We start from the raw sequence: 144,179 nt of genomic DNA, 5'->3' as shown, positions 1-144,179 counted from the left end.
TGCTAATTCATAAAAGCTTAGTGGCTTTCATACAGGTTTTGATTATGACACATAGAAAGAAATGCATTCTATTTAATTTTCCCCTACCTGACATGTACAATGAAACAAGATTTTCACAACGTATACTCACCTTTAAATGTGTGCAGTGCTTTGATTCTTGCTATTTCATTAAATAAAAATGCTAGTCAGATCCCACTAATAGGTTTGTTCACAGTTCAAGAAACAGTACTTTAATTGATATTTAAAATGTAGTAGTTTTAAATGGAGTAAGTACATTTATTACTTTAATTCACTAGTATAAAAAAACTATTTGAAATTTTGTTATGATTTTAATTTCACACATTTTCTTTTTAAATGACCTTTAAAAAACTTCTTACTATTCATTTTAAATATAAAAATGGATTAAATTTAAGTCAAATTAATTCAGATTATTATGAGTAATATTTAATTTAGATCACAATGAATTCATTCATTTGCCCTTAAAAAAATATCTTCTTGTTTGATACTACACATGGGTTTAATTTTTTAGGCGTTAATCATTTTATTTAATAGAAATAATTTTATGTTCTGGCAGAAATATACTATTAGAAAACTTGCCTCTTCCCTGAACTTTTGATGTAAATAAAGAAATGATCTTCTAAGTTCAACTGCTTATCACCAATAGAGTTTGTTTTTATGTTAAAACAGTCCTTTATTTGAGTGGTAATTAAAGTTTATGTCTACAAACAACAAATATACTATTATTTCCATGAAACGAATATGGTACTGAATATTTTAAAATTAAATATAGACTATGCAAATCAGTTAAACAAGAGAAACTTCTATGTTTCCTGGAGCTTATCATAATTTCCTCTCCATTTTTATTTTAAGACAGATAAGCGCTTTCTTCAATTCTATCAGTGCTATTTCATTAAATAAAAATGCTTTTATTTAACCATCCTTATCTCCTGATTTTGTCAACCATGCACTTGGCTCCAGGATCTGGCAGATACCTCCAGGGCAAATGGCATCAATGCTCTGCATGCAGTCTCAGGATGCTTCACTGTGACTCTAGTCCCTCTGATGTAGCACTCCCAGGCTTTGTTTCCTGCCTGGTTCCACCACAGGCAGGATTGTACTCCCTCAGCTTCCTCTCAGATAAGGAGAGAAGCGATTCTGGTGGGAAAAAATCATCTTCAGAAATAATTGATACATCCCTTAATTATCCAAGAATATTTTCCTTTCAAAAAGAAAAGAGATATTTGCATAAATTAGTATGTTCTATGGGAAAAATCAGGTTGGGTGAACAAATAATAACAGGTGAAAGAGTCTGACACTCAGTGGATGATGTTTGCAGTGTTAGTCCCTGCATGGGTTCTGTCTGTGAGCCCCGTAGTCTGTCTCCCACCCCCCGGTTTTTCTCACTGCTTTTACATATTTGGAATTAATTTGGCTTTTTGTCTCTATCCTCTATTTCTTTCAGACTCTTTTATTCATATTTTTAAATCTTTGAATCTCTGATAATTTCAATATCTACAGTTTCTGAGACTTTAATTCTGCTCTTTTAGATTCTGCTGACTCGTATTCTTGCTAGTTTCTTTCCTTGGATTTTTAAAAAATTATTTTATTTATTTTTTATTTTTTACATTGTGAGCTTGTATTGTTGAGAACCTTATCTGAAGGAACTTTTGGAGCCTGTATTTAATTAGCTGCTTCAGAGAAGATATTTGTTAGTTTTTGCCAAATGTGTCTGGGGGTGCTACCAACTCCAATCCATTCAATTCTAGAATTTGGTCTTTGGGGCCGACATGTAGAGTGAATCCTGGCTCTAAGCTTGCCAGTATGGTACATAACTGTGGTGAAGAACTCTCGGAGACAAATGTTTTTCTGCTCTACCCAAAGTCAAGGTTGAGACATAGGAGGGTACACCTTGTCTCTTTGTGGAACACCTTTTGTTTTGTCTTGTATTCAAGGAGTCACCATTTATATTTGCCTGAATTGATAAGAATCTCTGTCCTGACCTTCACTGTTTCAGGAACCATCCTTTATCTCCTGACTTTGTCAACCATGCACTTGGCCCCAGGATCTGGCACATACCTCCAGGGCAAATGGCATCCATGCTCATGCACCTCTTTGCATTGGCACTGTGGTTGTGGCTGCTGAGCAATTCATTTATTTTTTCCACCTGCTTAATCATAAAATAGAAAAACATTTTTTTTCATTTGTATTTTATTTAGCATTTTCATGTGTACCAAAAGGATTTCTATGGACATCTAAAGTGTAACTTGGCAAAAGTGTAAATTCTAGGATGGTTTATTTTTGAAATGATACTGGCATAATTATCTATCCATCTGGAAGAACACAGGGTTGTACCACAGTGTCATACCATATACAAAAATAAATTGCAGCTTGATTAAATATCTAATTGTGACATATAAAACAATTTAAATGTCAGAGGAAAATTTAGAAAAAAAGATTTTTATGATTTTATAGTATGGAAGCTGTTCTTAAATAAGACAGGAAACTCACTGCTATAAAAGGAAAAGAGATAAAATTGACTACATGAAAACTAAAATAATAATGGATGATAAAAGAGAACATAAATAAAACCAAGAGATAAATTAAATATTGGATAGAAATATTTATAGCATATATAACTGGGGATAGGTAACTATTTTAAAAGATAGACTGACGAGAGAAGGATCAGAGGAGAGGAGGGAATGGGTGGGTGTTAAGTGAAAAAATGAGCAAAGGACACAAGTTTTGTAGAAAAGAAAATCCGAGGTGGTCAAGTTTTGAAATGATGTGCAACCTCAGGAATAGCTGGGAAGATAGAAATTAAAATGGTGACATACTATTAGATTGGCAAAGGTTAAAAAGAGTGATGTTAGGATGTTTTCAACTAAAAGCATCAAAAAATTAGATAGTATCATCTTCAATAATAAAAGAATTCACTGAATCACATGGTGAGAAATCTGGAAGCAATCTCAGTGTCACCATCCTACTTCCAGATTTCTTTTTGCCAGTTGTGGATACCCTCATTGTTTACAGCATGATAGTTTTTCTCTGATTCTTTTTTTTTTTCTTCTCTGATAGTTTTCCTCTGATTCTTTTTTCCTCATGTGGATCTGTTTTTATTATTGATGTAGGTTTGGGGTTTTGTTCTTTGGGGGCTCAAGTTTCAAGGCAAGCTCAATTTGATTTGCCCAAGTTAGCTAGTGTACTAGAAACTCTGTTTAGTTGAGATGTCAAAGGTCTTGTTTCTTATTGCAAATTTAGACCACAAATAAACTCTTCTGCTTCTACCACAAATATGGGCTTTGGGCTTATTACAAATAAATAAGTAAGTAGAATAATTTGTTCTTGAGAACCTGTGAATGAACCTATCATGCATACTTTAAGTTTTTTTTTTTTTTTTTTCTGCTACTTGGGTGGTACAGGACTTTCCAGATAAATACTTCCTTTAATTTAGAGTCACTAAAGGGACCATAATTGCCTGTCAGAAAAAGTACAAACTCTCTCTGGTGGAAGATACTTTAAGATTGGACCTCAAAGAGACACAGCAACCATACTTTGAAGGACATTATCTGTGGTGCAGACTCACCATGCACTCAGCAAGGCAGCTGAGTCAGAGCCAGCAGAGAAGACCACACACCAGAAGAAATGGTTTCATATATGATGGTTAACAGACAAAATTTACAGACTACCTATGTTTTTAAGTTTAAAGGAATAAAAGGCAAACTTGAAAATAGTTTTTGGAGAATAGGAAACCATGAAAAAGTGAACTAGCAGATGTGAACAGTAGCAGAAAAAAAAAACTCCTTCAAATTAAAAAAACAACAACAAAGGAATGGATTTGACAACAACTGGTATAATAACAAATAAAGAGAGAATCAGGGATCTGAAATACAAGTCAGATGAAATTATTTTATGTGCAGTATGTAGAGAAGACATAATGGAAAACATGAAGAAGATAACAAACAGGAAAATGTAAGGAGCTATATCATCTGCTCTTATGAAGTCAGAAAGAGGAGACAAAAATTGGGCAAAAATGTTTATGTGCAGAGATAACAATTCAGAATTTCCCAGAACTGATCAAGTATGCCAGTCCAGAAATCTCAGAAATTTAACAAAAATCAAGAGGACAAATACAAAGAAATCCAAAACTTGCCACATCATTGTAAAGCTACAGAACACCAAAGCAAAGAGAGATTCTAAAAGTTACAGATAACAAAGGTAAGTCAAATTCAAAAGAGCTACAGTAGGCTGACATCTTCTTAATAGCAAAAAATAAAAGGAGAAACAGTGGAATTGTATCTTCCATGTTTGAAAAGCAAATAACAAAATTCTGTATACAGCCAAATTATCTTTAAAGCATATATGTAAGGCAAAGACATTTTTAATTAATATAGGATTACATTATGCAGAAAATAAAGGAGTATAGTTATCCAAGAGTAGAGGAAATTCCATAGGATGCCCTTCAGGTATAAAAAATTAAGGAGACATTAAGGAGGAGTGAAGAGTAAAGAAAATGAAAAACATGTGGCTGATTCTAAAGAATCTCCATCAATAATAAAGTCTGTGGCTCTTTAAAAAATTATACTAAGTGATCATTGAATATAAAAATAACACACTATATATGTCAGGAGAGGCAAATGGAGTTAAAATGTTCATAGGGTCTACTTTAGGAGGAAAGTAAAGATATCATTAAGCATTATTTCAAATGTTCTTTGAAATGGCCTGAGGTCATTTCTCCACACCTATAAAATAATAGGAAGTGAGAATGTTCTCTGTAATCTGCAACAGAAAAAAGAATGGAATGATGGAATCAATCCAACAGAAGTCAAAAAGAGAAAAGGACACATATACCAGATATGACAAAAAGAAAGCAACCAACGTATGTCATTAATAATTAAGTGTAAATACATTAATGTAAATATACTATGCAAAGATTATCAAATTGGAAAAGAACTAATTCAATTACCTGTTGTTTAAAAGTATGTATATAAGATGAAATTTTAAAGAAATATTTTAATTATTGTGATAGAGAAGATATGCCTTATACTTAAAAAAAAACAAAAACAAAAAATAGTATTGGGTGACTCCTATTAAGAGCAGACAAAATAAACTTTAATGCAAAAAAAATTACTAGAGCTGAAAATGATCAGGGCTGGGGGTGTGTGGCTCAGTGGTGGAGTGTGTTTTTAGTGTGCATGAGTCCCTGTGTTCATTCCCCAGCACCAAAAAAGTTCATTTTATGTGCATGTAAGAACACAGCCTAAAAAATAAATAAAATGTTATGAAACAATAAGGAGAAATAGAAGTCCATAATCTCAGAGGGAGATTTAAAAGTAGCACTGACCTGGTACTTGATAGATATTTTCCTAGAAAATGATTCCCAGACCCCCCAAAATCTTAGGACATTAAAGAACTTAAATCAGTGATCTTAAAGTGGGCAGTAAAAACATATTCCCTTAAAGAAAATTTCAAAGCCCAAGAGGAGCTACTAGAAAATTACGCTAAATTTCCAGGAACAGATAATTTTTACATAAACTCTTCCAAAGCATGTGTAAGTATAAAATATTCCATAATTCATTTATGCATAATCTTAATATCAAAGCCCAACAAAGGAAGTAGAAAAAAAGGAAAATTATGTCCTGCTCACTCATGAACATATATGCAGGTATCTAAAATTTGAATAGGAACCATATAGGATGCTGAGATCCTATAGGGAGTATGGGAACCATAGTTGAAATTAACCAAAGTTAATAAGAAGATGATCAAATATAATAATAAAACTGTTGTTTAAAGACAAGGAAATAACTATTCCTCAAATCAGGATAATGGCTGCCTTGGGGAAGGGATAAGGTTGTGATCATGTGGAGGTATTTTAGAGAGGAGTGGGGAATGTGTAGGTTGTGAATTGCAGTTTATAATTACTTGTTTTATTCTACCTAGATGTTATATGCACTTTTCTGTATACTCACTATATTTCACAACAAAGGAATAAAACATCAAATTTCAAAGTTGTATTTATATATTCTATTAACCTTTGGAGTTGGGATGGGAGAGAATTGGCAGAGGACATTATTTAACTCTTTCCTTGCAAATTCCAATGCTGTTTGAATTATTATTTTTTTTCCTAATGAAAACCAAATTAAGTTAAGGTTAAAAATGACTATCAATAATTGTTTAAAAGACATCTGGCAGCCTTCAACAACTATTTAGTAGATCCTAGATTTTTAACTGGTCTGACAACTTAATAGAAATATTTCAGCTGCTCTTGCAACTAAGTATGGCCAAGAGACTTGAATTCTGGCTGACAAGGCGAGTGGTAGTGTTTTGGAGAACTTCTGAGAAAGTCCATTAAAACAGAACTGGCACGTTGATGTGCCATTCTCCTCCGTGTTGCCTGGATGTAATGGTTGGACTTCTGACTTGGACCACAAGGGTGATGCTGCACTATAGAGATGACAACAGGAGAGCTGAGAGGAGTCTGACTGACAACTTCATGGAGACACCTGGCTAACAGAACTACCCGTCTTCCAATTCTTTGTCAATGGGAGAAAATAGAAAATTCCTACTTGTCTTTTTCTGCTACTAGCAGTTAAATCCAATTCTAATTAACATACAAATGGCAAAACAACTCAACCAGAGTTCTGCCTGCCTGGGGGATGTGTGTGGCCTGAAGACAAGTTTTATTTGATCTATGCAGTTTCTGGAAAAGAAAAATGAATGCGTTTATAATGTTAAAAACATTTAGAAGCTGCTATAGTTGAACAGTTGTGCCTTTCCTTCATTCACGTATTGGAATCCTAATCCCTAAGGTGATGGTATTAGGATTTGGAGCCTTTGGAGAAGAGATTAGTCATGAGGGTGGAGTTTTCATGAATGGGATTAGTGTCTTTATAATAGAGGCCTAAGGGAGCTCCTTCTACCAGGTCACAGCAAGAAGGTCCCACCTATGTACTAGAAAGTGGGAGCTCATCAAACATGGAATTTATTTGTACCTTGTCCTTGAACTTCTTAGCTTTTACAAGTGTGAGAAACAAATTTATGTTGTTTATTTTTTAAAAAATAGCTTCCTAACCCTGATTCTTAACTCGCCTTGAAAAATCAAAATATTTGGCATCCCTGAAGTGTCCCTTGTGGTATCAGTTGCCCAAAAAGGAATAGTAACTGACTTTTCCTTTTTGGGCACAAGAGTTTCCTATTCTTTGTGTTCACTCAGTATGTATAGAGCTTATGTTCACTATTGTAGACTTCCCACTATCAAGAGTTTAGTTTATTCTCTATTTTAATATTGTTGGGTTTTTCTGTTTGATATAATTTTATACCATACCTTTTTTCTCCTTAACATTAAAAACAATTTTTTTTTCTATGTGAAGGAAACATTTTGTAGCTTATTCTTTCATGGCTGAGTTACACTTCAGTTTATAATGAAGGATTTCTTGTGATTCTAGGTGACATCAAAGATATGATTATAAGCTGGGTGCAGAGGTGTACACCTGTAATCCCAACAGCTCAGGAGACTGAGGCAGGAGGATCTCGAGAAATAGAAATAGCTGATGTCAAATTGCATCAAGAACACTCTATAATTGTTCATGGAAATTTTCCAGCATGAGGTTAGGAAGTTTGGGCAGAGAAGCTGGTTATTTATAGGGTTAATTTTGATAGGAATTGCTATTTAGTTCATGCTTACACTAATTGCAATCCTTCATAGGGAATTAGACTATTCAAAAAAACTTTCAAGTTACAGGAATCTTTGTTCCCATTTTTTCTCCTAAAAATTCAGTACTTGATAGTGTAAGTGTAGTGATAATTTCTGATTTTTTCCTTTAGATTTCAATTATTTTAATAATACTATTATATTGCCAGGTGGTGATTCATGTCTATAATCCTAATGACTTGGGAGGCGGAAGCAGGAGGATTATAATATCAAGGCCAGCCTCAGGAACTTAGCAAGACCTTGTCTCAAAATAAAAAATAAAAAGGGACTGGCAATGTAACTCAGTCAAAAAGCTCCCTTGGGTTCAGTCCCCAGTACCAAAAAAAGAAAAAATAATAAAGTAAGAGTATTATATTATAACTAATTTAAAAAATTAGTTTCAGTAAAAAGAATATAAGCACAATGTTTAAATGTGGGTGCTTTGTTAACTTAAGTATAATTCTCACCTTCCTGTTCTGTCTTTCATTGTGTAAAAAGAGAATTAATTATTTATTATTTTATGTTAGTGGATAGTGTATATTGATTAGGTGTATTTCTAAATTAGCCTTCAGTTTCAACCAAACCACAGTTTTGTTTCTGAAGAAGACAAACAGCCAAAACAAAATCAAATTTATCAAAAATTAGTAATTTTATAAAATGCAGACTCAGGAAGTGAGTGTTATTCTTTTGGGAGTTTAAGTCCTGTTATCTCCATTCCTTTAAAAAATATCAATTGTTGTTTTTAACATTCTTATGGCTTCTATTTGAGACACAAATTCTTTGCTGTAGTCAGGATAAGGTGACATGTGCACGCTGAGAAATGCTCATGGGACCCCTTGTGGAATTGTTCTGCCATCACATGAACAAATCCATTTATAGCTCACTCTCTGAGGATTCAGTGCACACCTGACAGGTGTGCCAGACAGGCTTTTCTTTCCCTGTAAAGTGAAAGGTGCTATGATTTTATATTTTGGAAAATTCTCTGAAGTATAAGCAAACAAAGAAGTCGGAACTTGTGCTTTAAAAGTTTAATACAGGAAGCATTTCTTGTCTTCAGAAACAAGTACACTGATTTAGGTTAGGAGATTTTGTTCATAACGATGTAATTGGAAATTGAAAGTGAAATTTATAACAAAATTTAATTGAGGATTATGCATTATGTAAGGCTGTACTCTCTCAGTCATGTAAGTGCCATTATATTTTAACTCAAATATGTTTTGGGTGATTATTATATGCAGGACATTGAGCTAGGTCAAAATGTGATTATCCCACATCAATCTTTTCCAAGCGAACAAGCTGCTTTGTGTGAATATATTAGCTGTTATACTAGTATAGACTTTAGGACAGGGAAGTGTGACTTTTCCTTTGTCATCAATATTTTAAGTACCTTCACTGAACAAGGCCCTCTGCCATGAGCTGGGAAGAGAAAGGTGTGAGATATGAGTGTGGCTTCCAAGGAACTTTCATTTTTCCCATATAAAGCATTGATTTAAGGAAAGAACCTAAAATATCCCTTGAATAATTACCTTCTGATTTCTTTACAAACATGTATCATTTGAGAATATGTGTTTCGATGGCAGAGATGAAAAGATGATCAATTTAACTGCCTTGCAAGTAAAGAAAACTAATAGTGGAACCTATTTAAATTCTCCTTCCTACATTTTATTAATCTAATTTCTCCTGAGTAAAAGTTTTTTGTTTTTTTTTTTTGTACTGGGGGATTGAACTCAGGGGTACTTGGCCACTGAGCCACATGCTCAGCCATATTTTGTTGTTGACTTAGAGACAGAGTCTGGCTGAGTTTCTTAGTGCCTCGATTTTTGCTGAGGCTGGCTTTGAACTTGTACTCTTCCTTTGTCAGCCTCCCAAGTCATTGAGATGACAGGCGTGTGCCACTGTACCCAGCTCTGAGTGAAAGTTCTTCATACTTTTAAGTCAATGATGATATTCTTCAATCCAATATTCTTATTTTCTTAAAATATTTTTAAAAAGCATTATTCTTAAGTTCAGATGCTGATGGGTAAAAGATTTGCAGCCTTTAGATGTTCTTCACATACTCCCGGAAAACATACCACAGGGTAAAAACTGTCCTGGAAATATTTTTACATGCGATGCCCCCTGTGTGCTATAACATTAGTAAATCTGACCAGATGAAGACGGTGTGCAAATAATCACTCACAGACTGAGCACTGAGCAATGGAATGGCCCATCAATAGTTCATCAGATTCATTTAAAATGTCAAAATAATTGTTATTTTATTTCTGTTCCTGTCATGGTTTAGTTGTATCTCTAGGTTAGAAAATCTTCTGCTCTTATTTAGTACATGAGGTAAGTGTTGATCACACCACTTTTGACCTGGTTATTCTCAATTTGTGTAGAATGAAGACCTTTTGCTGTTACCTACAGTGGAGAACCTTGAAGGGATCTACCCAAATCAACTTATAACTGGATTATACCTGAGGAATCTTACAATGGTCACTGTAAAAAAGTAGGCTAGACAAGTGGGAGGCAGGCCAGTGTAGGTGGGGTATCTGCCTGTAATCTGTGAGCACAAAATTGCATGGGACGGTGACAGGTAAAACCAGCATTTGTGACTTAGCTCCAGCCTTGTTCAGTGAAGTTCTTAAAATATTGATAACAGGGGAGAAGTCCAAAAAGTCTATGCTAGTATAGCCTCCCTCCCCTCACATCTAAATTATTCTGTGAACAATTTCTAACTTCTTTACAAACATGTAACATGTTAATGATTTCTCATTGCTTAGCATGTCACTCTGTCTTTGACAAAAGAAAGTATTCCTTTTGAGTTAATGAGGCACCTTTTACTATCTTAGGGGTAATAGATTCTTCAGTTGCAGTTGCACATATTATTTTTACTATTTTGCCTCAGAAGCCTGAGAAGTAAACAATGCTCCTATGTCACAGGCTTGTATCACAGAAGGTTTATAAGGAAAGTGGATGGACAGACATTATCATGTCATTCAATTGATCATGGTGGTGTTTTCCAGGTGACAGAACAGGAACAGAACCTTCAGAAAGCATCTCTAGCAATATTGTCTTTTGGTTGATGTATTACCTGAGAATACTCCAAAGCCATGAACTGGAAAAAAAAATAAATGTTCCATTTGTAGCTGTAGAATTGGGTGAGAAGGCAACTAGTTGAAGCTGTGAATGTTCATAGTTGAAGATGTGATATTTACACATTCATGAACTGAAACTAGCAAAATCAATATTTTCACTTAGGAAAAACCTTTAATAAAAGGAGGAGAAGGAGTGGTTTTAGAGCTAAATTAGTGTATAGTGGGTATTAGGAGAGTTTTGGGCCCCTGTGAGTTTCTGTAACTACTTGCTACAGAAACTTTTAGGAGGGATTTCAACACAGTGCTCTATTGTGATGCCTCAGTTTTTACTCAGTTGAAAGTCATTCAAATAATATGATAGGGGAACATGTCTGTAAATTGAATATTGTACTAAGAGATTTTCAAGCCAGTGAGAATCCAGTGTATTAATTATTTGAAGCAATTAATTAAGCAATACTTCCACTCAATTCTAAGCCTTCTCCTCATAATAACATATGCTAAGGAAATGTAAATTTATTAAGCTGAATGTCATTTAAGTCTCTTAGGCATCAGTACTTTTTCATATTTTTGATAAAAAAAGGATAAGAGGTCAGCAGGGAGGAAGTATGAGAATCCTGCCTACATCATCTCATCTTTCTCCTTTCATCTGGATGAGTTTGCCTCCCTGGAGCGTGAAATAAGAAGTGGCAAGGAGGAATGAGAATGAGCTCCTGGGAGCAGCCCATGTACTGAACTAATTCTGAACTTCACGTGGGCAGCAGCCACCACCAGGGGCTTTCCCCACCACCACCTCCACCCACGGCTCTAGGGAAAGTTGCAAAATCCACAACAATCAATTTATTTTTTCCTTCCTACCTCCTTCTTACTCTCCCTCCCTCCTTCCTTCCTTGTTTCTTTCTTCCTGTTTTCTACTTTGCTAATTGTCAGCCTTCTGTGTCCATGAGTTCCACACACACAGATTTAATCAACCACAGATTGAAGATATTCAGGGAAAAAAAATTGCATCCTTACTGTACATGTCCAGATTCTTTCTCATTGCTATTCTCTAAGCAGCACAACTATTACAGAGCGTTTGCACTGTATTAGGTACTATAAGTAATCTAGAGAGGAATTAAAGTATATGGGAGGTTGTGCATAGGTTTTATGCAAATACTATTTTTATGCAAATACTATCTATAGTATATAAAGGACTTGAGCATCCTTGGATTTTTAACCCCCTGCGGATACCAAGGGATGACTATATTTCCTTTATTTGTGATTTCTTGGTTCAACATATTCTGGGGGAGATATTTGAGAGCTAATTTCTCACATATCTAAGTTGATGCTTTTTCCCTCATTTCCCCATTTACTATGGAGTGAAGTAACTTGAATTAGCAATGCAGCACTCTCCATACTTCGCTTCAAGAATTCAAACTCTCTCATGGTGCTCTTATTCCATGGAAAACGCATCTCAGTGGGCACAGGAAATCTCCCAAATTAGAACTGATCTAATAGAAAGAGTTCCATGATCAAAATTGTAGAAACTGCTAGAAAAATTAATATATCCATGAAAGGTAACTATTATTAAAAGTATTTCTTGCTGCATGATTGTCTTCTTCTGCCATAATTCATTGGGTGTGGACTCTACTTTCTCTTCATTTCTCTTCTTTGGAGATTACAATCAACATTTGGTTTAAAGCATAGTTTTATAATGTTTGCTTTTAAAACTGCCAGGTGTTTGAGGGGTTCTTTCTGGATAGTGTTACTAGCCTTTTTATAGCAGATTAATCTTTATTTTTCTCCCTGACTAACTGATCAGTAAATTTGTTCACAAAAGTAGAAACAATGCCCATCTGTAATAAACATCCCTGAGAGCAGTGGGCATCACCAAAGCAGTGAACCTTCATGAAGATAATTCTATTCTGAGGGTTGCTGATCTTTACCTCTTTATTAGTTGCTATAGTGATGATCTTAGCTCTGCTTAATAGCACTTTACTAAATTGAAGACAATCGATAAGCTTTTCCAGGCTAATGTTTATATTGGTATTTTCTAATTACACATATCAACATAAAATTGACCTATTTAAATGTGTACAATAGTGAAATTTCATTCTTAAAAACATATCCCAATAGATGTTTTTAAAATAAAGCTAATGGCTGGGGTTGTAGCTCAGTGGCAGAGCACTTGCCTAGCATGTTTGAGGCACTGGGTTCGATCCTTAGCACCACATAAAAATAAACAGCAAACTTTAGAAGTTGCAAGAACCATGGTTAATGATTTGCAAAGCCGTGAGAGAACACTTTCAGCACCTACCAAAAAACTCTCAAGGCCAACTCTCCTCCTATGCATCTGTCCAACTTCTAATGCTTCCAGAGGAACACTGAAACCCCAGGAGGAGAGGTGGCAATCAAGTTCACTGAGTAGAAGAACCTGGATTATGTTTCTAAAGTTTACCTCACAGTTTTAAATCTTTGACTTACTGATAATATATACACTAACAATTTTTAGCATCATGATGAAAAGTCTATGAACATGTTTTTGAGGAATTTAAAACTTTTCCCCCTAGAATTATATATTTTCATATTTATAGGTTTTTTTTGGGGGGGGGGTGAGTGCTGGGGATTGAACTCAGGGGCACTTGGCTACTGATCCACATCCCCAGCCCTATTTTAAATTTTATTTAGAGATGGGGCCTCACTGAGTTGCTTAGTTTCTCAAGGTTGCTGAGGCTGGCTTTGAACTCATGATCCTCCTGCCTCAGCCTCCCAAGCCCCTGGGACTACAAGAATGTGCCACTGTGCCTGGCCATATTTATGTATTTTTTGGACACATTGTAAGTAAACTCCAAGTACTTAATGCAATAAGCTGTATAGCCTTGTCAATGAAAAAAAGGAAGTCTGAGAAACTGTGTAATCCTCAAGGCCCATGACCACAGTCATTTGTTTAGATTCTAAGGTACAGGGGTTATGCTGCTACTTTCCAGATATGGTCATGAGATTGACCCTCTCTGGCCTATAGAGAGTCAACTGAGGGTGGGGAGCAGTTCGGAGGGAGAAGGAGGCAGCCCACAATCTAGACATGCTTTTCTCTCCCAGAGACTGCATTCTCCTCCTGATGTTTGAGAACTTAAATATCCTCAATTTGATCCCATGTTCTATTGAATACATCTCATGGCTCATTAAAAACAAAAACCAATACCTCTCATGGTAGTATGTGGGGTTAGAAAAACTAATGCTGAGTCTGTCTTTAGTGAATAAAAAGGAAATGAAAGTGAGCCAGTTTAAAGTGTCAAAATAACTTTTGAAAAACACTGGAAATATCTGACATCATAGATTTTTTTCATGGATCTTTTTCTAAATTGAAAAAAGATTTCAGTACGAGATGAAGTTTAAGTAGAAAATTGGCTATATGTGTTTTAAAATTAGCGTTGTAAATTTAAGTATATCCTTATGTTATTTGGTTTCAATGATCACATTCATTTTTCAAAAATATTTTTAGTTGTAGATGGGCATAATAACTTTATGTATTTATTTTTATGTGGTTCTGAGGATCGAACTGGGTACTTCACACATGCTAAGCAAGTGTTCTACCACTGAGCTACAACCCCAGCCCTCACATTCATTTTTCTAAAACAAAGTTTCATCCCTTCCTTATAAGGAACCATTCTGTCCTTTAAGAAATATTTCTTGATCATCTACTATGTGTCAAGTCCTGTTGTAAACACTGGGCATGTGGTGGAACAATGCAGGCAAACTTCTTCCTTTCACAAAGCTTATATTGTTTACAGAAAATCAGATAATAAATAAACAAGTATACAAGTGGTGACCTGAGCCACAAAGTAAAGTAGGTCTAGAGAGTGAGTGGAGGAATAGGAAGAAGATGCTATTTCAGGAAGGATTCTCACCCAAGACACCAGTGCCTACCTTACTGGTTTTCTGTTGTTCATTCAAATAGTAACTACACAGGGTGAAAGTTGGATCATATCTATTATTGCTCAAAACCCTGCAATAGCTTCTGCTTAAAACAGAATTCACAGCCCTTCTTTTAGCATATAAGGCCCTACATGAAGTTTCCCTGTCTTACCTCCCTGATCCCTTTCTTTCTTTCTTTCTCTCATTTACTGTACTCTAGGCACATATTATTCCTGAACACAGCACAAAGGCTCTCCATCTCAGGCCCATTACTCTAGCTTCTGGGTCTCTGCAACCCCTTTGGTTGCTGCTACATTGTTTCGTTCACCTCCCCAGAGAAGCCTTCTATGACTACTCAGTCTAAAATGGCATCTTGACATCTTTGTCTCTTCCCTTCTTATTCATCTTCATTGCACTTATCCCTTCTTACCTTTGTGTTACATCTCTCTGTGCTTAGTTGTGTGTATGAGAAGAACATATGCACAGGAGAGCAGAGATTTGGCTCTTTACTCACCATTGTATCTGCAGCACCTGGAATAGTGGCAACACATTTGCAAGAGCTGGCTTATTATTTGTGGCATGCATGAATAAATGAATGTGCTCTAAGAATGGGCTGCTGAATAATAGGGAGGGAATGATAAACATAAAGGTGTCAAAGGCTTTGAAGTTTTAAACTTAAATGCTAATGGTTTTCCCTGGTCCCAATTCTGCCTCCCATCATTACTGACAACTATTCCCTGCAGCAGCCTAATCTTAACTCCCTTTCCAGGTCTTTGCTTGTATCAAAAAATCTTTGATAACAAACATAAGTGCATGCTGTGTAGCTGCATAGCCTATGTATGAAATTTTGGTGTTTGCCTTTTCAGCTTCTAAAATATTTTAAATGGGTTGCCTCATTGTGGTATTCTCTCTCTCTTTTATTATTATTATTTTTTTTAACTGCAGCATCACCAAATGCCCCAAGACTTGGACCCATGGAGCTGACCATTGTTATTACTATACCCATTTGCCTCCTGTCCATAGCTGCCATGCTGACAGTATGGGCATGCCAAGGGCGACCGTGCACGTACAGAAAGACAAAGAGACAGAACGTGGAGGAGCCACTCTCTGAGTGCAATCTGGTAAATGCTGGAAAAACCCTTAAAGATCTGATTTATGATGTGACTGCTTCTGGATCTGGCTCTGGTATGTGTCCATTGTCCATATTTTATAAGAAAACTCTTATTTAGAAATAAAAGATTTTTAAACAAAAAAAATGCCCAAATATGAATTCCATCATCTAAAATGCTTGATGAGGTACATGACGAGCTCTGGTATAAAAGAGCTTTTGGCATTAAATGAAGAAAAAAATCTGTCCTGGCCCCAAAGCCTTCCCAATTGCCTTTTGTGCTTTATGTGTTCAGATTCTCATTTTCATGTTCTTTCAGAATTCATTTCTAAAGCAAGAAATCAATCTCTCTTCTCTCTTTTCTACCCTCTTCCCATATGGTGAATAATAAATAATCACTACTGCTTTCCTGGTACTGTCTTATGGACTCAGGAGAGTTATGGTTATCATATTTAAGGCAAAGGAGTCCTGGGAAAAAGAAGTTAGTTATGCACAGTAGTGTTCTTTGAGACTTCTGCTTATGGATAGGAAGGTCTTCAGAATCTGTAGGCACCCCCTGGAACGTGTGTGTGAAGTTAACAGGGAGCTCACCTGGAGTTAAATCAGCAGTATGTTCTGAAAGCATAGTAATGGGAGATTAAAGGGAGCGACACAGGATTCCTGTGCTGGCTTTTGATGCTTCAGGTTATATGACAACTCTTTTCCTCTTAAATGGACTCCAGAACCCCTGGTGAAACAATTTAAAGTGCTAGATGGTCTTATCGTCTAAATGAGTCTTTCTCATTGCACAAAGCATTTGAGGGTGATGTAGCAGATTTTCCCCATAGTAACAAACTCCCTAAAATCATAGGGCTTTTCCACCTTTCACATTTAGTTTAAGAAATCCTGTCAGTATTCATCTTACAGAAATATGAGCAAGGGTGAACCCAGAAGAGCCAGATGACCGGAAGCCTCTACATCCCTTCTAACTTTGGGAGGATCATTAAGATTACTACCCCAGCAGATTTTAAGGAACTCACTGCCAATGGCCTTTTGGAGCATCTAGGCAGATATAATTAATGGAAGCAGGTGACAACATCCATGTGAGCATCCATATTTAGCACAGAGGTGCCTTAGATTTATCGGAAAAAAAAAAGCATGATTATGGCATCCAGAGAGCAAGGATATTTTTACTGATTCTGGGAATAAGATTACCTGCCCACACCTGACCAAGGTCTAAATGTTTACATTATCACTGTACAAATTAAGTAGCATGTTTTCAAGGGAGGAAATTTTGAAAGAAAATCTTGAAAATGGAAAGTTTATTAAGCTGGAATCCAAATGAAATTATTGGATAGAAAGGCTGACATTCTTTCTTTAAAAGGAACACTCGTTAGAATTCTATATTCTTTCCTTCTGTCAATATTACATTTATTTTGAGGCCCACTATGTTCAGTTTTATGAAACTGGCAATATTTTAAGCAGAGCAGTCTGATTTGTGCCCAATGTCTCAAAACTTTAGCAATTTCTTAGTAAAATACAAATGATTAGATAGTCATCTATTTAATCTGCACTCAAACATTTCAGTTTATCCGAAGATGTTGGGTAGAAATTTCGTTTTGGAGCTACTTTTTAACCATGACTGAAATATTTTCTTTCAAATAAAAATAATATATAATTAAAAACTGGAGATTGGATATCTAGTTTAAGAAAGTAGTCATGAGCCAGGGCATAAAATTTAAAAAAAAAATCATTTTTTTTGTGGTGTCTTTAAATCTAGATCTCTATTTATTGACTTCCGGACTTTCTCCTTTTAGATACTTTAAGATATCTTGTGCAAATAAAGGAAGTGAATATACCCAAGCACAGATGATTTCTTTAAAAGCCAATTGAAGAAGTTTTAGGCATTTTTTAAAAAATTTTTTTAACCAAAGCCAGTTGCATATGTTTGGCAGTGACCACTGGCTAAAAGTAGTTGATAGTGTCTCTGCCTTTGATAATCAGAGACTGGGTCTACCCACTGCAAAACTTCTGCCATTAGAGGCCCCTGCTTCATAGGGAGATTCGGCAGTTCTGCTTCATCTCTGCTTTTCTTAATTGATCAGTGATTTTAAATGCAAGGCAGCTTCGTCAGCTGTTAAGAAACAAAAATTGTGCATCTTGTCTCTGACCTGATAGACAAATTTTGAAGAGGTATATAATATCTTCAAGACAGAAAAATGTAGTGATGTTTTATTGAATCATCTTTGAGAGTAGATTATGTCTCAGGTGGATTCTAAGAAACTAGGTAGGTAGCTTCTTCTCTTTTGGTGTAACAATTCTGAAGGATGGTGACATAGGCAGGCATCAGCTTCTACAGTCTCTCCTAAGAAGATTAAAATAAATTTACAGTGAGAGCCTAGGTTCTTCAAGGGATATTTCTAGGTGCATAATACGAGAACTGCTAAGATACATTTTAGTAGCTGTTTTGAAAGATAGGGAGTCAACTATAGTTTTTACTATCTCAAACTCATTGCCCTGCTGAACACCTTATATTATGTTGTCTTTGTCTCTGGTCTGCACCACGAATCATGTGTTTTATCAATCACAATATGAAAGCACTGGCTTATCAAATTCCCCATCCATTTGTTATTGTGGTGTTAGTGGTGATTCTGTGTGTGACAGTGAGGGGAAGCAGATATTGAGGTTAGGATTTCTCTCATAATTGTTACTTTCACTTTTAGTGGGTGTTCAAATAGTAAAACTGACTGCAACCTACAAAACCAGCCCTTAGCATTTGCTGCTAGATGTCTTTCCAAGGAGAAGGACTGCAGCCAGCCGTGTCCACTGGATGATAAGACAGCAGCATGGGCGGAGACCAGTGTTTAGTTCCAGGTCTGCCCCCTCAGCAACTGAGTCCTGGGCAGCTGTGTGATTACGGTTGGGCCCTTGTTTTCTCATCTCCAAATAATAAGTTTGAACCAGATAATTTCAAAACAACTTTCTGACTTTGGGGCTTTGTGACTAATTGTTGAGACTCATGACAGTGAATTTCTTGTTTTGTGCCTAGTTATCCCCACAGTGGGTGGTTCTCATGAAGATGAGAACATCTGAATACAGAGAGGTTAATTTTTGGAGCAGGGGCTGAAGTCCCCCAGGAGCTGCAGGGTTCTTGTACCCCAGAGATCCAAGGAAAGTGATAATGACTAAACTGACTCTCCAGACGGCATTCATCTTCTAGCCTTTTAAACTATCTCTCCCATGATTATAAAAGTAATAAATATCCATTGTAGAAATTATTAAAATGTAAAAAATAAGAAAGAAGACTATCACAATTCAATCTGATTCCATCAAATATAAACAACAATCTTAGCATCTAGCATATTTCCTTTTCAGTTGCCCTTCCATGCATATTTTTTAAAAGCTAGATACATGCATTTATATGGACACAATTTAATATGTTGTTTTCATTTAACAGTGTAGCAAAAGTAGCTTCCCATATCATTAGGAATACCTCTTAATAAGCAGCATCAGTATTATGGGTTCTAAGAAATCCATGCTAAGATGAATATAATAATGGCTAGCCATTATTGAGCATGTAATATGCCAAATACTGTTCTAGGTCTTAACATTCTTAAAAATTCTTATATTAGCCCCATCAAATAGATAATATTGTTATGTGCCATTTTTTAGAGAAAGAAGCTGAAGTTCCCAGAGGCTCAATAACTTGCCCAGCCCATGGTAGCCAGGTATTGCAGTTAAAGTTTGAATCCAGGTCTTTCTGATCTGTGCTTATACTGCCTGCATTATATTTCACAATTTTTTTTTATTACCTGATATTTTTCCTTATTGTTTCCTAGAAATAATAAAATGTATTCAACATTTTAATGCATGTTGAATTAAACTCTAAGATAAAATTGTAGAGGTGGAGTTATTGGTTCAAAGAATATAACTATGATACACACAGTCAGAATATATTTTCTTGAAAATTTTGTATTCCATAGAAAATATATTTTTAGTGTAACATCATTATCTCACTTGACTATCTCAATTTATTTACTAATTTTAGTTTGGTTTGAAAAAATTCATAAAGAATTATTTTGTTTGCCCAGTTGTGCCAGGAATCATGTATTTTATTTTAGATGTAACAAAATATTTTTTTCCCTTTGGGTAATAAGTAACCTGACTGGCTTTGATGGACAATTCAGGGAGATTTGCAGCAATTCTTGGAAATCATATTATTTGCAGCATCAAGCTATGTTCAAAACTATATTTGTAAATGGAAGAGAGATTTATATGTATAATTTAGAGTACATTTTTGAGCTTGCCTTGACAAGTTTGATATAATGGTGCTTATTTCTTCAAAATTTGTAAAATTATTAAAGTGCTGAAATATTTGCTTTTTGTGTGAAAATGGTGGTCACCAGGCAGTTCTTTTTTGATATTTGTTTTTAATGATGGATTCCACCTTTTTTTTTTTTTTTTGGTTAGGTTTGCCTCTTTTGGTTCAAAGAACAATAGCAAGGACCATTGTACTTCAGGAAATAGTAGGAAAAGGACGATTTGGAGAGGTGTGGCATGGACGATGGTGTGGGGAAGATGTGGCTGTGAAAATATTCTCCTCCAGAGATGAAAGATCTTGGTTTCGTGAGGCGGAAATTTATCAGACAGTTATGCTACGGCACGAAAACATCCTTGGTTTTATTGCTGCGGACAACAAAGGTATTTTCAATCTAATTGGGTTTAGCAAGTAAAAATATTAAATCTACTATCAGGTGGGAATAAATAATCTTTCTGTTTAAATGAAATATAGGTGAAAGTCTGGTTTATTTATTGAGGAAAATAAATCTTTCTTCTTTTTTATAAATAAATGTATATAACCATACAATATAGTAGGACAAAGGAGTGATATGCAATCATGATGCTGTAATAGCCAGGTCAATGTTGCAAATATTTGTTGTCTGATGTTGGGGAGGAACTAACCATCCACAGCAGAAACCTCAACTGGAGCCCAGTCCTGGGGATCCCTGCCTTGCTAAGTTTCATTTCTTTTGTGTTTGCTAGCTTATGGAGGTATCTCAGAAGGTGTGAGCATTTAGGTATATAGAGCAAAGGAATATCTTTAGGAGTTATGAATAACAGTTATTTATCAACCAGGATGGAAATATTTCAATAACAGGTCTAGACATACCAGTGAATGCTAGCTGAATATTTACCTTTGCTAGGACTGTATTCTTCTGTATAAAAGACTTTGTCTTCAGGACTCAAGTTTTCAGTGAACAGTACCTGTAGGTTTGTGTTAGAATGGAGGCAAGCAAGACACGTTTAGTGAAATCTGGTAGTACTATATTGAACATGATTTATATCTTGAAGTTTAACATTTACAAATGACAGTTTTTATTTTTTGAATTCACCCGAACAAAATATAGCATCAGTTTTCTAATATTTAAAAATAGTACTTTAAAATATTGCATATATGTGTGATTAATCAGTGGCAGGGTATAAAGTTTATGGATTACCTAGCCTGTCTTTCTTCTTTCTGCAAAGCTCTGACTCATTTAACTATTCAACAAGGGAAAATGGGAAACAAAACTGAGCAAAACTTGATTCAGTTCATATTTAAGTTATAACTCTAATGAGTAGTACTCACGAAGGCTTTTGACTCACAGTTATAATCACATAAAAAAAGGGTTAAAACAAATTATCTCTGGATGTCAGGCATCCACCATTGCCTGTGAACATTAAAAACCTATGATTATTTTGACCTAATATAAACCTGATCATGAAAGTATTCTTTTAATTACATATCAAAAGAGAGGCTTAGCATTTATTGTGTATTTTGGCTAAAATTAGTTTGCAGATGATTTGTCTTCTGATTTGCTAGGGAGAGACAGAAAAGCCAAGATGAGATTAAAAAAAAAGTTCTTTTCAATTTCTTAACTACATATACTTTGAAATTATATCCAGGTTTTTGAAAATGAAACATTTCTTGTTCATCTATTAAGAACACTTTTCTCTCACTTGAGTTGAACTGTTGGTTAGATGAATTAGAGTGGTATCCGTTCAGTAGTGACTGTAGTTATATGGTTCATTTTGAATTTTAATCATGATGTTTACTGGATTATGAAATAATATGCACAAGAGAGATCATCCTTATTTTCTTATTTATCTGGTCTGTCATACCTTTCTTGTTAATCACTTTGTACCCAATACCAGATGGTCTCTAATATCACTTTAATCTTTATAAATTCCTTTAGCTTTGCTACATTTTACAGTTTCATTCACTTTTTAGTCAAGTGTCTGGCAAAGTCATTGAGGTAAGAAGGAGAGTGTGAGTAAGGGTGATTTTGTATGTGGCCAGTTCATTAGTGAGCTTTATCATGTAACATTGAATTTTTGTGTTCTTAGGAAATTTATTACTATCTGGGCTTGAAAATGAAATATTTTGGGAAAAAAAGCAGCTTCTGTATGTAAAGCACCAAGCAAGAGAGGTTCTTAGCAAGTGTTCATTATAGATTCCTGAGTGTCAGAACTGGTCAGGATTGCCTAAGTTATTACAGACACTATTTAAAAAGTAAAGCTAATTCAAGGAACTCTAATACTTAAGGAAACATTAGGTTAGTTTCTCATATGCTATAAGTCTTTTTAAAATAACCAGTACTAGCTTTTGCTTAAATGAGGTCAATTATTTTAAAATGCCTTGAAATTGCATTTACATAGGCTTTTGGGGAAAGCCATCAACTTCATATTTTGAAAGGTAAATAACATGGACAGTCTTAAAATGTTAGAGCTTTTATGATAGCAGTAATACTTTGTGTAAATTTGTTGTAATTCTGATCTTTATTGTTACAATATTTCTTAAAAGCTTTGAGTAACTTATAAACACAACACAGAGCCTAAATGTTCCTCTCAATGGTCTCTGCTGTGATGTGGTTATTGTTGCCTGCAGGTTTTGATCAGAGGGAATAATAAAGGAGTTGTTCAGTTGTTAGATTCACTGTGTCACAACTTCCTGTTTCTATGGTGGGTCTGATATCAGCATCTTCAGTAATTTATTGAGAAACTTTAGTAACTTGGACTACGAGCAGCCCTACTGAAAGGAATTAGCTTTGCTTTGTTAACAATTTTAAATACTGACATTTGGTAGAGGCTTTTGTCTTATTTCTTGATATATATTTACAGCAACAAATTATGTCTTCTTGTTAGATAATGGAACGTGGACTCAACTTTGGCTTGTATCTGAGTATCATGAACAGGGCTCCTTATATGACTATTTGAATAGAAACATAGTAACAGTGGCTGGAATGATCAAGCTGGCCCTTTCAATAGCTAGTGGTCTGGCCCACCTTCATATGGAGATTGTTGGTACACAAGGTATGTATTTCCTTTCAAATTTTTTTCTGTCCTTGAATATGAGGATAGACAGCTAAGTTGTATGTTGTATTTTAGTATTTAGTTTAGAAAGTCATTCATCTAAACAGGCAATGTTCTCAAATTTGGACTCATGATCTCTTCATGCTCTTAAAATTATTGAAAACCCCCAAATTTTTTGTATTTAAGTTATATGTATTAATATTATCATAATAAAAATTAAAAATGAGAAATTCAAACATTTATTTGCTCAAAGTAGCAGTTATTAATCAATTAAATGTTGACATAAATAACAGTTTTTAAATGTTACATCATTTTTTCTAATGCAAAAAACTAGTGAAAATAATGGTTTTACATATTTGCAAATCTCCTCAATGTCTAGATTTTTATAGCTGTTCTTTGTTAAAGTCTGTCCTCATGTGTTATTTTGTCAGAGTAAAGAGAAGGTAGCATCACACAAGATATGTAGTTAGAAAAGAGTCTCAAGTACCTCCAGGGATCTTTGGGTTACCTTTGGGAACAGTTGGTATAGGATAAAGCTTAAATTTGTTTTTTAAGAAAATATTTTCCATGTTCTTATGTTCACACAGTAATAGTAATTCTTCCCCAATTTTTTCAAAAAATATTAGTGCCTACAATGTCACTTAGTGTTCTAAGTAATGAAGCCTGGTGATGAACACGACAAAGCCACTGCCCTCATTCAGCTCACAGTTCAGGTGAGAACTGTCTGAGAGAGACAGACGCTAAGCATACACATAAACAGAAAGGATAATTCAGGTACTAAGATCTAGGAAGGAAGCAAAATGGGGTGCTCTGATGAAGAAGAACTTGGAGTGCAGAATGGGTGGCCAAGGAAGACCTATCTGAGGAGGCAATATTTGAGTTAAGTCTTCAAAATAATTCTTCTTGGAGGGACTCAGTTTTCAGTAAAGAAAAAAATGAATATGCTTTTCTTATGCTTCCTAGGTAAACCTGCTATTGCGCATCGAGATATAAAATCAAAGAATATCTTAGTGAAAAAAAGTGAGACTTGTGCCATAGCAGACTTAGGGTTGGCTGTGAAGCATGATTCAATACTGAACACTTTAGACATACCCCAGAATCCAAAAGTGGGAACCAAGAGGTAAGATGATTTCCAGAGCATACTAAGACTTATGATTGATCAAAACAAAACAAAACAAAACAAACAAACAAACAAACAAAAAACCAAACCTGAAAGCCTACAAAAAATCTGAAAACTTAAAATACATGTATAGAAGGCACAAAAACTGCTGGGGAAACATTAGGCCCAAGAAAGTAAGCTGAGTCATTGAGAAGTCAGAGAAAACACAAGTTGGCTTTTTTGGCTATATCGACAATAGCCATTTGGGTGCAGTCAGCCAGTGAAGAGAAATGGTGAAAGACATACAGATATATTATTTTTCATGTTTCACCTTCCAAGGATGCGTTTTCCTACAGATAAGAAAACAGTGCCCCTTAACAACGTGCAAGGTCCCTCCAAAGCTTTATCCTTCATAAATAAACCAAAATTCAAGGCTAGTTCTACCTGTTCAGGTTCTAAAAAGCAGATAGAAAATCAATATATTGAAACATAGGTAGGAACTCTATATAGTGCATAATTTTATGTGCTATTTTATTCCCTTAATATTTAAAGATACTATGTAACAATTTATGTATTGCCTATAGGGTACTTACCCTTAATTCTCCCAAAGTGATGTGTGTTAAGATAATAAGCTTGGAAAAAACTCCCCACTTTTAAGGGACAGAGTCCCTGAAATTAAGAACAAACATTTTGTAAATGTGTGAAATACCTCCTATGGATTAGGACAGGCTCAAGAGTAATGGGATTTCCGGTGGTTTTCTTGCTATGGCCAGCAGGTGGCTATGTGGCCAGACTACTTCCATTTCCTTTATGAGTTTCAGGCCTTATGCTACTTTGACATAATTTCAGGGTTCTTGAACTTGAAAACAGCAACAATCAAGATATATTCCTGGAGTTGTTCAAGGCCCTTCAGAGTTGAGGATTCCTAAACTGGTATAACTGGCCTCTTAGCCATATTTGAGATTTCAGGGTGGCACCTGTGAGTGCTTCCCTTGGTTTCCTGGGATGCTTTAATAAGGTTGCAGGAACACTTCAGTGCACTTTATTCAGAGCAGCCCTAAGGGACCTCTTTTCTTTTCCCCATAAAAAGAAAGCCTTAACTTTCTCATTAGACTGCCCTCACAATAGGGACCTAAGGGGAAGCTTGGATGGTGGATTCCTTCAGGGGAATCTAACTTTTTTTTTTTTCCAATTTCCTTTGCAATTTGGCTTATTAGTGGGAATTTCTTTCTTTTCTTTTCTCCTCCTCCTCTACTACTATTACTACTACTACTACTACTACTACTACTACTACTACTACTTCTTCTTCTCCTTCTCCTTCTCCTTCTTAATGCAAGTCTAGAGAATGTTAACAAACTTCACTGCACTTTTAAAAGAGCTAGGAGGTGTTGTATCCTGACTTCAATGTTCTGGGAAATCTCCAAAATGTCCGTAAGACAACCAGACTTAGGTCCCATGGACTAGTGATTGCTTCCATTCAGTCCTGTTTATAGAAGGCTACAGTTTTCTGGGCACAATATAGTGAAATTGTTCATTCAGAGAGGTGTCTGTGGCATGCTGCTTGGCTCTGTATGGAAGGCTTGGGCTCAGAGTGATGGTAAAACACTCTCCGCCCTCTAAGAGCTGCCTGAGGCAGCAAGCCATTGGTGGAGACTGAGCCCTATCTCTCTTGCTCACAGAATTTCCCTGAAACTTGTATTTTCCAGGTACTAGATACCTGGCACAGTTGCAATAAGACCAAATTAAATGACCTCCAGTTCTATTCAAAATGTTTTTTAATTGTTGGCTAAGCTAATAACTGTATTATTTACATTTATCCTATATAGTACCTCAGATCTACCTTTAACATTGATGTAAGCTATCTTAATTTATATTGTGTATCAGGGTTTATTAAAACTGTGTTTTATTGGACCGCTACAAAGTCATACACAAAATTTGAAATGTGTATGTTTTTTAAGGTATATGGCTCCAGAAATGCTTGATGACACAATGAATGTGAGTATCTTCGAGTCCTTCAAAAGAGCTGACATCTACTCGGTTGGTCTAGTTTACTGGGAAATAGCCCGAAGGTGTTCAGTTGGAGGTAAGATATCGATAATATTCTTTATGTTTGCCAATCCTCAATACTCTGAGTATAAGGTGTGACTTCCTAAGCACTATATTGAGTCATTTCTAAATAATTAAGAGAATAACATCTGGTGATTCCTTTCCAGTAAGAAAAATGAAGCACGTTGAATATAATACTTTACATTGTAAGTCCTTCTTACGATGCAAACAGTTCTGATAACTCTGATTTCTATAATGATTTCTATAATGATGCTTTGCAAGACAGTTGAAAGTTATATAGTTTTGTGTGTAGTGAGTTGCTATCTTTACTTTATGTCTCAAGGAGGTTAAATGACTTGACATTAGACTTTTCTTGTTCTCTGTTTCCTCTGATACAAAGAATGTAGCAAGGTGAAGATAAAGGTGGGAGGTAGAGAAAGACAAACTTCCTGCCTCTACTGTTCCCAAGAGTTTAGAAATTAATAATGAGAGGAAGAAATTGTGTGTATGAAGCCCTACAAGTGCAGTCTGATGGAATTATTTTATCAGTGGAGAAAAATTAAATGCTTATAGCAATGGTTTAGAGTTTTCACTTTCATGTGAGACAGACATAGCATAAGCCTTGGTTTAGCAACTCCCTGAATGTCAGACTAGCAAGTTTGTTAGTCTCACTTTCCTCATCTATAAAATGAGAAGAATGAAAGTGACCCTTGGGCTTTGAGGACTTAATGAACTGATTCATGTGCAAGCTTCTTGTATGTAACCTAGTTATAGTAAAACTTCAATAAAAACTGTCATTATTAAACTACATTCATTTTTTGCATGTTGTATTGATGTCATTTTGTATTATATCAATCTCATTTTTAAAATAAGATTTATGAAAATCTTCTAAGGTTAAAATTATATTTAAATGAGAAAACACACTTTTTTATTCATAGATGAGATAGTAAAATATTCAGGAGTATGAAACTATTTATAGAAAGAGTAGAATTACAGTGGTGCAGAACATTAAAACCTAATTTGAATTAAAAAATTCCACATCTGCTGCTTGCTATCCCTGTGTGTTCTTGAACAAACCCACAATACCTTGCCACAGTTTCTTCTTCTGTAGACTAGCAGTGATACAGTATGCTTTTTAGTTAGTAGTTTTGAGGGATACATTAAAATATATAAAGTGGTTAAGACAATGCTTGGTACATATCAAGATATCTTGGATATTCATTATTTTTATGAAATTTTCATAGTTTTGAGATTTGATTTTATGGTTTTGTCATTAAATATTTTAAATAATAGAGCTATAGTTAATTTAAGACTTTATGAGAGTAATATTCTGATAATTAAGGTCACCTTTGTCTTTGGATTTGAGACTTGTAAACATCATCCTTCATGTGGACATATCCATATTCAACTTCTTCTGGTTGCTTCTCCAGATCATTCTTAGGTATAGTAGTTTAAAATATAGATGTGAGGGGCTCACCTTTAAAAGATTGTCTAAAAATTTTTAAAGAAAAAAAACTTTCTTTGAAAAAAAATCATTTGATAGAAAAATATACTTTATTCACAGAGCAATAAGATGTGTTATAAAATTTCATGATTAGGATAAATAATGTATTATTTTTGAATTGCATAATGACATTTTATAGAAATAAAAAACAATATAATTATAACATAATATTTTATGTATGACATATAGCATTTAATTACATAAATTTTTATGTTTTCATAATATAAAATTCTGTAACTTCACATAGCTATTCAACTGAGTGCTTTAAACTTAATCCTTGGTTTAATCATGCTATATTATTCTACATTATTTTAATAAATCTGACTTTCCAGCTTCCGAGGGTGTTACTTATGCCTATAAGACCTAAATGATATTAATGTTAAATAAATACTTTTATTGATTATTTAAAGGGAAATTTATTATACAAATTTCTTGTAGGAATTGTTGAGGAGTACCAGTTGCCTTATTATGACATGGTGCCTTCAGATCCCTCGATAGAGGAAATGAAGAAGGTTGTTTGTGACCAGAAGTTCCGGCCAAGTATCCCAAACCAGTGGCAAAGCTGTGAAGTAAGGCTATGTTGCTGTTTTTTTTTTTTTTTTTTTTTTTTTTTTTTGTGTGTGTGTGTGTTAGTCCTGGAGATCAAACCCCAGCTATGTTCTCAAGAATCATCTTTCTAGTATTTTTCTTTTCTGGAAAGTATTAGAGAATTTTTAGAGACCATATCGTTTTTCTTTCTTAACACAGGCATCTAGTTCATTTCATATATGTAGGTACATATCTTTTTTCATGTGTCCATGACAAACAAATCCCGAAGTCCTGGGGCTTTATACTACAAGGCTTCATGTCTTGGTCCACACACATCTCTCTATAACACCTGTTGTCACTAAGGTGGCTGTGTAGTCCTGGTGATTGATCCTTGTATGCTGCCATCTCAGTGCATACTTTCCAGGTCTCTAGGTCAGTAGCAAAAAAGATGGATGAGCACACACTGGCTCTTTAATGCTTTGGCACCTATAATTTCCACCTGTTGATGATACAAGAACAAGTCCCATGGTCCCACCTAAGCAAGAAGGTTAGGAACTGAGGGGAACATGGGCAAATTCAATTGGTCCTCAGTGTCTTTAGCACATAGAAAACTACAGTTCTCATCATTCATCTTTATGATTGATAAATTATTTCTAATACCTATGCTGCTGAAGTTTGAATTTATAGTAATCTTCCTCATGGGAAAACATCCTTATGGATGAGGCCATTGTTATTTATCCTGTCACTCCAAGCATCCCAATATTGGAACCTTACAAAGCAGATACAATAAATGGTGATTGCAGTGCTTTCTCTGACTTAACAAAGGAAGATAAAGATGTTTCCAGCTTCTACAGGGAAAAAGAAGGGAAGGTGGAAAAACTATAAACCATCTAAATAGTTCCAAAGCTATTCTAAGGCTCTGATCTCCCCTATTCCATTTGCTGCTATTTATACCACATTTAAGTATAACGACCAAGGTCCTTTTTGGCTGACATATTTTAGCTTGTCTTTGTTATAGAGATTGCTTTACGCAGTTGCATTTTTGCCTCATGTTTTTTTTTTTTTCTTTTTCATGTACCTCCACTCTTTTTAACTAAGATAAGTCTTGGTATTTTTATGTTTTGTGTAGTTTTCTTACCTACATACTTAAATATTTTATTTACTCTTGTAGTTGGACATTTATTTATGTATTTTTGTGTGGTGCTGAGGATTGAACCCAGTGCCTTGCATGTGCTAGGTGAGCACTCTACCACTGAGCCACAACCCCAGATCCTCTACTTACTTATTTGATAAACATTTTTTGACTACTTTGTAATAATCTAATTGAAATTAAATAAAACATTGTCCAATATTAATAATCTCTTACATATTAAAGACTACAAATCTGTATTGTTGGAAATCTCATGATTAAATGAAAATTAGTGAATACCAAGTTTGAAGACTCAAACATTTCCAATACTTTGAAGATGTTTTTGCCCTGCTGAGGGGTTGCTATTGTAATTATTTCTTTTTTTTTTAAGAGAGAGAGAGAGAGAGGGAGAATTTTTTAATATTTATTTTTTAGTTTTCGGCAGACACAACATCTTTGTTTGTATGTGGTGCTGAGGATTGAACCCGGGCCGCATGCATGCCAGGCGAGCGCGCTACCACTTGAGCCACATCCACAGCCCTGTAATTATTTCTTTATCATTGGTTTTCTTTTCTTTACAATTTGTCACATATATATTTATGTATACACATATATCCTAAAAGTCATATTATTTGTTTTATATATTGATAAAATATGATTAAAACTTACAGTAAGTATTCTTTTCAAAAAATTTCAGTATTATGTGTGTATGTATATATATGTATATATATTATATATAATAAAATCTGATCATTTTCATTGCTGTGTAACATTCCATTGTATGAAATGAACAGAATTTTTTTATTCATGTACTATTGATTATTGCACATGTAATTCATATTTAGTTTTAAACAAATGATGCTGCAATACATAGTGAGGAAAAGTTTTTGGGGGAGTACAAAACTAGTTGTTCTTTTGAGGTGTCCATATAGACCGTCAAAGCTCCAAATAATGGGAATTCTGAGACCAGTTTTTCTGCTTTTTCTTTTTTATTGCAATTTTTGGGATCTCTAGTATACCATCACTTGAAAGTGAAGACAGTGGGTATTCTTGTTTGCTTCTTAAAACTTTTTGTTTTTCACCCTTGACTATGATACCTACGATATTGCTTTTTGTTAAAAATAAGGTTTAATAAAAGCTGACATTGGTTTCACTGTTCCCTGTCTGTGAGGTAATGATATGGCACTTCTGCTTTTGTCTTTTGTAATGGTGCTTTTTGTTGTGGATGTCATGGTTTTTGTTTGTTTCGTATTGTTTTGTTGCAGTACTAAGGATTGAACTCAAGGTCTTGTGCATGTTGGGCAAGTGCCAATCATGTATTATTGAAATGGATTCAACATAGTTATTTTATATGTGATCAAATTTGAATATCAGTTCTACATGCAAATTTTGTTAATTCTGTGTCTCAGATATTGATTTTTTAACCATGGTTTATTTATTACTATTTTTTTGCTTCAACATTTCCTTCTAGCCTCTCAGAACTTCCTTCTTAAGTAATTTTCTTATTTCCTGATATGCATCCTTTAAAAGTTTGTTTGTTTGTTTGTTCATTATAAGCCTACTTGTTTTAAGAATATTTAGTTTGGGTTGACCAAAATGTGTATTTTGTCCTTAGTCTTGAAATAGTTTATCTAATCATACAAATTGAGATTAATACTAATTTTCTCTAAGCACCTTCAAGTTATTATTCCACTGTCATTTGGCTTCCATTATTGTTGTTGAGAGGTCAGCAAATACCAAAATCATGTGTCATTTGACTTAATTTATCTTTTTTTTCTGATAATTTTTTAAAGAACTTCACTGCCTCTTCAGTGTTCTTTAAATTCTTTATGATGTAGCTTGGTTAATCTTGCTTGGAATTTTTGTCCTTTCTAATTTGAAAGATTTGTAACATTCCTCAGTCTGGAAGAATTTAATAGATCATTTTAAGGTATTATCTCTTCAAATAGTTGTTCTTTTTTTCTCATTGTCTCTATTACTCATTTTTTTTGAAAAAAATAATTGGAAGCATATTAAACTTTTTTCCTACTTTTTAAAAATGTTCTCTTATTTTTTATATATGTATTTTTATGCTGTATCTCTCAGACTGTCTTCCAGCTCATTAATTCTGTCTTCAGAATTCTGAAGTTCTTCTATTCTGCCATCTAATTCATTCATTGAGTTCTTTATTTTGATTGTTATATTTTTCATATTGAGACTTTTTTTGGTACTTGAAAAATGTTCATTTTACTCATGTTTTGAATTTTCTTTCTTTTCAAAGCATATTTTGTATACTTGATATCATTTAATTCTAACATCTGATATTTTTACGGATCCAATGCTGCTGGTATTGCTCCAGTTCACTCTTATTTATGGTACCTTGTTTTCTCCTATTTTTGTGGATTTTCGTTGTGAGCTCAGGTTTACTACAATGTTTAGAAGTATGGGCTTGATTTTTTTCTTCATCAAAGCCAAGATGTAAGCAATTTCATTTATAAGCTTCCTTTCTGGGACAAATGCATCATTAAATTTAGGGTTTGTAAGCATTTTGACACTTTCTGCATGCTTCAGGCTGGGTTTCTTGTCTTTCACATAAAGTTGTACAGCCTGAGATGGGCCGAAGCCACCAAAGCAGCCACCTGCTTCAGTGATCCCTCTTGCTCTGGTTTCATGCCTTCTCATTGTTTTACCCTCTGAGTGCTGTCTTCTTTCTTTGACAGGGATTTATACTGATTTTCAAATATTTTTAAATTTGTGTTAGAATTATTATTTTTAATATGGTATAATTTACATATGGTAAAAAGCACAAATTTTAGCATACAGCCTGATGAAATTTTTCATACATACTTAACTCTTGGATCAAGAAAAGGAATTTCCAGGGTTGGGGTTGTGGCTTAGTGGTGGAGTGCTCACATAGCATGTGTGAGGCACTGGATTTGATTCTCAGCACCACATTTAAAAAAAAATGTAAATAAAATAAATATATTGTGTCTAATATTTAAAAAGAAAGAAAGAAAGAAAAGGAAATTCCAATCCTTTTCATGTCCCTTACAGTCTTTTAGGTTCCTCTTAGAAGATTCTGCCACATTCCCATAAATCAATTAAGTTAATTTCTACCAGGTTAATATTTGTGTTTTGATAATATTTTGAAGAAGTTTGGCTCTGATCTCCTTCTTGTATTGTTGTAAGCTTAGCATTAATTCCTGGGTTTGTGATTTTGCTTCTTTTGCACTGTTTTGGTAAGTAGCTGAAGTCTTTGACATTTTTTTTTAAATCTCTTGCAGGCACTCCGAGTCATGGGAAGAATAATGCGGGAGTGTTGGTATGCCAATGGGGCAGCCCGCCTAACTGCCCTTCGAATTAAGAAGACTATTTCTCAACTTTGTGTCAAAGAAGACTGCAAAGCCTAAAGATGATAATTGTGTCAAAAGGAAATAGCTTTCTTTCTTTCCCAGTTTTCCTTTGTATGTGAATTTTTTTTTTTTTCATTTTTGGTTCTACCTCAAAGATGATGCAGTACAGTATTTAAATGCCCAAAGGCAGCAGGAAAGGATAACTCTAAAGTTAAGCATGAGCAAGAGTTGACTTTATCCACTCTCCATGTTGTCTTTAATTTTATTTTAAAAAGCAACACATCAACTTATCTTTTTATTTAATGAGAAAGATATTATAAAAGTGTAAAATAAGCTATATAACAGTAATAAATATCATTAAGATTTTGTTTTACTTGAACCAAGAGCATGTGAATGACTAGAAAAAAATGTAAAGTCACATTTTTTTTTCCTGCAATGAAAACTTATTAAAAATGTGAACTTGAGCATGTTATAGTGAAACAGAACTTTAGATCATGCAATCTATAGTTTTCCCTTTTTAAATTATTAGAATGCTTTCTAAAAATAAATAATGCTCTTATTTTTAATATATAAAACTTGCAAATACAGATCTTCTGGTGGAATATGTAAGTGAGGTCAGAGTCCCATTCACATGATCTCTCCTCCTTATTCCCCTCCTTCCTACTCTTCATAATTCACTACTATAGCAGCCCCTAAGCAAATAGGTTGACATATTGAAACACTGAGAAATGTTCCAAAGCCAGACACTGAGGCAGTAGGTCCAAATCTTGTGACAGTCAACACAGGAGAGGTAGGGTGCATCCTACATTTCCTTGAATTTCTGTAGTGCTTTTCTCCCTATGCAAAAACATTATTCATTGTGATATTTGAGTTCAGTCATAGAGAAAGTGTGTTGAGTTATTTTTCAGAATTATAATGGACCTGCAGGAAATCTCAGACCCATGTTTATTAACATTTTCCTAAGAAAAATTATAGTTACCCTGCTTGTTAATGATTACTAGTGTTTTCCAGACACTTCAAAGATAACTAAACAAGTATCCATTGTCTGAAGATGACTTAAGATACAATTCAATGGTTCTTATTATTTTTATACATACTTATTTTGGAAGAAAAGGACAGAAACAGAAGAGTAAATAAGGAAACATATTGAAAGAAATTTAGAAAAAAATTTCAAAAAGTATAACAATTAAACCCTACAGAAAGTATTAGCAGAAGTAAATGTATATTTACCTACCTTGTCAAAATGGACAGGTGAGTGCAGAAGAATGCTCATCAGAGCGTTGCCTTCGTTTTTCTTTCTGTGGAGACAGAATAATAAGTATTTAATAGGATGCTACATAGTTCCTTCAAATCTATACATCTTCTTTGATGAAGGAGATGTAATGTGGTATATTTTTTGTTCCAAAACATTGCTTCCTAAGCTCTGTTTCTTAGAACATTCTTCTGCTAAGATGATCCAAGAACAAAAGTGTTCTTTGATAGCTTCTTAGAGAGTGATACTGAACATTAGCATATCATGTACTTTGAAGAGTCTATCGGTAAAGACATGTTCCCTGAATTTTTCTTAGAAACTGGATTTGTCATTTTATTTGACCACAATGGAAACATTTTATTAAGAGCAGGGGAAACCTTTTACTATTTTGTAGATGTTGTACAGAGCACAACTTGGGTAACAGTGTTCCGAAGGACATGCAGCTATATTTTCCCATAGAACACAATTTAGTTCCCATAGAACACAATTTAGTTCACTATGGAAATATGTTCCTAAATCCATCTTCATTTGACTCAGTTGAGATAAGAAAGACAAAAAACTGACAGCTATGGGGCTTGCATATATTTTCATTCTCATTCATGCATTCATCCATTTATTTAATAATCATGGAGCACCCCATATCTCGCTTGCCACAATATTGGGTGCAAGAGGGAATTAAACAGATAGATAGGTCCTGCCCTCAGGGATTTTAAAGTCTAATTTGGGAATGGGAAAAGGGATGTGAGTGTGTGGGGGAAGAAAGTAAATTGACAGATAAAATATAAAGTGGGATGTCTTGAGTTCTGTATGACAGTGGGTTTCTAGAATAGGTCTGAAAATCGCTTTCAATTTGCTACACATTTAGAAAGTATCTTTATTTGGATATTACAGTCTAAATATATCATCAGTTTTTAAAAGTGCCTATGTGAAGGGATTTTAAAAAGAGCTTATATGAAGGGGTAATCTTGCTTGTGCTTGTTACCTTATTTCTCATAGAATGTTTTGGTATATAGGAGAATGAAATTATTTACTATGATTGTACTATAGTCTCAAATAAGGATAATATTTCCTATCTTAGTCACATGTCTTGGGTAAACATACTTATTGAATTTTTTAAGAGAGGATATCTTAACATCTGTATTTTCTTTGTCATTATGTTTTAATATTCATTTGAGGGTATCTAAATATAATCCCACATTTTATTGATTCATCTTTCACTCTGGATTAATCTGTATGTTGGCACATTTTGACATATTTTGTTTGTTCTTGTATTGGTCAGCTATAACTCCTAACAGAATCATAGTTCAATTACAAAATGCATTTTTTTAAAAGAAAGAGGCCAAGCAATAAAGTGATAAAGAAAACATTAAAAGTTGTAAAATTTTCCTTCGTTTTCAACATGATTTTATGTAGAAAATGCTCACTTATGAAAAATAGGATAAAATTTAGAGCAGAAGGCGGATTTACTGTATATATTTAATGCTGTTAAATTTTGTATATTTGTTTTTAATGGAGTCCCACTGTGTAATATTTGTTTCTTTTAAATTTTATTCTGAGCAAAAAAAAAATATTCTTCTTATGTTAGGCTCAGAGTATCACTGTTCTTTTGCTCCTTTCAGATATTTTGACTTTGGGATATAATACAAACCTTAGGGAAATGCTATTATGAATTTTCAGTACTGTACAAAGAGGTGATGTGACTTCTATGCAGCATCACTTCCCGAAAATAAGAGAAACATTATTTGTTGTCAATATTTAAGCATGGACTTGCTGCTTGTAAGTTATGCGTTTAAGTTTGTAATTGGTGCAGATTCTGTTGTATGCATTCTTCTGTGTCTAAAATATTTGGCATGTCATATCTAGAATTCTTAATTTATGTTCTGACTTGAGAGTTAAGTGAAACATGACTGTCGTGCACTATTTTAGGCATAGCACTTGCTTTTCATCTTTATACTTTCAATTAACTTTGCATTTTAAATTTCCATGATTGTATGAAAATAGTAACCTGGTTGCAGTGTCTGAAGAATTCAAAATCAGCTTTTATTTTAAAATGAAAATCTACAACAGATTCACTAGAAGTTCCACAACAATTTATTATTTGTAATACTTCTACTATTGTAGAATTATTAGACAAAGAAAACAAAGCTACTTTTACTATCCTGGCATTTTGCTGTCATGTGACTTACTGGGACAGAACAAGCTCAGGGCTATCTTGGAGTTGATGCAAAAATACCAGGGAACTTAAGAGCCAGTCAATGGAAAGCAGGGAGCTGATGTTAACCATCACACAAAGTTCAAGTGAACAACTTAGTTGTTTGTCAGAGAATAGCTTTTTGATTGATTATCTAAAGCAAATGTGAAAATAGATTTCATTATTCAATGTGTTTAAAATGCAGGCATTTTATTTTCCCATCAAGAAATTAAATAATGGTAGCAAACAAATAAAATTTGACCATTGGTGTCTTCAATAATTTTTTCTTTTAAATAAACTCACAAATAGAACCTCATAAGCTACTTAGGAATGTTTCATCTTAGTATCTTAAAATGGTGTCATTGTGTGTTTTGGAGATGTTCTAAGAATCTTTTGTGAAACAGGACACTTGCACGTTTGACAATACTTTGTTTTGGCTCCGTATGTTAATACCTTCTTGGATTTTATTCACTATTTCAGTGAACACAGTAATCCCTTTGATTGAGAGTTTCATTGAGAGGGCCTCTTCTGAACAGGAAAAAAATAATCCAGCTAGAATAAAAACTTTAGTCAAAATTTTAATAATAAGCAGAATGTCTATAATGGGCAATTTTCCAAAACAATTTAATGCAAATATTTGATTTTCTTTTTTCCAACTAGCTTTTAAAATGTTTTTCCTCACTTCATTTTAAATATTCCCTCACTGTATTCCAAAATTATCAATAGTTCCTATATTTAAAGCATAACTACTATTTAACAATAATTCTCGAATTTTAGCCTTTTCACAAAAAGGAATCCCTTTGTGGTCTAAATTGTTTCAGATATGTCACGGCCAAAAGTGAATTTGGAATTGAAAAAGAATCTAAGAGATTTCATAATTTGATCCCAATATTTTATAGTTGAGGGGACTAAGGATCAGAGATTAAATGACTACTAGTTATTGCAGAACTCCAGTGGTGACACCTACCACTGTGCCCTACCCAACTTCTACTAATTAAAAAATGAATGAACATATATCTAAACCTACCTTGAATGTGCACTATCATAATGTGCCATTTAATGAGGATTCTTAAAAATTCCATTTCCCTTTGTATTTCTATTAAAATAATTTGCTCAGGGTGAGATTAGTGACAAAAACCAAAATAGGCAAAGGAAGAGCTATAAAATTGTTGCCAGGCCAGGTAGGCAATTACTGGGCTGATAAAATTAATGAACACAATTTAAGAATGGCAACAGTATAGATGTTCTTAGTGCAAGTGGTGATCAGAGAGGTGTCCTGTCCCCTGCCTCACTTTATGTCAGGATTTCTCTCTCTCTTTATGCATTGCAATGAGGTGAAAGATGATTTGATAGATCAAATGATTTGCGTCTATGTGTATTGGCAAATTATCTGACTTCTCTTTTTTTCTTCTTGGTTTTTTATTAGTTTCATATTTGTCCTTTAAAAAAAGGACACAGTGCATTAAAAAAAAATCTGCTGGATTTCATCTACCCTAAATCACTTCATAATTCCAGTCCTTTTTTAGTTGTGTTCTAGCCCCGTCCACAGTTACATGCTGAACTTAACAAGATTTTAATTTTCGCACCCGTGTATGAGAGGTTTCACCTCATAACTTTACCAGTTATTATTCTCTTGGCACTATAAAGAGGATTTTGTTAATGACAGAGATGACTTTCCTTTACATTTTAAAAAAGATTGCCTAGTTATAGTCCAGCCTTTAAGCTAACACAAAGGACCCCTACATTTGCTTTAATGCTAAATTCCAGTGGAGGCAGTGACTTGAAAAGAGAACATGAAATATATGTCCCATAATGTGATTGCTGAATTTATTTCTGTTGTGTTTAATAGCATTGCTTTGTTTTTCTTTTGCCATCTTTTAAAACTAAGCCATTATGCTGTATAGTTTAGAAGATAATATTATATTTAAAATAGGTATTGGTACTTTTAAAAATGCACCTACTAAGAACTGCCAGAACATCCATTTCAGTTGTAGGCAAATACAACATTTGAGAGAATGTGATTTCTATCTCTTCCTAATTTAATATTGCCAAATATGACCATATTTTCTCATTATTTGTCCATATCAGACTACAAGGTTTCTCCACAGATCTGAAAGTTTTAACGGCAAGAGTTTTTCCCTGGGCTATATGCATTTGATTGTTAATAATTAGGCCACAAAGAATCTGAGTGAAGGATGAAGTTAGCCTCTGCCCTCTGTCTCCACATCCCATTGTGCATGTTGGGATCCTCACAAATACTTCCAGTTGAGAGGCAAGTGGGAACTAAAATTAGACTTTTCAACCCACAGAAAATGTAATTATTTTCAGAAAAGCATCTTAATGTACTAACATATCTTCAGAAAGTGGACCTGCTTATACATTTTTAGACATGAGGACTTAAAAATTCAAAATGTTTCTTGACATCTGTAAACTGAACAGAGAACTTACAAGATTAATTCATTGGCTCTTCATTGTATGTTTTTACTGTTTATTTAATTTTCTATACCCAAGTGCATAGATCCTGTTTTGATATCTCTATTGAGTTTTCCTTTCATACATGAACCTATTCAATGAATTTGCCTAAAAGACAGAACTGCGTGTCTAAATTCTGACTAAAAAAAATCAAGCATAGAATAACATTAACCAATATTTCCATTTTTTCCATAGTATAAGTAATGTATCTAAGCAATTTTAAAGATCCAGCGCCATTCTTTATATAAAATAAGGATCTCTGAGCTAAAATATTAAATTTTAGTTCACTTCCACAATGACTGATGTCAAACTCATGTACTCTTGTGATCCTAGACTGGATAGGATAATTCCAAATTGGTCTGTATTTCACGTTTTTAAAATGCCCTAAAAACAGAAAATGAGATTCAGATCTCAAAAAGGGAATTTTGGATTGACTTTCAAAGTACTAATACTAATTATACTTTTCTTTTGGTAGCGTGACTCTTCTTATACCTAAGAACATATTACAAATGTCAAAACCATTGCATTTTGACATTGCAAAACATGCCTTGAACTCTTGAACTACTGTGAAAAGAATCACTGTTGTAAAGACTTTTTGTAAGCTAGCTGATATTCTTAAGTATGTAAAAAAGATACTGCCTTTTGAAAAAGAGGCCCAAATGGATGTATATAAGGAGTATGAAAAATAAATTGGGTTTCAAAATGAGAACTGTACTACAAATTGTATCAAAAAAATGTACAGTTGGGAATTTTAGTACATAGTTGCAATTAAATTGTTGAAGGTAAAGAGAATTCCAAATTTCAAAGAGAAATGAATGGGATTCACATGTTTCATTAATTTCTAGTAATATTACTTATTTTATTTAGAAATCATAGTATTTTAGAGTTTAGTAAGAACTCAGTGATAGGCTTCATACCAAAATGTTTAACTTTACCAACAGCAAGTCATAAAAGTATTTATTTTAAAGCTTTTTAATATTATTGCATAACTTTCAGCTGCCTCTTGATGTAAATACTTATCTGCCTAAATGTTATATTTTTATGTAGCGTTTCTGAAAATGTATTGTTTTGTAAAGTGGCAAAAATAATAAATTAAGCACTCCTTGCACTTGTTTCTGTGAAGCACATAGAGCTCTATTTTAAATAAAAGAAAATGTGTCATATTTTGGTTTCCTTATAGTTCTATTATTTTAAAATTTCATTTTATACTTTTTGTGCAAAGTATGGAGAGATTGTTGGAAACTTAAATGCTGGCTCCAGCAGTACTGGAATTTGGTTTCCTTCCTTCCTACCTAGGGAGTTATAGAATTCTAGAATTTCAGAGCTGGAAGAGACACTTAAATTTAATAGCCATTTCTCTACATGACACTTAAGACAATAGGCTTAAAATTTTTTCTTGGCATTTTTGCACTTTTTCAACATATATTGGAAGATTAGTGGATTGACTCACTCTTAAGCTGAAAATAACTTCCATCACACTTAAAATTACACAGACTCACCCATTCCACAGGTCTTTTCAAGATACCCAACTACTTCTCAGCTTTCACTTCTGGTATCTACCACCTTTATCCCCAGCTCTTCTCCAGACTCTAGTTTCTTTATGTTTCTTGAACTTGGCTGAGCACTTGCCTTTCCCAGGGACTTTGTCTTGACCATTTTCTCTGCCTGGAATGTTATTCCTCCAGATATTTTTACAGTGTACACTGTAAAATATTCTGGCAGAATACCACCCTTTCTAAGGAGGCACCTTTATTCATTTAATATACTGTCTGTTTTAGTTTTCTTCATTGTACTTAATATTAGTTGACTTCATTTTATATTCTAGATCTGAGAGCATATAGTATCATAATGGCTAAATTTTCCTTTATGATTCCAGCATTGGAATTAGAGGTCATTTCATTTGAAAATAGTTTTAAAACATTGAGTAATATACTATTTTGCACAATGAGACATACTTTTATGGAAGTTACTATTCTGAAATGTCTGTAATAAACCTTAAGATGTCTATAAAAACCCAGTCAGTAATCTGTTAGACTAATTCATGGTAGGTGTTCCAAAATGACATTATAAGAACAGGAGGTATTTGACTTACATCTCTAGCCCTACAAAATTCATGTTTTCTGGGACTTACTATAAGAGAGGCAAACACTTGTGTTGTCTCAGCTGGCTTTGTTAATCAGCTACTTCTTAGGGTTGTAGAGAAAGGCATATTATTCATTTTATATCAGTATCAAGTGTGAAACAAGCATGCAATAAAACAAATACATTAGTTTAAGCAGTATTACCACTAGCTTTACTTTTTTCATTTGTCATTTGAAATTTCAGCCTCTTTGTTTTTTAAACACTAATGTGTACAAAATTTGGGGAGTCCTCACACTGATGAAATAGTTTACTTAAAGTGTGAACTTAAAATTGGATAGTTATTTTTTTCATTTAGAATAAATTATTGGAGACTTGGGGGAGTCACTAAATGTAAGCTTATTGTGGGACATTCTGGAAGTGAGATTTTCAAGAAATGATCCACCCACGACTCTTATATGAAATAAACATATGTTGTGGTTCAGGAGAGTTATTAAAAACTTTGACTTCAGTAGTTTCTTTAAAATCGATTTTAGAAACATTTCCCTTTACAGAGATTTTTTAAAATTCTATACCTAACCAAATTTTAATTATAATCACTTCTATAATAAAAATAGAATCATATTCTTTTCCCTTCAAATATTAGTCAACAATTTTTTTTATCAAACATTGCTGGTAAGTACATAGTAACATGATAGTCATTGCAAGAGATGTGAAAAAAAAAAAACTAGTAAGCTTCTGCATTTGAGAATAACAATCTATTTAGGAAGACAAGGCATGTACATGAACAGCTATCTAACCTTGGAAGGTAGTAACACAAGAGCTGTCATAGGTAGAAAATTATTAAGGTCTCATGTGGGTAAAAATAGGAAAGGTTTGGGCTGGGGTTGTAGCTTAGCAGCAGAGAGCTTGTCTAGCATGCATAAGACACTGGGTTTGATCCTCAGCACCACATAAAAATAAACAAAATAAAGTTATTCTGTCCATCTACAACTACAATTTGTTTTCATTGGAAAGGTTCATAAAAACATGGAAATCAAGTATCAATTCAGTTGAAAGAGTCAAGAAAATTGACAAGGTGAAGCTTATAAGGATGGGGAAGATTTGTCTAAGTACAAAACAAGTGAGAGTTCCTCAGTAGGAAAAATATCCAAAACAAAGGCAGGAGTGTTCAAGGCAATGAGGAACCTGAAGATTGGAATGAAGGGTTTGGGAAAGGATTAGATCACAGCATTTAAAATTCATCTGGTCATTGAGGAACATGCTGAAGCTTTTAAGTAGCAATAATTATGTGAAATTGATATTTAATAAAGGCAGTAAAAGAATTACCTTCTTAAGAGATTTATCAAGCTAACCTGAAGATTCCACAATACTTTTCTCCATTAACTAGTAAGTGTTTAGAGACACTAAGTAGGTGAAGAACTTCAAGATGAGCTCTACAATGATATGATGTGATTTATGTGATTTTTTCCCCTGAATCAATTTAATGTATTGTCAAAGCAAAGAAAAATACTATAATAAGAAAGAGAAAAAAGAAATGAAGATTTCATCTTTAATAATTTAGTGTTACTACAAATATGACCCATGGCATTTTTTAAAAGCTTCAAACACTCATACATACAGAAAAACAATCATTGAAAAAGGTCTACCTCATAATTCCATCTCTGCATGAAGAAATTTCCAGGTGCCACTGAACTGTGTGCATTAAATTTCAAATATAATCAAATCAGGTTTAGAAATACTAATGGCGATTTCATAGAAGAACACTTGCTTCAGCAACTTAGGAAATTACACTTGATTTTCTTTTGAGTGTTACTCAATTGTGCTTGAAATTGTTCATTCGAACCCTTCTAAACAAGAAGCAGGTGGTTAAATGTGGGTGCTGTTTAACATTTACACAAAACATTCCAAGCACAATGTACTTTCGCCCTTCGAAAGTCAACTGCCTCCCCACCACCACCCCCCACCCCGCCCCCGCCCCCTCTTATATCCTGTCCTTCCCTGGTCATTTGATTTGACCTTGCTACATCCCTGAAAGAATTGGCTCAAAAGTAGTTACCTGCTAAGGGGCATTAGACTATTTTTATAGTCTTTCAGCTAAAGCTTTTAATGTGGCAACTGCTGGTTACTGAAGCAGTTTAAGAAAAAAGAATTGCTGAGTTTGCCTTTTATTTTTAAATGGAGAAACACAAGGTGACACAATCATATAAGATATAAGTGAACTGGAACAGGGGGGAATATAGCTGAGGTTTCTGCATAGAGTAAAAGCAAAGCTTTGCAAAACACATTTTAATTCTGTACCACAATCTGGATCTTTGCTTTTGTAAAATACGTGAACTAGTTCATAAAATGTACTTTTCTCTATGTCTGCTTTCCTTTACCAGAAATACATGGGTGATATCATAAACATCCAACTGAGAATCCATCAGCATGAGGCATTTATTAAATAGTAAAAATTATAATCAGGTGGGAAGATGTCATTCAGAAATGCATCCCCTGTGTTCTTTCCTTTCTGAAGCAAGCTGTTGTGGGAGCTGGGTGCATTCTCTGTCCCCACCATCTCTGCCCATTCATTTCTCTACCCACTGCAGTATTAGAACTTCTATGCTCACTCATCCTCTAAATCTGTCTTCTCTATGCTCACTGATACAGCAGCCTAGGGCAAAGAATACTCATCCTTTTCTTCCGGTCTCTCCTTTATTACAAAATGTCACCTCCCAGAGTTATTTCTTTCTTCATTTAATTCTTATGATTCTTCTTTCTGCCTTTCCTTTCCTTTTTTTTTTTTTTTTTTTTTTTTGGTGTGTTCAGATATTTTCCTTTTTCTGTGTCCCTAAAATGCTAACATTTATCCAGGATTCTGACTTTGTTGCTCTTCATTGTAAACACTCCTTTCTGGAGATCTCATCTATTCTTATCTTTGACAATCTTGGTGACTTCCAAGCCTACATGTTTGTTCTAGACTTCTCTTCCAAGATCCAGGCCCTAAGGTCCAGCTGCTTCCTGATGCATCCACTCGGATGTGACACTGTCACTTGAGACACAAATGTCAAAGTGTGCTTCTTTGTGCCAGACTTCTTTGGCTTAGCATGCTGTTTTTGAGATTCAACCATGTTGTTAGATATGTCAGCAGCTTGTTCTTTTATATTGCTGGGTACAATTCTATTCCACGAACACACCACACTTTGTTTATTCATTCACTTGTTGAACGTCTGGATTGCTCCCAGTTTGGAGTTATTATGAATAAATCTGTTATGAACATTCATGTATAAGATTTTAAAGAATATAAATTTTCATTTCCCTTGGATAAATATCTAGGAATGTAATTGGGTAAATCCCTACTGGTGTAAATAGAAACTATGGCCAAAGTTTCTATACCATTTTACAGAGTCTTTTTCTACCAGCATGTGAGAATAATAGTTGCTCCAGATTTTTTTCATTTTAACCTTTCCAGTGATAATGTAGTGATATCTTATTGTTAGTACAAATTGAACTTTTATGACTCATTATTATTTCAAATTGTACTAACTATATGTATATTCTTTTCCTGCAAATATTGACATCATATATTGTGAAGTACATTAGAATATTTTGTCAAAAATGAACTCATTTTCTTTCATGACAAAACTGTCTGTGGTCCCTGTTCTTCCACCTAACAACAATGTTATTGTTCCTCTCTCCAAACTCTGTCACTCCTCTCTTTATGTCATTACTCTGTAGGCTACTACTATTGTTTTAGTTTATGACCTTCCAGTCGTTTCTTTGGCATATGCCATGGGTTTTTCTTATATATTTCTCCATTTCTGCTCCTATAATTAGTGGGTATACTAAATAGTGAGCAGAATGATCTAAATTATAAGTATCCTCACATACTCTTATTTTAAGAAATCTTATTTACCACCTTTCTGTTTACTTTAGGATGAAATTAGAATTTCATATAACTCAGTTGCCTTCTTTTGTCTTCTATAGGCTGATGTCTTATTTCTTTCTTCAATTGGTCTATCAACCACAACTACTGAGAGTGATATAAATACTACATGTTTACCTAGGATTCTGAAATTTCATGTGATTATTTTTCTGTCTTTCTGGAACTTCCTGTTTCTATCTAACTCACATGATTGACTTCTATTTTTCTGGTCAGACTTAGTTGAAGTATCATATGCTTCTGGATATTTCTCCCCAAATGCATTCTTAAGCTAGGTGCCCATCCTAATCTTATAAGAGAGCCAGAGGAAGGGTGCTTATTTGGGAGATGCAAAGCTTGTGCTGTCAAAATGAGGACGCACAGTGTGGCTATCACTTTTAAGTATAAATGAGAGTGAATAGAAAAAGTAAATAGATATGCACGTGTGTTTGAATCCTCACATTGTGTTCTGTAAATCACAGCAATTCTATGAAAAGCCTGCTACTATCATATTTCATTGTTAAGGACTGAATGATTTTCCTTTAAGACCAGGAATATGTTAACAATGTTCATTCTTGAAACTTCTCTTCAACACTGTATTGGCAAGCTAATTCATAAAATAAGGTAAGAGAAGGAAAGAAAATAAATTCAGATTAGAAAGAAAGAAACAAATGATCATTTGAAATGATTGTGTACATACAAAAATCCTAACAAATCTATTAAAATGCTACCAGAAGATTAATGGACAAAAATCAATTTAATATGAGTATAATTACTCAGGATGCACTCTTTTTGTCAAGTGTCTGCGTTGCAAATGTTTTCTTCCAGTTGGTGGTATGTTTTTAAGTTAATAATGTTTCTCAAAGAGCAGAAGATTTTTTTAACATTGATTTTTTTAAAAAATAAATAACAGCGGAATGCATTACAATTCTTATTACATGTGTATTGTGTAAGGTAAGGGTCAGAGCTGTAAGGATTTCTGATTGTTCTATATTTGTTTTGAAGAATATTTTTAACATTATAATATATTATAATCTCTGTCAAAGTTTGATTTGTCATGTATTTGTGGTTCTGTTTCTTTCATCAGTATGTCCACATGTACATCGATAGCATATTATCTGGATTATTCACACTTTATAGTAAATCTTTAAATGAAACTGTGTAAGTCTTCTAATTTTATTGTTCTGTTTTGAGGTTGTTGTATGCTATTCTGTCTAATTTCTAGGCACATTTTAGAACCAGGTTTTAATTTTCTACCAAAAAAATCCTCAATTTTGATTGAGATTGCATTGATGTCATAGATCAATTTGGAGAAAATGCCTTCCTTGAAAAATATCAGGCCTTCAATTCAGGAATATATTTCTTCATTTGTTTATGTTTTCTTTAATTTCTTTCAGCAACATTTTGAGGATTTTTTTCTCTATTTCTATTGCACTTATTTTGTTTAATTTATCCCAAAGTTTTACATGCTTTGGGGATGGTATTGGAAAAGTTGATGATATTGGAAAATCTTCCATTTCTTAGCTTTTCTACTGTGTTAATATCTGCAAATACAATTGCTCATTTTTACATCAGAATCTAAATTTAATCAGAAAAGAATTGAAAGTCTTAGTCCTTCAAAATTTATAATAGGGATCCCATATATTCCTTACAAGCTTTGAGAATCTTGAGGGCACTTTATGGACAAGTGATAGAACAGTGAAATTAACAAAAGCTTTTCATTTACAGGCTGAGAGAATTGGTGCCTAAACATTAAATAACTAGCAATCTTGGTAATCATGGTAGTTGTGAGCACAGAAACCTGACTAGTATGGAGAAAAGTGACATGTTATACTTTGAATTTCAAAATAAGATGTTTGCCCTCAATTGCTAAATAATGCAGGGATGAAATTTAAAACTGGACACACTATTCTACCTGGAAAACGTTGGTGGACAAAAATAGGATATGAGCGTGGATGTAAGTAAAAGCTCATTCTCCTCCTTTCTACTTAGAAAAAAAAAAAAAGATGAGTAATGCAGGGATGGATAAACAAAATGTGAAAAACTCCTAAAAAGGACTATTTTTGAATGTCTAGATTCTGTTTTATATATACTTTGACCAATAATTCACCAGAAAAAAGGACATCTTTTCAGAAGTTGGCAGTATTTTCCTTGGCCAGTAGCATGTTGTAGTAGGCCTGGCTACTGAAACCAGTTTTCTGAGCCAAATCCCGTTCTTTTGCTTACTGACAGTTTTATCTTGAGTCCTCCATACTCTGAATGGTTTCTATCCTCTCCAGGTTACTGAGATTTTTTTATGGCCAAGAATATGGTGTGTGTTCTGTGTGCCCTTAAAAAAATATATGTATTCTATAGTTTTGTGAATAATCTTCTATAAATATAATGTTTAGCTGATTGTGTTCAATCTTTTAACCTGATTCCCTGTTACTTATTCCATTATGTACTAAAAGACAGTTGTTGAAATCTCCAACTGTAATAGTGGAGTTGTTGATTTCTCCTTGCATTTTGTCAGTTTTTGTTTCTGGTATTTTGAAGCTCTATATTTAGTTATTATACATTTAGATTATTGTGTCTTCTTGAATAAATCCTTTTATTATGAGACATCCCTTTTTATGCCTGATTATATTCCTTGATCTGAATCTACTTTGTCTGCTATTAATATAGCCACTAAAACTTTTTTATAATGAGTATTTGAATGGCCTGTATTTTTCCAACTTTTTCTTTATATATCTAGGACTTTATATATCAAACTTGGAGACAGTATATATATTTAGATCTTACATTTTTATTTAGTCTGACAACCTCTCACTTTTAAAATTGAAATGTGTAGACCACTTATATTTAACATAATTTTCAATATGATTGATTTTAACTTTATTACTTTGTTATTTCTCATCTACTCTATTTTTACTTTCTTCCTTCATATTTTGAATTAGTTCAATATTTTTAGTTTTCCATTTATTTTATCTATAACTTATAAGTAATATCTATTTAAAATTTTAGATGTTATTCTAGGATTCACAAGTATCTTTAACTTATAAGAATCTATCTTGAAACACTGCTAAAGCAGTTTACATAAAAAGTAAGAACCTTATCAAATATATTTTATTTTCTCACTCTTATCCTTTTTATTATTATTGTCATAACTTTTGCTTCTATACATATTATACATTTCATAATATATTGATATAATTTTTGATTTACATGGTTATAGTTTAAATAATTAAATTTGAAAGTTTTAAAAATAAGGACTGTTTCTCCCTGATGCTTGTCATTTCTTTCTTTAGATCTGAGTTTTGATCTGATATTATTTTCTTCAATTTTTTTTAACATTATTTATGGAGCCTTGAATTCTTAGCTTCCTTAACCTGAAAATGTCTTCATTTTTGAAGGATATTTTCAATGGACATTGAATTCTAAGTTAGCAGTTTTGTTTATCTGTCAGCATTTAAAGACATTGTATTGTTTCATTGCCTCCAAAGTCTCACTATTTCTGACAAGGTCAGTGGTAATTATGTTTTCCTCTATTGTGACCCTTTCTTTTCATCTTAAAATTTTTCTCCATGAGTTTTCAGCAATGAGATTGTGATGGTTTTTAGATTGCTTTGTTTTTATTCAACTTTGGTTCATTGAACTTCCTGGACTGTGTGTTTACAATTTTCATCCAATTCTGAAAAATGTTTGGACCTCACAGTGTTTTCAGGTCCCCACCCCTCCCCCCGCCCCGTCCCATACTAATCTTTTCTCTTTCAGAGAAAAGTGCTTCAAATACATGCATATTTGACAACTTGATACTGTTCCTTAGGTAACTGAGATTCTATTTATTTTTCTATAGCTTCTTTTCTATGTACTTACACATGACTCACTTCTACCACTTATTTCGTCTAAGTTCATTCTTTCTTTTATTTGCATTCTCTGATTTCCTGAAATAAGTTTCCAGTGAGATTTTCAAACATTGTACTTTTCAGCTCTGAAAATTTCCTTTGTATTTTTTATACCTTTCACTTGTTTTCCCATTATTTGTATATTTATTTTAATGATCGAGCATAGTTATAATAGCTGTTGTAAATGTCTTTATCTTTCTCTGGTCTGTTTTAACCACTTTTTCTTTTGCTTATGGATGAGCATTTTCTAACTTTTTTTTTTTTGCATGTCTAATAATTTCTTGCTAGATGCTGGACATTGTAAAGGTTACGCTATTGAGTGTATAGATTTTATTGTCATTTTTTTTCTGAAGAGTCAAATTTTGACTTTGAAGACATTTAAGGGGGTTGAAGACTAGTTCTTTTTTTTTTTTTTTTGCATTTTACATTTAAGTTTTGTTACTGAAGGTCTAGAGTAACCTTAACTCCAGGGTTAGCTTAATCCTGTGATCCTCCAGGGTTTCAACTGAATGCCCCAAGCTCTCTATACTCTGCCTGGTCAGTACACATACACCTTCCAGCTTAGTGTGAACTCTAAGAATTGTTCCATTTATATCACCTCAGTAATTTTTCTTTGCTTTGTTTCTTGAAGATTAACTAAACATGTACCATGAAGCATTTCAAAAAAGACTCTGGGTACCATAATGCAGACTTTCAAAGCTCTTTGAAACGGTTTCTCTGTGAAGGACTCTCATGGTCTTGAAGTACCAGTTATCTTCATCCTTGTAGCATCTGTCTCCTCAACTCAGCAAGATGCTATGGGCAGTTTGATTCTGCCTTTTTTCTCACAATTCTCTAAAAAGTATCCTAGGAAAAGAAGGATCCTGAGTAATGATATGGCTTGTTTCTTGTGTTTTCCTTATTTTAGGAATTATAATCCTGTTCTTCCACCTTTTGTTGAATGCCTGAAGTAGTTTGATATTGTAAATATATATACAATATATGTGTGGATATATATGTGTGTGTGTATTTACTTTTATTTTTTACATACATGTTACATATGTGTTTAATTCATATTAAATATATATTTGGCTGTTTATAGCAGGAGGGCAATTATAGTGCCAAATAGTTAGTCTGCTACTGGTGGGAACAGAAATCCCTGTTTTTATTTTTAAAGTTCTTAACATGCTATATTTGTTTCTCCAATTATTTATTTGAATGCTTTTCTATTTATTCTGTGAATTACGTCTTTTGAGTAGTGCAAAAGAATGACATTCAAGTGCAACAGAATGACAAGTACCTAAAATTTTTTTGAACATGTCCAACTGATTAAAATATGTTTATAATACTGAGAGGTAGGGGATGAAAATTAGAAAAAGATCACAAAAGCTTCATAATCATCTGTTTATATTGATGAGTGGGAATAGATATTGGAAAGTGAAGAATGATATTTTTTTTGCTTTCAAAGTATTATTTATTTATCCAATAATCTGAGTAGATTGGATCCTATGTATTAAAATATATTAATGAGTACATTTAAAACCCCCCCCCCCCCGTTGTACACAAAGTATATTCACACCAATTCATGTCTTCATACATATACTTTGGATAATGATGATCATCACATTAAGGGATTGTCTACTTGTGAGCAGTGCAAACAGTTTCAAAATTATTCCTACATTGTTGCGTCTTACTGTAGGCATAAATGGAACATAATATTTTGTATTGTGCCTCTACTTTTGAATCTTAGCATAAGTTCTCTATAAATTTTGCCATTTTATGGAATTCTAGAACAAAAGCATTGATTATTATTCTAAATGAATGTAGAGAATTGCACATACTTTTCACACGTCTATCTTATTTCTGACAGTTACAATATTTCCTCTTCTGGAAGGTTGGGGGTTGGAGTGGCAGGTGCCTGACATGCCCCTTAATGTGATACTTTCACTCCCCTTTCTTACTCCCACTTTTTCTTTTTTTTCTTCCTGATTTTGTGTGTTCTTTCATTTTCCCAGTTCTTGCTACTCAAAAAGTATTATAATGGAAGAAGGATTTTAGTTGCTATGCCTGTTCTAGAAGGGGAAAAAGCTTTGATGTGTTGCTTACCCCTTCACATGGGCTGGCCACTTCTGAATCATGATCCATATAAAATCTAACAGAAACTATTTTGAGTCTGGCTTCATGAAACCAGACCTTGTTTAATAAAATTTGAGAAAGAACAACTCTAAGGGCAGGTTGACACAGTCTCCAGTGGCTTTTATCATAGTGTACCTTTTTTAGTGCTCTCTCTAATAGTAGTTTTGACTTACCGCAAGTTGATTTCAGTTTCAATTGAGATGTTACTTAAGGGCAGGATTGAGCACAGAGACAACGTGTGCTTGCTTGCATATATGCTGTGGTTATCTACTCGAATGTTAAAGATGATTTAAACTTTAAAATTTAACTTGTGAATATTGATCCCCTTTTCCTCCTATTTTTTTTCCTGAAGGAAGTAGCTGTAAATTTGACATTTAGCATTATAGAAATTAGTTCCATTTTCCAAAAATATATTTTAAAAATATTATTTACAATAGTGGAGACTATAATCATATCTATTACCCTGATCATTGATACTTTAAGAATTGATGAGTTCTGAAAGTTTCATTTGTATTTTTCATACTTTCCACTTGTTTTCCCATCATTTGTATATTTATTTTAGTACTTGAACATATTTATATTTTAATACTTGAACATATTTATAAGAGCTGTTTTCATGTCTTTTTCTTTTGGACCTACCTGTGTTTTCAATATTTTTTGAAATTATATACACATGTATATACCCATGGCTGTTTATGTTCAACCCAAGGGGTTTTAAAGACCATCCATACATTCTATGTAAAAGTAATATTTGGAAAAAATGTGGAAAAGAACTGCACATTTTGCTTGAGGAAGGGAATAGATATGTGTTGAACACCTATTTTTAAATGTAAATTATTTCATGTGACCCTCTTGATGGTAGTGGAGTATTTCCAAAAATGGTAACATTCGTAGTTTGGGTCTCGCATGTTCTTCCAAAACCTTGCCATTCCCCTATCTGTAACATCCACTTACCCTCTACTTGAATTTATTGTGCCTGTGTGACTGTCTAGATGAAAAGCAGCAAAATGACAAACATGATTACTGAGAATAAGGCATAAAAGGCAGTACATCTTCCTGGCTCATTATTTCCCTCAAATGCTCCCTCTTGGAACTCAGCCACCATGTTGTTAGGAGGCCCAGGATACAGGAAACTATTACATGTGGATGTTCTAGCCAACATCCTCAGTAAAGGTCTCATCCAACATCCAGTATCAGTTATCAGACATGAACCTGAATAAGACTTCAGATGATTCCGGGTCCTTGCCAACAAGTTTTATATAGGCTTAAGTTTACCAGTTGAGGACTCAAGCGCCCTGGAGCAGAGACAAAGTGTGAATTCAGTCCTCAGCTTTTGAGTTTTCCCTACTAAAGCTGAGTTGAGCAGAGATGAGCAATCTCCACAGCATCTTTCTCAAGTTGTATATTTTTAAGCAAAATAAATGTCGTTTTTTCAGAACATTAAGTTTCAGGTGGATTTATTGGCAGTAGTAGAACACATATTTTGGATTACAGCCAAAATCCAACCAAATACATGAGGCAGTAGGTTTGGGCTAAGGGGCAAGGCTGGGTGTGGTGGTGCTCCCCTGTAATTCTAGCAACTTGGGAGGCTGAGTCAGGAGGGTTGTAAGTGCAAGGCAACTAAGCAAGACCTTATTTCAAAATAAAAAGCACTGGGGATCTAGCTTAGTGGCAAATTGCCTCTGAGTTTAATCCCTAGTACAAAAAAAAAAAAAGAAAGAAAAGGAAAGAAAAGAAAGAAAGGAAAGACAGAAGAAAAAGAGAAAAAGGATCAGGGGCAAGTGGGGATGGGAAGTGAAACAGTGTTAGTGAAAGTTTAAAGGAGTTCAAGGAATTGGTTAGAGGAAACATAAGGGATCTTAAAAAGACTGCTGGTGAGGAATTAAAGGAAAAAGAGGAAAATATTATTGCAAGCTGGAGGAAAGGGAACTCTTGTTATGTACTGGTAGAAAGTTTAGCAACAATGTCTCCTGCAGTGAGGTGAAAAATAGGAAATATACCTATATTCTAGTTAAGGAGTTTTGCAGAAAGAGGGTTGAAAGTGCTTTGCCTTCTGTTTCTAGCTGCCTGTAGTAAAATGCAAGGAAGAGAGATGAGCTAAAGAAAGAACTGTTATATATAAGTCTCCAGGACTTGCTGGGTTGGAAAAGAAAACTGTTTCTCATTCCCAGCCTCTCCAGATGGCAAATGATGCTAAATTAAGATATGGCTTCTGAGCAGAGATCAAATCCAGGGTGCTGTCAGGAAAACATGATCTAAAGATAAAAACCTTTTGTTAATGCCTCATAAAGTTTTGAGATAGTGCCTTATAGACCATTTTGAGCAGACAAAAGGCCATATAAGGATCTTATTGTGTGCCTTTAAGATTCTTTCCATAAAACAATATAATTTCTGAGAATCTTAACAGTGGTACTCTTTAACAGAATCCAAGTTTAAAAGAAAAGAAGATTTCAGTGAGATCTGAGCATGTGGCTTTTGTCTAATGGAGTGGATTATAAATTGATTCATAAGAAACCCACAAAGTGTTTAAAGGAATTTTATAACCTTGTAATTGAAAATGATAGAGACTATATAATTAAAAGAAGTCTCTCAATCATGAAATATCTTTGAGAAGGAAGCAGAACAAGGAAATGATTCAACCCAAAAAAATGACCTACATTTTTATGGAATAGGAAAGATAGATTGTGTGTTGATAGTTCCCCAGTGTAGAGGTAAGAACCCTGGAGAACTCTGGGCTCATACTGGTAGTAGGTATGAGCCCTAATGAAAATACAGGTAACATGTGTCTGACTCTATTTTACAATTTAAGGCCAAGTGACTGCACTGATTTATCCTTTTTGAATGTGAGTATATTTAACGCTTTTTCTTTATCTATCCCATCTTTGTATGTCAGATATGTATGCAATACAGAAATCATCTATTTAGTTCACAGGTCTTAAAATCTGGAGAAATACCATCCATGGGCCAATTGTGGTGGGCCAGTGAGATAGGCTGTTGAGATACCAAGAAGACACCTGGAGACGGGAAATAAGATATAAAGTTTATTCAGAAATGCTTACAGGGAAGATCCAGTGGCAATGAGCTATGTAGATTCTTCATCAGAAAGTTCAATGGTGATGGACTGGACAGGTGCACCTTTGTTTCACACAGTGCCTCTGGTGATACTCAGGAAAAGAATATCTCCATTTCCCATGGCAGTTACCCAGTGGTGGCTGGTGGATGAGCACTTCCCTCTCCACAGTGCTCTGATTCACACCAGTTACCACTGGGAGAATGGTTTTATAAGCTGGGCTACAGAAGCAGTGATGTCACTGACTTAATTTGCTTTGTTCCATTGTATGACCGCCATGCCAAGGAAGTTGGCATGCATTCAAGAAAGCAACTTTCTACAGATAACAGCAACTTGCCCTAATTCCCAGCATACATGAGAAAGCCAGTGTCTTTGAAGATAACATTTGTCTGGATATTCTGGCCCAGACTTGCTCTTTTTGTTCCCTTAACTTAGCTATGTTTCTGGTAGGAGAGAGAGACACTTCAGGGACATATTGTTTCATTGTTTTCCTTGTCTTCAAGGATGACACAAAAGGACTGATACGCAATATGGTAAACCCAAGGAACCACGGTCAATGAACTTTATTTGATTAGGATGAAAAGAATTTGTTCCGCAAGCCTTAGCTTGATAAGCTTGGGAGAGTCATCCCAGGGCCAAGGGATGAGTGTATTTGGCATGTGGCAGAGATATGGAGTGTGTTGTAGCAGATTTTAGTTTCCAATAATGACCTGCATCATACTTTTGGTGACAAATGCTCTTCTAGAATCTTGCAATTCTCCCATTCATGAACTATATATCCCATCCCCTAAATCTTGGACTTGGAGTCTACCTCAAAGAGTAAAATCTTGCTAAAGTGATGCTGTGACTTCTGAGGCTAGATCACAGAAAGAAACAGAGCTTACACTGAAGTGCCACCTAACTGCTCTTTCTCTTGGAATGCTTCCATTTGTAATCCAGGTACCATATTGTTAAGAAAATCAAGCTATAGGGAGAGGCCAGGTGTAGATATTTTAGCTGATGGCACCAGGTAACGTCTCATACAAGAGCCAGAATCAATTACCTGTCTTGTAAGTAATGGAGCCTTCAGGTGATTCAGGCTTTAAGCTGACCCAGACACTGAGTGGACCAGAGACAAACTATCCTGAACAGGTATGTGATTATAGATATGAGCATTGTAATTATTACTTTTAAGCTACTAAATTATGAGTTGATTTTTTTATGCAGCAACATATAGCCCACCAAGAATATGATCAACTATAAGAGAATATGATCATCTATTTTACTAATGAGGAAATGTGCTGATGGTCACATAACATGTATATGGCAGAGTTGAGCTGAGAACTCCAATGTGTCTAAATCCAAAGTTTGAGTTTCTTCCATTTTTTGGGCCATACCTTTAAGAAGGCATAGGTTGACCAGCAAGACATTAAGTTGAGCTAGAAAGTCCATCAGGCTCTAGCCTGAGAAGATGAAGCCCAGTAGAACAAAGATGAGATTTGTAGCCTGCCAAATGTAGAGGCCTGCCTTGAAAAAAAGATATCTTTGTGGTTTAAAAAAATATATATATATATATGTATATACATATATATACATATATTCACACATAATATATATAATATATTATATATAGATATTATATAGATATATATTCAAATTCTTTCCTAGTATTTATGAATTATATTAAGTCCTCGAGTAAGCCATGCGAAATTCTCTGTGTGCAAATTTCCTCATTTGGGAGATAAGGACTTAAGTCTCTTGCAAGATTGTTATAAGGATTACAATTTTTGTATGGAAATAAAGGAAATTAGTATTAATTAATAATGGGTATCTGAACATCTTAATGTAGTCATCTGAAAGTTATTCTGGAAGATGAGTGATTTATACCCATTGATCTATGGTCCCTGAACAAAATGGCAACTCTACACTTGGCCATCCCGTTTCTCTTTTGAAATCCTGTTGCTACTGGCTTTTCCTGCTGACCTTCCCAAATTCTGTGTCCTCAGGGACTCAGGAATTGTCTGCCACTCTCACTACTCCTTTCAACTCTCACAACTCCTTTCCCTGCCACAAAGTTTCTGTCTTGAAATTTAACTCAATCTAATTATTTGTTTAATGACATTCGGGTGCAAATGAGGTGCAACCCTATGAGACCTTTGCACTTTAAAAGAACGGCTCATTAACTGCTTTGAATATCTAATTGGTAGTATTAGTGGGAGAGATAATTTTGTACTTTGCCCACTCTCTCACCTCCCACAATAAGCAAAAAATATTTCAGAAAGTTACTTTGTAACCTCTCTGTACCCCTTTTGCAAAATACTCTCTACCCCAGTAGAAACCAACAGAAATGAATTTGTTACCTGTGGAGAGAACTGAGGTTGACAGCAAATGACAAATTTACTTTGTTTTAAAATTGTGGCACTTTCTTTCGTACCTTTCCTTCTTCTCAAATAGTGGGTGGTGTTGTGGGGAGGACCTACTATTTATTGACCACCTTGACTTGATGTAACTCTCATTTTATCCTATCATCTGAGTATGTATTTATCTTCTGCATGATTCAATGTATCTTTTTAAAATGATATTTGCAAGTAAATGATTATTTGGCTTATATCTGATATGTGTGTGTGTGGGGGAGAGGATAATTGGGTTGTTCTTTTGACTACCTCCAATGATTTCAGTTTGTTTGAAACCAAAGCACAAAGCATTTAGGCTGTTCTGTGAGGGACTCTGCATAAAGTATATAACTGGAAGATCTTTGAAACAGCATTTGATTCACTCTTTAAGAAACATGCATGGGAAATTTTTAAAGCTCAGAATATTAAGGGTGATGACTAGAGTGTACCATAGTAGAAACAGTTTGTGTTGATACTGTCTCCAAAATGCATGGAACAAATTTTGAAATATATTGTAATTTAATAAAATTCTAAACATATTTGTACTACTTATTATTGAACGGCCTCTACCCAAATCTCTGGCTCCATTTTTTTTTTTTGTCAATATACACTTCTCCATTTCATCAGCTTTCTTTTGGACTTATTACATTGGAATTTTTGCTTTGTTCAAATTCCCTGTCTTATAACAAACTCACAATTTTATCATAGTAACCTTAGCTCACTATCTTTAGGTTCAATCTGGTTCCATTTGACTGATAATCTCTGTCCAGGGGGCACATTCTTATTAATGTCACTGTATGGTATCAGTACTTCTGTAATCTCAGTGTTCCCATATTTGGGTATGTATTGGAATATGTACTGGGGGGCTTTTAAAATAACAAATTTCTAAGGCCCATACAAAGCTACTGCACCATAATGTTTCTCCTGTCTGTCACTTCCTTTCCATCCTTATTACTCCTGCCCAAGTCTAGAATTTTATTTGCTGAATTGTTACACTTATATATTAATTGGTACATCCAACCAGTCTCATCTTCCCAACATGCCTTTTTCCAGATTAATTTTTCTGAAATAGTATGTCATACATTTTTTCCAGTGTTCAGTAGCTGTTAATGTATCTCCACTGCCCTCAGGAATACAATCAATTATCTTTAGTCTAGAGTCTAAAATTATACAATTTAGCTGCTACACAGTTTTTCAACATATTTTAGTTCTTATTTGATTTAACTTCATGCCAATACATAACATCTGATAAACCCTTCTGTCTTAGTCAGCTCTGGTTGCCATAACAAAATATCATAGACTGGGTGACTTAAACAACAAACATTTATTTTTCACAGTTCTGGAGCCTCGGAAGTCCAAGATTAAGATACCAGAATATTCAGTATTTGGTGAGGATCCTGTTCCTGAGTTATAGACAACTTCCTTCTTGCTATATCTTCACATTGCAGAGAGGAAGTTCTGGTTTCTCCTCTTCTTTTTGTGAAGGGACAAAACCTATCATGGGGGCTTCATCCTCATGATTTCATCTGAACTTAGTCACCTTCCAGGAACCCCATTTCCCAATGTTATGTTGGGGGCTAGGGCTTCAACCTATGAATTTTGGGGGAAAACATTCAGTCCATAACACCTTTTTTTTCAGAATAAGATGCTTTCTTACTGTGATTTATCTGATATCATATATTCTTTTAAAAATATGTTGAAATAATTTCAGACTTACAAAAAAGTTGTTAGTATAATTTCTGATTACCTTTTACTCAGATTTCTCATGTGTTAACATTTTACTACGCCTGCACTCTCTTTGTCTCCATTTCTTTCTTAATTTTTCTTTATTTCTACCTACTTCCATATGTATCTCCTAATTCTGTTAGATAATACAGTACAAATAGGAAACTACAAATCAAACAGGTAATTAACATTGATATCATATTGTCATCTAGTCTACAGAATATAGAAAGGCAAGACATCAAATGGGAGAAAATGCTAGCCAAATATACATATGCGAAGGCCTTGCATTAAGAACATAAAATAACTCTTATAATTCAATTATATGTAGATAAATGTCTCCTATCAATCGGGCCAAAGACTGTGACACCTCAAGAAAGACTGACAATTGGTTGATAAGTATCTGAAAAGGTAGTCAATGGAAATGCAAGTTAAAACCATAATGAGATTCTACTACGCATTCAGTAGGATAATAAATTCCAAAGCCAATATAACAACCCCAAATGTTGGCAAACATGTTGAAAAATTGGTTCTGTCATGCATTGTTTGTGGAATATGAAATTTTTCATTTTGAAAATTATTTACCAGTTTCTTACAATACTCTGTGTGTATTTCCCCCTATGGCACATCAATTCTACTCACCTTTAATTATCCAAGAAAAAATGAAAATATACTCCCTCAGAAAGGTTTTACAAGATCACTCAGAATATCTTTATGTTTATAAGTGATAACTAGAAACCATCCAATACCTATGGTCATGAGAACAAATAATACTACACTATATAATTGGATATTATAATGAAAGAAGACATACTGTGAATAGAACTATATCCTGTATTATGAATCTCACAGACATGATGTTGAAAGCAGAAGTAAGACATAAAAGAATAAAAACTATGTGATTTAATTTACAGGCACATAAAATGGGTAAAAAATAATTCATGATAATAGAATCAGAATAGTACTTGCCTTGGTAAAGAATATATTAAACAGAAAGGAGAATGAGAATACTTTGGGAAGTGATAGAAAAGTTGTGTCCGTGGGAATCAGTAGCTAAGGTAATATCGAATTCAAAATGATTAAAGGAGAGGAAATCAAGGAACTGAACAACAATGGTAATGGAATGACTGTCTGCAAATATACTGAAACCATCAAGAATTAAGGCAGAATACAGAGAATGAGAGGGTTAGATGCTAAAATCTTCCAAAGAATAAGGAGGACTAGAGGAGAGGACTCTGTAAAGAGAAGTGGGTGCTCCTTTAACTTGAGTCATTCTTGATTATCTTTATCTCTTTCAACCTCTAGAGTCAACCAATTATTGGGTCCTGTCGATATATTGCTTTTCTTCATAATAGCACCACTTCAATTTTAAAATATCATTTCTTCCTGTTTCAGCGCATTATCTTTCTAATGGGTCTCCCAGTAGCCACCCTGGGGAGCCTATTTTCCTTGCTACAGTCACCAAACTTTTCTCAATAAATTTGATCATACTTTACAAGCCCACTAACCATCCTTTAATCTAGCTTTTGCAAATATTGTTTTCACTGCTTTTAAGATCAGAACCCAAATACTTAAAGCTTAAGAGGGCCAGAGTGATATCGGGTCTCAGATCAACCTTTCTCGTCTTTTCGAGTGGCATTTTTCACTCTCATGTCTCTGCCTCGGGCACACCAGCCTTCTCCTTCAGGGCCTTTGCCTGTGCAGCTTGCTTTGCTTGGAATTGTGCTCCCATTTATGTCCCTGTGCTTCTCCAGGTTAATTTACAGTCTTCAGTTAAAGTTCATTTCAAATATCACTGGCCTAATACTTCCCAGCCTGGGCAGACTTTGTATACATGGAGTGCTTCTTCGAAGAGTCATTCAAAGGACTATCTCATGTGGGGTCTATTTAAAATTTGTGTTGACTTCTTTTCTAGAGTTATGTTCAACTGATCACTGGGACTGAAAGAACCAATGGGCATGAATAAAAGAATCTCCTTAAGTCACAAACAAAACCTGGTTTAAAGACATGATTCCAGTCCAAGGCTCTGGTGGACAAGTGTAAAACTTGTGCTGAAAACTCCTTAGATCTAGCATTTATAGCCCATGGATTATGATGTGACTTTGAAGAATGAGAACTGATTGAGCTGCAGGCTTTTGTTTAATGTACAACCGATTCCACTGGACTTAAACCAACAAGCATACTACAGTGTAAGAAAAGCCCAAGTATCTAAATGTGTCTTTAATAGTGACACCATGTAGTAGTAAAAACCACTGAAAGTTATGTATCAGTTTAGTGATCTTAAACTTTTGTCATTAAAATCATTTAGGGAATTTTGAAGATAACAATAATTATAATTAAAACAAATTATATTTCATGCTTTTATAATTATGTTAAGGTAAATTATATTGTCATGTGTATACATTTACATTAAAATTATTAAGTTGTACACTTAGGGTACATGAATTTATAGTATCTAAATTAAATCTCAGTAAAGAGGTCAAAATTTTTAAATGATAGCAGTGCTTGATCCCCACCCTTGGCCAATTACATTAAAACCTCTGGGAGTGGGATTTAAATGTTGATAGGTATTACAGTCCTCCCAGGAAAATTTAGCAATATTTAAAAATGGTACATGTGCATTTACCTTTTGCATTAGGATCTGTCAGAGGTACTGAATCAATTGAATATATATATATATATAATTGATTATATATATAAAATAATCTACCTACATACCTACCTACCTAGTTATGAGAGCATCTATTAGGTTAGCTTAAATGATCAGAGATTAAATGGTCCCACAATGAGCTATATGCAGGCTGGAGCTCAAGGGAAATAAGTAACTGCTCAGTTCAAGAAACAGGAAGTTTCAGGATAAGAGTGACTAATGATGGAGCTCCCGTCCAAAGTTGAAGGCCTGGAAACTGCTGGAGAGTTGTTGGTGCAGGTCTGCCCTTAGAGAAATTTGGAGTCTGATGTTCATGGTTAAGGGCAGCAGCAAAAAACTTCCATCTGCTTAAGAAGTCCAGCTGCAAGCACATGTAAGAGTCCCCTTTGTATTTTTTGTTCCATCTGCGTTCCCAGTGTATGGGACTGTGCCACCCATATTCGGGATGAGATTTCCCCACTCAGTTTGCTTACCCATACAATAGTCTTAGAGACACACCCAGAAGTGTGCTTTACCAATTTTCTAGTATTTCTCAGTCCAGTCAAGTTGATAAACAAGAATAACCAGCACATCTTTCAAAATAATCCTATTTCTAGGAAGTTATTCTAAAAGCAAACATATGGGCATGATGTGATTGATTGGAGCATTGTTTATAAATATAAAATATGAGAAACCACCTAAGTGGTCATACATGAAAGAATGGTTGAATAAGTGGTAAAGCATCTCTACAACTGATGGCATTATGCTACTATAGAAAGAATGAGAAATACCACTCTGGGCTGATATAGAGATATGTGGGATATACTTTAAGTCAAAAAAGCAAAGTGTGCAATACATCTATAGCATGATATCCTTGGCTTAGAAAGAAGGATATAAAAAATATACATATGTTTGCTCATTTGTGCAAAAAGAAATATAAGAAGGATAAACAACCAATATGATTGGTTATTTTCAGGGATGAGTGGCAGTGAATGCAAAGAGTAGAGAATATGTAGAAGGGATAAATGGGGATTTTTCTCTAAGAATACTTTTGTGTATATTTCTGACTTCTAGAATCAAGTAATGTCGTCTCACATATTAAAAAAAAATTAATAATAAAGCCAGCATAGCGATGCTGTAATCCCAGCAACTAGAGAAACAGAAACAGAAGGATTGCAAGTTAGAGACCAAAAACAAAAATAAAATAAAATAAAAATTATCTCAAAAAATAGTTGGGCATGTAGCTCAGTGTTAGAGTGACTTTGGATTGAATCTCCAATATCACAAAAATTAATATAACTGTGATTAGTGGAGAACTCAAATGACATGTGAACTGTAACCAAGAAATCTAACTGCACAGTAAATGAATGTTACAACTATAACAACTGGAATAAAAAAGAAAAAATAAACATAAATAATAGTGAATAATAGTATTTTTAGTGTATTTTACAAGACCAAAGAATAAAGAATTGCACAGCACACACATATTATAATGTCTTTTGTAAATTTGTTTTTTATGGGGCTATGTTAGTGAATGTGAAGATAATTTATATGTATTCTAAGTTGAGCAAATGAGTAAATAAATTGTGGATAATGAGAGCCAGTTTCTCACTGTCAGAGAAAGGAGTTACTAAGGAGGAGAGGTGGAAGACTGGAAGGAACCCCATGAATTAGAATACGAAGTATCAGTGTGAACTACTGGTTCTATATATACTGGTTCTGGGTGTATGTGTGTGAGTGTGAGTGTGTGTGTGTGTGTGTGTGTGTGAGAGAGAGAGAGAGAGAGAGAGAGAGAGAGAGAGAGAGAGAGAAACAGAAATAGATTCAGATGGATGTGCATTTGTGTGTGTGTGCATATATTTCCTAGCTGTCTTCACCTAGAATGATGTCCCAGCAACAATGAGCATGCCCAAAGCATGGTTTCTAAATACCATTTTTTTTTTTTTTTTTAGCAAAAAATGGTCACATACTAAAAGGACTGGAAACCAACCTGAAGTAGCCCCTGATGGCCAGAGCTGACCGGCAACAAAATAAATACTGATAATGTTGGCTTATAGTCCACAGAATAAACTAAATATGCATGAGTTCATATTTACAAAAACAGATAATTGAATAGGTAAATGAAGGAGAAAGGACATGTCATCCTTACAGTAGAATTCCAAAGAGTAAGTGGAGAAGGAATGGCAGAAATAGAAAGTCAAGGTCACCATTCGGGGAACACCACAGTGATAATTGCTTTAGGGATGACTCAATGTATGGAAAAACTAGTGAGCAAAAATGTAACTAGAAATAAGATATTTGCATATTTTTCAAATTATCTTATCTCACTAATTCTAATAGAGAAAGTAGTATCGATTGTGGAGAAACTTGACAAACACACATTTAACCAAGTGATCAAAGGTAATATCATCAAATATGTGACGTATTGACACCTTGTGCTTCCCGATAATGATGCACTGAGAAGGGTCTGGCATCATTTCTGTAGAATTCTTGCCCAAGCCCATAGCTTTCCTCTAATCATGACAAACCCAAACTGAATACTCTACAAAACAACTGACTGTACTGTTCAAAATTGCCAGTCATATCAATTATAATCTATAGATGATAATCTAATATTATCATTATTTATTTTGCTCTCCCAGATGGAAAGAGAGTGAGAAGTCATGCTCACTGAATGCAATGCCAAGTCCTGGATTAGATCCTGCACCTAGAGTGAAGAGAACCTGGCTGGACTTTATGCTGTTGGAACAACTGATTATTTGAGTTAGCAATCAGACACTGACAAGTGAATAATCTAGGAGGTCCTGCAGACCACAGAGTTTAATCTCTGCTAGTACTCTGTACTTACCTGGTGTAGCATTCATCAAGTTATAATGTCTGGTTCTTTGTCTGGAAGATCAGTGCCATGTCTATGTCATTTACCACTCTGTCCAAGTGTCCTGCACATTGCCTTACACAGGGTAGCATTTTGTAAATGTGGTTGAGAAATATGACCTTAATCTTTTGCTGGTGAAGCTTAAGCAACTTTGCACCTACCCTTTTCTGGTTGACAGCCATCCACAGGTGACTGAGAGCTCAGTCCCTTTATTCTATGCCTCAGTCTCCTTCAGGCTCAATGTAAGTCAGTCTTTGAGTGCAAGGCTCAAAAGCCTTGAATTTTAGAGGCTAGACGGGATTTCAAGTCCAGTTTCCCTACGTGCCAGCCTTTACCCTGGACTGATCTTTCTACCTTTCTGGGTTTGGTTTCCTCAATAGTAAAGTCAAACCTTTACATTCTAGAGCAATTATTTCTGTGTTTTAAAATTCTTTTGTTGTTGCTCTGACTACATTTATTTGTTTGTTTGTTTTTATGGTGTAGGGAATCAAAACCAGGAACTCACACATGCTAGGCAATCACTCTACTACTGAGCTACACCCTCAGCCCTGTTGTTTTGATTATCAATGGATTGACTATTTGCTTATTATTGCAGTTACCCTTTCTTTAAAGGAGGTTTTAGTACCCACAGGTGTACACTAACAAAACAGGTAAAACTGATTTTGTCTCACTGGGCTGGGAGGTAGTAAGGAAGTGGGGTGGGGGTTGGAGAGTGACACAAAGCCTGCCCAAGCACCCAGCCTCCTTCAGCTACCACCCCACCTGGGAAGACTTTCAGGTACTGATGACAAGCTTCTAGCTAGTCATTTGACACTCTAGCATAGATGATGGCTGCAATTTTTCTTCAGCATTAATCTGTCCTATGAAATGTGGCATTTGTCCTTGTCTTCTTCCATTCTGCACTTATTATACTGCTATCTGGACTAGAAAGAATGGGAAATATTTTTTTTAGATACAAGGCTTGGTATAAAACTCCCATCTTGTAGTTCACTTTGCAAACATTTTGTAGATAATGACTATTGACACCAAGACTTCCAGAAACTTCCCAATGGAGTTGCCCCTGAGTCAAGCTCAGGGAGAGAGAAAGAATTTAAGTTAGTGGGAAGGAGATCATTATCCCCTATCAGTGGGAGCTGTGAAGTAATTATAACAGAGACCACATAATGGGCAGCTCTTAAGAGCTTCCAAGGACAGGGAGGGACGGTCGGCTCAGGGGAAGGTGCAGGATGTGTGAAAGCAGTGGCCTCCTTGAGACTCATGCCATCTAATGCCACGAACAGAAATCATTATGGTTTATGTTAAATTAGTTCACTATGCAGTCTCTTCTACAAGATATTCCACAAAGATAATAGGAAATGGCTAGTTTCCAGGTTCCTTAAAGACCAATTCCCAAAGAAAAAGTGGGCAGCCTGGGAAGCAAAACTTTCTGTGACATTTCCAAGGCCATGTCCTGTAACTCCTATTTTTAGTTTAAACTTCACCCTTTTCCAGATCCAGGTGAGTAAATAATGATTGCTGTAATGGCAGAAAACTCTCTGGGAGTTGAAGTCTCATTGCTTTGGTAGGAGGCTGCAGCCAGCTGGCGTTGATGGGAGTATCCTGCCCTCTGCTGGATTTGGCTAGAAAAACTGAATCTACATTACTGGCTAAAGAAGTAAAGTTGAAAGCTGAAAATTAATATTTGCTTGCATGTTGCAGAGATTTACTTAGCAGAGAGTGCATTCCTTGCATAATATCTGAATTCTCAGGGGATTTCTGAGTGCCCAGGAAAAATATTCATTGTTTATCATCGTAAGCAAACCTCTTGCTGAGTAAATTGGCATGCAAAATATACAGTGCCAGAATTTTTAAAGAAATGTACAGAATCAAAGTTGCATTTATAATTTTTTTGAAGTATTAATATAGTGTGATGTGATAGGAAGAACACTGGGAGTATCAGTAGACTGGTTTGGTTTGTATATTAATTCGGCAGGATACTAAAACAGTTTGAAGCTCAGTCTATCAGTAAGATGCATGACTTACATCAAAATGTTTGTGTGAGGATCAAGTAAATTAATAATGCAGGTGAGAGTACGTTACTGTACCCCCTGCAAGTGTGGGGTTTTAAATATACATACCATGTACAGCTTACACTGTAGTACAAAGTGATCTACATTAGCAACATTGTTAAATAATTGATTTCCGGAAATTCAGCTCGTTTAAAACTGGCAAAAAGAAAATGAAACACATCTTTCTAAACATGTTGAAAGAAAGCAGGATGTCCTAAAAATAATTTTTTCCAAGAGGTTCTGGAGACAGAACAACTTCTTTACTTGGTAGTGTTTATCTTTAATTGCCCTTCATTTTGTTCTACACTGCCTGTATAAATGTCTATATTTTTGCTTTCATTAAGAGAAAAATAGCAAAAATTAATTATCAGAATAATATTTCACAGCAGCAAATATCTCCCTTTCCACTCTTTCTTTGCTCTTTGCTCTGGGTCCTTCTCTATCCCTCCTCTCTGTTTACCTCCTGTTTAATTTGAAGCTAGAAAGAAGCAGTTTCCAGCTAGTATTGTCACTGCTGTTGGGCTTAGCTATTTCTTGCCCTTACACAGCAATTCCACAGGTATATTGTTCTCTTCAGTGCTCTTATTATAATTGGAGTAGATAGAACATAGCCCAGCTCTCAGATTATTGGCCATCTAAGGGATGACAAGCTGAATGACAATAGTGTTGATGTTAATGTGCTAGCCAGGCTGGCCTTGAACTTGTGATCCTCCTGTCTCAGCCTCCTGAGTTGCTGGGATTATAGACATGCACTACCATGCCTGTGTTAAAGTAATAGTTCTTTTATCAAAAATAATAGTTCTATTTTTAACTTGTTTATTTAATCAATTTTATTCTCTTCATTAGCAGCTCTGCTTAATAAAAAGTTTGTTTTTTTTTAATCACAATTGAGCATCCAGTTGAAGAGTAAATCCAAGTGTAACTGATTACTTTGCTACCCTCAGCAAGTATTATATTGATCTATTCTGGAAAATTCATGTTCAACAAAATTTTAAGACTAGTTGCTGAAGACATAAAGAAATAAGACATGGCCTGTATACATGAGATACTCAGGCTTCAGTTAGATACCTATATAAATATATAAATAAATTATAAGCTGGCTACTAGGAAATTGGGGAAGAAATAACCAGAAATGTCATTTGATTTTTTTCTGAACTCTTCTTTTTGCTAATATTTACTTTAATTGACACATTGTAATTGTACACATTCATGAGGTACAATGTGACATTTCAATAAATGTACACAATGTGTAATGATCAGATTAAGGTAATTGCCATATCTATCATATACAATATATATCATTTCCTTATGTTGGGATCATACAAAATGCTCTTCATCATCTATTTTGAACTATTTAAAGAAAAGTTTGTGGCAGGGAAAGAAGACATAAGAACCTTTCAAAGGAGTAGGGGGAGTATCAGACAATACCAGAACTATTTAATCACTATCAACCACAGTTATTCTACAGTGCTATAGAAAATCAGATGTTATTCTTCCTAGACAACTGTACCCAACACTGGTTAGCTGCTCTCTGTCCATCTCCCTGTCCCCTTCCCAGGCTCTGACAATCATTATTATATTCTCCACTTTTTTGAGATCACTTTTACCTATCACATAAGTGATAACATATGGTATTTGTCCTCTGTCCCTGACTTATATAATGTAACATAGTGTTCTACACTTCCACCCTCTGGCTGCAAATGACCGAATTTTATTCTTTTTATGGCTGAATAATATTCTATTATGTATATATACCACATTTGCTTTATTCAATCGTTCATGATGGATACCTAAGTTGATTTCTTATTTTGTCTTTTGCAAATAGTGCTGCAATAAACATGCAAGTGCAGATGTCTCCTCAACATACTGATTTCACTTCCTTTGGATATATACCTAGTTGTGGAATTGCTGAATCATATGGTAGTTCTATTTCTAGTTTTTTGAGAAACCTCCATGCTGTTTTCCATAATGACTATACTAATTTACATTCCCACCGTCAACATATGAAAGTTCCCCTTTCTCCTCACCCTTACCAGCATTTATTTTAAAAATCTTTTTGCTATGTCATCTGATCTTGAAGAATGAAGTTTTCCATGTGGACAAAGTGTGAGAGTGTGTATGCGCATGGGCGTGTGGTATATAGCTTGGGGAAGGGCAGACTTCAAGGCAGACGACCCCAGAAAAGCAAGATATGGTATCATGGGAATGCATGCTGTGGTTACAGCGATAAGGAAGGTGATGTTAAGGCTGGAAGGGTAATTTGAGGCCAACTGCTGAGATGTGGAGCTTGAATTTTTGGCTATGTGTGTTTTGAGTGGCAGGTCAATTTTATACCTCTGTTGTACTTTATTCAGTCAAGGAAATATTTCTTAGGGAAGGAAGTTGGGTTGTAACTGGTATAATTCCCTATGACTTTTAAAATATGTGTAAGTTTCTAAGTGAGATTTGTAACAGTCCCTAGGTTTGATCCAAACTGGGCTGGATTAGTGACTCCCTAGCCAGACTAGAATCTTCATCCTGTTTCTTTAAAAGACAACAGACTGAATTCCTTTTGAGTCCATCAGAATGTCATGCATTTTAAAAAAGCCACCACCAGCCTCTTCAGTCCAGTTAGTCTTAGACTAACCATATACTCTGGAGTTCATTGCCTAAGGATAAGGATTTAGAAATGGCTACCATCATTTTTTATATTGACTTGCCATTTTTGTCACATAAAATAAAAAGGCCAGAAAAAGGCCCGTGGATAAAGGCTCTCTGCTTCACCAAACATGCTTGATCATTTGATTAATCATAAATATATATTATTTATATAAACTGCTTGGCATGATATTGCTGATCTTAACTCTCCTTATCTCATGTAGCAATTCCACAGATATTAACAGAGACAAGAATTGCTTACACTGAAGCTTTGTTTATGGCATCTTAAAATAAAGCACTTTTGATTTATATTCCTCAATTCCTATAATTATAAAGAGATTTATAGGTAGTTTAAATTTTTTCTTTTGGTGTGTTTGCTCTGCACTTAGCACATTATGGGCATTCTGAAGAACGGAGCATAATCCATTAAACAGTTTGGCGAAACTAAAACGTAAATAAGTGTAATCAGGAGTGTAGCCCAGTATGACAGTGAAGAGTACTATAAGAGCCCCATAGGATCCCTCAGGTGCCAGAGCTTTGTACACAGTAGGTGCTCAATAAATACTTGAGAAATAATGAAATGATGAAGAGAATCCCTTTTCTAATGATTTTGATGGCAATAGTTATCTTAAGGATATATTAAAGTAATAATTGCTCCATGACTACTTGGCCTCATGAGTTAATGTTTACAAAGTGCCTTGAACTTCTTGGAAAAAAGAATGGTGTTTTCGTTGGCACTGTATCATGTTTGCAGTGGCACATGAATTCCTCCCTCCGCCTTCTCTTCCTCCAGCTGCCCACATTGTGCCCTCCCCCCACTTCATGCTGAGCTGGGATCTCCTACAGGGCAGCTTTTCCTGCTTTCCTCAGGCCAGCTCCAGCAGTACAGCACAGGTAGGGACGCAGCAAACCTCAGAAACAGTTTTTGAAGTCTCTAAGGAGATTCTGGGGCAATGAAACTTGGGTCTTTACTAATGACTCTTAAAGGGATGGATTAGTGTATAGACAGGTGCAGCTGCTTGTTGAATCACAGAAGAAGCCCCGGGACAGATTGCTCTATGAGGAAACATCCAGCTAGATCCCGAAGGGGAGATAGAGGTGTCAGGCCATCAGGAGCATGAGCCAGAGCTGCTGGTTTCTCAATTTCATGTGCATTATACAAACAATTCTAAATCTCTACTAGTAGCTGGCAGCAAAATATTATAGTTCATTAAAAGGAATCCATAAAAAAGCCAACTATTTTGGTTTCCTTCTCCATAATTTCTCTATATTATGGAGACAAATAAAGAGAGGGGCACTATTTCACATATGGTTGGTCAAGGCTGCAATGGTTTCCAATGTATTTGTTGCTATATTAAATATTGCCTTTATTTTTAGAAACTCAAGCAGTTCAAATTTGATTTGGAGAACAAAAGCTGTGTTTTCAATGGAGGATGGATTTACTTGATTTGAAAATATAAGCAAAAGAGGTTTTTTTTCTTTCTTTTCTTTTCTTTTTCTTTCTTTCTTTTTTTTTTTTTTTAGGTAACATCATATTAACTTTCAGCTGATCATGCACAATAAATATCTCAAATTAAGGGAGAGCCAGTTACAAGCTCAAAATAAATAGAATGACTCTCAGTGCCAGATCTGCCTTAAAGGCAGGGACAGCTCCTATTTTCCACAACTTTGAAGTGCTTGTTTTCCAAACCAGACCATGAGGTTTTCCATGTGGGTGGAAAATTTTCCACAATACATATTTATATGATAGTTGCTGTCCATGTGGCACATTTGCTCTCTCTATAAATTGTTTCTTGGGACTGGAAATGAATGTCATGTGAGCAGAAACCAACATGGTATTCTATTTAAAAAATAGATCACAAAATGATGTCTGTTCTGCTTCAAAGAAAAAGCTCAGGTAAGTCTGGTTTTAATAGAACAGCATAGAATTGACCAAAAGTAGGGCTTTAGGTTTTGCTTAAAAACCGACATTGTAGAAGAAAACTTCCTTCTGACTAAGATGCACTCATTAATTACCTGAAAACAAAGGCAAATGAAGTAAAATTTGTAGTTAGATTATAGGAACCAGCATTTGAGACTCGGAAATCTCACAGTTCACATGGAAGCTACATGTAAAACACTTAGGGGTGACTCCAGATTAGAAATGGTTGCATTCTCCACTTGATTCATTATAGAATACATTTTCCATCCATACAGGGCTTGGAATCACAGAAACATCATTCAAGTTTTGCTGTTGTTTTTTTTTTTTTTTTCTTTCTATTTGTAACTGTCCATGTCCTAAAATAACTAGATACGAAAGATGCCAGGGCAAGACTGTGTTTCAGTCTCAGTATTTGATTGTCCTGTTGTGTTGCAGGGGTTGTGAATTCATGTAGAACAGAGGAGACAAAATCTGGCTTGGAGACCAGGAGAATCACTCGGAGGTTTTCGAGTTACAGTCCTATGGTGAGTTTGAGTTTGAAATGTATGGGACGACTCTGAATTATACATTTTTTTCTTTGATCTCAAGAAGGGGAGAAAGTAAACAAATACTAATGAAGTATCAATATTAAAATAAAGGGGATTATTGCTGGTAATTCTTTTTTGGGGAGGTTCTTTATTCAAGTGTTTAATGAATAAGTGGGCTGATGTTTAGGAGTTTTATCAAATATTTTTGACTTCTACTTGTTGAACCAGGTTGCTTCTGTTTTTTTCTCATAACATATGGTGAGGGGACTTGCTGGGGGTGGATATCTTCTGTCAAGCCAGATGCTGAGTTTGTGATATGTAGATAATATTTGATAATAGAAAGTTTTAATAAATACAGGAACATGACATCATGGCAGGGAGAATAGCAAAGAAAAGAAACTCATCTAGAAAGTTAAAAGTTCTTATTAAAAGAAAAGAAAGGAGGGAGCCAGTAGAAACCAAGTTTAAACTTACTAAGAACTCAAACAATAATCCAGTGATGAAGACAGGGTAAGGCTGCTCATGGGAATTTACTGTGTGTGTGTGTGTGTGTGTTTGTGTTTGTGTGTGTGTGTGTGTGTGTGTGTGTGTGTGTGAGAGAGAGAGAGAGAGAGAGAGAGAGAGAGAATGCACATGAGAAGGAATTCATTATTTTTTTTAACTGCATCTACTCTAGCTTTTCTAAGGACAGGAGCTCTTGTTCTTCCCAACAAATTTCGATTAACTTCTTTGTCACATATTTATTTAATTCATGTGAGCTTAAAGACATTTGACTTGTCTTTTCAAATTTGTGAGCACTCAGTCATCTATAAGCCAATTTAGTACCATGTTGCCACAACATACGATACACATGTACACAAACAAATAAAAGCACATAGAAAACAAAGATTTTATAACTTATCTACCAGGCATAAGATCCTCACAGGTAGGGGACAAGAGTTGCAGATGCTTATTACACAGGGTATCTGCCAGATTTAAGCTCTCCCCAAACAAAACACAACCTGTGAAAGACTTTTGTTCGATAACACACACATATGAAGGCCTATACAGGTGGGGATGTTTGGGGTAGAGTCTGCCATTTACAGTGGACCCTGACATTAAATGTTCAGATGGCCACTTGTCCTCCATGGGGTATGATCCATACCAACCATCACTACTGCATATGCACTTTAAGCTCTGCATCATCTGCAAGGAATAGATAATCAATAAACATTTTGATTGAACGAGGTGTCTCTTTTTGTGACTGCTACAGGAAGTTTAGCAAAACTAGTTGCTTTTGAATGCTTTCTGCAAGATAGACCTAAATAAAGTGATCAGAGCTCACTTAGAGCCAACCAAAACTTAAACAAGTTGCCAGTTAAAAGGTAAGTTTTGGGTGGGATCAAAAGTATTTTATCAAATCTCCATCGTGTCGGAGTTACAGTTTGGGGCTACACCACCAGGGGTCAGGGCACTGTCTCCAGGAAACCTTTGTTAAGTATACTTTTAGAGTCTAAGAAGAAAGACAACACAGTGGAGCTCAAACTTTGATGTATGTATCCCTCTGGAGAATGTTCAAACACTAGTCCTGGGTTTCACCTTTGGTGATTCTGATTCAACAAATTGGAGGTAGGGGATATGTGTCTCTGGGAATACTTATTTTATAAAGGATGCAGGTGTTAGAGGACCTCAACCTTAAGAAAAAAATATGGGTTTTCTCTGGCTTGTTTATGTCAGTAGAGGCTTGTCCATGTGGCACACAGCAGGAGCCTGGCTCTGAGGGAGATGCAGGGCAGCCTAGATGGAGAAGTAGCACCTGTGTTAATGTACCTAAGTTTGAATCCCTTGTGGCTTTAGGCACAATGCTTTTCCTAAGATTCAGTTTCCTGCTTTTTAAAAGAAGAGAACAATATTGTCTACCTCAAAGGAATTGAATAAATAAGGCATGCAATGTTCATTGGCAGAGATATTGGTGCATAGTAAAGCAATTAGTTTATGTTAGCTCTTTTGGTGGGGAGAGAAGGGAATGTCATTGATGTCCTTTGTGGTCACAGACAGAGGTAAGATCTTACCAACCCGGAGAACAGTTCTGGGATCTCAAGAGTCCAGCACCAGTGCCTACAGGAAAATCCTAGAGTGAGTGATGAATAAAAAGAATAGGAAACATTTTTATCTCACCATCATGAGTTTTTTTCCAAGGCTAGTGGTGAGCAACCCAGATGGCCCAGTTAATTGGAATTATAATTGATCCCACAATGGTATTTAAGTCAACAGTTTAATTGATTTTCCTCAGTAAAACCATTAAGAGAGGGGCTGGGGATATAGCTCAGTTGGTAGAATGCTTTCCTCATAAGCACAAAGCCCTGGGTTCAATCCCCAGCAGCACACATACACACGCACCACTACCACCACCACCAACAACAACAACACATTAGGAGAACAAAGCAAAATGCATTAACTTTTGGAATTGTTCATACCCACCACCCATCCTGCATGGAAGGAATAGTGAGTGAAGAGAAAAATGATCAAAGAGAGAAAAGATACAGGGATCACAGTTCAAATAGACTGCAGGTAAATCAAATACTTATCTGATAATTCAGTGCAATGTCTGGGGGTACTGAACAGCTGACTGGGGCACATGTGGCTGATGTCAAGAGCTTTCCTCAAATGAAGCACCAAGAGTAGAGGAAACTCCTGGCACCCCAGCTGCCTTTCTTAAAAGATGAAGGTGAATTTGGGGGGCATGTTGCTTTTGAATGCTTTTTGCAAGATAGACCCAAATAAAGTATGCTATGATAGTAACAATCAATAAGTAAATAGATGGGAAATATGAAGGATGAGTGGGGTGACGTGTGAGCAGACTGTCATTTAGCCTCTGGTCATTTAGCCTTTTGGGACCTTCGTCTCCTAAGTTCCCTTTTAAGTGGTAATAAGGCATACACAGTGGACCAAAGCCCGACATTTACTTTATATATTTTTTTCACTTGCAGAGTAGTTCCTAAACTGGCACAACTAACTTATCACCAAATCTAGCTATTTTGAGGAATTTTGTTTACCCTGAACTATATATTTTTTAGTTTTTTTTTCATAAACCAAAATTTCAAATTAAATCTATTTTTATCAGCACTGTTTTATCTGCGGATGTTACTGGTATCATCTCAGTTCATAACCACAATAACAGAGAATAATGATGAATGAAATGATGAAGAGAAAAATGCTGATAATAATAGCCACTTTTTAAAAACATTTTATCATTAATCTTTATGGTAACAGTGTTAGAAGGTATCATCTAAACATTTTCCATGTGGATTCTGATATACCATGGATACAGCAGCTAGTCAGGATTTTTTTTAGATGAAATAATATTTTTATCATATCATGAATTTATTCCAAGTTATTGATAGAGAACCCTAAAAATAAAATAGAAAGACAATAAAATTAGAAATCCAAATAATCTGGAATTTACTTTCTTTTCTTACAGTGAGTGGTCTAGTAAAAACCATTTGATTTATTTATACCTCAATTAGTTTTATTAGTGAAAATAAGATTACCACAAGTATTTCATAATTATGATTTTAGAATATAGATATTTGTAAAAGGATTTAAAAATCTGTAGGGTGATGTCTCTGTAGCACCTTCACGCCATCCTATATATGCTTATTCCCACTATATTTCTGCTGCAGGCCCTTTGCTTCATAGATAAAGTTTTGACATCCCTGGTTAGCAATATTTTCTCTACCTTGCAAAGCCTATGTCAAATATTGCTTACCAAATTAGTCTTTCTTGATGATATTAGATATCATCATGATTTGTGATGGCATCTTCTATTATCCAAACCATGCCATCACATTGTGGTATTAGTTTATGTGTGTGAGTGTGTGTGTGTGTGTGTGTGTGTGTGAGAGAGAGAGAGAGAGAGAGAGAGAGAGAGAGACATATAATCTACTTATTATCTCCCTCTAATTATTTCAGATAAGAAAATAATAACCATGAAAATTGCTACTGATATGGATAGAAATGTATGACATAACATTTTAAAAATTATTTTACTTGTTATTTTTAGTTATACGTGACAGTAGAATGTATAACTATAATAAGCTATATCTTTGTGATGGGCTTCCCAATAATTTACAAATAAATTTAATTATGAAAAAAAACTTTACATAAAACTATATTTTGATGAATCAGCAAAATATTTCACCAGTATACAGTATGAGGGTTTGAATCTGTTCTATAACCATGCTTCTACTCCTATGATATACTGAATTCTATTATTCTCTGTAATACCATTATTAATCCTGTATAGTTTGTTATTTGATTCATATTCTCCTAATAATTATTTTTTAAGCATGGAGTTTATTTTTAATGTCCTATGTTTTCATTTTTCACTTGTGACCACTTTAATTGACACTTTTCTTTCTAACAGCAATATTGTATTATTTTGTTTACTTTGATTAATGTAAACTTGCCTGGAGCATATATATGAAAGTGATTTTTTTTTCTGTAATTACTTAAGGTTTGTCAAATTTATCTTTTCCTTGGGCAAATATCATGATATTTTGGTCATTTTTTTCTATTAAAAACAAAACCCTAACAATTCAGTCTTTTGAAAGTCTCTATTCCCCCAATTTAAAATTATCTCTTCCAACATCATCAGAGAAGTACAAAATTTCCAGATGGAAGACAGCAGTGTGGTCTGCCTTTGGGATATGGTCTCTCTTCCCCTGTCCCTTTTCTGGGTTTCTTCAGTTTGGGATGATCCAAACTGAAGGACCTGTCTGTCACATATTATAGTGTAGGCTGTCCTCTGTGAATGTTTTTACTGTGTCTCTGGATAATGTGGCCTGACAGGCTGAGGCCCTTCATGTGGCAATTGTATGGGTGGGAGTTCTCTGGCCTTTGGGGGTCTATGCAACTGTACACATGGCAGCTCCAGCATCAGTTAGATCTCACAAACACCCACCCAGCATCCTGCTGTGGGGGTCTGCTAGTTCAGTGGCAAGCCTGGGTGAACAGAATATGTCATGATAACATAAACCTAGCTACTTCTCCCAAGTTCACTTGCCTAAGTACACATGCATGTGGGTTGTGTTAAGGCTGGGACCTCTGTCTTTTCTATGTCTCCTTGTCCTTCAGTTCAAATTAGTTCAGGAGGTGGATTGACAAGGCCACTGCAGGTGCACATGTCAAAGTTAGAAATAAAATGTTCATTTTCCCTTCCTATAGGCAACGCTCCCAAGCTTTAAGAATGTTTCTCTTGTCTGCCCTTATACTTGGCTCTGTGATGGAAAGGTTGGGAAAATTTTAGCATCTCTCCCTTCCCTTTCCTACAAAGCCCGCCTTGCACTTTGATGATTTCCCCTACGCCTCTCCCTCTTGGATATTGGGGCCCTAATTGCCATATCTTGGATAACTGGGAAGTATGCCCTAAATAGGCTATTATGTTTGTGTGCTTTGTGGAGCAAAGATTAATTGACAAAAATTGAAAATTTCTCATCTGCAAGAGATACTGTCAAGGAACAATATGAAAATACTTACAAGTATATCTGATAAAGGGCTGTAATCCAAAATATACAAAGAACTCATGAATCTCAATGATAAGAACACAAACAACTTGATTAATGTGCAATAGATCTGAACAGACATCTCACTAAAGAAGATTAAAAGGTGGCATATAAGCACATGAAAAAATATCAACCTCATGTCATTAGGAATTGCAAATTAAAATAGGGACATACCACTATGCACCTATCGGAATGATAAAAATCCAACCCATGGATCCAAAATGTACTCAAATGTTGGTAAGAATGTGGAACAACAGAGACTGTCATCAATTGTTGGTAAAAAAACAAAATGGCACAGTTGCTTTGGAAGACAGGCAGTTTTTTTTTTACAGAAGCTAGAAACTCTTGCCATAGAATCTAGCAGTTGCATTGTTTGGAATTTTCCCAAATAAGTTGTAAACTTACGTCCACACAAAACTCTACACACATGTGTGTATGCCTGCTTTATTCATAATCGCCAAAATGTTGAATTGGCCAAGATGTCCTTCAGTAGGTGAAAGGATAAACAAACTGTGGTACATTCATGCAATGGAATATTATTAAGAGCTAAAAAGAAAGGAGCTATCAAGCTATATCAAGACTTGGAGGAATATTATATGCATATTACTAAGTGAAAGAAGCTAACCTGAAAAGGCCATGTACTATATGATTCCAGCTATATGACATTGTGTTAGAGGCAAAACTGTTGAGACAATAAAAGATAATGAATGGGGGATGGGAGAGAGGAGACTGATTCATGGAGCACAGAAGATTCATAGGGCAATAAAGCTATTCTGTATGATGCCATAATGTTTAAAATATATAATTATACTTTTGTCAAAATCTATAGAATTTCAAACTCTAAGAGTGAACACTAATGTAAGCTATGGTCTTTGAGTGATTAGGACATATGAGTGTGGGTTCACAATTTTATCATATTTACCACTGTGGTGCAGGATTCCAATCATGGGTAGAGGGCGTATGAGACGTCTCGGCACTTTCCAGTTAATTTTGCTATGAATTTATTATTTTTAATTTTTGCTTTAAAAATTAAAATATATTCAAAATCAGCCGCTAGTAACCATGTTGTCACAAAGAATATCAGATAACCTACACTGAAAGATCTGCTTTCCAAATAGATCATAGATTTCTTTACTTTCATATGGTCCAGAGCAATGTTTTGTTATATGACTCCATTCCTTGAACAGAGAATGTCTAGCTAATCAGAAGCACAGTTCAGACTTCTGTCTTCTCTCTGTGTTTTATATTCATAGAAACTGATCCCGAGATGACTAGGGAGCACCACCTCTTCCTGGAAACTGTGCTGGATAGTGAGTCTACTGTACTTCTGATGCTGCAGGGAACACACATCACAGCTATTGTTCTGAATGATGCAACTCTATAGTGACTCTTTATTACCTGGAAAGACAATAGTCCCTAGAAATTGGGATTCTGTTTTCTTAGAAGCCTCTTTTCTGTGTTCACAACTTTAGTTGGTTTTCGAGAAAGGCTGTGCTAACCAGAAAAAAAGACAAAAACGAAGCTGGCAAGGTACACGTGGTGGTGACAGGATCCTCTCTATTTTAAAGTTGTCTGCAACAAACACAGAGATAATAACAGGGGAAACTTCCTTAGAGTAGGGAAAAGAGAAACACAGTGGGAAAGAGGGAGATGAAGAAAAAAGGGCAGATCACTGGAAACAGTGATGAATGTGATTTCAAATCTGAAATGTCGGTGGCAATGTAGAAACGGAGCTTAGAAAAAACAAAAATATCAGAACACGTAATGTTGTTGGCTACCTCTTTCAGAGCACTGGAGCATAGAGGACAACTGCAAGGAAAGCCCTGTGCTTCTCTTTTTGAGAATGTTGATAAAAGCCAGTGTTTTTCTAAAACAAACCGATTCTCTGCCCAACTTTACATATTTATCAATGTCACACAGCTTTTCAACTTTATCTCTAAAACGTTCAGGTTAAGATGTTTTCAGTCTCTACATTTTAACATTTTATTTTTCTTGTGTCCACACACTCTCCAATGCATGCTACATTACAAGTTGGGGAGGGGGTGTGGACAGCAGGAAGTAAATGTACTTGGTTTAGTCAATGTTGTTTGTCTTTTCTATAGTCTAAATATTTGGAAGTTTTCAACATTCCTTGCCCTCAATGAATTAGAATAATGTGAAGCTCTAGTTATTTCCTTTAAACACCTTTGTCCCCCAGGATGGGTATATTTACCTCATTTTTGCTTAGAGCCTCTACTCCGTGGTTATGAATTTACGTTCCTTGTTTCTAGTTCTTACCCAGATTTCTTGGTTCTAAGCAAGCCCTCTCACTTTTGTTCTCAGAATAATGGATCCCTGCTTGGTCCACATACTCACACCTGTGCTTTTTGTTTCTACTTGTCTTCAAATTACTTTGGGGTCTCAGTCTTGTCGTCCTTTTCACTACCAGCTTGAGTACAACCACCTAGTCCATGTCTCAATTTTGAGTGACGACTTATATAGGCATGGTAAAAAGAATATGTATAATTTTTGTACTGATATACATATTATATATATATACACACACACATATATATATATGTTTATATCAATAGATAAATGTATATGGTTAAAACATGAACATAATTATGTCAAATAAATTTTTACAGAAACAAAGTGTATTTAAGATTGAAATCTTCAACTGACTCACCGCTAAACTATTTTCTTTCTACTCAGTAAGATCACATGGGGCTCTTCATCAGCTCAGGATATGAGAAGCAGGTTGTTAGATCTCCAAAGCATGATGTCATTGAGTCTCAGGGCATTAATCATCATGGCATATGTATTATTTCACTGCTTTGCTCTGCTGAGCCAGGGAGATGATGCATATGAATTCACACTCCTCCACTGTCACCTTCTTTCCTCTTCTATCTCCATTTGCTCTCTGAAGGCAGTTTTGGCTGCCACCAAATACTGCACCCAAAGTGTCAATTTTTTTAAATGCAAATGGTGTTGTGTGTATTCATAAGAACATCTCATCATTTGGGCCAGTCCCCTCTCAGTGGGTATATGCCTACTGGTATTGTAACTGTGATTTTGTTGCAGCTATGCATCCAAGTTACAACTAGAATTGTAAAAATGCTAATTTAAAACTAGGATATGGTTAGGTAGGCTCAGATGCCTCTGGAGTCATTAAGTCTGTTTAGAGGCATGGAGCTCTATCAGTCTGAGATGTATTTGTTTGTTTGTTTGTTTTCATGTCACATAAGCCTTTCTGTTCCTTCTTGGCATTTCAGTTGACATTAACCTCTGATGTATGTCCTGCCAGTGTTTTCTCTAGCTCTAAACAATCTCCCATTCACCTAAGAGAGACTGGGCTGGGGATGGGGGGAGAAGTAACAACTGCCTGTCTGTGAGATGCTGGAGATGTTAAGCCTAAAAGAGGAAAGAGACTTTGCCTTAAAAATCTTAGAATATAGTGGAAATAGAGATAAGAGAGAGTTAATATGGCATGGTAAAAAACAAAAAAATCTCCTATGCTGTAGTTAAAACATAGTAAAAAGAGGGACCCTCATATTGACTTTTGGAGACGTAATCTAGAACTTGAAGGAGAAGAGCTTAAAACTTTGGGGCCTGATGCATCTAGGCTTTGATCCATGGATACACTGCAATTCCAGAATCTTCAGGAGGACAAAGCAGAAATCAGCCAAAGCCAAGCTTGACCAGGCTCTGGAAAGTGATAGGAAAGATCATTTTTTGTTTGTTCGTCCTTCATCACTGAATTTTGGGGAGTGATTTCTCAATGCTTTTTAACACATCTGAAAAACAAAAATATATAAACAGTGATTTCTTTTCAATGAAAAACTTGGTTTTCTTTTGGTTGATTCGCTGGGTTCCATTCCCAGTGCCTTGTGCATAGTAGGCAAGCACTCCACCAAAATTTTGAAGGTGCCTCTCTGGATCCAAGTACTCTTCCTGGGGTCTGATACTGGTCTGCCTTCTCCGGATATTGGTTTGAGCTAGCAGAGTGACCTCCTAGGATGGACTACCCTTTTGAATGGTCTAATTAGAAAGATCTGTGCAGACAAGGTAGAAGTGAAACTGCCCCTTCTTCAGGATACCTTCTGTAGGTTTATCTCTGCTCTGCTTGAATACTGACTTCACTGACTTGGATTTCTTAAACTTTATCATCCTCATGCTTGCCACAGTTGTTCTGTAGCTCGATCCATCTGTAATGTCCTGGGTCTCAGCTTGTTTACCCCTTCTCATTATTATTCAAATAGCATTCCAAATATCTTTATGAATGCTACTGTTATTTTTATGACTATTAGTACTACTAATAAAGTCCTTTTAAAAATTTTTAGTGACTACATGCTAGGCACTGTCCTAGGCATATTTTCATATCTTCCGAACAACTCTGAAAAAGTAAATGCTTTTATTTCATAGTCATGGTTACCAAGGCTAAAAAAATTTAAGAAATTTCGATTCATCAAATATTGTCCTCAGGATATAGAGCACGTTTACAGGTTTATGGACCATCTTTGACACCAAACTGACATTCAGCACTTTTTACAATTCCATTGAGTCATAGAGCCTGCAGGTGCTGGCAGTGTTTCCTGGTACAGGGACCATGGGCAGCCACATGACTAGAACAGTCAGGTGTGTGTGGTGTTGTTGATGGCTCCTGCAGGTTTCAAGGCTAGCAAAGAGTCTTCTGGGGGGCAAGCATGACCTGGAGAAGAAAGTACATGGGACTCCAGAGTCAGCCAGAAGCCCAGGCACTTGTCTTTCTGCCTGAGAGCAGAATAGTCAGTAGGTTCTGGTTTTCTGTTTATCTTGATTTTTTGTTTGTTGGTTGGTAGACTCTGCTGGATGTTGATTGTAATGGACTTAGTACTGTTAATGCTTAGTAAAAATATGATCTTGAAATACTGTAATTGAAACCATCCCACTCAGAGAAAGGGAAAAAGGAACTTGGATCAGAATAAATACCACTAACATCAGCAATCCCTACATAGCCCTGCAAATATATTGACCTTTTAACACGCTCTAGAAGTGTTGTTTTTAGAAGAATGAATCATTTCTTATGATAACAAAAGTTTTTCTACTTACTTTTTTTTTGTCACAAAATTTGAATTGCTTATTATCAGGCCCCAATTGTTTAGATTGTACATAAGCAGTATTTTCAAGTACTAATAAGCTTCTATTGTACAGGCAGATTATCAAAAGCAAGTTAGAGACTTTTCAAGTTCTCTAGTTATACCTCAAGCTCTAGATACAACATCAAACTGGAAAACATATGTTGCCCATACAGAGGAGTAAGAATGAACATATAAGAAACAGGTTTAAACTTACTCTTTACATGAGGTAAGGGGCCATGTGTGTAAGTGTGCGTGCTTTGGCAGGTGAGTAGGAAAGTGTAGACATTCCTTGCCTAGAGGGGATGAAGTTAGAGCAGGTGCCCTATTGTTTCTGATCAGAGCACAGAGAAGGCACTTTCAGTGCTGGAAGTATGTATGGCCTTTGTCTCAGAGAGAAAGTAGTTAGCCCCTGGCTATGGGCTAGTGGGGCTGTATTTCCTGCTGTTTTGACTTCAGTGATCTTCCTATTGAAGCAGCCCTTGTGCTGATGACCTGTGATGGAATAGTACTTCCAAGATATCAGAGAGTCATAGACTTGTATCCTATGATAGCTTCCTTTTCCGAAATAAGGGGTAAATAGTCTGGAGAACCTGAGGCTGATTGTATTGTATTGCATGGAACCTGTGTACAATTTGTTGGCTGGTGATTTGAACCAGCTTTCGGAAGCACTGAGTAAGTGTTGTCACAAAATACTTGCAGATGATTTTTCCCCCTTCAAGAACTTTGTGGAGAGCTCATTAGGAACTCTTCATGCCCCTATGTGACTCAACACAGTGTATCATTGAGAATTTTGAGTATGCAGTCTGTACAGCCTGCTCTTCATAGTCATTACAATTCACACACACTTTGATTCACATTCACAAAGCAGAGATGGAATCAGTGAGATTTTGTTCCTTAATCAATCTCTTGATTTATTTAATCTCACCCTAGTTTAATACCAAAGGGATTTAAAATGGCTAAATTAATGAAATTCAGTTAAATTGTCTCTTGACCATACTTAGCATAATTTCTCTACTTTTTAATTTCAATTTCTCTATTCTTCAGAGAGCTTTTTCTTCTTTTTCTTTCTTTAAATCATTGTGGATATAGAACATCCTCTCATACTTTGAGTAGCTGCTATCATCTCTATGTTAAAGAAAAAACAGATATACAATTTTTCCTGAAATGCCAGAAATTTTCATGAGGTGAAACATCTAGTTCATAAGGAAAAAAGACAACCCCAGCTACCCTTGAGGAACTGATAAAATATTTCATCTGTTTCTAAGATACTTGGGTAAGTTCAACTAAACAGGAAACAACAATTGAAGTCCTGAGTCAGAGAGGAACTACTCATTACTCATTAGAGTTTACAAGCAGAATGATGAGGCCATTACCCTGAAATCTATAAACCTTGAGACAATATATTGTCAGTTATGAAAGTACTATGGTTATATGCTCATTATCATGTAATTTTATGGATGATTCTGCCTTGTCTATTTTCCTATGCTACTAAAATGCTTCATACTTATAGATAGAGCATGTTTTTGCAAACTGTGTATGACATAAGGTACTTTGAGCAAGAAGAAGATAAATTACTCTACTTACTCTTGTGAATAACTTACACCACCCTATATAATTTGAATGGAAAAAGTACATACAAGAACAAATGGAAGGCTGTGGCTGTGGCTCTGTGGTAGAGTGCTTGCCTAGCATGTGTAAGGCACTGAGTTTGATTCTCAGCACCACATAGAAAAATAAATAAATAAAATAAAGTTGTTATGTCCAACTACAACTAAAAAATATTTAAGAAAAAAAAAGAACAGATGGAAAGATCAGTTCTCCTTTGACATAACTGAGACAATGTTCAGTTTCTCTAAATACAGGGAAAGGCCAAACATTAGGTGCAAAAATATTGTAAGCACAGATCTCTTTGGCCTCTTTCGGTGGACTAGTCATCTGTAATACTCAGTCAACTTGTCACACCCAATGAAAACCATGAAGAAGGGGAAGCAGAATGGGGAAGTGGGATGGGAGGTATAAATTCAGTGGTCTTTTAGCATCTTGGAAAATGTAAGTCAGTGTGGCATTTGCAGAAGTTATTGCTTGTTATCAAAGCCATCATATACCTTCCCATGCAATCACACCTAAGAATGCTGCTTCCCTTTTATCCTTTGATTTAAAGCGGAGTAAGAATATCTTTCTTCCTAAAGCAAGTCCTATTCGGCCACTTGGACTCTCTGTCCACATGCCATGCCAGTGCTCAGTAGCTCAGGTATTCTGAGACATTTTACTAATGTTTATTCAGTACTTGCTATTGTGTTCTCTACGTTTACATAACTTTGATTTTCACAAAAGCCTCTATGAGATTAGTACTATTTTTGTATAGATGTGAAACTGAAGCACACAGAGATAAGATGCAGCTGTTCCAAGAGACTGGCTGCAAATTGTCTTTATAGGGAACCTACAGCACGTGTTTGGCCCTTCCCCTCCCTCCCACTATTGTACCACTGTAGAAGTCAAGTCAGAGAAGTAAGTCCATGTGTAAGGTAAGGAGTAATGCATACCAAGAGATAGGCCAAAGAAGACTTCCTTCTCTTACATCCCAGGGTGGCTCCACAGATGTAATTATTACTAAATTTTTATGCATTTAAATGTTTTCTATGCGTAAACCAGTATATGCCCACTTTTGTGTACACATTCATTTTTGCTTGTGGCTCACTTAACATAATTTTGCTACTACTGTTGTCATTTGTGAACAAGCTTGTCTCCCTGAATTGACTGTAAGCTTTTTGAAGTCATGCTCTGTATCTGTTCTGGTTCTCTACTGTGACGAAACAAATAATCCCAAGGCTTAATGGCTTACACCAACGTTTATTTTGCCCAAAGATCTGAATTCCGGCAGGGTTCAATGAGAATACCTGTCTTTGCTCCCGCTAGGGATTAGCTGAAGCAGCTTGGAGGTTGGGCTGGAATTCTATGAAGGCTCCATGGCTCACATGTGCAGTGTTTGATGCTAGCTCTCAGCTGTCGGGACCTAGGGGAGAACCCATGGCTGGAGCACATACATGTGGACTTCCTAAGGAGGTGCACCCTGGTTTCCTCAGAGCATGGTATTAGGTTCCCAGGATTCTTAGAGAACTGGGTAAAAACTGTATTGCCTTTTATAACTCATCACTGGATGAGTTATAAAACTGTATTACCCAGGCAATACAGTTTCTAGCATCATTTCTGCAGTGCCTACAGGTTTACCCAGATTCCAGGGAAGAGAATGTCCATCTTTTCTCTTAAAACCCACATCATAAAGAGAGCATGTGCAGTGGATATAACCTGAGCCCATCTTTGAAAGATACAATATGTCACATATATATTTTAGTTTCAGACTTGTTCATCCACTTTCCAGACCTGTTTCACAGTTTTGTACACAGTGGGTGCTCAATTAATGTCCAGAACATGGAATTGTTGAATCAAATTTAGGAGAAGCAGCTTTCTGTATTGAGCCAAACTAACATGGGAGAGAGGAGATAGCTCACACAAAATTGGGATTTGGGGTATAAAATCCCACCAGGGATGATTATAAGGAATTGCTAGAGAAGATGCTTAGGAAATGATTCTTTTGGGTAAATGGTGGACGTCTCTCCAGGAGGCTTCTGAGGAGTTCCATTTTGATTGTGAAGAGGAAGGGGGATAGAGCTGGGCTAGGGTTCAAGAGAGCAGATATAGCAAAATGGCAAATCCTTGGGAATTACTGCTTTTGAAAAGCCGTAGAACCTTGGTACTTGTTGATTTTTCCATTGTCTGTGACTTCCGTAGAGTAGGAAAAAGAGAAAACTAGATTTTCCAATGTAGCGAGGCTTTATAACAAGGGACTTGATTTTTGGACTTCAAAGTTTTGCTACTATGTGCTGGAGCTTAACTGCAGTGCTGAAAATGAAATTAGGGTCAGATAACTGAGCAAAACACTTAGGGTTATTACCACCACTGTTCACAATGGCATCATCCTCCCTGTCCCTAGGGATGGTGCAGAGTCCTTGAGTCCCCTCCCATTGCCCCTCAAGCCTGTTGCCCCACAAGGTCCTCTTGCCTTATCTCTCTGCTATGCTCCTTCCTTCTGGTTTTTCCTTTTCCTTCCCTTCAGACACTGTGCTAGTTCAAGCCTTTGTTATCTATTTCTAAGATAGATTATGGCACAAGATGAACTGGTTTCAACTCTCTCCCCCTCAATTATTTTATAAACCCACTGCCAAGTCAATTTTCCTAAAATTAGTTAATTTATGCCTCTGCTTAAAAATAAAATATTGGTAATACCCTTTGATGGTTGAATCAAGCCCAAAGAACTTAAGTGTGTCAGGTCAGGGTCCTCATCAATCAGCCCCAGTCATGTGCATGGTAGTTTTCTCTTAAGCCAACCACACACCTGACACAGCAACCTGGTTGCTGACCCCTCTTCCTGTTTTCTCCTTTGTCGACTCTCCTATCCTCTTATTTCCCTGGCCACCATTGCTCACTGTTGAAATGATACTGATTCTCTTTCATCTTCTTCCTTCAAAGCAGCCCTTGTCCCTATCTAAAGAAGAAGGTGATCTCTGTTCTTTCTGAATGGCTTTGTGTCACTTTCTCTCTGGTGCTATAGCAGGGCACTCTGAGATCTCTTCCTGGATGGAGGCTCATGCAGTACATTGGGGGATGTCCTAACTTCAACTAACTTCAGCATTGTTTCTCCACGATCATAGACACACTTGTAGTAGGGCTTTGCTAAATGTTGTTGTTTGGAATTGCATTTTCACAGATTCACATTGGGGAAAAAAAAACAAGTTTAATCTGGACCATCAATTTAAGTTTTTATTTATACAGAGTGTGTAAAGCAAATGCGGAGAAAAGATCTGATTGGTTTGATATCTTATTACTGTAATCATAGTTTCTAAGTCAAAAAAATCAAGACGTGATTTTAGAAATGATGTCTACAACATAGTTGTCAAAGGACAAAATACAGTTTCCTTAAAATGTGCTATATGGAATTTGATTCCTTTTGTATGTGGGAGCTTAAAAACTAATGTCATTTTTGGACCCAATCCCCACATACATTAATAAAGCCAATGATTTATTTTCCACTAGCTTGGAATGGGAAGTCTTTAAACACTTTTGGATTGTACATCTTATACCTTTTTGTCCTCATCTGTTTTTTGAATTAACCTCTATCACGTGCTGTATTTATGAGAGAGACCAATAGTGTGTCTGTTTCCCTCTTCATCTATACTAATGAGATTAACTGATAAGAATCAGAGTCACTGAAAATTGTGTATTGAAGTCATAAAATCGGATTTTTAAAGAAAAGTATTTTCTTGTGACTTGTTAACAAAATTCTCTTCTTTTATGTTAAAGGTTATAGTGTTCAAAACCGATTCTCTTTGCACCTTGTGACAATATTTCAGTTACCCTGTTTTCAGTTTTGAATACTTTGCCATTTTTCCATCAGTACCTGTAGGTATCATGTAGTTTTTTTTGGTAATGCTATTCATAACACTCTCCTATTCAGTCTCCACCACACACTTAGCCATTATTTGGGGCACAGGTTTTCTTTGAAGCTGGTGGACCTTTGTGCACAGATGAAACCTGCACAGGAAAGGGGATGCTTCCCACCTTCCTCTCTGTTGGACTTTTTATCACTGCGTGACAATATTTTCCACTCCTCTGTAGATAAGAATCTTTCTGTAGATTTTCTATATTGAACACCGAGACTAAATGCTGTAAAGCAACATTAGCTATTCTTACCACATTCATACAGATTAAAAGCGAGTCAAAGACAATTAGGTTACTCTGGCAGGAACCCTGACCCACAAACTGATGGTTCTTGATAGTGCCTTTCAGCATGTTCTCTTTGGCAAATGCCAGGAGACAGACTAAGGCAATTTTCTTTTGTCCTCCCACCCCTTTAAAAGAATAGGCTGTTTTCCTTTTCCCACATTCTCCATCCTTTGCTTGTTAAGACTTAAAAGAGTTAGACAAGTGATTCTGCTCAGTTCTTACATGTAGTCACTGGATTTCAAGCAAACTTCTGCCCCAGATGTCTTTTCTAACTTGGTAAAACTTCAGAGATGCTCCATAAAGTGCCTTGACATTCCATGCCAATGTTCAATGAGCTTGCCTTTCAGGAAAGTGCCACTTCAGATAGTCACATGGGGTTGGTTTTCATCTGGATGTTCAGGTGCACCAGCTCAGCTCTGTCTGATCCTCCTTTAGAGGACAACAGAAAGCCCGGTAGCTCATGAATCCTGCTGACCTCACCAGGACAGACCCCATGATGGAAATCTTACCTCTTTATGACCTCCTTGCCTGAATCCTCTTCAGGATTTCTACAGCCCGGGAAAGGCCAAATTTAGGGCTGCCTTTGCCCTAAAATTATTTTGCATACTTCAATTTCTCCTACATGAAATAAACTCAATGGGAGAAGTTGGCTTTTTAACCACCAGCTCAACTCCAGTTCAGAGATTGAAGGATCTGGAAGGGATACTCCTGAGACAGCTTCTAGTCAAAGAAATTCTCAGTCATCCAACATGTATGTTTTTATGTGCTTGGGATTGAACACTTGGAGACAGATAATACATATTTTCTAAAGATTTATTTGTAAATTATTATCACTATTAAATGAACCTAACAGATTCTCCTTGAACAAGAAAAATTTTGTCTTAGAAAAAATTTATGGTTTCTAGTATATTTAGGATTATTTTCTGTCTTATTGGGCAAAAATTTCTGAAGGGAAAGGCATAATTTTTTTCTAGGTAACACATGTAGGAAGTTTTTGTAATAATACCCAAATTCCTCCTTTTTGATAAACTAAGATTGATAAAAAAAAAGACTGTGTTAATGCCCATGTGTACTTTTTATATTTTAATATTGTTTAAGTTAACCTTATATTTCTTGGGTTTCTACCTTAGACATCAAGAACTCAGGAGGGAGAATATTTCTTAGAATATGAGCTCCCTTCTATCTGTATATTTATTACTTTTCATGAGAAAAAAAACATGTTTCCACATGTGTGTACATATACACTGAATACAATGGGTTTCTATTGCCTTGCTATAATTTATTTTCCAATGAAAGTCTAGTTACCATGCTTAAACTTATGTTCTAGCTCCTCTCCTACCTCATCCCAAATAACTAAGCTCAAAAAAAAAAAAAAAAAAAAAAAACCTTAGATTTATCCAATTTCAAAGAACAGAAAAAAAAAGGAAATCAGTATTTCATTTGGTGCTGTTTTATCTTGGACTATTTCCATGTACCGGTAAGAATGAAACCTATTTTTTTCTCCTGCTTTCCTATAATTATGTTTTAGTATTGAGATTTTTTTTTGTCAGAGTAGATTTCTAGCAATTTGGTAAATGTTTTAAAATCAATCAGTCTTTAAAAAATTTGTCCTGCCAAGACTGTGAACTACATTCCTACATATTCATTTTTGAATTGATGGATGGATGACAGGCAGTAGGCAGCAGGATTGAGCACTCAACGATTCTCATGTCAGGATTCAGAAATCTTCACAATCTGATCTGAGCACGCGAGAAAGAGTAGGAAAAGCGCAAAACCAGAAATATGTATGAGAGTTTGATTTTAAGTCAGAAAATAGCAGCAAAGAATTATTTTTACTAGCAGGAATAGCAAAATAGTAAAGCTAAAGAAGCCTGGAACTTTTGATGTCATTATGAATAAATGAACTGATTATTTTATGTTTTATTGAAAAGTTATCTGTTATGCCACGTTGAAATCTTAGAGATTAGTTGAAAGAGAATAAAAATGATTGAAAGATTCGAGGGCCAGATTTATGAGGGAAGATGAGAAAAGACAAAGTTCTAATGATATTCTTCCAGTAAAAGGTGGTGAGGTTCGATGGGAATAGCACTAGTTTGGGAAACAGAGGCTGGTGCTTGTCTTACAGCTACTTCCAGTGATCCACTGTGTTTCCACTCAAGTTACCGCATACTGGGATCAAATTGTCCATCTGTGCAGAACGAGAGGATAGTATTGGGTTATTTTTAAGGTTCCCCCGATCCAATTTCATAATGGTTTCTCATCTGTGAGAGAGATGAAACAAGAAGAAATGTTCAGAGTATATAGAGTTAATTTGTTAAGGAAAAGAAAAACACACAGCATTTTAAAAGTGAAACACTTTAGATGAAACATCTAAACATTTTTAGATGAAACACTCAGAATTTTGGGAACATTATTCAACCTATGATGTTGGCCCTTGAGTTAAATGCTTACTTTCTCTTGTTTCTTTTGCAAAACCCATTGTGTCTTGCTTATTCTTAGCCATATTCAAACACCAACTCTAAAAGAGAGAAAAAAGAAGAATGAAAATAGAAGAATTAATGCAAGTACAGTTTCTTTAGGGGAGTCCACTGGTTTCCTCTCAGCCTGTCCTACTTTTTTCTTAAACCTGGCTTGCATGCAGACTTGGCGTGTTTCTTTGCAATCTTGTTAGAGTTTTTGCAAAAAAGTTACAAAAAAAAAAAAAAAAAGAAAAAGAAAAAGAATAACAATTACAAAACTAAATAGAGCTTTCACTTTGCCAGTACTTAAAAGCAAAATAGAATGGTGTTCCTCTCTGCACCCAAGTCCTACTACAGGAGCTCATGAAAGCAAGTAAATAATCAACTATTACTTACTTGGACAATGACAAAGAGGGCCTCGGGGCTTGTTGAGCAAGCACTAGATGATCTTCCTCTTTCTGTGCAGTGCAAAATTTCCATAACATGATTCCTACCCTAGGGGAAATCACATTTCAGAAGTTGGGAAAAGAAAGTTTGGATTGATTTAAGGTGGTTTGTGGGTCTCCAATCGTTCCCAATTTTCTGTACAAGTACTTTTCCTTCTTTGGGCAGTTTAATAGTTTTGTTTTTTTCAATTTTTTGAGAAAGTAAACCATGTTCCAAAAGGTAAACCCTAAGCAAAGGATACAAAACAGCATACAAGGGACATAGTGAAGAATCAAAAATCTATAATAGTATGTGTACTTATGAACTATTTACTACTTCAAGCGATTTTTACCCTTTGAAAAATTCCAAGGTATAAGTCATTAGTTAGCAATAGTTGTAAAACAAATCAGAGTTCATTGTACTGTGTACTATTGATCATTTTTCTCCCTACATTTTAGAAAAGATTTTTAGAGTATCTATTTTTAAACAAACAAACAAATAAACAACAACAACAAATCCAAAAGACAGTTAGTAAACCAATCCTTTAAGCCAGGTAAGGAGGAGAATCAATAGGTTGACAAATACCCCCTTGTACCTCCTGGTTCTAAGGATAAAATTGTGCCTGCTTTCCAAAGTGAAAAAGGTAGGACATGGTCCCTGTGTGCTCATGCTTTTGTGTATAATGTGTACACCATCTTTTGTCAGGTGTTATAAGTGAAACAAAATCTAGGACACAAACATATTTTGCAACCATTTCCGGAGATGAAATACATCAGCATGAGCAAGACTAGAGAATATTAACAATCTGCTTACCAGCAAGTGGAAGTGTTGTCCCACTCACTGATTATGGAGTTGAATATCATATCATAGACAAGAGCGACAGATCGATACAATCTGGCTTTTCCGTCATTCGGTTTCTTAGTTTGTGGCTAGGAGCCAGTGATATATTTTGCTCTCTTTGTTCTGCACTGCACACGTGCTCTGGTAAGCAGCTGCTCTGTCTTCTTTTCGGTGCTCAGCCATGATCAGTGTACTTCTGTGAGGTCCTAGGAGAATTTTCATCAGCCCTGGCCAGTAATTACTGTCGCTCTTCAGACACATCTCTTAGACATCCTGCATTTTTATTCTTCTCCAGCACTATGGAGAAGGGTGGGGCTGGAGTCACAGAGTTTATCAGCTGAACTTAACACCAGCAGGAAAGAAAAAAAGTGCTTCCTCTTCTCCCCGTAAATTGAATGAGGGCATATTTTTCTGATCCTATCTTAAAACACAGGTTTTGGGTGATTGCATATACTCTAGTTTTTTTTTTTCTTCTCTTTTTTGACCCCAGAATATTTAACATTCTATCATTTCCATTTTGATTTATTCTACCTGGTTTAAACAAAACAAACTGGTCAGGGACAACAGCTGTTTTATCTTCTCGTGCATTCCCACAGGCCCAACATTCCTCTGTCAAGCTTCTGAGCATCCTACCGAAGGAACAAGTGAAAAAACTAGGAAAGAAGTTGTTAATTTTAGTTATTTTTATCTGCTCCATTTCCTTTCATGTCACCTCAGAAACCTCTCTGACATTTAATCAAGTGAATTATCTGTTCCAAATATTTAATTTATTCATTTGTCATATATGTATTCCTAATTTTGTTACACTGGGACATTGTTTAAGGATGTGGGGGTCAAAAATATAAAATGAGCTTTCTGTCCTGATAATTGAATGACCATACAAATAAACAACTGGGTGATGTGTCACGGGATATATGAGTGAAGCATATACTAAATCCTATAGGAATCCAGGAGTGGTAATTAGACATTCTGGCGGCTATCATCAGGGAATACTTCACAGAGGAGGTGCCATTTGAGGTGAACTACTAACAGTGGATTGAACAGCAGTGACTAGAGACAGGAAGAGGATCAGAGGAAGAGAGAAGAGTTTAAACAAAGAAACTGAGGTTTGATAATGTCAGGGAAACTGTCAGAAGGAAGGCTATTGCATCTCAGAGAAGTAAGCCAGTTTATTTAGATTAAATGCTAAGACTGTCAAAGTAGGTAAAAAAAAATAAATTGTACATGATTTTGAATGCAAGGCTAAGAAGTTTAAACTTAATTCAATAGTTTTGGGGCCACTAGATGATCAGATAAGAAGAATTAGGCTGGGGGGACTGTGTATAGGGAGACAAGTTGTGGTAGGTTGTGGTGTGTTGAGGACTGAACCTCATGCCTGAAACAGGAAGATGCTGATGAATACGGCAAGATAGATAGCAGGTATTGCAGAGGAAGATGTGACGAAACATGAGATACTATCAATCAGAAAGAGAAGTCTGAGACAAAAGAGATGGGAATCTATGTTCTCCACTACAGGGTTTTCCCAGCAAGTCTTACTCTTCCTAGACAAGAGTTCAAACCACACTCCTTGCACTGTGATGCACACCTTCTCCAACTTGGCATTTTTGAAATTAGGATACTTCTTACCATCTATGTGCACATTTAAAGTGACTTTTTTGTTCTTGAAAATAAGTTAGTAAATCGATGGTATATATTTTAATTGGCACCTTATCATCAAAAAAGAATGTAAAATGTGTATTATTATTGTGTTTGAGTTAGGCTTTCAATGCAAAATTATTTCATTACTTATTGCAATTAAGTCAAGAAACAGTATAAATTATATTAAAATATTAATAATATTAATAATAATATGAATCATGTAAATAATATTCAGCAAATACCTACATTGCCCAAAGTAAAAAATCAATGGGAAATTAATCAACTGCCAGAGCTTTGGGCAGATTATGAATGTATTCATCAAATGCTTACTGAGCAGCTCTGATTAAAAAAAAAAAAAGTCACTCTTATAAGTTCTAGAGGGACCCAGGATAAATGAGATGGAGCTCTGCACACAAGAAAAAAAGGCACACAAGAAAAAAAAAAGACAATTATGCATAATTTTACCAAGGCAAAATGTGACTGATCACAGGACAGACCCCAAAGGCATGCTTTGGATTACCTGAGAAGATTCTCCCATGGCTGCTTGGGAATGTCAGGTCAGTCTTTGAAGACACTGAAGCACATATCAGTACTTGCTCCAGGGCCTCAGAACCCATGCTTAATCCATTGTCCTTCCTCCTTTGAAGGCATGCACACGGGGATGTGCAACCCTGAGAGGATGCTGGACATGGTCAGAGGAAGTGTTGCAAATAGTGTGGAGGAAGGTGTACTTCTGGAGCTGAAGTGATGGAATTCTCTTGGGGTTGGGACCCTGTGTCACTACCACTATGGTATGTGTAATGGAGTTGGCCCATAATGGTCTCCAATAATGTGGCACCGGGGAAGTGTAGCTTGCATTCTCCAGGGAACTTTTGAATGCCTCTATTTTTATATGACTTTGCATTCTCAAAGGTTGTTTCCACTTTCTCTGTCTTTTGCTTTGATCATGATGACATGTCATTACTTTCTGCACTGGGAATATGGGGAAACAGACTCCAAACTGTCACTGACCTTGTCCAATCCCTGTGGCTGGCAGGAAGTAGAGTTAGGGAGGGAAACAAGATGTACTAGACATGCACTACTATCTCCTACTTGGTCTTGGTCCTCCCTTCTTTTCACTGGTTTTATCTCATCAATGTTTTTATTATTTATGTATTTATTTATTTTTACAATCAGAGATGCAAATTGGCTGCTTGACACTGGAAATCAGTATTCCAATGTAAAAGATAACATTCACTTTGGCCAACTGGCAGGACCAGGCTGCCAAGGGTCTGCTAAAGCAGGCGGTAGCTTCTGTTTACTTCCACTGGAAGGAAGAACAGTCCTTGTGGGCTGCCCGTGGAGATGTGGTGTTGGGACTGCGTGGCACATTCTCAGGGCTTCTGCTTTTGGGATGAGGCCAGTTGTCCCTCTGTCTTAGGTTAAACCATACATTTCCTTATGTTTTTGCTCCCAGGTTCCTAGTAAAACAGGAAGTCAACAGGGCCATGGCTAAAGAGAAAGTGTCACTGTTTATAAATTCACCTCAATTCATTGCCACATACTCATTTATACAATTTCAATACTTGTTATTTTAATAACAAAACACAACAACAACAACAAACTTCTCTTGTGCTTTGAGTCAATACTTACCCAAAGTGATACTGGGTAGTCATTAATTTGGGGGCTGAATAAGACATTCCACTTTTAATATTTTCTTAAATATCTCTAAATAGGAAGAATGGATAGGACGAATTCCCAGGACTGACATAACAAATTTTCATAATCTCAGTGGCTTAAAACAGCAAATTTTATCTCTCGAAGTTCTGGAAAATAGAAACCTGAAATACAGGGTGCCAGCAGGGAACTGCTCCCCTGAGACTCTGGATACAATCCTTCCTTGCTTCTTTCTAGCTCATGGTGGTGACTGGGTTTATAACTGCAAAACTTGCAATCCCAATGTGTCTCTGTTCTCACAATGTATTCCTCTCTTATCATAGGGAGACCAATGGGATTGGATTAGAACCACTATAATGACTTCATCTTAATTTGATTACGTCTGCAAAGACCCTATTTCTAAATAAGGCCACTCTTACAGGTATCAGGGGTCAGGACTTACTGGTGCCTTTTTTAATGTGATTTTTTTAATGGGGTGTTCAAAACAAAAATTACTGACTAACGATTGGCATTCTTTATTTCATTATGACTGCTTATAAACTTATCATAGCATTTTATCAAGGTTATAGATTGCTTTGGGGAACAAGTAGAGCTGCAATAAGGCAAATATTTTGATCTTCTTTGATAAACCCATAGTATTTCTTAGAACCATTATTTGAATCACAATCGTATTAAAACTTATTTTTTCATTATCTATATCCTCTACTGGATCCTTATCTCCACAAAGCCAGGGGTCATATCTGGCTCCTTGTATATCTGCAGCGTTTGCCCAGGTGTGGAGTGGTGGTACTGCAGAATGGTCAACCTGTCATCATCCTTGTCCTCATCCATCATGTCCTCACTCTGGACATCCTGGGGTTTAGCTGTGTAATCTAAGGCGAGTATGTTAGCTTCAATGTCCTGTCCTCATCTGGGGGATTATGGCAAATGAAGTTCTATTCTCATGACTTCTATGAAATTAAACACATTTACTCATTGCCTTTCTGTTATTATCATTAAATATTCAGTAAGTACTTGTGGAATTCAATGGAAGGAGACTGCAGTTTAGCCATAGTCCTGTCTTTAAACCACTCTGTCTCTTTGGGGTAGACTGGATTTCTGGGGTTTCAGTTTTTCACAAGAAAATAAAGAGAGTTAGATGAAATGATTCTGAGGTTCTTTCTAGTCTGACATTCTGTAAATTCAGCCAGCTTCTTCTTATGACTTTAAGGAGAGAAAGTTGGGGAAGGAAGAAAAGGGAGAGAATAGAAGGAGACAGAGTTAGCCCTTTGATTCTATTCTTTATTGAGGATTATAATAAACTATGGATTTATGAAAGAGGGACATACTGTTATTGGTTTTTCTCCTGTGCTTAATACTTTGTGCTGTGTCTTTTTGACTTATTATTTTAATTAAATAAATTTTAGAACTATTTCTTGCCTGCCTGTTGTAACTCAGGCTGTGTGGTAGGTTATGGGCATATAGAAATGATTAATATACTCCTCTTCCCTGTATGGCATTTAAATCTCAAAGCAATTGAAAGTTCATATCTATTTAAAATTTTAAGTAGGCAAGTATAGAAATAAAATAGAGGATTCTGGTTTCTAAAAGTTAACTTTATTGTTCCTCTGCTACACACACACACACACACACACACACACACACACACCCCTTTCTAGATTTTGAAAACAAAAATGGAGAAGGTGAGGCACATTCTATTCATTGCTTCCTGTTGACCCTTCTCTGTTGGTTCACTCACCATGTTCACAGAACAAATCCCTACAGGTGGCAAAGTTAATCCAGGAAGCAGATGGTGAGCAGATTGGAGGGAGGACTATTTGGGGAATCCTAAGGTGAAAACTCTCCTTGGAATTGTTTGGATGTAGCTTAACATCTTTGTCCATTCAATCGGGTTGAATTTGGAGCCTCTCTAGTTACTGTTGAGCTGGGAATTGAATGGCGGGGAGAGTACAAGTGAAATAGGTTCAGGGTAGCATGTTTTAGGCAGAAGAGACAGTGAGGGCAAAAGCCCTGAGAAGGAACTTGCTGTTGAAGGGACAGAAGGAAACCCAGCATGATCAGGCTATGCCACAATACGAACTCATGGGATCTACCAGAACATGCGGGACTGTGAAGGACAGATTAAGACGTTTGGATTTTATTCAAAGGTCAGGGGGAATCATCCATAGTTCATGTGTATATTTTGTTGTTCCAAGTATCACACAAAATTCCAGTCCCCAAACAGGTTTTTTGTTTTCTAAGAAGTTATTTTCCAAAACCCTGAAGGCTTTCCCTATTCTGTGAAGCTGACAGACCATGTCTATTGGGCAAGAGTTAGATGAAGTAAAACTGCATTTCAGGATGACGCAGGGCATTAGGGGAAGAGGAAGGAATATTGTTATACTTATTTACTTTGAATTTTGATAAAAGATTTAGAAATGTAGCTGTGTGTGTGTGTGGTAGAGAAGAATGGGATAATAAATGGCCCATGAGAAAGAACTGCCATTTTAGAAACAGTGGTTCTCAATACCTCAAACCAATGTCCTTTTCTACCAGAAAAATTAGTTTTCTGTGATTAATTTCTCTCCTTTGCTGTACTATTTTGTGGGGACTTCAGGAGACCTTTCTGAGGAAGGACTTTGCATAGTTGGAAGAAAATGATAAAGAGACACCACAGATCCTGGTATGGTAGCACTTGTCTGTAATCTCAGCTATTTGAAACATTGAGACAGGAGGACCACAAGTTCCAGGCTGGTTTTAGCAACTGGCAAATCTAGTGTAACACCAATCAAATAATCTGCATCTCATGATCTTTCAAAGGACAGATTGTTGACTACTTTTTCAATATCTTCTACAATTATTGGTGTATTTTTTATTTCTGCCTTATGACACATGCACACATACTCAAACACACACCACTTTCTATTTATATATATTTTATTTTCTTGCCTAAGTGTTTAAGATCCTGCTCTTCAACTTAAATGGATTTCAATGAACTCATTTCACTAAATCATCACTATATAAACAAATGGATATAACCTACCAATTTTATTTAGTAGCCAAGATAATTGATTAATTTTTTGTTTCTCATGATACTAAATATATATATACACACATATATACACATTTGTTTATATATGTGTATAAATCAAATTTACCTTACATAAATTCAAGTATACAATAATAAAAATAAAATACTGCCTGTATAACATTAACCCATCTCTTATGTTACTCCAGAGAGTCAAATAAAGGCTTTCTATCCAAATAAAGGCAAAGTCCAAAATAAAACCAATTAGTGAAACAACAAAGCAAAACAAAATGCTGTGGCAGTCTAGGAAGCCAAATAAAATCTTGTTCACATAAAGGCAAACAGCCAAAGTAAAATAAAGAAAAAAGTCAAAAACTATTTTAAAGTCAGGACACAGAAGAACCCCTGTTTTTTAAACAACCACTCAACTCCCCTCCCACATGCAACCTAATGAATAAGAGCATCCCTGCTGCATGTATGATCATGTGGTAATGGACAGGGCAGCTCATAAAGAATCAAAGTCATTTCCTTTGAAGCTTTTCTTTCTGAATTCTTATTACTTAAGATAATAGCTTATTCTGTACCATGCACTGTTAATGGGCTATTTTATCTATTCCTCCCTAAAACCTTTTGTTCAGAACTGTGAAAACTGAGGTTTATAGAGTATATTAATCAGCTTAGGCACCATAACTAATACCATAGCATAACAAATGCCACAGTACAAGAAATACCACATATTGGGTGGCTTTACAAAACATAAATTTATTTTTCACTGTTACAAAGGCTGTGAAGTTCAAGATCAAGCTTGTGGCGAGGGCTCTTTCTGCCCTGTGATGGCTGATTTTTTGCTGTGTCCTTACATGGTGGAGAGAATCTCTGGTATCTCTTCTTTTGAGGGCTCTAGTCTTATCCTGTAAGGGTCCTATATGTCCACCCTCATTTGACTTAATTATGCCCTTACCGGCTCTATCTCCAAGTATAGCCACATAGAGGATTAGAGCTTTAATATAAGAATTTAGAAGACACAATTCAATGCTTATTCTTTAAAGCAGCAGAGTCTGGATTTGAATCTAAGTAGTAGCTTAGCACCGGAACTCTGCTCTGAACATTTTACAGCTGCCTAAGATTCTCATAAGGATTAGAAATGGTTGTCAATATTTTCTCCAAGACCTTGTGTTCCCCACTCTTTGGCATATCTCTCTTACCTGCCTCTACCAAATCTTTTCCATGTCCAACCCCTCAGGGTTCATTTCAAGACTAATTCCTTCCGAGGGTATTTCCTTATGTATGAACAAAATGCCCTGTTATGGCATGGTGTCTCCTCAGAGCTCATGGGTGAGACAATACAAGAAGGTTTAGAGGTGAAATGATTGGGTTTTGAGAGTCTTAACCCAATCAGTACAGTAATCCCCTGATAGGGATTAACTGAGTGGTGACTGTAGAAAGGTGGGGTGTGGTTGGAGGAGGTGGGTCATTGGGGGTGTGCCTTTGGAGTGCATATTTGGTGAGCTGAGCTTAGTTTCTCTCTACTTCAGGACAGTTTCTCTGTCCTGGGCTGCTTTCCTCCACCACACTCTTCTGCCATGATGTTCTGCCTCACGTGGTACCCTGAAGAATGGACTTGGTCTTCTGTGGATTGAGAGCTCTAAAACTGTGAGCCCCCAAATAAACTTTTCCTCCTCTAATTGTTCCAGTCAGGTCTTTTGGTCACAACAACGAAAAAGCTGACTAAAACATGCTCCAAATAAGAGGAATGTTCTTCCCCACCCAAATAAAGGAATGTTAGTTATTGAGCATGTTGTTGACAGTTTTAAGAGAGATTCTGTACTTATCTGTCAGTTAACCTTTTGGGGAGGTTTGCAATTTGAAATATGAGCTTATAGTACATCTATTTTCTACAAATTTGGTTTATCTTATTTGATGCTTCAGAACAACAGTATTTCTGAACTAAAAAAAATCCCCTTTTTTCAATATATATTGCTTCTACATTTTTTATTAACAAATATTTACTGAACAATTTTTATGCTTAAGACATGAAGTATAAATTTAATGGCCCTTCCTTTTAAAGAAATTAGAGAAAATTAGGTATTAGTGGAGAAACAGACTTGCATACAATTAACTATAATCCAGGTATAATATGTAATATCTCAAAAGAAAGATCTAAAAATATATGATATAAAATTTCAGAAAATGAAGTCAGATAAGAGCTTGGAAATATTTTTATTTGATTTTATTCTGTGCACAGTGAGGTACCCTTGAAACCTTTCGAGTTGGTAGACAGCTTGATCTGATTTATTTTCAGAAACACCTTTCTAAAGTAAAGTGGAGTCTGTAGGGGAAGAGAGTTCAGGCTATTATAATTGCCCCCAGATAAATCCTAAAGAGAAGCAAATTTGTAAATAGTAGAACAGTTTTTATAAGTCAAACATTTTTATAAGTCAAAGAGTTTGATGTTTGAAAGCCACATTCTCATTAAAAAAAAATGGTGTTTTCCTACAGTTTATCACAAGGAACACATTTGATCAGGATATTATTTAAAATATCTAATCACTAGTATGACAGGGCCTGGCAATCAGAACAGGAACTGACCAATAAAAATTAAACAGTTAATAAGGATATAAATAACAGGTGTGACTGTTATTTATTTACTGAATATTAGACCCAAACACCTTTGCTTCTGATGTTACACTCATGAAGCCCATAATCTGAATGATTCTGCTTGTAAGCACACTTCATAAATTACATAATAATTTTCCAGTTCCTTAATTATTGATTTATTTTTATAAAATACAGCTGAAGATCAGTGTAAGATACGGAATTGGTATAAATTTTGTACTCATCTATAAAATTTGTTGTGTCAGTTGGCCTATGTAGTCTTAGAGAAAGCAAACATAATTTATATTTGCTATTTTATGATATTAAAATATTTACATAACTTAAAAATTCCTAGGAGTTGATATATTGATGGATCATTAATAGTGTGGATTTAGCTGGGTGCAGTGATGCATACTTGTGATATCAGTCTCTAGGGAAGCTGAGGCAGGAGGATTGAAAGTTCAAGGCCATCCTGGGCAACTTAGTGAGACCCTGCCTCATGAAAAAAAGCAAGGGGATGAGGCTGGGAGTATAGCTCAGTCATAGAACGCCCCTGGATTTAATTCCCAGTAAGGGGGGTGGGGAGGGAGAAGTAAGGGCTAAGGATGTAGCTCAGTGCTCTACCACCCTGGGTTTAATCCCTAGTAACACTAATACACACACACACACAAAGAAAAAGAAAAAGAAAAACAAAAGAACTAAAGATGTAGCTCAATGGTAGAGGGCCTCTGGGTTGAATCCCCAGTAACAATAACAAAATAAAGCAAAGTAAAGCAAAACAAAACAAAAACAGAAGCAACAAATGTTGATTATAGCTATGTGCTTCATAGCCTAGAGATGATTTTAAAAATGAGTTTCTCTCATGTGTATATATACNCCTGTGTCATAATTCTATTCTAGTAGTGATGAGTCATGCTGTGACAGGGTTTTACAAATTTCTGATGACTCCATCTTTGGAAGCCCTGTTACCACTAACATTTGACAAGTTTTGCTTGAGCTCAATTCACCTTGACTTATAGCACACACATTCTACTTTAGTGCAAAGCTTTTCTAACTCTATTTAAAGTTCTAGAAAACTTCTTTCCACTTTCATTTTTATTATTCCTTTAACCTGCCTCCCCTGCTTCTTCCCCAAATCAGTTTTTTCAAAGTTACCTGCCCATGACCTCTGGGGGACAAAAAAAAAAAAAAATTGGCATCCGACACCCCTTGATACTCATTGGCATTTGCAGGGACCAACTGGAAACTCGATTTGCCTGTTATCTTCTTGCCCACTTCATTCCCCAGACCACTTAGTGATGCTGCAATAACGTCCAATCTAAGCCATGGCCAACACTGTGCCCTAAGTGTGCTGGCTTTCCCTTCCCACTCTATTGTGTAAAGATGGTGGGTAATTTAGAGCGGACAAAGTACTAGAAGGGGAATGAGAAGAATGCTAAATGGCTATAACCTAAATGATAGATAGAATGTCTTTTTGATGAACACTAATGAGCTAGTGCCTACTTTGGGGAAAGTACATTACAAGGACTTTAGGAGAGAACATTATGACCAGCACCTGTAATTCTTGCTTATGTTCACAAGAACTGTCAGCACATCCTGGCTCTTGTACTGCTAACGTTAAGGAAGAGCATGGATGGGAAACAAATGGCAGAACTTGGGGAAGTGTTTCATTCTTTTTTAAAAAAATAAAATAAATAAAAAGGCAGATGGAGTTTTGAATACAACTAGCTAAAAAGTATGAAAGGATAAGAGTTCTGGCTGTTTGAGGAAGAAAATAAGAAAAGAACTTTTTGTTTTAATTGTAAAAAAAAATCGCTTGAGGTTGTCTGAGGAGCTTAAAGCAAAAAGCATTGAGAAATGGGAGTGAACAGTAAGATAGGGTTTGTGTAACAAGTACCTCAAACCACAGGAGTCACGTGGGTTCTTTCTGCTCTGCTACTCTTGATTACTTGTCACAGGGTAGTACATTTAGCTTCCCCCATCCTGCAAGGCCACTCAGACATGTGCAAGCTGGAGTAGTCTTTATTCACAATGTCTTTACAAAGGCTTCTGCACCAGAGCAGCAATGGCAATTTGGTGGACTACTGCGGGGGTCCAGCATATAGCTCTTACCCTACCCTCACAGGACCTCTTACCATGGATGATAACAGAAGGATTCAGATGCTGGCAGACACTGTGGCTACTTTGCCTCGAGGACGAAAGCAGGTATGATGACTATTTTTTTTTTAACCTTAAAAGTGTTTGTGTTTTCTTGAGAGTAGAGTGATATGTTCATCTGACTTCATACTAATCAGAATTAATGACCAAGCCTAGGGGTGAGGAAAGAGGCAAGGTGCGCACAGATCTAGAAGACCAATTCAGAGATGTGAGACCAGAATCAAACACCTATTTTCCATCTTAAAAGACTGTTTTTCTCATTTGAAGAGGTGCTCAAGTAAAATGAAAATCGTTGGGCATGAGAATGATTTGATCTTTTCCCTCTTTTTGTCTTCATTGATTCTTTTCTTCCCATCCTCACTATTCCCAGTCTTTGACAATAATTTCAGTTTATAATCAAAACAGAATTCTTTTTCTCTTGGAAAAATTCTGTGCACTAAGTTATTTTTATTCACCTCTAGGGCACTGGCACATGCCTCATGCTCTTGGGAAGGATGGCTTTTTTGGATAGGTGAGTGCGGGATAGAGTGCCACTTCAGCTATTTAGTAGCTGTGGGATACTGCACAAGTCACCAGTCTAATATTCAGGTTGCTTTCTTGTAAAATGAAGATAATGGTAGAAGCACCCTTGTTAGGCTCTGTGATTCTTAGGTAAGGAATGTACAGTACCTAACAGTGACCAATATGCAGACTGTACTTATGAAAGGCTAAATTCTGTTATTTAAAAATTTTTATTGCAGAATATTTCTCTAAAGATGAAAACTCATTTAAAAAAATCCAAGTCCTGAATTTATTCTGATTTTTTTGTCCTTCAGTTTCTAAACCATAGCATATTTTTATGATTTACTCTTAGATTTGTTATATCCTGTTATTTAAACTTTTAAAAAGCACTTATTTACAAAATATTCAGAATTGCTTTAGAGCACGATTTTTTTTTTTCTCCCTTAATCTTGTGTATACATCATGTGCACCTCTGAATCCTTCTGATATCAGGATCTTGGAATTATAGCATGGAGGGAGAGTCATGATCTTTTTTTAATGATCCAATGAGTTAAGTCTTTGGTATTTTTCACAGTGAAGATAAGAACATGATTTTCCATGACCTAGATTATTCATCTTTCTCAATCCAAAGAGGTTTTACAGTACAAAGTTTAATATAATGATGAACATTCCCATCAATTGACAACCAATCTGAAAATAAAGCAACAAGAAAACACCAACATCTTTATTCAGTTTTGAGATATAGAGCAGCCTGTTTTCCTTTCTCTCTATTTGCTTGAAGCTATCATATTAAATATGATTAATTCGACTAGGCCATGATTTCATGCTTTTGGTAGAATACTTACTGCTAAAGCTGGTCATTTTTGAATCAGAGTCGAAACTTACTTCCCACCCTCCATGTCCTCCATACCTGCAGCTTTACTTATTTTATTTACTTTTCAGTTCAGACATTTCAGTGCAATAGGTAGTTTCTGAGCACCCACAAGGGGACAGATGTCATGCTACCCATAGGAGACACTGAGTAGAGCAGCACATTTGTGGCCCAGAGGTGTTACAGTTTAGGAAGTGGAATGAATAAGCATTATACAAAGTAAATCGACATAAATCCTTTCATCCAGGTAGCATGTCTTTGAATACAACCTTCAAGGATTTTACAGAGGAAGGGAATGATTATTGCTGAGGCACCATCCTAGTGCCTGGGGTCAGGATTGTGTAACAATAGTCATAGTGCCAGTGGGACCCATGCATGGGCAGGAGGTTCGAGGAGACCTCAGACCTGGGCTTCTTTGCAGAACATTTGGACAACTTCCCCTGAGAAAGCAGTATAGTCATCCCTTGGTATCCATGGAGAATTGGTTCAAAGACACCTCCCCCACAATGAATGTCAAAATCCAGGGATGCTCAAGTCACAGACATAAAATGGCATAATATTAGTGCATAAACTAGGCATGGCCTTCCTTATACTGTAAATCATCTTTAGATCACTTATAATGCCTAGTATTATGTGAATCTATATAAATAGTTGTTATATTCCATTCTTTAGAGAATAATTATAAGAAAAGTCTGTACATGTTAAGTGCAGATCCTGTAGTTTTTCATTGTTTGAATTTTTTCAGTTGGTAGTTGATTGAATCAACAGATGCAGAACCTGCAGATACAGGGAGCTGACTGTGATGTGACCTGCCCAGAGACCACTGAATGTGTTTGAACAGAAGAGAATTTAGGAACTTTATTCTAGAAACTGGGTGGGTTGGTGACTAGAAACTAGATGTGAAGGGGGAACTTTTGCATTAGTTAGAGAAAGAGGAAATGAGACAATGGAGAAGAGACAGAAAGACTTGAATATCAAAGGTATTGAAGACAGAGGAGGCACATTTGACTTTAAGCCTGAGTAGCATGAGTTAGAAAAAGGCAATCAGTAGAAGAGATCTGATTACTGGTGGAAGTTAAAAAGAGGATTTAGGCATATTAATGTGTGTGTGTGTGTGTGTGTGTTTATACACTCATGAGTGCATACATACAACCCAGACCAATCAATGTATGTGTATGCTCTTCACTTTTCTAGTTCTTCTCTTCCACTTCTGTCATATTCTCAGACATGCTGGACTTCCTCTATTCAAAGAGCTCTTTCTTGATGTAATGAACATTGCTTTTAAAACCAAACCAAACCAAACCTCTGGGTTTATACAACCTTCTGATTCTATACAATTTTTATCAATGAAACTTGATTCCAATCTATCCCAACATTTTGGAATTTTCCAAATGGATGTTCACGATTCAATGTGTTTGCTTGTTGAACATTTTCAATCTGTGGTTGGTTGAATCCAAGGATGTAGAACCATGAGGACATAGAGAGGACATAGAGAGCCACTGTATGTTTGAGCAGTAGAGAATTTAGGAATCTTATTCTAGAAATGTGGTGAGTCAGTGAGTAGAGACTAGTTTGGGGAGAATGATCACCCTTTTGGCACTGACTGAACAGCAGGCAACAAGATCCCTGGGAGGCAATCACAGTAGCAGGTGCTTTGCGGCCCACTGTTATTTTCAACACTGGGAGGGCTGACGTCAACAATTCATACTTCTTGTTATTGTTGGCTTTGGTTTCTGCAAAGCTGTATCTGGTTAGCTTCTAGTTTCAGATTAATCTTTAGAATCAGTTCGTGTTTGCATTCAGAATTGTTTAAAAATAAATTTCTGTGTGTGCAGATTATTTCAATAGCTGCATTTCTAGGAAGCACCAGACATCCCGGTAAGGCTTCTAATTTTGAACACAGTTTTAGGGAGGAAAAATTCCTGGAATGGAAAGCTCTTTAGGAAGAAGAAAGAAGGATAGTTTTTGTTAATGTGGGGGGCCAAAGGTGTGGTGATTGTGCTTGACCGAAAGCAGTTTTTACAGAATGCTATCATGAGAACCAGGAACCCCTCACACGGGCAAGAAGCTTGGCTGTGTATTAGTGGCACCACAGATGGATACCTTTTGCTTGGGTTTCTTTTAGTTATGAAATCATTACTAAATAGGCAATTTCTGGATGACTGATTTCACATGCAATTTCAGATAAGGAATTTGGGCTGAACTCTGTAATGTGTATTTCTCCGTTGTTTCTGCCCTTTAAGAGCTTTCAGTATTTCTGTCAGCACATCTATCAGGGACCAAGGTTTCCTACAGAGGATTGGGACTATCTCAAGATGTTAGGTAGATAACTATGTTTATTTCACTACAAAGGAATTTTAAAAAAATATATTCTTTGATTCATTTTGTGGCATTTAAGAAGTCCATGAGTCTGCCGTCAGACCTTCCTGAGAAGCTGCAAATTCTGCTTAGGTTCCTTAAGGGCACTTACAAGTTAGAAAATTGACATCAGCTCAGTCATTGTGTTGTATCTTTGAACAGTCTCTGGAAGCCCTGTGGTCCTAATGCTCCTGACTCAAAATCGGATGAGGCGTGATTCATGGAACAATTGGGAAGTAAAGATGAGACAGGGGACTGGAAAGAGCAGAACACATACTTTGAGACTTTCAAAACATTAAAAACAAAACAAAATAAAAAACCCCACCTGTGTTTCTGTATGCTCTCCTAATCCCACTCTTTCAGGAAGTGAGAACTCAGAGCTGGATAAGGAAGTAACCATGTGTAACTTAGCAGCAGAAGTGGCTAGAGTGTTGAACTTTGAGCCTCTTTGAAGCAAACAAGCTATGTGGCTGAGGGGCAGATTTCCCCTGTCTTTTGTAAACTGACAGCTGAAGTCAGTTTGGTCTTGGTTTCTCATTTCATAGCAGGAAAAAATTACATTTTGAATATTAATGCCTGATCTTTTAAGTCATCTGACTGAAAACAGAAGAACGATGATAAGTTCAATGCCAGGCGTCATTAGTGGCCATTGAGGAGATAAGGAACTTTGTGTATTCAGCCGTCATAACCAAATGTGTGCTTTGCAAGCCTGCCAAATTGCTAAACCTAGATTTCTCATATTAGATAATGTGTAATAAAAGACAGCTGTTGCCAGCATATGCCGTGAATTGCACACCAGTTCTTCATTCATGATTTTTGGTGCCTTCACTACAGGTCTGGAGAGGCTCTGGCTGGCAGGGTGGTCTGGGGACCACCAACTCTGCTAGTCACATTTTTGAGCTGCTCACCCTAGGGAAAAGGTGCAAGGGAAATTCTTCCAAAGTGTAAGACCCTTGGTAAGACCTTAGACATGCTTAATGTCACTTGGGCAGACAGTTTGGTGGGTGAACCTTGGGATATTTCCACATCACCTTAGTCTGATAGTCTGGATCAAAATCAAGGAGGCTGTGTGGAGATGTGGCCAATGTCAAAGAATTTGATGGTGTCTAATTTATTCAGATTGACTTTTATTTATGTTAGGTGCCTATAATCAACTCTTTGCTAATCCAGAATGGAAACTTAATTTATTAGTGGACTAAGTCTGATTTTGTGTGTGTGTGTCACAATAATACAAATGAGTCAGTCCTCAGGAATTGAACACCTGTGTTTCTCATGTTGTGAAAGACAAATATTTTCATCTTTGTATAACTGGATACATAGAACGGTTAAAAAAGGGGAGGTGGGGAACTTTCATTCTTATAGAAGTCTCTGATCTGTTTTGTGAACCTAAGAGATTTTAGATTTTTTATTTAAAAGGCCAATTGGAGAAAATCTTGAGGCTTATTAGTGCTGGATGTTTTAATAATTTATCATCTCTTGCCACCATCATTCATTCATTTAGAAGTTGTATATGAGGACATTACTGCCTTACTTGGCTTTCTATTAATGATTTTTCTTTACTTCCTGCTGTTTTGGGATAGAGGGAAGTTTCCCGCCTTCTGTTTGTTTTCTTTTATTTTTAAATCTTGCTATCTATTTGAGATTTAAAACTTTTATCTTTTTTTTGTGATTACCTTTGAGTTTTCCTGTGAATGCTTAATTTAATGAAAGACAAAGTTAAAGAATATCTTAATACAACACTCTTGTACTTGGATACTTTAACTTGGGTCTTCCCTTGACATTCACTTGCTTGTGTTGTCTAGTGGTTTATTTCTGTTTGTCTCCTTTGCTATTTTAAGTTCCCACTCTATTCTAGGCCCTGTGATAGGCACTGGGGTGGAAAGTAAAACAAATACATTTCCCCAAGAGGCCTGAAGCATAGAGATGATTATCTACAAATGTGAAGTATCTGGTCAAATATGTACTTCATATAAATATATACACATATGACCCTATGACCATCCATATGTGAATATATAGATAACATGAAGACAAGGTAGCAAGAACATCCTGATTACAGATGACATAATTAAATATGGCTAATCTAAGTACTTAAGCATCTGAATTCAAGGAAGAAGGCAAGCAGATGAAGGCAATGAAAAAAGATCAAGAAATTGTGAGCCCAGTCTAAGGGTGAGATTTAGAATGCTCAGAATGTTAAATTCATGGCCCTCCTTCCAAGGAGGCAGTCCACTAACAACTGAATGGTCTCTGTCTTTTATTCACCATATACCTCAGGTGCCCAATCAGGTTGTAACAAACCACACATTTCTGTAGGCTTTATGTGCTCTTGGGCCTTATAAATCAAAAGTAGATTCTTTTCAGCAAGTCTAAGGATTTTTTTCCCACTCTGAGCCATTCTGTTTTATTCAGTCTTCAGGGGGATATTATTGAGTTAAGGTCCAAAACTGATAAAAGAGGCAAATAAAACTAATTTACATAAAATATGTGGGATGAGTTCACCTCTTCATTACATTAACTTCATTGACTGGTGGCTGGATTACTAACACTGGGACACTCCAGAAAATTTGTGAGACTGCTAGCATTTGGGACCTGGTAATTTGAATTCCCCAGAGTAACGTAGGCTTCTGGGTAACTGGTCAGATATGCATTAATTCTTATATGGATTTTTCTACATCTGGTTCTTATCTTTTACTTATTTTGTTTTTTATCTGGGCTATTTATCTGGATTGGGACATTTTATGCATTTGCTTACATATGACAACCATATTAAGTTGGCAGTTAAATACCACGTTAGCTAGTAGCATGTGCTTATGTTTAGGGTCCTTGGAACAATACTTGAGAATGGGCTAATTAACCTTTCCTAAACTACAAACAAACAAAACAAAGAAACCACACAAAAATCTGCTTCAGTCCCCTAAGAAACAAAGTGTGATTTCTTTATTGACTCTCCTCTGTTAAAATGGTAGAATATATCCTGAAAGTTTATGTTTATGTGATTCTTTTCTTCAACATGCTGAGAAGTGAAGGTGATATTATTTATACCATTTATAAAACCATTCTGAGTTTCCTTTCCTTTCTTGGCTGGGAATCTCACTACATTCTTCCAAAACTATTGCAAAAATAAATCATAAATAGAATTGAGATTTTGAGTCCCTGGTTTCACCTGATTCATGTTTTGTATATGAGTTGTTTCTGTAGAGATTATTTTATCCTGCTAAAAACATTAGCATCCTGAACTATTACACTTAACACAGTTATTTCATCAGCATCTCCAAACATCAGAGATTTGGGTTTCATGGCATTTTGTGGGGGCTATTTTCTTTGGATTTGAGTGTGATCATACATTGTTATTGTTCATCTTCAGAGGCTTTAGATGCAGACCAGAGATGAAGTAATATTTCTAAGCTTTGGATTTCTTCCACATTACATGAACTCTTGTCACAGTGCCTTACTTTAAACGAAAAACTGAAAGTCCAGGTTCCCAACTGTTCTTTGGTATCACTAGGGATTGGAAATGACTGCCTTTATGTAACAACCTCCCAGGAGCTGGGCCAAAGAGAGTGGTGAAGAACAAGCTCCTGTGTGATTTAGATCAGTTTATATCTGTATTTTAAAGACCTTAAGATAACTGAATGCTTTTTCTGTTTTTCAGCTTGCTTTGACTCGATCAAGTTCTTTGGGTGAATTTTCCTGTTCTCAAAGGTAAAGAGATTCAGTTGTTTTTTGGTTTTCCACCAAGATACATAAGAACATAGCTCTCCAAACTGTTGCTAAGACACACACACACACACACATAACAGGTTCTACAGTTTACACAAATTCCAGTTATTCTTAATTGTTGTAGTGATTTTTAATAATAAATATGTATCAGATGTGATACTCTGAACTTCATGCGGTTTATTTTATTTTATTTTTTATAGAAAGCTTGTTACTGTGGAAAAGCAGGACAATGGAACATTTGGATTTGAAATTCAGGTGGGTAGTTTTCAAATTTTCAAGACTCCCCAGGAAGAAAGTGGAGCAAATAGTGTCATGATGTTTGCAAAGTGTAATGAAGTTAGGATTACAGAGCTATGGAGACTGTGAATTTCCTTCAGTAGATGGGTTTTTGGTAGTTTTCCAGAGTGTTGAGTGGTGTCAAAGAAAGAAAACACTGAAGCTGAGAAAATATTACTCCTGAGATATGCACAGTTCCTTGTGCTGAGCTGTTTCCATCTTAGGCTCAAGATAGATCAGAAATACTTTATACAGATGTGCATTTTAAATATTTCCATTCTTTACATGTTTTTACACAATCATGTTCTTATAATAGATACCAGGTTCCAAATCCTCAATATTTGAGAAACACTTGATAGACTGTGTATGTGATATACATGTACTCATGTGTAGTTACTGAAATTTTGATATTGATGATTTCTTAGTGGAGATAATGAGAGATTTGTCTTTTTCTTCTGATGAAGGCACTTTATTACTTGAAACATTTAAGAAATTTGACTCTACTCACAGATTCTTCATGATGGTGGGAATTTTTTTCTCTTTCTTTCTTTCTTTCTTTCTTTCTTTCTTTCTTTCTTTCTTTCTTTCTTTTTTTTGTTTTTGGCACTAAGGGTTGAACCTCGGGATGCTTAGTGACCGAGCCACATCCTTAGCCCCTCACCTCTTTTTTTTCTTTTGTGATACTGGGGATTGAACCCAAGGCCTTGTGCATGTAAGGCAAGCATTCTACCTACTGAGCTATATTCCCAGCCCCATGATGTAGGGAATTTTTAAACAGTCTTTGTAGGTTTCAGTATAAATGTCTAAAATTTTAATTTCTTATTTGCTGTTTGCTTTTTCATGACCACATTAGAAGTGGTGAGATAGGTGAAATGAAATCTGATCCAGTTAAGTACAATGGTTGTAGTTTAAGCATAACTGTTTCTTTCCACAGCAGTTATACATTTCTTTTAGATGTGTTTTGCAGATTTGAGATCTTAGCTTTTGTGCTGCTTTCAGAAAACTTTGGTGTGATATCAGCCCCACAATTAGAAACTCAGTATGTATTTTAAGATCAGGAACAGGAAGTGCTAAGTAAAACACTTTTTTATGAGTAAAGAAACAAAATGGAATGAATAAGGAGAAAGAGGAGAAAAGTATGCCTTTTACTGTCTGAACTCTTCCACTTTTAAATTTGGTAAAATCTTTAATTTGCCATAATAATTGTTGAAATGCATCAGATTTTAGAAGTAGAGTATTCTTTTATTCCCTGTTCACATGAAACACTACTTATTCTCTGACAGAGACACTGTGTGTTCTGTGACTGGTTCTTTTAAAATGAGAATAATCCTCAGCAATGTGCAGCAGTTGCTACTGAAAACATGATAAATGATTACTTGTGTAGCTGATTTTTCTCATTCTGCTATACTATTTATCACTGCTTCCTTATGTTTCCCTCCCATGCCATAAATACTTACTCTACATGGAACAAGAGTCAAAAGTATCATGAGTAGACAACAGGCCACAGAGCCACTCAATCTTTTAGATAGACATGAGCTGATGGCTTAACCTCTGAGCTACAGCATGTATGTTATCTTAGTGAGACAGGAAGTCAACAAATAGGGGAAATGCTTTGAGGAACGTTTTGCAGGCCAAATAGAACCTTACATATCCTCATGTGCACCATGTGTAAAAACATATCTGGGTCCTGGCCTGCCAAGAGAGTGACATTTTGGAGAATACCAGATCCATTTTCCTCCGTAGTTTTCCAAGGGTGCCCATTTTACACTGCATATGAGAATAATGCAGCATGATAAGAGCATAGACTTTAGATTCATGTACACTTTGGTTCTTATTCTCTTAATTACTGCCTTATTGGGTCCTTGTGGATTTCCAATAACACATATAAAGTCTCTAGTAATGTGGTTGGTATCAGTGGATGATCAATATGACAAGTTGAAATGAAGGTCACTGGGCATGAGAAAGGGCAATGTGATCTTTATGTCTCCATGAAATGCAGGTGATCATTCTGTCACTGCTATTGTAATGGGAGACAATAGATCAGTGAGAGAGAATGAGAAAAATATTTAAGTACTAATTTCTGTTACTTTGGGGAGTCTGTTATTTTACTCCTATTTCTAATCCCCAATTTACACCCATTACAAGTACATTCAGGTGCCAATTACATAAATCAAATTGCTTCCCCTGTATTGTTTTCACTCTGATCCCTGGGGATGGAGGGTAGAACTTCACTGATAATGAAAATTGTTATAACAATGGCTTCCAAAAGGAGTGTCAGTTTTTTCTTTGGTTCATGTACCACATGGAGTAGACCAGCCTCTGTCTCTGGAAGGATCTGAGCTATTGTGATAGCTTTGGTGGGAAAACTGTTAAAGCCATTTCTGATACAGATGAGAAGTATATTACGTGATCTTTTAAAAAATCCCTTCTACTTTTAAGATATGGGGACTCTGAATGCCTTAGGGATTGAGCAGAAACCCCTTGGAGGTTAACAGATCAAAGTTTCTAGATGTGACTTGCATATGACTGACATGTGGTGCCTCAGGGGTTGCCAAATAAGAAAGAATTAACATTCAACATTAATTTCTGCACAATGAAGCAGTCATGTAGTGTGGCTTACTTTTAGTAATCAAGTATTTAAGACTCAACTCAAAATACTTATTTTGATTTTAAAGGGAGCTAGACTCCATAACTTAAATGTTTTAAAAAGAACAATATGTTTGTTTTGAGTAGTTGGGATGCTGTACATAGCACACATTTTCAGTATTTTGGTATAATTTGAAAACAGAAACAAAAACCCAACATCAACAAACTACTTGTGTGCCACACTGAGGTAAGAGAAAAAGCCTAACTTTTTCTAATTGGGTAACTGATAAACTGGTAAGAATTCGGGGAAGGCATAGTAGAGAGTGCTTAGAAATGAAATTAATGGAGTCAATCATAGTATTTGTGAATAAATGCAGGGAAGATTGTCATTATTGCAGAATTCTGTTTTAAAATAATCATTGCTGGCATGTCTCCCTTGCTGAATATATACTGTGTCATATTCTAGGTTGAGTGCTTTAGCTTTTAAGAACTAAATAAGGATTTTGCTCTTGGCCACCATAGTTTTATCCCATGGAGAAATAAGAAACTTAATCTTTCTTAATAAATATGTAATGATGATAGCATCAGGTGGTTTCTTAGGCTTGAAAACAGGAAATATTGAGCCACTCTCATCCCACTTTCTTTCTCATGCCAGATGTTTTTTTATGAATGAAGTTGGTTGCACATTGTCTGGTAGAATTGCAAAATTGCTACCTTTGATTCAACCTGTAGTCAAGAAAGCCTTTCCAAATTGTCCTTTGCATTTACCTATTTACCACTTAACAATAACTGATACAATTTCATGTTTTCACACATATAGTTTGAGTGTTTTGAGTAGTAACTCGGTATCTCCTTAAATTTTGTAGACCAATAGGCTCCAGAATCAGAACATCTGCTCCTTGGAATTGTACACTATGATCTGCAAAATACAGGAGGACAGTCCAGCTCACCTTGCTGGTCTGCAAGCTGGTAAGGTAACTTTGCTCCTGTTAAGAGCCATTTACATAGCTAGAAAAGAAAGCTTTTGGATAGTGAAGGTCAGGTGGTGATTGTTGCTTTAAATTTTCTTGAATGATTCCAAGACTGTGTGGAGCTTGCTTGTTATGTTTCATTTGCATGTCAGGAGGGATTATTTAACTAACCGATATAATGTTCAGTTTTCTTGGCATCTCCCAGGTGATGTCCTTGCAAATATCAATGGTGTGAGCACAGAAGGCTTTACACACAAGCAAGTGGTTGACCTGATCAGATCCTCAGGAAACATGCTAAGGTAACTATCCATTTAGTTCCCCTAAGGTTTCAAAGATGTTACATTGACTCACAATGCTTGCTGAGTGAATGAATAGACTTTTTGTCTAAGGATCACCACAGGGGAGACAGCACACTGCAGCTTTGGGATGGGGTACACATATTTTCAGTTCCTTTTGTTTTTCAAGGTTTCCTCAGGCTTGAACATATTGTCGACACCTGAAGTCAGTGGGTATCAATAGCCCCAATGTCTTTGTGAATTTACAAATGCATTTTCAATGTCAAATTCAATTCAAGTGGCACACATTCTTTGGACTGAGAAAAACTGGTTCAGTTTCCATGGTTGATATAACCTTGTAGATACAACAAATAGAAGGTCAGAAGACTAAGTTTTCCCCTCTTATGCCACCAGCCACTCATTTTTCTCTTATTTCATTTGGGAGAAAGAATCAAGTTTTGTTCAACTCTCCCAACCTTGAAACACAAACACTTCTACCAATATTCCAGAATTATTTTTATAAGATATTGGTTTTTCCAATTAGAGACTTGACTGATTTCCAGATCAATATTGAGTCTCCATGAGTGAAAACTGCCTCAAGGAAAAAACAGCATCATCATCTTCTATCATAGCATTCCTAGACCTTCTCTCAGTAGTTAGAAAATAATATTCACCCATTCATTAAAATTATACTATGGATAAATACTATGTAACTAGTGGTAAGTTCCGGAGAGGCAAAGATGAAGACCTTCTTAGAACTCTAATAATTGTGGAAGAAGATGGATAAGAAAATCCTGAAAAATAAGTAATTTTTTCATATTTTGGTTGTTGATAACTGCTACAAGGAAAGTAAAATAGGGCAAGGGGAGAGAACACCGACTAAGAAGTCTGCTTGTTCAGTTTTAGATGTTTTAAGTGGTCTTTTCTAAAGAGGGAAACTTGAGCCAAGACTAGTAGAGAGAAAGTTGGTCATAGGAAGTCTTAGTAAGCACATTCTAGGTAAAGAGAGAGACCTCTGAGCCCTCAGAATGGGTTTGGCATGTGGAAGCGACAGAGGGAAACCCAGTGTAATAGGTAGCTGGTGGGTTAATGAGAATATACAAAATGAAGACAGAGTTGGCCATGAAGCAGATCGTGGGTCTCATCAGCTATGCCAAAGAGTTTAGGTTGTATTCTCATTGAGGTGGGTCCAATATTATCCCATCCATTCTTCACAGCTACTTAGGTTGGTCTTATTCCTATCTATGCATGAAGTGCCTGAGGCTTAGAGACGACCTTGTTAAGGTTACCCAAATAGTCAGTGGCAGGGCTGGATTTGGTCACCTGCTCTGGATACCAGGATCCATTCTATTCAGCTACAACTCTCATCATGAGCTGCTGAAAGAATTTGGTGGATACGCTTTGATACTTCAGGGATATGTTGATGGGTGTGCATGAGTGGTTTTGAAGGATGATTGATGGGGGTAAATGACTAAATCAGTTCTGTGGGTTCTGTGAGTTCAGGGAAAAGATGGGGGTACTGTTGCTCCAGAGAAACTTGGATTCAGAAGGCAGGCACCATGCAGAGTCAAAGAGAAAATGCTGGCAGAGTCAGAAATGTATGTTTCACATGGGTGAAGGGGACAGATTTCAGATCATAGAGGGGGGTAGTACTTGAGAGTCCACAGATCAGGCAAATGGAAGGCAATCTGCACAAATACTGAAGGAAGGGTCCGCTGAGGTCTGCAGGTTTGCCCATGCATATCTATTATGCGAACAAGTCAGACCCACATTAAGAGTCTCAGTGACAGAGGTTCACAGCAATCCCCTGTATGGCTCAGAGAATCGAGACTGTCTTAATTAGAAAGCAGACAGCATTTTGGCTTGTTGTCAGCTCATTATCTCAGGTATGATGCTATTAGAAATAGAGGAAAATTGGTCTCCACATTTTATGCATTTACCATGCCTTCTGAAATTGCTTGCATCTTTATAAATACAGTTACAGCCTAGTTATCAGAAGGAATTTGAACCAGTATTTTAAAATGCTTAGGAGTGATTCATAAATGATTGATAGTTTCGTAGTCAAAATAAAGGTAATTTGAGCACACAAAACAAACCAAATCAGTCAGGATAGAATAAGTCTTCTATTATTAGAAAAGCATTTGGCATAGGAAGAAAAGAACACTGTTAAAGTGATAATTCTGGGAATAAAGTTTGTAAACTAAAGGTTTGAGAAGAAAGAGTCATACAAAGGTTATTATTTTATAGTCGTTCTGGTTCTTTTAGTTCTTGTTCTCAAGTGATAAGGCAATTTACGGAGGTAAGGCCTCCCAGAATCCTAGCAGGAAAGGATTGCCGCCCATGTCAAGAAATAGCACATTGATCCCACTGTTGGGAGAGCCCCAGAGTCTGCTGTTTTAGTCATACCTTTTCTTCATCGTATCGTGTCTGGAGTTTGGCACATGCTAGATGCCCAATAAATAGTTACCACATGCATGAGCTGATTCACCTTGTCCCAAAAGAATAGATTCTGGTACAGAGCAGCCATTGTTATCACATAGCAATTTTATCAAATGAAGTAAAACTTATGAATTTACCAGGATCTTTTCATCTACACTTTCAAGGAGAGCTCTCCCCCACTACACATTTTATTTCTCCAAATGTAGTGAGAACACTTGGCTTAGATCCCAGGTCCTTGAAGGGCCATGGAAGTGTGACATTTATGTTGCATTTTTAGTGTGGTCTGTCCTCCAAGTGTCAAACTCCATCAAGATGAAACTCATCCAAATGAATCACTCACTCACATTATTTACCCCCAACCTTTTTTTCCTCCTTAAAACAGGATAGAGACTCTTAATGCAACAACCATTCTCAGAAGAACAGAACTTGAAGAAAAGCTGCAGGTTTTAAAGGTAATTTGATTTAATACAGTGGGGCACATTTTTCATCCTTGAATGGGTGAGTGGTAGAATAAAGATCTATTTGAGGAATTGAGATAGCCCTTGAAGATGAAATGTTATGATGAATCTGAACTGCTAAATTATCAAGAGCTACACAATTGCCTTTGCAGGAATATCAAATTCTGTAAATAGGTATAAATCACCTTCTTCCTTCCTCCTTCAGTGTGTCTATGGGGCTCAGAAAGGCAATAGGAAGGCACGTCATTTGAAGGACTTTTCACTGATGCACCTGTGATCTCTTTTGATTTACATTTTGTTTGGAGAAAAAAAAAATAAAGAGGACTTGTGAAATGTCCTCTCTTGGTTCTTCCTTAAGCAGAGACCATCTCTCTTTAATGCTGTTGCTGTCCTTCAGCCTCCTTTCATTGGAAAACACTATCAACTTCGAAGGAGGGAAAATATTTCCAAGAAACAATGCACAACACTGGATATTCAGTGAAAATCTCCTGAGATGGTTCTTTAAGGGTCATAAAAACTCATTTTTCTAGGCTGAGGAGAGTCTCCCAAGTCATGAAGTCCAGATATGTTCACATGTACGTGAGGCATAGCCTTGCAGACTTTCCCCTGACCCCCAGTGACCTCTTCCTCCTAGGACTCTTGCATGGCAGTGAGTTGACCTGTCTGAGCAGAGATGGTGAGGCTTATCACAGTTCATTTATTTGTGATTTGTTTTTAAACAGCTACCCTTTATTTGTTTTCCTCATAAAGTATGCACTTATTAATTATCCACCCCAAGAGGATAGATTCATTATATTTTATCTTGCATCCTCTTCCTGCATGTTCAGTACTTTAACAAGCTGTTATCTTTTTCAACAGCAATGGTTTTGATACTTGTGTCATTTTGCTCATTCCTGTGAGTTTTTGAGTCAATTTTAAAAATTCCTTTAAAAGAAAACAAACTTCTTTGAGATTTAAATATCAGTTCGATTACATCTATCAAATAAATGAGATGGATTAAAATCTTTATGGCTTTTTATTTTCACTTTGAACAGAATTTTTCAGTCATTTTATTCAGGGCTTTTGAGTACTTCAAAATATTTTGTAATTTTTTTCATGCATTTTTACATATATTTTATTATGTTTACTCTTAGATATGCTCTAAGATTTCTTGCTGCAACAATATAATCTTTTTTGCAATTATTGCTACTAGTTTTTTTTTGTATAATTTTAAATCCAGTAGTCATACAACTTACTTTATTTGGATAATAACTTTACAAATCCCTTAAATTTTTTTTACATAAATATCTGCATATAATGAAAGTTTTGCCCCTTTAGTTCAATAAAATTATTATTAGTAATATTTATTATTGTTATTGTTGGTGGTGCTGGGACTGCACCTAGGGCTTTACACATGCTAGGCAAGCATCTACCACTGAGCCACAAACTAAGCACCAGTTCAATTATTCAACTAATTTATTTTTCTTATCTTATAGCATTGTCTAGGATCTTCAGTAAGTTATAAATAGTAGTAGCTTTTTTTCTTGAATTCAAAGGAAATGCTTCTAATATTTTGTCATTAAATTTTTATCAGTCATAAGAAGTGCTTCATATTATATTTAGATTTTTTAAACTGTCAAAGTTAATTTGTGCAAAAGAGAGATAAATGTTTGGATTATGGGTAATGTATGCATATGCAAAATCAATTTTTCTATGTTATTGTATTCAAATATTTTGTTAAATGATATAATTTCTAAAAATTATGTGTAGATTATTTGGGGTTTTCTATAAAGATAATATCTGTCAAAATGACATTCAGTTACTTTTGTTACTTAACTACACTGGCTAGGGCCTACCACATAAGATAAATAGAAATAATAATAATAGGTAAGCTTGTTTTGTTCTTGATTTTTAAAAGAATTGTTTCAATATTCTCCTACTAGGAATGAGCTCTTTCTATGAAAATACTTTAAATAGGTTAAATAGGTTAATATCTATTTTAAATAGATTAAATAGGTTCCCCTCTACCTCACATTTTCTGGTAGTTATAAAGATTATGTATTAATTTTCAGCACATACCTTTTCTGCATCTGTAAAGATGGTCTTCTCATTTATTCATTTAAAAATATCAGTCAGTATTATGAATAAAAAAAAATCAGAAACAAAAGTATGGTGAATGACATTTAGAGATTTTTTGATGTAAAACCACACTTTTATTTCTATGATAGGCCCAATTTGATTTATTCTTGAAATTTATAATTATTTTTTCTGTACTTATAGGTTTGATTTGCCATATTTTTTGAAATGGCTTTATTTTACAGGTAGTCTGACCTATATTTTCATTTTCTCAGACATCTTTTAAAGTTTTACTATCAAGTTTACTGGATTTTTTTACATGAGCTGGGGACTGCCTTCCTTTTTTCTTTCTTTCTTTTTTTTTTGTTCTCTGGAAGAATTCTTGTAATGCCATCTGAATCATCTGTACTTGAGATTCAGTTGTGGTGAGAATACTTTTTAACTGATGTTTCAATTCTTCTTATTTGCAAGACAACTCAGTTTTTCTTTTTCTTTTCTTTTTTGAACTGTTTTTGTGGTTTACATTTTTATTGATAAAGTTTTAAAAATTTTAAATATATTGCATGAAGTTGATATATATATATATATATATATATATATATATATATATATATATATATATACACACACACACACACACACACACACACACATACNTTTTTTTTTTTTTTTTTTTTTAGTGCTGGAGAATGAACCAGGGTCTTGTGCATGTGAGACTAGCACTCTCCCAACTGAGCTATGTCCCCAGCCCCAATAAATACCTCTTGATCTCTGTCACAAATGTGATTATGTCCTCATTTTCTACCTTTTATGCACTTCCCCATCTATCTCCCCTACCACCATCATTGGTAATTTCTCTAGGGGTCTATTTTTTTTTTTAAATCTTAAAATACCAATATTTGTATTGGAGGCAATCTATTATCTTTTTTCTGTCTACTTTCATGATTTCAAAAATATTTATTGAGATACAGTTTATCTGCATGTATTAGGTTTCCAAATTTATACTGCTTAGAGCTCTCAGTTTTGGTCTAAAGACATGTGACTATATTCAGATTTGGAATATAGTCACATGGATCTTTTTGACTATTACTTCTTTACCACTTCCTACATTATCATCTTGAATTCCTGTTCACTATATCTTAGAGTCTCTTGATTTATCTTTCTTAGTAATATCTTCAGTAACATTTTTATTATCTCCATTCTAATAGAATGTATTCTTTCTATTCAATTTTAAAATTTATTTATATTTTATTATCAAGTGTACCTGTTCTTGTTTCCTTTCTTTGTTTCAAACTTTCTTTTTCTTATGAATATTGATCTCATTTATCTCTCTCAGGGGATTATAAGGATTCTTATTTTAATGACTTCTTTGGATACTTTTTTGAAAAAAAAAATATATATATATTAGTTGTTGAAGGACCTTTATTTTACTTATTTTTTATATGTCATGCTGAGAATTGAACCCAGTGCCTCACACATGCTAGGCAAGAACTCTACCACTGCCACATCCCTATCCCTTCTTTGGATACTTTGCTCTTTTTATTTTGCTTGTAGAGAATCCATGTATTGATCTTTAATTTTATGATTTTGCTTTCATTAAACATCTGTGGGAATTTTGGAGTTTAAACTACCTGCTTTCCTTGAGTTGTAGCATCTCCTTCAGCTAAATGTTATAGGTGGACAGTTGCCTCCATACAGCACTTTGAGACTCCCAATCCAGAGCCAGTCTGGTAGCTTGGATGCCTAGCCTGGAGAGTCAGTGTGGGACTTGGCTCAGGTCATGAGAATATGCTTATGTACTCCTTTCTCTCTAGGTAGATAGCTGTAGCTTTTCTCAACCTCCTTTTCTTTGTATGAAAGCTTTAGCCATGTTTCATTTCTTAAGCAGGGAGCTTGACTCAGTCTTGTGCTTCAGACAGGTGCATTTAAACCGTATACTGACAGAGGATATGAATTTATAGTTGCCTCTTCCAGCTTCTCTAGGCCCAATAGACATTAAGATTCATTTCTACGTATGTCTGACATTTTTGTTCTACTTCTAATTTTGAAATTGTGAGATTTTTTAGTTCATCTCTTGAGTCAGAAATGTCTGGGTATGAGCTAGAGCCAAGGTCAGGCTGTCTTCCCTTCTGCACGATGACATTTCTTTGTGCATCCCCTACTGGTGAGCATTCTATTCCCCAAAGACTCTTTGTGGGGACAAAAGCTCTTCTTTAGAAACAGTGGTCCCTTCTTAGTCACATTTACAGGGATTCCCTTTCTCTTGACCTATGATTCAGATGTATAATATGAAAACAGCACATCTGGTGGACTAGCTGAGATATCTAGTTTTAAATCTAGCCCTGCCATTTTCTATTTTTGTAGCCCTTAAAAAATATTTTGCTGTACCATAACTTTATTTTCTAGTCCATGACATTTTGGGGGGGAAATTATAAAAATTAAATAGCATATTATCTCTGAAAGTACAGTAAATGTACTAAAGCCAGGGAGACGTTTGGTTTTATATCTCATGTAGATTGAAAATACTTGAAAAATATTTGGAACCAATCTAATGTGTGATAGTTGCAGGTCCTTTCATGAAGCCAGTTTTTGTGTGCTCTTTCATGCAGTATTCAAACATTATGCCAGTTTCTCTGCATCAGGCCCTAAAAGGGGCTCAGTCAAGCAATGTGGCCCAGGATGGCTAGAACTCATGTAGTTCTCATGGGATGATGACGGTTCATATTTATTCAAATATACAATGTGCTATCAATAACACAGGAAGAAATAGACTCTGAGGAAAATAAGGAAACTTAGTTACAGACTAAAAACTCTTAGTCACTTTGACACATCTGCTCTTTACACTGGTATTTTCATGGTGTTAAGTGATGACATACTTAGATGACTGGGCCAGATCAACAAATTAGCTATTTTAAAACCTTTATGTTTGCAAAAATTATATGCTTGGCAAGCCCTGGCTTTGTATTTTTGGATAGTAAGTTCAGGAATATTACTTCATTTTCTTTCTATATTTAGTTTTGACTGTCAACCTACTATTATGCTTCTCTACTGGACTCTGTTCCCTTGTAGGAGATAAATCTCTTTAAGAAAGAAGAAAGGAGTAGGTGTATATCCCAGTTCTCCCTAGTTCTATACTTCTGGATCCCTGATTCTCACCCTCAGGTATCTACAAGCTTAGGAAGTCAGCAAGGACTGTGACTAAGGCAGCCCAGCAGTTTTGTACCCATTAAAGATGTTATCACTCTGAAGGAATAAGAAATTAACCGAGCCAAGCATTTTATTACTTTGATTTATTGTTTGCATATTATATTGGCAACCATAAGGATTACTTTTTAACTGTTATCATTATTGAGGCTGGGAAGATTCCGCCCAGTTACTGTTCAGTCCTTGAAGCGTGAGCAATGACCTATGTTCCCCTTATGCATTTAATGATCTTTTTTGCAATTTTATTATTTTCTTTCCCTTAAACTTTTCCCTCTCCAATGTATGTTTTTTTTTACTTTCTTTTTAACCTTCATCTAATCCTCCAGCTTGCTTTGAACAAAGGACTGCTTATTTCCAACTAGGCTGTCTTTCTTATAGGATGAGTGTCCCTGGCATGTCTGAGCTGTGTCCACTTGCTGGGCTAGCTATGGAAACCTGAAGAAGCAAAGGGAGGGGTAGAGTAGAGGACAAGGGATGGGAGGGAGAGTGAATCTGTGACAACTGTCTTGTCAGATGCCTTCCGCCTGATCGGTTTTGGATTTCCATGGCCTCAGCTTTCCCTGTGCTAGAGGCCAGAACTTGCATGCTGTTTTAAGAGCATACACTTCCTGCCCAATGTGGGTTCTGGTTCTCACATGCTGCAGCAGCCGAGGAAGGAACCAGCTAAGGAGTCAGGGTGTTGAGCAGTAATCTAATATTAGCCTTCCAAGAGACATTTGAAAACAGGTCTGTTCTCATTTGTGGTATAGAAAATAAAGAGATGTACAGCAAAAAGTGCAGTTTTTGTACCGTAGGCTTCTAAGAGATTGATGATTATTGTTAAGCATTTACTAAGTTTTAGTCATTGCTCTAATTATTTGACATCTGTCAGCTTATTTAACCCTCATGAGACTCTTGAAGTTCAGGTTCTATTATTGCCTTCACATGCATTTGGAGAAATTTGAGAGTGCACGTCTTTGTCTAAATAGGTAATAAGTTCTTATAAACCCAGACAATCTGGGTCTGTAATATTTTTTAAAATAAAAAATATAAATTTAATTGTTCCTCATTTTTTTAAAGAAGAGTTGGTGCTACTAGTTTATTCCTTGAGAAATTAGTATCTTCAACATTTTTATTTAATACAAAATACAGCAAAATCTTTTAATGAATGGGAGAGGCTTGTAGCATTTGAAAGAAAAGAAAATTTTAATGACAAATCTCAATACATAGAATTAAATTGCTTTCTTTACTGGGATTTTCCTAATAATAAGCATTTTTTTTTCTTTATTTCTTACAGCAAACCTTGAAGAAAAAATGGGTGGAGTACAGGTCTCTGCAGTTACAGGAACAGCACCTGCTTCATGGTAAAGGCAATTTCCTGTTCAGAAACCACATGAACATTTCATCCTTTCAGTATTTCTGCCTCTAAGTTGATTATTGTTATTATAAGAAAAATTTGAAACAAAAAGAAAAATTTGTCCAGTACCAATCAACAGTAGTAGTCTTTCATTAGCATGAACTTTGGAGTAACTGAGGAGGGAAGTCAAGTCACAGCCTTTCTCTATACACATACAACATGCACATTCATGCACACACTTTCAAGAGGTGTCTGGATACTTGAGAGGAGCAGTAGGAAAATTTGCCTGACTTGCTTGCTGTTTAAGCAAATGAATGAAATTCCTGAGATTGATTATGGTGTGAGGGCTGGGTAGCTCTCAGAAGCTGTTGAAGCTGGCATGGTTACACATTTTTCAGGTAGAGTTCCTACCATTTGTTCAAATTGTAAAAGCTACATTTATGCAGCGAAATCTTGTCTCATTGGTCCCTAACCAAAACAGACGTGTAAGATTATTGCAACAGGGAATGTATAGCTCTTGCCATTCTGTGCGTTCTGGAGGAAAGCATTGAGCTTAATGTTTGTCAGCGGCTACTTGTTTTGTGACTGATGTGACCTGAGGAATGAACTTTTATGTACAAACACTTCACTGCAACCACTAGCTGTGTGGGTGTGAAATAGACTACTTCTTGCTGCTTCTTTGGATAACACTTAACTCAATTCTCTATATATAACCTTGGGTATCTGTTGAAAGTGATAATCACTTTGCAGAAGAAGATACAATTTTAGAACTTTTGAATTGATACATAAAAACATAAGAATTATACATATTATGGAGTACCATGTGATGTTTTGATACCTGTATATATTGTAAAATATTTAACTTACCCACCTTCTCAAGATTTTATCATTTCTTTGTCATGGAATCATTCAAAATACTTTCTTCTAACATTCAAAATACTTTCTTCTAACTTTTGAGATATAATGTACATGGTTGTCAACTATACTCACCCTGTTGTGAAACAGTGGACCAGAACCTCTTACTCTTACCTAACTGTAATTCCGTATCCACTGATCTACCTTTTCTGGTCCTTAACTCTCCTTACTCTCCCTAGCTTCTGGTAACCACTAATCTACTCTGAACCTTTTAATATTCCCATATGAGTGAAATCATGCAGCACTTGTCTTTCTGTGCCTGGCTTATTTTTTTTAACACGTGACTTCTAGTTCTATCCATGTTGTCACAAATAACAGGATTTCATTGGTCATTATGGCTGAGTGTATTTCATTGTGTATGTGTATGGTGTTTTCTTTCTTCATTCATCATTTGATGGACACTTAAGTTGTTTCCATTTCTTAGCTATTATGAATAGTGCTGCAATAAACACAGATATCTCTTTAGCATACTGATTTCATTCCCTTTGGATGTATAGAAATAGTAGTGAGATCGCTGGGGCATATGATAGTTATTATATATTTTTTAAAATTTTTTGAGGAATCTCTATAATGTTTTCCATATGAAGCTTATACTAATTTACATTCCTTTCATTGATTTACAGTACTTCTCTCTACATCCTCACCAGCATTTGTTATCTTTTGTCTATTTAATAGTGACTATTGTTATTGAAGTAAGGTGATCTCTCATTGTGGTTTTGATTTGCAATTTCCCTGATGATTAATGATGTAGAACATTTTTGTCCACATATTTGTTAACCATTTGTATGTCTCCTTTGGAGAAATGTCTGCCTAAGTCTATTGTCCATTTTTTAAATCAGGTTATTTGTTTCTTTGCTCTTTAGTTTTTGGAGTTCTTTATTTGATCTAAACAGATAGAACTCTAATTAGGTCTTTATTTATAGCTTAGTAATGTGGGTTGAAACTTAGATGTTTTTGAAACATGTACCAGTTACTTCTCTTTTTTATGTTATTCAGTTAATATTTTTAAAAATTTATAAGACATTTCTGAGGGTCTCAAATTTGTTAGATTGAGATACAAAAACATCTTTGCAGGCACTTCCTGGCTTTCATAGACATGAGAGTATTTGAGGAGCCTTCACCTCAATGTCTGGTGTATCCCAAATAGTCTGGCAAATGTTGCAGTCCTTGGGCTCTACAGAAATGGCTCTCACATGAATGAAATCCTCAAGTCAGTATCCTCAGAAGGTCATTGTCACACAGCTTTGGGGGAATTGAGGGATTTTATTAGTCTACCTTTTCTAAAACTAAACACCCAAGGGATGAAATTCTACAAGGCAATTGATTATAGAACCAAATAAAATTTTTTCTAAAACTAAACACCCAAGGGATGAGATTCTACAAGGCAATTGATTATAGAACCAAAGAAAATATATCAACTCACTTTAAAATGAAAGAGTGCAGGTTATATGAAGAAGAAAGTAAAGCATGACTAGTTACTACACAGCTAGCTATGCTCAACCCTGCAGATCAAATGGAAAAAGAGTACTGTTTTTTATATCATCAATGGAGGACAAAGGAGAGCTGAAGTGGGAATAATCAGCACAAAACAAAAGAGTGTTGTGAGTGGTGATGTTCTAGAACCTCTCTTGAGGCAGATTCACATTCTCATCATGCTTTTCTAAGACCAGCATTAAAAATATCTCCTTTCTTTTAGCGGCAACTAACTCAAAACAGCTCCGCAGCAGGCATGTGTAGACAGGAAGGTGGGGTGTGATGAACCTTTCAGTTTGGAGAACCCAGATATAGGTTATAAAGAACTGAGGGAAAAAATTTAGTCAAGCAGATAAAATTCAGTTTCTTCAAATAAATTGGATGGCAGAGATGCTTTGTAGGTACAGTACCATTCTAGAGCATTTAAGTATTCCAAGACAAAATGTGGAATATTGAGGCAGTGAGATATATTTGACTTCATAAATCCTTCTGTTATAAACAGAGTTGAATTCTCTGATTTATAACTGTGTTTCCCATATACTTCAAATGGATTTATAATAATCTTACAATTACTTAAAGAAAAATAACTAAGAACCAGAGGAATTGAATTAGAAGATCCATAAGACAGAATTTCCTCAAGTGTTTTTTTTCTTTTCTTAACCTCATTTCTGTGAAAATTTTAATGAAATGTTCCAGGATCACTTAAGTGTAGGAAGTGGTCATTTGGTGACTTACAAGTCATAATGACCCACTCTCAGCTGGGTCAAACAGTTCTTATGTGAAGAATGCTAGTTTACTGCCAATATTACTTGAGGTAATCAACTTATGAAGAGAATAGGTTTATTTTGGCTCATAGTTTTGGAGGTTTCAGTTCATGGTGGAGGGGTCCCATTGTTTTGGACCTGTGGTGGCACATTATGGGGGGAGCATGTAGAAGGGCAAAAACCATCTCCTCATGGCCAGGAAGTGAATAGGAGAAAGAGTAAAAATCCAAGACCCCATAATCAAATTTGAAGACTCCCTTCTTCCATATGACATAAAACCTCACAGCAGCTCCATGCTAGGGATCAAGCCTTAACCACTTTGATCTTTGGAGGACATTCCAGATCCAAAATATAGCATGAAGCATTTTATTTAAAGTTATTCAGACATTATAATTTTCTGACCACGAAAACTTTCCCTTGGAAGCTAGTCCACGAAACCTTCCTACATGGTTCATCAAATGACCTCAAGAAATGCCTTATTTATGTATGCTTATTCATTTATGAAAAAGCACAGAGGAAATATTCTTATGGCTTTTTGTTTTTATTTTATTTTATTTTTGTACCAGGGATTGAACCCAGGGGCACTTAGCCACTGAGCCACATCCCTGCCCTTTTTTGGTATTTTATTTAGAAACATGGTCTCACTGAGTTGCTTAGGGTCTTGCCAAGTTGCTGAGGTTGGTTTTGAACTATTGATCCTCCTGCCTCAGCCTCCTGAGCCCCTGGGAGTACTGACGTGCACCAAAGTGCCCGGCTATTCTTATGCTCTTTAAAGAAAAAAAAATTGGAGACTTTGTAGTGACTGATGATCAAATCCATTCCACAGCCGACTTTGTTCTTTATGTTCTAGGTGACGCAGGTAGCTGCCCAAGTTTAGAAAACATGGACATGGATGACTTGTCTTTGTTTGGAATCCTGCCTGGGCCAGCCTCAGACCTCCTGGACCGGAATCGCTTATCCAGCGAGAGCAGCTGTAAGAGCTGGCTGAGCTCCATGACAGTGGACAGTGAGGACGGCTACCAGACAAGTGTGTCCGAGGACTCGAACCGGGGTGCCTTCAGCCGGCAGACAAGCACTGATGATGAGTGCTTCCTCTCCAGGGATGGGGAGGATTTTCTGAGGAGGGCTTCTTCAAGGAGGAATCGGAGCATCAGTGCCACCAGCAATGGGTCCCTGTCTCCCTTGTGGGAAGGCAATTACTCAAGCATGTTTGGGACTCTGCCCAGGAAAAGCAGAAGGGGAAGTGTCCGCAAACAACTCTTGAAATTCATTCCTGGCCTTCACCGAGCTGTGGAAGAGGAAGAGAGTCGCTTTTGATGGGTCATTCTGCCCTTTTGGATTGGCTCATTTCGTAGCAGTCACTAGACTCCACCAGATCGGCTCCACCCAGCTCGGTCGGAAAGTGTGGATGGATTGCAAAACTGACATCCCATTTCACAGCAATGGTGACCTTTATTTAAGATTTTATGACGTTATTTTTGATTTTTGAATCATTTTTCAACCAGAGCAGTTCAAGTTCAAAACAGGCCTTAGGGAAATTAAGTAATAAGTTTAGGTGGTAAAACAAATTAATGCAAGTGCCTGATTCTAATGCTGCCTGTGAAAGCAAGGAGTAATGTTTACTTTCCAGATTATGCATATGAAAAATTGAGAATTTTTTGGAGTCAAGTGTGAATAGGGAGTGACAGAATATAATGATATGGTTACAAAACCTTGTTTGCTTAAGCTCAGTAGCTTCTGGAGAGCCCCAGGATAAGGCAGGTTTGAATGTTTCTGTTCAGATCTTTAAAGGGTTATAAGCAAAGATTTACATCCATATTCATAATAAAGCATGAAGTGTAAGGTTTAATATAAGAGGTTGCACTTCATGAGAACCAGTGAAAGATAAGGTATGAGATGGGTACCTAGGAAGACCATAAAAAAGATCCTTGTTATAGGATGTCTAAACAAAAGGAGTGGGGATCTCATTCTCTTTGTCCAATTCAATTTTCATTCTGCCTGAGCGTTAACAACAGTCTGGAATTCTCAGCATCCTATCACTTGGTGACTATTTTTTTTTAAGTGTCCAAAATCCAAGAAGTTAAGAGTTCAGAAAAGAATTTCCCTCCTGTATGTTTTTTCCACATATTTCTATTCTACATATTCCAAATGATCATCATCTCAGCATTCTTTATTCATTTGTATCAATTACATTTTTTCAATCATGCTATATTTTATTCAATATTCATTAAAATCCATGACTTCTTTGTTCTGGTGATAGAATTACTCTTAAGTAAAAAATCTGGATTTAAAAAAAATCTTTAAAATCAGTCCTCACTGATTTTAAGCTGTGTGTGTGTGTGTATATATAAACTTGGGTTTAAGGATTAGTCATTTTCAGAAAAAAAAAGTAGGGTGGGGTAAGGAAGCTTGTATGATAGGAAGTAAATAATAAGATATAAAAAGGTTTTTAGGTGGGGCATGCTTTCTGTTCTTTGAGATTACAAACACCCTGTGGAATCTGCATGAAAGTCATTCAGATGAAAGGCAGGGTATAGCACCTTTCTCAGGCACAATAGCAATCCTGCCTACCATTTGCTAAATGCCTGATAGACTAAAGGCACTTCAGTATGATTCTGGAACAGTGGATGTAGGGCACAAGAGTTAAGGTGGCAGAAATCCAGAGACATCTCATGGTCACAGGGCTAGGCAGTGGCAGGGCTGAAATTGGAAACCAATTTTTCCTGCTTCTAGCCTATCCTCTGAGTCTCTCTAGATATAATTTACTTTGTTGCTGGTTCTGTGTAGTTTTCCTCAGAGTACTTTTTATTCCCCTGAGAGAAAAGATTAAAATGCAAATTGTAGATACTGCATAGAAAAGCATATAGTCTTGGTACGGAGGAAAGCAAATGTTTAGGGTGATTCTCCTGGCTTTCATAAGCAAGTTTTCATATATAAATACCTTAATACCTAGTAAGAACTTGAAAACCGTGTATAATCTAAATGGTATTGTTTATCTCTTGTTCTCTAGAATTATCATGTTAAAGATCAGCTTACATAAAGGCAGCATCTCCCATTAACCCTATTTCACAAAGCCCAGGAGAGAAAAAGACATTCATTTTGGGAGAGATGGTTTCAAATTCTATGATGAGAAAAAAATGCTTAGGGAACTACCACAGGTCATCTGGGAAAGCAGAGTCTATAGGTCATTTACTTTTTTGCGGCATTAATACAGAAGTGTAATACTTCTTTATGACGGTAAATGTCATATGCAAAATGGGGGTAGGGAAGGGACAGAGCAAGTATCACTTCAGTCTGTAATAAGAAAAGTCAAGAGTTTGATCTATGTTCTGGGAAAAAAGCAAAGCTGGTTAACCAAGGTACAGGAAGGGAGGGGATGTCATATTTGGTGTGTTCACAAGCTGTTTAGTGGAAATGTGGGTCAATTTTTCACAGCATAGCTTTTTAGCCTGAGTCTGACCTGAGTGAGACTTTTTTGTAGAATGATATTTGATAAAACTAAATTTGTGTCAAGCATTTTGGGAATTACTTTATCATATGGCTGAATGGCTATAACTGTGTCAAACAGGTAGAAAATATGCTTTTTGAAATGAACTTTTAATCCTCACTTTCTACTATGCAATACTTTTATATCTTAGGTGCCTGATATAAATAGTGTTAAAAATCTGAGTTTGAACTGAAGACATCAAACTTGGACAGTTTGTGCGTACAGCTTATCATAAAGTATAAGTATTCATGAATGTATACAAACGGAGTATAGTAAATAGTGCATTACTACATTAAGCCTGCAGATCATAAAAGTATTGTTACTTTATATTTGTTTCCTTACATAACTGTGGACTATGAAATCAAAATCCAGTGCCTTTCTGAAATAAAGAAGGCTTTTCAGAAAAGGAGATTTTTTTCTTCTTCCTTTCTCATTTTCTGTCTCTTTAATTTTCTAATCAAATGAGATGAATGTTTTGAAAGCAGACTTTAGTTTTTTAAACCCGGTCACCTCTTGACACTTCTATGAAGCCATTAAAAGACATTACCCACGTACTGAAACTTGGTGCTGATATTCACTGTCTATTGCTATTCAACAAATTACTGTGAACATAGAGGCTTAGCTTGTATCTATTACCGTTAAGTTTCTGTGGATCAGGAGATGAGCTCCCACTCTCAAGCTCAACTGGGGAAAGCCACACGTTTAAGCTCCCTCAGGTTGTTATCTGAATAACTTCCTAAGGCTGAAAGATTCATGATAGCTTACTTTTTTTTTAAGCCGGCAAAAGAGAGAGAGGCTTCCAGCAAAACAAGAGTCTTCAAACAATGTAATCACAAGGATAAAATCCATATTCTTTGCCATTTAATGTAACATAATCACTGAAGTGACTTCTCCTCACTTTGCCATATAGTGTAATACAATCATTTGAGTGGCATCCCGTTGTCTTTGCTGTATAACCAAACATAATCAAGGAGTCACATCCTATCAAATGTGCCATAGCCTGTTTGCTAGAAGCAAGTCCCAGTCCCTACCCTGAAGAAGCAGGATTTAGAAAAAAGTGTGAATATCAGGAGGCAGAGTTAGGGCACCACCTTAACGTTCGTTTGCAATACCATTCAAGGAGTTCACAGACTTGGTAATAAAAAGGTGTTGAACTTTCTTTAAACACTTTTAGTAAAAATAAATGGTGAATTTTACAATCTTAATTTTTAAATAAAATAAGGTAGCATTAAATAAATTTTGTATTGAAGAACTTAAGATTCTGTAGCTAGCCAAAAAACCGAATCCAGGTCTATTACTGGCCTCTCAACTTTGTCTCCTAGGTCCATGGATAATAAGAGATTTTTAAAGGAAATATTAAAGATTGAACTAGTTACTTGCTTTCAAATTCCACTCAAGGTATACAATTATTCAAACTCAGTAATAGGTGCATCTTTGTGAGCACAGAATAGTTTATACTTACACAGAAACAAAAAAGTCATGAGATTACAGAGCATAAAAGGAAATGATCAATCATGGGCAAATACCAGGAACATCACTCATAGAATACTGAAACTTAAGGGGAAAATACAGTTTGAAAGAATATAAAATATATATCTTAGAAGAGGAAAATTACCTCAACTTGATAAAGAACACCTACAAATACCTGCAGTTGAGATCATAATAGTAGGAAACTGAATGTTTTCTCTGTAGTCAGGAACAAAGCAAAGACATCTTCTCTTACTACTTCTGTTCAATGTGGTTCTGAAAATCTTGGCTAATGTGATAAGACAAGGAAAGAAAATAAAAGGTGAACAAATCAGGAAGAAAGAAAAAAAACTTTATTTGTAGATGACATATGGTTTGTGGGGAAAGTCCCAAAGAATCACCAATACAACAAAAAATTCTGGAACCAATAAGTGAAGATAGCAAGGTCAGAAGATACCAGGTCAATAGGCAAAAGTCAGCGCTTTCCTATACATGAGTAGTTGATGGTTGGTATTTGAAATTTAAAAACAATATTATTTTTACAATAGTACCAAAAATGAAATGCTTAGCTATAATCTAACAAAATATGTATGAGATATCTATGTGGGAAACTATAAAGCTCTAATGAAAGAAATATTAAAAATCTAAACAGAGACGCTGTGTTCCTGGATTGGAAGACTTAACTTGTTTTAAGTTGTCATTTATTTTCAACTTAATCTACAGTGTCAGTGTCATCCCATTCAAATACCAGCAAGTTACTGTGAAGACATCAATAAAATGATTCTAAAATGTATGTGGAAAAGTAAGATAAAATACCTAAAACAGACAACAAAATACTGGAGAAAAAGAACAAACTTGAGAAAAACACTATAGCTTATTTCTCTTATTTATTTATTTATCAAAGCATAATTTGAGCAAAGAATAATTCATGACAAGGGCAACAACACTCAGAGTCAGAAGCAGTTCAGACAGCTCAGCTCAATGGTGCAAGCAATGAGCTTTCATGAGCCAAACAGGGATACCAAGTAGACGGGTTAACATTTTTATCCATAGAAAATGTTCTATTTCTCCAATACCAATTTTTCTATAAGGTTTAATTTGCATTTTATGAGTCCATCTTGAAAGCAAAGTAGAGGAATCATTAAATTAGCTCTAGCTAGACAGCTGCCTTATCCGGGCATGACATGATGAAGCATTTGGGCGTGGTTTGTTCTATTGGTCACCTCCTATGGCTGATGCCTGGCTGTTTGAGATGGGCTGACACCCAGATCAGGTTTCACCTTGCTTATACTCTGAGCTAGGTTGCAGTTTGTGATATTGCAACTCAAAGTAGAGAAATAATCTTAGGCCAATGTTCTATAGCTCATTTAATAGATGTATTTACAGTTTTTAAAGTCTTATTTTTTTTTTTGTTGATCTTCTGCCTATTCTATCTATTATTGAAAGTGGGATATTAAAGTTCTTAGTGATTATTGTTAAATTGTCTATTTCACTCTTTGATTCTTTCTGATTTCCCCTTATATATTTTGGAGCTCTCTCATTAGGTTCTTACATGACTCCAGTAGGCATGTCTTCCTGATGGGTTAGCATTTTTATATTTTAGAAATGTTCTTATCTCTAATGCCAAGTTTTGTCTTAAGGTCAAATTTGTCTGATCTGGGTACAGCCACTCCAACTCTGTTGCATAATGCTTGCATAGTAAACCTTTTCCTATTTTCAAACATTTACAATATTTTTGACTTTTCTGCACCCCCAAAATGTTTATTTTTTAATCTTTTTGTTCTTTATTCTATTTTATGGTGAATGACCCTTTTTGATTTTGGAGTGTGATATCAACTCTACTTTCTTTTTTTTAATGTTCTTTTTAGATATGGATGATAGTAGGGTATATTTTGACATATTGTACATACATGGAGTATAACTCACTCTAATTAGGATCCTATTCTTGTGGTTGTACATGATGTGGAGTTACCCTGGTTTTGAATCCATATACAGGGATAGGAAAATTATGTCAGATTAATTCTACTGTCTTTTCTATTCCCCTCCCCCTTTCTTTCCCTTCATTCCCCTTTGGCTAATCCAATGGACTTCTATTCTTTCCCCACACACACCCTCCCTTGTTGGGGGTTAGCCTCCACATATCGAGAACATTCAGCTTTTGCTTTTTGGGGACTGGCTTATTTCACTTAGCATGATATTCTCCAGTTGCATCAATTCACTGACAAATGACATAATTTCATTCTTCTTTATGGCTGACTAATATTCCATTGTGTATATATTAACATTTTCTTTATCCATTCATCCACTGAAGGGCACCTAAGTTGGTTCCAGAGCTTGGCTATTGTAAACTGGGCTGCTATAAACATTGATGTTCTGTGTCACTCTAGTATGCTGAATTTAAGTCCTTTGGGTATAAATCAAGGAGTAGGATATCTGGGTCAAATGATATTGCCATTCCAAGTTTTCTGAGGAATCGCTATACTGCTTTCCAGAGTGGTTGTACCAATTTGCAGTCCTACCAGCAATGTACGAGTGAGTGAATCTTTTCCCCAATATCCTTGCTAACTTTTATTGTTACTTGTATTCTTGATAATTGTCATTCTGACTGGATTGAGATGGAATCTCAGTGTAGTTTTAGTTTGCATTTCTTTAATTGCCAGAGATGTTGAACATTTTTTTTCATATATATTTTGACCATTTGTATTTCTTCTTCTCTAAAGTACTTGTTGAGTTCCTTTGCCTATTTATTGATTGGGTGGTTTTTACTGTTATCATCATCATCATCATCATCATCATCATCATCATCATTATTATTTTTGGTGGTAAGATTTTTGAGTTCTTTGTATAGCCTAGAGATTATGCTCTATCTGAGGTGCAGATGGTAAAAACTTTCTCCAATTCTGTAGGCTCTCTCTTCATATGCTTAATTGTTTCCTTTGCTGTGAAGAATCTTTTTAGTTTAATAAAATTCCATTTATTGATTCTTGATTTTATATGCTTTGGGAGTCTTATTGAGGAAGTCAGTTCCTAAGTGACATGATCAATAATTGGGTATAACTATTCTTCTAATAGTCACAGGGTCTCTGGTCTAATGTCTTGGTCCTTGATGCACTTTGATGTGAGTTTTGTGCAGGGTGAGAGAAAGGAGTTCAATTTCATTCTACATATGGATTTCCAGTTTTCCCAGGACCATTTGTTGAAGAGGCTATCTTTCTGCTAATGTATGTTTATGTGCCTTTGTCTAGTGTGAGATAACTGTATTTATGGGGGTGTGTCTTCATGTCTTCTGTTCTCTTCCATTGGTCTTCATGTCTGTTTTTGTGCCGATACCATTCCATTTTGTTACTGTAGCTGTGTAGAATAATTTAAGGTTTGGTACTGTGATATCTCCTGCTTCACTCTTCTTGCTAAGGATTGCTTTGGCTATTCTGGGCCTCTAATTTTTCCAAATGAATTTCATGACTGCTTCTTATATATCTATGAAGAATGTCATTGGAATTTTAATAGTAATTGCATTAAATCTGTATAGCATTTTGGTAGTATGGCTATTTTGACAATTAATTCTGCCTATCTAAGAACATGGGAGATCTTTCCATTCTTTAGTGTTCTGTCATTTTCATTTTAGGGATCTTTCACCTCTTTTTTTAGATTGATTCCCAGGTTTTTTGTTTTGTTTTGTTTTGATTCATCAAAATGATAATTCCAGAAAGAAAAAATTGATAGATTGGAATTTATTAAAATGACAAACTTCTGCTTTGTAGAAGTACTGTAGAGAGTCAAAAGGCAAGCCACAGATTGCCAGAAAATATGAATAAACCATGGTATACCATGCAAAGGAGTACTATTCAGCTATTTTCAAGCCACTAAAGGACAGGATAAATCTTAAATACAGGTTGCTAAGTGAAAGAAGCTAGTCTGAAAGTGTACATACTCTGTGTTTCTAGTTATATGACCTTTAAAAAGAGACTACTTATGACAACACTGAAGGCAGCAGGGGCTTTTCCGGGTTAAGGGAATCAGGGCAGGCCATGAAGAGGGTAAAAGAGGTGGAGCACTATCAAATTTTATGGCAAGGTTAAAATATGCTGTGTGATATTAGAATTGTGGGTACATGGCTCTGCATTTATCAAAATCCATAGAATTTTTGTAAAATAAGGAGTTATCCTTATTGCATGCAAATTAGCAAAACCCACATAGGAGGCTGGCAATCCCAAGATAAAATGTAAAATGAAACAAAACAAACTAACTGTAGTACAATATGAAATAACCCACCGAAGAGGGTGGAAGAAAAAGGTGCTGACCCAAGTTATTTTTTAAGTTACTTGAGTCTTTAAAACTAAACATAAAGAAATTATACATAAACTTTCTACGCAGTTCAAAAAATTTGCTTCCCTTGGGCATCCTGGTTAACAAGTCTGCTATTGCTATGAAGAATTAATAAATAAGTGGATGATGATGGGAGTAAGATTCATCACTGTTGGATTAGAATTTACTAGGGAGAAGGCTAGAACGACCCATGTGGTAATGGATTAGAGTTGAAGACATAACTATGTATTACATATTATCTTTCTAATAATACAGATGATTAAATATAGAAACATTTCTAGGTATGGGCATATATATGGGTTAATATACACAGATACTTCTTTACCCTGTCAGCTGAGAGGGCCAAGAAGCAATGACACCTTAGTTGCAATAAACACTATTCATTCATAAGTCTTGGTTTATAATACTATTTTCTGATAAAAAGAAACTAGGATTCCATTGAGAAGTGGCTTATTCCAGGATTGAGGCAGGAACTGTACAATATTCAGCAGCATTATGTAGTAAGAAATGTTTTTAAAATTCATAAATATGGGAATGTCAAAGAGATGCAGAAGTCACCGGAAGAGACCCAAAGGTCAAAGATGAAATAGTTTGAGCAAAAATAGAATAGTATTACCACAAGACTCCCTCTTTTTTTTCTAGATTTCATATATGAGAGAAAAAAAGTTTACCTCTAACCTTTTGACTCTGGTTTATTTCACTTAGCAGATGTTCTCCAGTTCTATCCATTCATCAACAAATGCCATAATTTTTTTCTTCTTTTTGGCCAAGTGAAATTCCATTGTGTATATATACAATATTTTCTTTATCCATTCATCTGTTGATGTGCATGCACCTAGGCTGATTTCATCTTGGCTATTGTGAGTTGCACTGCGACAAACATTGGGATGCATACATCTCTGTAGTATGCTCACAAAAAAAGAAGAGAAATCAGTAGAACAGAGATAGGGGACCAAGGGGGAAATGAAGAGTGGGGAAAAAACAGGGGAATAAAATCAACCAAATTATGCTATATGCATGGGTGACTAGATCACAATAAATTCCACTTTTATGTAAAATTTACAGTGCACCAAGGGGAAAAAAAACATGTATGATAAATAAAAGGAAGAATAGAAAAAGGTCAGTGAGGAAGAAAGGAGAAGGGGGAAAAGGGAAGTACTGAGGAATAAATATATCGGAGAAAATTTTGTCGTGTACGCTTTTAAGTATGTCACAGTGAACCACACTATTATGTATATGTAAGATGCAGTGATAAAAACATAAAAATAAAATAGTATTGGATTTTAATCCAGAATAAAATAAATATCCATTCACAAGTCCACATAGATAGGAATAAATAATTCAATAAACAATAAATGAATGTTAAGATAAATCTCCTGTGCAGAAGAATTTCAAATTATTTATATAGATACTCCACCCTAAAGAAAGTGGAACTTAACTCTCCATCCTTAAATATGAGCTGAGCATGGTGACTTCTTCCTAAAGAGCAGAGTACAGAAAAAAAGTACTTCAGTCAGGTGGAAATATTAACATCAGTAGAGAAACGTCGTGTTGATGATAGGTACCCTGAATGCTTTGTAAGTAAGACCAGCATTTTGCCTCAGGGGTACTCCTGCCCCAAACCATAACCCAAGTTTGATCATGAGTTAAACATCACACAAACGAAACCAAGAGACACTTATAAAATACCAACTAGTACTTCTCAAAACTGTGAATGTCATTAAAAACAAGTGATTCTGAAAATCTGTCACAGCTTAAAAAAGCCTGAGACATGGTGACTAGGTGTAATGTGTGACCTTGAATGGCATTTGGGAACAGAAAGGACATTAGCTAAAAAGGAATTCTGAAAAATAGTGAGCTTTAGTGAATGCATCTATATTGGTGCACTAATTGTGACAAGATGTTAATAGTAGGGGAAACTGAGTACAAAGTATATAGGAATGACGTGCTATCTTTACACTTTTTCTGTAAGAAGAAAACTGTTTTAAAGATGAAGGGAACTAAAAATAAACACACTTGAGTTCATTGAAGACAATAAAAAGAAGGAACAGAAACTGCACCAGAATAATAAAACATTAAAGTTTCAATTGAGAAGATTTTAAAAATATATAAACAAGCTTTTATTTTGAAAACATGGGCCGAGTTGTGGTTTCCGGTCTGCAACATAAGAGATTTGAGAGCTACTATTCTATCCTAACAAGTCAAAAACCAAACAAACCATAAAACCAACAACTCTTCTTAGACTCATCAAAGAAGTGAGGTCACAGGGCAGACGACTCTCCCCTGCATTGGGGAGAGTCAGGAGATGCAGAGAGTCTTGTTACTGAAGCAAGTCCCCATGGGGGAACCTCCATGAGAAGTAATACCAAGATAGGAAAACCCGAACAGTAATTGACAAATTGCTGGAGGTTCACAAGGGACAATCTGAGAGTTAAAAAACTTTAGGGGTCACAGTTATGGGGGGACTGCACATTTCTCTTAAGTTTTGCTGCCAGGGTCTCACAGTAAATTTAGGTGCTTTAGGGGTGGGGATAGTAACTATTTTGAAATAAGCCAAGAGTATTCTCTTCTCCTTCTTTCTGCCCTTAGCAGAAACTATTTTACCAGATCTAACTTATTGGTTTTCTTTGGGAGCCTAACTAAATTGGGGAAAAGGAAATATCAACTTCAACTCACTCTAGTCATCCTGTCCCACCTAAGGGAGTGGGACTGAGAAATACTTATGAAGTCCACAGTACAAAGGCACAAGCTCACTAACATTGAGACCTGATCCTAAAACTACAGAATACTCCCTACACTTGCACCTCATCACCACATTACAAAAGGCTCATTTATAGCAATTCCTTTTGCCTAGTACATCATTTTGGGCAATGAAAAAAAAATTACAAGGCAAAGTAAAAGAGTAAAAGCATGGTTTGTGGAGACAATAAGCATCAGAAGTAGAATCAGATATAGCAGGGATTCTGAAATTATCAGATTGGGAATGTGTAACAACTATGATTAACATTCTAAGGGCTAAAGGGATAAGTACACAGCATGTAAGAATAGAAGGGCAAGTAACCAGAGAGATGGAAATTGTAAGAAAAAATAAAAAGAAATGCTTGGGACCAAACCCACATTTAATAGAGGAAGGAATTCAACAGAACATCAAATGGATCATATACCACAAGCAAGTGGGATTTACCCCTGGAATGCAAGATTAACTCAAAATATGAAATCAATTAATATGTTATAACAGAATAAAGGATCAAAACCACATGTTCATCTTAAAAGAGACAGAAATAAGGTATGTAACAGAATTCAACACCTTTATAAGAAACTCTCAACAAACCTAGGAGGAAATTACCTCAATATAATAAAGGTCATATATAAAAATTTCACAGTTAATATTCTTAATCTTGACCTCAGACACCAGCTACCAGAGATACAGAACTCTGAGCATAACAAGATAACCACAATATCTTACAAGCACTGCAATCCTCAAGCCTGTCTGCATTGCAGAAACGCTGGACAATGGACTTCCTGCGTGTAGCAGAATAATAACAGGACATTAGTAGTATTTTAACAGTAGAATAGCTACAAAAATGTTTCTAGTTCTGTAACTTTTAGTGCACAAATAATGCCCCTATAGTTTTAACTTCGTGATTGTGAGACCCTATATAATAAATGTGCTGATCTCTCCATCAGAGATAAGTGTCTCACCTGGTCCCCAGCTTTCTCTCTATAAGTGTTTGTGTATCTTCCTTAGTACCCCATTACCCCTCACCAGTTTTTAGGGTTCAGCTTTGCAGGCCATGGCAGTTCCTGTTGCAGACAACATGAAAAAAATATATAAATACAAACACACAGATCCTAAAGGTTTTATACTAATTGTTAGAACTAATAAAAATCCAGTGAAGTTGTAGGATACTAAATTTGCATATAAACTCATTTGAGCTTTTATAAATTAAATGAATTATGTGAAGAGGAAATTTAGGAAAACAATCCCATTTATAATAGCATGGAGAATAATAAAATATATAGAAATAAACTTGATTATGAAAATGGAAGACATATTTACTGAAAACTACAAGATACTCATAAAAAAATTAAAGAAGATACAAACCAATGGAAAGACATACCATACTTAAGTGTGGGAAGACTTAATAATGTTAAAATATCTGTAATACACAAAGCAGTTTACAGATTTAATGCAAGTGTGATCAAAACCCCAATGGCATTTTTTATACATGCAGAAAATATTCTAAAATTCATATGGAATGAGAAAAGTCTATGAATAGTCAAATCAATCTTGAGAAAGAAAAACAAAGCTGGAGACGTCACACCTTCTGCCTTTAGCATATATGTTACGCAGCTAGAGGGATCCAAACAATGTGGTACTGGCATAAAGACAGACATATAGACCAGTGAACAGATTAGAGAGCCCAGAAATAAATTCACAAATATATAGCCAAATGATCTTCAACCAGGGTGCCAAGAATACACAATGGGGAAGAACAATCTCTTCAACAAATGGGAAGAACCGGATAAACACATGTGAAAGGATGAAATTGGATGCTTATAACACACACAGAGAGACAAAATCAAATCAAAATGGATTAGAAACTTAACAGTAAGTCTGAAACTATGAAACTAGTAGAACAGGAGAAAAGCGTCATGACAGTTCCCTTGGCAATGATTTCATGGATACGGTGACACTAAATGCGAACAACAAAACAACATGAATAACAACCTACAACAAACTAAAAAGCTTCTGCACAGCAAAGGACGCAATCAGAAGAGTGAAAAGGCAGGGTACAAGATGAGTGAAAATATTTGCAAACCACATTTCAGTTAAGGGGTTGATCTACAAAATACATAAGAAATTCCTCCAACTAGGAATAGGCACTTATCTAAGGATATCATGCAGATTGTCCACAGGTATATGAAAAATACTCCATGTCACTAATCATCAAGGAAATGTAAATCAAAACCATAACATCACCTCACACCTGTCATAGTGACTATCATATAAAAACAAATAGGAAAAGGTACCGGCATGGATGTGGAAACACTGGAACTCTTTATTCACTGTTGGTAAGAATGAAAATGGCAGCCACTACAGAAGCCAATATGGAAGGGTCTAAACATTTTTAAAAAAATAGAGCTGTGATTTGAGCCAGCAGTTCTGTTGAGGGCCACAGCCGAGTCGGGATGACGCATGACATTTTTCCATGTCAAAGAACTGAAGTCAGAATCTTGAAGAGATTTTAGCATTCCTAAATTCACTGCAGCACTATTCACGATAGCCAAGATGCGTAAACAACCTAAATGTCCACTGACAGATGAATAGATAAAGAAAACATGGCGCATCCACAAGTGGCATATCATGTAACATTAAAAACAAAAAAACTTCTGCAATATGTGACAACATGGATGAATCTTGAGGATATTATGTTCAGTGAAGTAAGCCATTCACAGAAAAATGCTACATGATTCCACTTATAAGAGGCCTCGAAAATAATCAAATTCAGAGATTCAAAGAGTAGAAGGGTGGTGGCCATGTTCTGGGGAAAGGAGGAAAGAGAAGGTTACCAATCAATGTATATAAAATCTCATTCAGGTAAAATGATACACTCTAGAGATCTGCTATGCAAAGTTGTAATTTTAGCCCACAATAATGTACACTTAAAATGTGTTAAGAGTGCAGGTCTCATGTTAAGCATTCTTACCACCATTAAAAAAAAATACCCAAAACACTATAATAGAAATGAAGATGCCGTTAATGACCTTATGAAGAGACAGAACACAGTCGAGGAAAGAATTTCTGTGTCTGCGTATATGACACTTGAAACTTCTCAAAAGCAAAGGAAAAAAGTAAAAGAAGAAAGAAAGAAAGAGATGAAAAAGAACAGGATAGACCTGTGGGACAACTACAAAAATTTTAATTTATAAAAGAAAGAGGAAGGAGAAGAAAGAAGGGCACAGGAGCAGTAATTGAAACAACAATATGTGAGAAATACCCCCGAAATAATGTGAGAAACAAAACTACAGATCCAGGAAGTGAAGAGAGCCTCAAATAGGAAAAAACATCTGGAAAGCTACACAGAGGCATGTCATATTTAAATGCAGAAAATCAACATTCAGAAAAAAAGAAAAGTGAAAACAACCAGAAAAACAAAACACAATACCCATATTAAAGATAAGGTCACATCTGCATTCTCCACAAAAACTATACCAGTGGAGGAAAGTAAAATATTTAAAGTGTTCATAGAGAAAAACCTACCAACCCAGAATTCTGAATTTTATAAAAATTTCCTTCTAAGTACAGAAGAAATGAAGGCTTGCTCAGGCCAACAATAGTTGAGTGAACTTGTTACTAGTTGACCGATATTGTAAGAAATTTAAAAGTAGTCCTTTCCAAAGAAGGGAAATGATACAGGTATAAACTTTGGATCTATATAGGGAAAAGAATAAGTGAGGTTAAGTGTTTAATTGATTTAACATATAATATTTGTTCAAAATATAAAAGCAATAACGTATTTGAATCATGTGTATGTGAAATGAATGAAAACAATGGTAGAAGGAATCGAAAGGAAGAATTAGGATTATTGTTATTATAAGGTATCTGCACTACCCGGGAAGTCATGCAGTGTTATTTAAACGTGGACTTGAATTACCTATGAATATATATTGAAAACTCTGGGGTAATCCCTAAAAATAGTGAAAGAAGAATAACTGATTTGCTGAGAGGGAAAATGGAATCACGTAACGTGTTCCACTAAACTAAAAAAGGCAGAAATAGATTGGAAGTCAAAAAAATGAGCAAAGATAATGAATAGAAAACAATAAAAAATATCGGAAATATTAATCCAGTGGTACCAATGGTCACCTAGGATGTAAATGGTCTAAATGCATTAATTAATAGAAGGAATGGTGTGACTCTATGTTGTGTACAACCAGAGATAAAAAAAATTGTGCTATATATATGTAATATTAATTGAAATGCATTCTGCTGTCATAAATAACAAATTAGAATACATTTAAAAAGAAGGATTTTCAGAATAAATCACTAACACAAAATCCACCTATGTAATGTATATAAGAAACTCACTTTAAAAATTGAGACATTTATGGATGGACCGTGATATTGGTCTGGCCGGAGATTTCTTGGATATGACCCCAAAAGCACGGGCAATGAAAAAGAAACTAGACAAATGAGATTAGACTAAACTAAAAAGCGTCTTCTTGACAAAGGAAATAAATAATAAAGAGACAATCCACATTTTATCAAAAAAAACTTTACAAATCATATATTATATAAAAGGCTAATATCCAAAATATATAAGGAACTCAAACCACTAAATAACAAGAAAATAACCATATTTTAAAATGGGCAAAGGACTTGAGTAGAGATTTTACCAATTTCCCAAAAGATACATGAGAAAATGTTTAATATCTCCAATCACCAGAGAATGAAAATTAAAACCACAATGAAGTATGACCTCACACCTGTTAGACTGCTATTATGAAAAAGACAAAAGATAACAAGTGTTGGCAGGATTTAGAAAGGAAATCCAATACACTGCTGGCAATATTGTAAATGAGTATTGCCATTTTGGAAAACAGATGGAGGATCCTCCAAAAACTGAAAATAGAATTACCATATGATTCAGCAATCTCAGTACGAGTATCTACCCAGAGGAATTGAAATCGGTGTGTCAATGGGATGAATGCTCTCCTGTGCTCACTATAGCACTGTTCACAACATCCAAGATACAGAAAAAAACAAGTATCTGTGGATGAATGGGTCAAAAAAATAAGAGAAAAACACAATGGAATACTATTCAGCCCTAAAAATGCTTAATTAGACAGGAGTTATACAAGTGATCATTATTGTAGATAAAACTATCAGGTTGTAGAGTGGAAAGCACTTCATTATGTTATGACATTAAGTCAGACACATAATAAAGGGAATTTTAAAAATGATTAATCTAAGCGAATCACATGGGTTTGAACTAAGCCTTTGTATTTACATTGGTGCTGATTTGGTGAATGTGGTCTTAGAGCATTCTGGTTGTGTTTCAAATTGATTACTAATGAGTGTATACACTCAGATTAAAAAGTATAGAAGATGGAGGGTGCACATTTTTCTTTTCAATAACAATTTGAAGAGAGGGCTTCCTTTCCTGACCATGTTTTTGTCTTATCTGACTTTCCAAACAACAATGCCCCCGAGGAGAAAAGTCAAAGTTTTACGTTCTTTGGAGAATGCAATTCTGCAATTACTTTGTCTCACAATGTCCAGAATTGAGTAGATGGGTCAATATATCTCCAACTCTTATCACTGCTTCAGGTAGAGAAAACGAGAAAGAAATTAACTGACTAGGTAATGTAATCTATTGCTATAAAATTACTATGGCCACTACCATTTTTTGGTGATTTGTAAATAATGTAAATGAATTTTAAAGTATTTTTTAAATAAAAATATAAGAAGAACATAGAAGATAATAATGGGGAAGTTACTGATCCTAACTAGTTATATTTGAAAACTCAGTTGTCACTTCCTTACCACAGTGTGTGATACCTCTATTCTGTTTTTAAAGTACAGACAGAGCCACAGATTAAAACAGGATGTGGGTGAAGAGTCATGCATGAGACTTACTGGACTAGACATGATGAGCTAAGCTAGTGGTTCTGGAGCAAGGGTCTTCAAACAAGATGGGCTGCTGCTTTTTGAAAAATGCAAATTTCCCAGGGAAACCATTCCATTCACAATAACTTCAAAAAACAAAAAGACAGACCAGAAAGTCAAGGGTCCAATATTTTCTCCAATATGCAGAAGCTATCCCAAAATAAGAAAAAGAGAAAATAAAAAGCAGTGGGGGATTCAATGAAAATAGAAGAGAGAGTAGTGAGTAGATAAAAGGAATTGGGGCCGGGGAGAAGGGAGGAGGATGAATGGGAAAAGGGAGGAAAAGTGGAATGAATCTGACCAAACTTTCCTATGTATATATATGAATATACCACCATGAATTTCACCTATGTTTGTCCATAAGATGCTGATTAGAAAAAAATGGTGG

General features: G+C 35.6%; 2 protein-coding genes and 1 long non-coding RNA gene across 8 annotated transcripts in view; 2 read left to right on the top strand and 1 right to left on the bottom strand.

Moving 5' to 3' along the window:
• Positions 1 to 39,811, top strand: part of Acvr1c (activin A receptor type 1C) — a 72,677-nt gene extending 32,866 nt beyond the window's left edge. For 2 of the 3 annotated variants that reach the window (XM_048812295.1, XM_015479198.2), the window contains exons 3-9: positions 15,601 to 15,840; positions 20,213 to 20,443; positions 22,928 to 23,095; positions 24,059 to 24,215; positions 26,153 to 26,277; positions 28,183 to 28,313; positions 32,665 to 39,811. In XM_048812295.1, the coding sequence (XP_048668252.1) occupies positions 15,601 to 15,840; positions 20,213 to 20,443; positions 22,928 to 23,095; positions 24,059 to 24,215; positions 26,153 to 26,277; positions 28,183 to 28,313; positions 32,665 to 32,790 (1,178 nt within the window). In that variant the 3' untranslated portion in view covers positions 32,791 to 39,811. The remainder of the gene's footprint in view (positions 1 to 15,600; positions 15,841 to 20,212; positions 20,444 to 22,927; positions 23,096 to 24,058; positions 24,216 to 26,152; positions 26,278 to 28,182; positions 28,314 to 32,664) is intronic. The other variant, XM_048812296.1, reaches the window with a different exon arrangement.
• Positions 39,812 to 68,744: 28,933 nt separating this feature from the next.
• Positions 68,745 to 129,884, top strand: LOC107136868 (cytohesin 1 interacting protein). Of its 4 annotated transcripts, XM_048812292.1 has the most exons (11): positions 68,745 to 68,877; positions 70,340 to 70,428; positions 77,228 to 77,284; positions 101,601 to 101,680; positions 109,018 to 109,067; positions 109,286 to 109,340; positions 112,814 to 112,916; positions 113,124 to 113,217; positions 116,015 to 116,084; positions 122,626 to 122,692; positions 126,688 to 129,884. In XM_048812292.1, exons 3-11 carry the CDS (start codon positions 77,242 to 77,244, stop codon positions 127,152 to 127,154), a joined length of 1,029 nt encoding a protein of 342 aa, XP_048668249.1. In that variant the 5' UTR covers positions 68,745 to 68,877; positions 70,340 to 70,428; positions 77,228 to 77,241; the 3' UTR covers positions 127,155 to 129,884. The 4 variants fall into 4 exon arrangements, with proteins under 4 accessions (XP_048668249.1, XP_048668251.1, XP_048668250.1 ...); XM_048812294.1 differs by lacking the exon at positions 77,228 to 77,284; XM_048812293.1 differs by lacking the exons at positions 68,745 to 68,877; positions 77,228 to 77,284; positions 101,601 to 101,680 and adding an exon at positions 69,559 to 69,880.
• Positions 88,838 to 89,809, bottom strand: LOC125619404. The gene is made up of 3 exons (XR_007350935.1): positions 89,710 to 89,809; positions 89,306 to 89,372; positions 88,838 to 89,042 (listed from the first exon to the last, which is right to left on the bottom strand). It is a non-coding gene; the product is annotated as an uncharacterized LOC125619404 (long non-coding RNA).
• Positions 129,885 to 144,179: the final 14,295 nt, after the last annotated feature.

This window comes from Marmota marmota, unplaced genomic scaffold, assembly GCF_001458135.2.
Source record: "Marmota marmota marmota unplaced genomic scaffold, marMar, whole genome shotgun sequence".
Lineage (NCBI taxonomy): Eukaryota > Metazoa > Chordata > Mammalia > Rodentia > Sciuridae > Marmota > Marmota marmota.
The sequence above is the reverse complement of the archived record's forward strand: the minus strand, read 5'-3'. Positions and strand labels throughout refer to the sequence as shown.

Coding starts and splice junctions, on each gene's coding strand:
- LOC107136868 (XM_015479197.2), top strand. CDS start 101,507: ATGTCTTTACAAAGGCTTCTGCACCAGAGCAGCAATGGCAATTTGGTG. Junction 109,341..112,813: donor CATTTGGATTTGAAATTCAG/GTGGGTAGTTTT, acceptor TAAATTTTGTAG/ACCAATAGGCTCCAGAATCA. Junction 122,693..126,687: donor GGAACAGCACCTGCTTCATG/GTAAAGGCAATT, acceptor TTTATGTTCTAG/GTGACGCAGGTAGCTGCCCA.